This window comes from Notolepis coatsorum, assembly GCF_963971535.1.
Source record: "Notolepis coatsorum genome assembly, chromosome: 3".
NCBI classification, from domain to species: Eukaryota; Metazoa; Chordata; class Actinopteri; order Aulopiformes; family Paralepididae; genus Notolepis; species Notolepis coatsorum.
This window is the reverse complement of record NC_140167.1, coordinates 49,524,300-49,668,478: the sequence shown is the minus strand read 5'-3', so window position 1 is coordinate 49,668,478 and position 144,179 is coordinate 49,524,300. Positions and strand designations below refer to the sequence as shown.

Genomic DNA, 144,179 nt, shown 5'->3' with positions numbered 1-144,179 from the left:
AACGGAAGGCTTCTTGTCCTCTGCAAAAGCATGCAATTGGTCCACTGATGGATACATCTTGATATTTGTCTATACTAGTGTGTTCATTAGATGGGTGAAATCCTCTTTTAGTGCCTCTGCAGTTAGCCTCTGGTATGCGTGCCATTAGCGTTAGCCACGCTTCTAGGCCTCTTTTCTTTTGGAAAGAATGATAAAAAAAAGTTAAAAAATAAAAATAATAATAATAATAATTTTATTTGACTAAGAGGTTGGCAGTCGACTACGGCTCCTTTCGATCGATTAGTCGACTATTCGACTAATAGGGGTCAGCCCTAGTTAGCACTTTTTGCCCCCGTTGGTGGTTTGGAGGGGAATCAGCTCTCCTATTGGAGAAGCCCCCCCCCCCCTAGTGACGGAGATGGAGATTCTCCAAGCCTCTCTTCATGTCCAACATTTTTGAATTCTTGTCCTTCACAAATGTCCATGTGCACATTTAAAGCAACTGCTATTCTAACATAACTCAGATTCTAACATAACTCAAAGAAAAAAGACAACATTTGGCGCTCCCATGGTGTTAGAGGACCTCGTCCGCTAGAGCTCCCGCTGCTAGCATTTCAATCTCATCCACTAGAGCCCCTGCAAGTCTATCCCAGACGGCTAGTGTAGCCTCTGCAGCTAGCACTCTAGGCCTCTCGGCCAGTGTAGGCCCTGTAGTCAGCACAGGCCCTGCAGCTAGTACTCGTAACCCTTCAGCTAGTCTAGCCCCTGCTAGCTTATCTCGGAGTGCTAATGTAGCCTCGTTAGCTAGCAATTTTGTCTTGTCCGCTAGAGCTCCTGCAGCTAGTGTTCTAGTCCCGTCTGCTAAGGTTCCTACGCCTAGCACCTCAGTGCTGCATGCTAGAGTTCCCACTGCTAACGCCTTAGCCCCGCCGGCTAGTGTAGTCATAGCAGCTAGCACCCTTGTTCCTCCTGCTGGAGTCACCCCGACTGCTAGCACCTTAGCCCTGCCTGCTAGTGTAGGTACTACGGCTAGTCTTTTCGTCTCTCAGCTAGGGTAGCCTCTGCAGCTAGCACAGGCCCTGCAGCTAGCACTGCCTGGGCGGCTAACTCAGCCTCTACTACCAACCTAGCCCCTGCTAGTGTAGCCCTTGCAGCTAGCACAGGCCCTGCAGCTAGTACTGCCCAGGTAGCCAACCCAGCCCCCACTGCCAGCCCCGCTCCCGTTATCCGAGCTGCTATCGGGGTGGTCAACTTGTTCCCCACGGCTAGGACTGATCTTTCAGCTAGTTTGTCCCCAGCAGTCAGCACTGCCCAGAAGGCTAGCTTAGCTTCCACGCCCAGCTTCGTTCCTCCGGCTCCCGGGGAGCTCCTGACGTCCGGTCCGGATCATGCTCCTGCTCCTGTCCCCGGGGAGTCGCCTGCCTCCGTCTTCTCGTCTGGTCTCGTCTCTACGTCCGGCCCGGCTTCCACGCCCGGCCCTTCCTCGTCGTCTGACCCGGTCTTCTCGTCTGGTTTCATCTCTACGTCCGGCCCGGCCTCCACGCCCGGCCCTTCCTCGTCGTCTGGTCCGGTCTTCTCGTCTGGTCTCATCTCTACGTCCGGCCCGGCCTCCACGCCCGGCCCTTCCTTGTCGTCTGGTCCGGTCTTCTCGTCTGGTCTCGTCTCTACGTCCGGCCCGGCCTCCACGCCCGGCCCTTCCTCCTCGTCTGGTCCCGGCTCCTCGTCTGGTCTCACCTCAGCACCCGGGCCTGCGTCTTCTACTGGTCCCGGCTCTTTGTCTGGTCCCTCCTCAGCACCAGGTCCTGCATCTTCTACTGGTCCCGGCTCCTCCTCTGGTCCCGCCTCTACGTCCAGGTCGGCTTCTGCGTCTGGTCCAGTCCGATGCCATGGTCTGCGCCGTGGTCAACGCCGCAGGCTGCACCAAGGTCTATGCCGGGAGAGACCCCCGTCTGGGGTCCTTCGCCCAGTCCCGAGGTCTACACCTGGAGAGACCCCCGTCCAGGGTCCCGCTCCGGGGCTGTCACATTCGCCCCTTTGTCCCGACGCCCCGCTCCGGGCCTCTGTCTCCGTTTCGAACACACACACACACGCACACACCCAGACATCTCCCAGTCCTTGCCCCCTTCGTCCTGGTCTCGTTCCGTCTCCGCCCCCCCCTCGGCGGCCCTGTGTCTCCGTCTCGGATACACACACACACACCTGGACATCCCGGTGTTTAGTATTTAGGATCTCGCCCCGCCGTTGTCCGGCGCTCGTTCATAGTTTCCTGTTACGGTTTTGTCTTTTATTTTTGTATTCGCATATCAGCTTGTGGAGCAACTCTCGTCTCAGTACCTCGCCAACGCAACCTTGTCTTAGCCTCTGTTTAGTTACCCAGTCCTGTTTCGCCTCAGTCTTAGTGTTTTGTTCCTGTGAGTACGCTCTGCCCTCGTCTTCGGACCTGTTCACGTATTTTCGTTATCAGTAAGTGTATATTAGTGTCTCACGTTTTTGGATGCTCTTTGTTTTTCTCGTGTTCCCAAGTTTGTTTCTGGTTAGTCTTGTAGATAGCATTTTGTTTTGTTCCTTGTCCCGCGTCGGCTTGGCCGAGCCTCTGTTATGTTCCGTGTTCTCTCGTACATCATGTTTTTTACTTCAACTCTCGTCTCCCGACTCCTTCCTCCTCTGACTGCACTACTTGGGTCCCGCCACCAACACTTCCCATAACAAAATATCTATACCTTGTCTTATAGGGACTGCTACTTTATCATTTCATTGAGTTAGCGTTGTTGGCACCACCACTCACATTGCTGTAACATGATGAGCCAAAAGCACTCGTTGTGTCAGGCTTTAGGTGAATGATTTGCCATGTCTCCAGGTAGACTGGGAGTACCGCGTGGCACAGCAGTTTTCACAGCTGTGTCAGACATAGTATTTAAAATGTTGTGCTTCAATAGAAAATTCTGCAGCCAAGGCAGCTGTGTGAGAGACTATGTTCAACACACTCAACAATGTAAGACTCGAACCTAGTCTTGAAAATCAAACATCGAAGCAAGTGTGGCCAATTAAACTAGCATGCAGCTCTGTCTGTCACTCGAGCCGAGTGAATCCAAATGAGTACATTTTGCTAAATGGAGCTCATCTCTTTTCTCACTGCAGTGCTGGGCTGCTACACTGACCTGCTGCTCTGAAGTGAAATAAAACAGACAAAAAGCCAAACGTTGATTGTATTTAACAAAACATATGCTTTCTCTAAGCCGTAATCACTGGCGGACTCAGGCCCCCCCCCCCCCCCCTTGTGCCCCCACTGTTAAAAAACATTGCACTAAAGTGCCCTTTTGAGTGGCGAAAACTAGAGGACGTGCCCATTGGTGCCCTTTCAATGGTCTAAACTTGACCATGTGCCCCCACGGTTAAAAAACTTCAAGCTAAAGTGCCCTTTTGAGTGTCGAAAATGAGAGGATGTGCCCTATTGGTGCCCTTCCAATGGTCTAAACTTGACCATGTGCCCCCACGGTTGAAAAACGTCATGCTAAAGTAGTGCCCTATTGAGTGGCGGAAATGACAGGATGTGCCCTATTGGCTGCCCTTCACATGGGAAAACATATGTAGCAAGAAAATTCAATAACGTGTCTTAATGAGTGCTGTTAGTGGATCAAATGTGATGCAGCTTACTAGGACAGGCTTTCCCAAAGTGGGTGCCATGATGACGACAGTTAGGGTGTTGCCAAATAGTTAAACCCTGCTTATTTTCAAAACACATTATATGGCCATTAGCTAATTATTTTCAGAGTTTTTGAAAGGGACCGATGGGCTAATATCAACATTTTGATGTTTCTCGATCTGCACTGTCCCCATTCTTTTTTTCAATGTACAGTATCCTTTAGGTTAGGTTAGAGTAAGTTAGTTTAACTGTATTTGAAAGTGAAAGACAAAATAAATTGTTGCCAACAATAACGTTTAAAATACTCATTCCCAATCCCATTGTTGAAAACATACTGTGGCGATTGGTGAATAATGAGGCAGTTTGACTTCTCTTCAGGCAATTTATTGACCACCTGGACAATTATTCTCAACAGAAAGTTACCACTGGGTTATAATAAAAAACAACAACAACACTAACATTCACTTTGTATGGCAAGTTAACACTACTACTGAATTCACACAATTCACCCTAAGTAACTAGCTAGTTCTCTTTTATTATTGTAATATAGTCCCCAGGTCCTAAAGCTGCGCTGAACTAAATACACAGACTTAAACCAATATGTGCCTTTAATGGACATTCAGAATTATTTGCAAATGAGAACACTTTTCAGTTACAGTAATTTAATGTTGGGTCTTAAGGCGAGACACCGCAGGTGAATAGGCAAATATAAATCTTTTTGGTTGATTTTGAGATTTTGTTAAATATTTTGCTTCCTAAACATGTCTTCTATGAAACTACTAGTGACAATAAAATGTCAATAACACACATTTAGTTGTTTATTTTACTTCATTTTGCCTGATTGCATCCATAATGTGCACATATATAATGGGGAAGTGCCTCATTTGCATATATAAACATACAATTCTGAAAACGTGCAATATATAGTACATTTAGACCAAAAGAACTGGCGAAAATTGATTTTAGACAGCATTGCTGTAGACAGCATTTCCTGATTTATGGGATGATAAAAAGACATATCCACAATCCCCCTTGGACAAAGTTCACTGTTATGTGTCAACATAATGACAAAAAAAATATAAAATTCTGGCATCATCCAATGTTGGTATTTATACCCAAACATCATAGCAAATTAGTGCATATTTAATTAGGTAACGCCTATTTTGCATATATAAACATAAGATCTCAGAGAACTTGCAATCCATTTTTTCTTAGTTGTTATGTACATAACAAACTGGGAAAGTTTCATAGTGATATCTATTCAATTTTTTTTTGCCTATTCACCTGTGGTGTCTCACCTTAAAATCCAATTTTTTCATAATCTTTTTTTTAATCAAGTGTATCTTATAGACTAACATATAGCATGAAAATAACCAACATATTTTCTTTGGAGGTGTTTGTGAAATAAACATTTTAAATGTGTATTGTTCCCTGTGTGCTTTTATCATAGAGGTGTGGTTATACTTTTAATCTGGATTGCCTAGACTTGTCACGGTGTAGTACTGAACCCAATATGCAGACAGAGACAAATCTTGTAAAAACCCAATATATACAGAACAAGAGGGCATCAGACTACAGAATACGAGAGTATCAAAGTCTAGAACACGAGCATAATAATACGACTAACTGATAAATACAAAGTTATGATCTGGCAGCCTCTCAACATCTGGGGCAGGGTTATATCCCTGACGTAATTGGCCCTGTCGTAGGAAATATTATCATGTCATTATTGATCTGTGTTGAGATATCATTTTATCTTTGCACAGCTTGACTGGTTCAATATGACCAGCTAGTATAATGTGTGTGTGTCTCTTTAAGAGACTCCAAAGTACCAAGGTTATCTTCCCAGCCAGCCAAAGCAAGGTTGTGTTATTACTTCCCGTAACTGGGAACCATTTTTATTTACTATTCATCATCATATCTGATGTATAATGTTACGTCTTTGCAAGTGTGTATAATGTACGTTCTGACCAGACCTCTTGGTCACTTTGCTGGTCAGACTCTTGTGTGTAAGAACATGAGGTCTCTGATTGTAAACTGAACTTTCTGCTGTGGCCACAGAGAAATAATTAAACTATGCTTTCTATTTTTGAATAACTTGACTCAGAATGATTTATACAACGGCTCATCTTTTGTCCTTTAATATTTTCCATAACAGCCCGCAGACGTCAGATCAGCTGCCACGCTGAACACCACACCTGAACCTACCTAACATAACGATAGCGGGAGAAGGGGAAAGAGAGAGAGAGGGGGAGAGAGCACTGCCCGGCAGGAACCATGACAAGACTAATGTTAATCTTAATCAAGGATGAGAACTATTTCACCATGGACATGCATCATATAATTTTGCTCGCTGATGGGGTCCCATGTTATGCAGTAGGTGCCTTTTTTCCCCCCGCCCCTGCCCTTCAAACACCCTGAGTCCCCGTAATAATGTCCCTCAGCAACCACATCAAAGTATATTGTGTATATATTGAATATGTTTTAATGATCACAAGCTTGCACGGCCCTCATATCTGCCATATCTGTGTTCTCTGGTTGACAGGAGGAACTCAGCGAGAAGTCTGCATTCCTTTGAGAGAGATGCCTTTAAAGTTCTGCACACAGTCATTCTTTGTTGGTCTCTGGTGATACATGCAGCTGGCAGCATGACAGGAGATACTGTACATAAAATAAAAAGTCATGTATATATGCAGCAAGAGATGGGACGGTGAAATAAACTGCTGACACCATTATTAGAAAAATATCTTTCTCGCTTTGACGTTTTGAAAATTTGCTTACATTTGATCTAAACTTCAAGAGCGAGATAATAGCCCCATAAACACAAAAAGATGTCACCCTTGCTGTATTTTATAACGGCTTCTATAAAAGCAACAAGGTCAGCGTGTGTTTGTTAGCTGACAGGACAGCCTGCTAATAATATAGCTGCTCGACAACAACATTTTACTATTTGAAATGTTAATCAGGAGAAAGGAGAAAAAAAGTATTTGATAATCTGCAATGCAGCGCTGTGCCCCGAGTACATCTCACCCACCAGGAGTACAGGATGCCAACATAATGAAAGTCAAGCTTGTTGAAAGGAAGATTTGAACTAAATGTTATATTGTCTTCATCTCCACGTCATCCTCTCATATAGATTCAGATGGCAGATGCTTCTTCTTAGTTTAGCATACAGTGGGTCATAATATAATGTCAATATGGAGTGAGACAGACATAGCTGCACACTATTTCACAATCATAAAATCCTGTTTCACTAACACAACAATCCAACATGCCCAAACATTTAAAAATGAAAGCATTGTGGGAAGATATAGTTATAATGGTTTCCATTCAGGTTTTCCAGTTAAAATGCCTTATTTTCTTGGTGGTCTGGGGAAAGAACTGTGGCGTGGGGATGGCTGGTTTGAGAAGCCACACCTGCCCTGGGTCAAGTTTCAAGTTTCAAGTTTCAAGTTTCTTTAATAGTTGTCATACAGAAGTACAGAATACTTTCATACAAAATGCTTCTTACTGTTACGCTCCAGAGACTGTGCTAGATAAGATAGTATCAAATAACATAGTATAGCATGTAATTTAGAAGTAGAAAATGAGGTCACAGTGTTCAGTATAGACATATGTACAATGTTCGATGCAGAATAGACGTAACTGAGTTACCATATAATATACAATACTATGCAGTGTGCTAATGTACAGTACTATATAGTGCAAAGCAGAAATGGGATGAGGTACAATTTAGGTACAATTTACAGTAAGGTGTACGAGTTGTAGTGCAATCCTTCATCAATAAATATAAAGTGTGGGGAGTGGGTGCTACAGTGTGTTTGTTTAAAGTGGGTGTGTGCTATAAAGTGTGTGGAGTGGGTGCTACAGTGTGTTTGTTTAAAGTGAGTGTGTGCGTGTGGATGTGTGTGCTATGTGCGTTTGATGGTTGTTGTTGTGTAGTGTTCATTGTTCGTTTAGCAGCCTGATGGCCTGGGGATAGAAGCTTCTTCTGAGTCTTTCTGTGCTCGCCTTGAGACTCCGGTATCGCTTGCCTGACCGCAGCAGTTCAAAGAGGCAGTTGTTCGGGTGACTGGAGTCTTTAATGATTCTCTTAGCCTTGCCTCTGCAACGCTTGTTGTAAATGTTCTGGAGGGTGGGGAGCCCCCCTCCAATTGTGCGTTCGGCTGAACGTGTCACTCTTTGTAGTCTGCTTCAGTCTTGTGCAGTGCTATTCCCAAACCAGGAGGTGATGTTGCCAGTCAGGATGCTCTCTATTGTACATGAGTAGAAGTTCTTAAGGATCTTCTGACTGACTTGGAACTTCCTTAGGCGCCTGAGGAAGTAGAGGCGTTGTCGTGCCTTCTTCACAACACTGTCAATGTGTGTGGTCCATGTCAAGTCCTCGGATATGTAGGCTCCGAGGTACTTAAAGCTGTTGACTCTCTCAACCGGTGCCCCGTCGATGCTGATCAAGCTGATCAGACCTGGGAGCAGATGTGGCTGTGCACTAGACTGACTAAAGGCTGACATAGGAGTGGATTTTGAGTTTGACTCCCGCTCCCTCCCACTCCCACAGAAATAATCCCATCCCATCCCAATCCCAAGTGAGAGTTTAAAAAAAATCAAACTCCCTGCCACTCCCACAGAAGACTGATCCCATCCCGTCCCAATCCCGAGCCACATTTGTATAGAATCCCACTCCCATCCCTTTTTACTCCAACCCAATCCTGCTCAATTTTTCTTCATCAGTATAAAATATGCAGTACATGTACATGGGTCACACCATGTCTGCCTTAGTTAAATATAAAACCACCAAACAACAGGCTTGAGGTCACACACATGCGCGTTGCGTTGCACGCTGGATGCAGTAGACTTCCGATGTAGTTCGTTTAACTTGTGATGCAGTGTTGGGTGACTGAATGAAAACTACAGAAATTGTGAGGGTGATCAATGCAATGTTTAACTCGATGCTGGGGAGAAATGTTCAAATATGTGACTAGGCACAGAGAATATAATGGTCTTGTTAAGCAATCTTAAGCACTTATATGAAAGTACAGGTTCATATTTCAAAATAAGCCATCTGTAACTGAGGGGTACAATTCCCTGACTGTATTACTAGATATGATACTTACTACCACTACCTTTGTACTTAATATTCGGCCACCCAGTACTCGGCATAAATATATTATGATAAACACTCTCACGTAGATGAAACGGATCCAACACAAATGTACGAAGTCGAAGTATGCGTTTATTACTACACAGCAATGGTGTGTAGAGCAAGCACTTAATCACTTAATTACATTTATGAATTGAAATAGTATGCACTTTTATGGCAAAGAGTATTCGTTGGTATATCAATAGAGAATGTCCAATCTCTGGTGGCGCAGGCGGTAAATATACGACCTGGAATAGTTAAGGAATAACAGCAATGATACTTTAATGATTATAAGACTGGATACACTAAGGGGGGTAATCCGGTCGCTTGTAAGACAACAGGAGTAGGAGGGGGGGGGGGGGTAGAGTCTGGCTGCCTCGTCCGGCCAAGGGTATCCTGGGTGAACCCACAGTTGTGCAGCTCGGTGCGCCAGCGATCCTTGGACCACAGATGAAAGCAGGTGGACTCTCTGTGAGCCGGCTCTCTCCGGTCCACGGGGGAGAGACGTGAAGCGACCTCGTCTTGCAGAGCGTCTCCTCACCTTGCGTCCTCTCCAGGGGGGGGGGTTCCAACACACGGCAGTGTCGGGGGTCTTTATCCATGGAATAATCACTGTATACAAAGCATAATCCGTGCCTGGGAAGGCGGGCTGTCGTCGGTAGAATAATCCGGTATACAGGTCCACTCGCTCGTCGGCTCTGGGGCTCCTCGGATGCAGTCTCACATGGGGTCGACCATCCTGGATAAGCAGCCAGTTCTCTGCCCGAAACGATGGGGTACTGACTACGGTAGTATTCTCACCGCACGAAGCACTACATATGAATAGACTATTATTAGCTTAATAGACTACGTCCAACTCGACGATATAGTGCCAAATATGACTATTCAAATATTAATATACACGATGTCTCAATACCGATGGTAGGCCGAACTTGGCCTTACTCCCACACGTGGCGTCGCGGGGAGGCTTTACGTCTGTCACTCTATTGGAGGGTAAGAAACTGGACTGAAAAGGAAGTCCTACTTTAGTAGCGCAGTATATATACGCACTATGAACAAATAGTACCGTTAGTGGTGCGGTAGCCAGATTCCTACGCGGAACTAGGACTTGTTCGTACATGTTGAGCGGTACGTTTGAACTGGGTCTGGGGGGTATGGCAGCCTGGCACCAAGGTCTCGACCAATAGTAGAATGGAGACTATTATGGGATGTTCAGTAGGCTAGAATGGATATTCAATGCATATTGTACAAGGAATATACAAGGGATATCAGGGAATATTAGAGAATATACAAATACAATTAAATATATATATATAAATAAATATATATATCCGGTTTAATCTGGCCCTTCACAACACCATCACTTGTACAAATTGGAAGGATACTTTTAAATCTATGTCTTATTAACAAGATGATAACACAACAGCCCATTTGTCTCTACCACAACCACAGCCCGAGCAGGAGACCTATTTTTAACACAGGGCAGCAGCACGAACCTGTCCGTGGGAGTGAGGCGCGGGCAGAAGTGGCAATTTTTCAAAATAAAATACCCGGCACTGCAGACTAATGAAAATAAATGTAATTTTAAACAACTTTATTCTTTCGTTGCAGCCCAGTACCAAATGATCCACGGCCAGGTACCGGTCCGCGACCCGATGGTTGGGGACCTCTGCTACAGAGCCTTCTCTCTATACTCTATACCAGGGGTGGCCAACCAGTCAGAGACTAAGAGCCACAAAAATTACTGTGGTACCACAAAGAGCCACACCATATATACCAGCGTTTCTCAACCTTTTTTTCAGTCACGGCACCCTTCATGTGTTTAAAGGTCCCACCCTCTGGCCTCTGATGTTGCTAATGTCTTTTTTATTTGGGCCTCACAGGGTTAACCTCTTAAACCCGAGCGGTCCGGTACTGACATCAGGCCATAAATACATCTCTACAGAATGTATGAATTAATGTTGCATTTTCTTTTCAAATGTAGCCAAGAGTAAAGACCCTAACCCTGTCAAAACAGCAGTCAAGTGTATATTTACAGCATTACGTTTGTTTACCAATGATTGTAACTGTTATTAGTGAAATATATGATTATAGACATCTCAGGGCATTGAGTCGGAAACCGGCGCATATTGACGGGAGTGTAGTAGTGTAGTGTAGTGAGTGTAGTCTTTTGAAGGAAGAGACCCAGGGCTTTTGATGGACTTTCGAATTTCGAAAAACTACCCTACCCAGCTCACGCCAGCCCCTGTCAATCATCTGACTTCTGGATTAACTTTTTTATTTCTCTTATTTTTCGCGATTATCTCCCACAAACCTGAATGTTATTGCCATAATACAGAACACAGTTAGTTTTTCTACCTTTCTGTGAACGTCTAGTAAAAAACGGCGTTGCAATCTGATGAAAATGTGATTGAGAAGATCATCTCCCGATTCAGATACATTTAACACAAACGGTTCCAAAGATATGAATGTTTCTCGGCATATTTTCACACCGCCAACAAAGTACTGGGCCTGTTGTCCCGGAATGGATTTTGGTGTGTCTCCTCTCCGACACCTGAGACAGAAAGTACTTAGCCAGTAGCCACTCCCCTCAGACGCAACTGTAGTTTTTTCACACAGCGAGGAAAATAATACTGTCGGACAATCTAACAACACATTGGCACTCAAAATTGCCAATATCTCCATTTCGATCTATTTCTGAATTGCGTGACATTTTGGGGTTTTCTGAGGAATCATGAGCTCCATAACAAGACGGCCTAGACTGTGCCGGGTCACATATCGATTTGATTTGAAATCAAATAAAATATAACTGTATCATGGTTTTCACTCCTGTCCACTCCCGTTGATTTTGTTGTCATAGTTCTCACTCCCGTCTGCTCCCGTTGACTTTTACTCCCGGTCCTGCCCAATCACGTGATTAAAAGTGAAATTGACTCCCATCCCGAAAAGATTTCATCCTCTACTGTGCACCTGTTGCACATTGAAGTAATCAGTGTGCACAGGTTAAATCAGCCATCCTTACACACAATGAGGAGAGCCTTTGTCATAACAACATCATATATCTGCGCCTGGTTTGTTACATCTTGCCACTCTCTTCAATAAACCGGTTCGTATTCACCATCATCTCCGCCTGTGTCGGAGAGCTCTGTACAAAGCCACTTAGTGTGGCAGGATCGATAGAATAGGTTTACTACTTACATACTGTAGTTGTCTCCTTTGTTCATTAATGGCCTAAACTGGGCTTTTTCTTCCGTTTAAAGAAATGTTTCCTGTCTGAAGCCAGGAAGAGAATTGTGCAGAGTTCCTTTCTGTCTGTATCAGACTATGGCAATGTGATTTATATGCATGCTCCTTCCTCCCTGCTTAAAAAGCTGGATTCTGCATACCATGCTGCTATACGTTTTGTAACGGGTGCAGGCTCTTGCACCCACCACTGCACTTTGATGGTCCTCTCTGTATCAAAGAAGACAATCACACATGTTGATTGTTATCCTGAAGTCATTGCTAGGTAAGCTGCCCTAGTGCCCTTATATATCTCCAGCTTGTCCTTTTATACTTGCTTTTTCAATACCAGACGAGCAGCAGATGGGATGCTTTTAAATGTTCCTTTGATGCAGTCAGAGCTTGGTAATGCTGCATTCTCCTACTATGCTCCCTTTTTATTGAATATGCTACAAGTGAAACTTTGTCTAGAGGCACTTCCTACTGTGAATGCTTTTAAAGGTATGCTACGACTAGCCCTTCATGAAACATGTAACTGTTTTACCTGATGCTATATCTGATCTGATTATGCTTCTTGCCACTGCACAAATGGCCTTCTGTGTTTGTATTTGATTTGTATGTTTTTTGTTTAATGCCCTTGTCTTTATGTTGAAACTAGTTGTGTGCTGTGTTGGTCAGGACTCCCTGGAAGAAGATATCTTGTATCGCAATGGGACATTCCTGGATAAATAAAAGATAAATAAATAAAATAAAAAAAGAAGTGAATTGTATAGAAATAACTCACCAAAATGTACTATTGCACAACTGATTTGACAAAAAAAATCCACCAAGGGCAGACGGACACCCCCTTCACCCCCCCACCCCCTCCCTTGCCATACCTTGGCATTTACTGAAATGACGCTACTGAGTCTGTTTCATTCTCTCAGTCTGCCCCTCTAGCTCTACCTCTCCTCCCTTTTGGATGCTTTGTTTGTGTTCCAGTCAGTGCCAGACCTTGATCTCACCCCCCCAGTCACAAGTGGCTGTGGTGGCGGGCAGGACAGGGTGCTGAGCCACACAGAGGCAGGGCTGGCTGTGAGCTCGGAGAGTGTGAAGCGAGCGAGTGCTCTGGAAATCGTAGAAGTGGGCGGAGCCGGTTGAGCTCCCAGAGGCCAGTATAGTTCCGTCCTGAGAGAAGTCACACTGCACGGCGTATCCCTCCACCTAGGATGAGGACACATGAGTCACACAGCTCCACCTTCCTGATGGAGGGGCAGTTCACCCAAAATGTACTTACCCGGAGTGCTATCTATCCATCCAGATAGTTTGGGCTGAATGACATGGGGTTTGCGGCAGTCAGAAGCACCACTCACTGTGAACAGGTTAATTGGGAAGAGCACTCGCAACAATAGTTCTTAATCAAACTGTTCACTGCAAGGTCTGTGGATTAAATTGAGTAACAGTGTCATGATTCCTGGAAATAAACATTGATGTTGAGTTTTTCAAATGTATTTTTAACCTAATTACTTTCAGCTTCATTGTATTGGAGTGACGGCAGACATCTCTAAAACTCACATTGAACCTACCTATCTGGATGGATAGATAGCACTCTTCATACAATTTCTGGTGATTTTTTGGTGAACTTATCCTTTAAGATATCTGCCCACATTGAATTAGAGTAGACACAGCATTGAGGCAGTTGTCCAGCTGGGATGAACACTTTGATGGAAATCAAGCTGAAACCCATCTTTTGAGGCTTCTTATCACTTATGTGTATAACATGTGTTCCTTGATATTGACGCTATATGGAGGACATTGCAACTCACTGACAACAACAACAAGAGAAGGAGGGGGGTTGTCTCCTTGTTTAATCATCTCGAGAAGGAAGCAAAATACAAAGCAGCTTTTTCTACACCCACTGAACCAGGCAGCATCTGACAGATATCCTGTGCTTGCTCTGCTCATGGAAATATTGTATTTTGTTCAGCATGTTTGTTTGGCTGGGAAGGCTGTTAATGAGGCGAGGGAGGAAACACCAGAGGCTATGGGTGTATGATGTATTATGTCAACTGTGTAACATGTCAGTGTGTGTGTTTCAACTAGTGTGTATCTCATCTGTGTGAAGGCTTTTATGTTAATGCCTTTGCAGAGATACTCCTACATGTGTGGTAGGGCTGAACGATTTCACAGATATTTCAAATTAGACATGATTCACAGTATTAGAGGGAATGATAATTTTTGCTTCATCATTTGCCTTTTCATTGAAAAAAGTATTAAAATGCTGCTGCTGATGAGATGTTCTAAGTGTGTGTGTGTGTGTGTGTATTATGGTAAATGTAGGAAAGCTATGATTTTGCACATTTCCCAGTAAATGTGTTCATTCACCAACTCTGTTCCTCATTGGGTCAGTAAATACACCACAGAGCAACAACCCTTGAATTACCTGCCATGGCATGATAGGTGCACATTTAGTTTTGATGAATGATTGAAATAGATCAGGATATCAACTACAATGTGTTCTATTTCAGCAAGTGGTCTATTTTTGGTTAGGGTTACAAATGACACATCCAGTGAGGTTAAGGTTGGGGTTAAGGTTAAGGTAAGGGGTAGGTTTATAAAGAAACTTTTTGAGACTTATCAACAGAATTTACCAACCTGACAGGGAACATAAGCAATCACAATCTCCCACATTTACCTCAACATAGTATATATGAACCATTTGAAACTTCAACATAGTACATATAGACCATTTTAAACGTTAACATAGTATACTGTATGTTACATTCAATCCTAAATTGACTTGCTCTAAGCCTGAGCAGTCAGGAAAATATGGCTAGTTTTCCCTCGGTAGGCCTTGAATGTAAACAGGCAAATGGACAAGTGTTACCAAAAATCACAGTATTTATTGGATAACTACTTTAAAGGGGACAAAAGAATGGGGAGCTGGGTGCTCCAGACTCCATAGGTTCTGGATATAATAAAGTAAAGCACATGGTCAAAAATAAAGCAACAAGCACAAATGGACCAACAGCAAAAATTGTCAAAATGGTGGAAATGTTCAGAGCACAAGTGAAGGAGCACTTCTGGTGACATTCTGGAGACCAAATGATGAGCGATGTGAATTCTACTAAAGTCGTTGGCGTTTTTCGCCCTGGACACGCTACTATTCCCAAATCAAATGTATATAATAGGTATTATGTTTCATCATGATCGTTTTTTTATTCTTTGATCGCCAGTAACGGCTTGAAATCATTGCAGGATCAAGTTGGAATTGACATCAGATGTTCCTTACCTTAGATTGGGCTTATTCCAAAAAGAATATTCCAACTGTCTGATTGCGATTTCCAGTATTGATGTCCATCTGGTTCCGGACATAATGTGGCACAACTTATCCATCGAGGGACATTGGACGCGCTTCCAAGTGATCATATGAACCGCTAGACTTGCCTGAACCAATATTATGCGCCCGGAGGGGTTTAAATGTAACACACGGTCTGGAACAGGGTTTCAAGCATTCTCGATACTGCCGCCTAGCAGGTTTTGGCCAGTACTGCACTTTTTGAGTCTCTAGATGGCTTTCACTCATAACATATAGGTCCGTGAGTGTAATATTGATATTAAGATCGAATAAAAGAAAAAAATTATCTAAAAGCGTAATTATACGTTTATGGCGCTGAAACGTTGGCGAGCAAACACGTATACGTGGTTGGCCGTGAAAGTGTTAAGGGAGTTGTGCGGATGTGAATATATAATGAGAAAGAACAGGATAAATAATTCCTTACAGGCATTCATTCCAAAAGGCAAATTGGGGAACTTTCCGTCTCCATAACTAGTCCTACACAAGGTACAGCTGGTGCTAACTTGTATAGGATTGGTCTAGCCTCAAGAGGATTCACTCCATCGGGTCTAATGTGCTTGAGGGAGGGCGAGCTTCTCCCAGTCCTATATCCTATATCCATCGTTTCATTTTGTCCAGTGTTCTGCCTTGAAGGTGAATTTCTCTGGCGGGGGGGAGACACTTGAAACCGACTCATACTTTTGCGCCGTTAGACTCGCGCCGTTAGCGCTAGCTACCCTGCTAGTCTCTAAACTAAACTCAAACTCTAAACTACTAATGTTACTGTAGCCTACTATAAACTACTGAACGCTAAATATAATGTTCATCCCACATCTGACACCATGTTAAGTTAGTTATATCATGAGATGATAGGACACAGGGGAGAGCTTTCGAGTATGTGCATTCTTTATTTACTCCCCCCAACAACCCTGTCACACAACAAGGTTCCTACATCACAATGGTTCCTATCCAAATATAACGTAAGGTTATTCTATAACCCTAGTTATATGAGTATAGCGAGCGCTCTGCTCTATTGGAACTATCCCTTTATCCAGTCTAATATTGAATAATTTTCTCCACATGCACACACCCATCCGCCTGGCCACACCCACATCCGCTCCTCTACATAAGCAGGGTCGTGGCCACACCATCAGCTCCTTCCCAAGTCTTTCACCACCGAAGGTGAAGACCACGGGGTCCTCAGTGAGTCAGAGCAGAGCGCTCGCTATACTCATATAACTAGGGTTATAGAATAACCTTACGTTATATTATCGTATAGCTTACGCTCTGCTCTATTGGAACACAGGAGCTGAGCAGAGCGGAAGCTCGACAAATGTACCCGCTGATGCCCCCCACAACCATCAGAACCGGGGAGGACCCGAGCCCCCAGGACCCCCCTAGTGGAGGACGGGAGGGAATCGGATCCGACTGTGTGAAGAGGGTTTAGCACCTCAAACGCACAGGGTGAGCAGACCATGGGACTTACCTTCACTCAGAAGGACCCGCGACCACCAGGGAATGGACGGGAAGCAAAAACACCTCAGTCACAGCCCCCAACATCACAGGGTCGAAGGTCAAGAACCCAACCCTGTGGCAAGGCCGTAGCAGTGGAGCGCGGAGGAGGTCCCAGCCCTAGGACAACCTGAGGGCCAGGACCCCCCGAAAAAGGGTTAGCCTCGTCTGTGCAAAAACTGGCTTTATACATGGCTTCAGGCTCATGTGCGTACTTGCCACCTGCATTTTTTACACCTTTACCCTAAAGTAAGAAAAACACAGACCAAGAGAGGGGCCAAAGGCCTTGGTCAAGAGCTACACATGTAAACTTCTGTAGGCCAACACCTAACCCAGTTGTGGATTCAATGCCACGTTTACTTAAACGTGAACACGATACACACAACCCTCTATCACTGTCATAGTCACAGCACAAGCGTACTTCACTCCCCCTCCTTTTCCCCTCACATTCACCACACACTCCTCTCCATCCTCCCTTCCATCCACCATGCACTCCTCTTCATCCTCCTTTCCATCCACCATGCACTCCTCTTCATCCTCTCTTCCACCACGGAAGCCTCACACCCTTATATGGCCAGCATCCCTTCACTTCCCGTCACTCAGCCCAGCTGCACTTCATCCCCCTGATTCACACGCTGTCAGGCACCTCACTCCTCACAGCTGTATCCCATCCCCCGTTGATGAAGACCCTACTTCTACCGGACGACGCTGACCAGAAGTCGTGGTGGTGTTAGTATCACTACCTAGGTACGACGTCTCGGCCTGAAGCCCTGCTAACCTGCTCTTGTGATTATTCCTTGCTCTAATCTGTTTATCTTGTGCCCAGGACCCCCGTTCCAGTGCACCTTCCTGCCTGGACATCTCGTGCTGCACAAGGAGAGCTCCTGCTCTCTCTCCCGACACAGACCGGTGTCTTCTGCCCACAGCTGCACTAGGAGTGCACCTGTCCTCACCCCCCAAGAACATTCTAATCCCTGTCTGTTGCACATTCCTGACGTAATACTTGTCTGCTTGGGAAATACCATTAAAACCCCTTGAAACGCTCCATTCTCCTCTCCTGTGTTCAGCAATTGGGCTGTGCTTAAGACCCACCTCTCACAATCACAATCAAAAAAGGCAAAGTTCACTCTCACTACTGCAAGAGGAACGCCGTTATATATTCGTACTGGCAATCGCGTCTCGCTCTTTGCCATATTGAGATATACCTCATCTCCAGTACCTACTGTACTTCATTAACGAAAACAATGCACCCATGCACTTGACCAGGCCCCGCCCCAGTGTCCTCCTATAAGACACCAGGCATGGTCACACTCGCCCTTCCTCTTTTTTGTTTTCCATCATGGACGTGCAGTGCATTCCATGAACTAGCTGTTATGAAATGCAGAGAGAAATTGAACAATGTTGGGTTTTCGCCGGAGATTTGCCAGCCCCTGGAATCTTCTCGGCATGTTCCAACGGCGCGTCAAGCCTGTCCTGGGGTTTCCTCGTCTTTTGACAGCGGATCGAGGGACGTCCCGCGATGTTTAGCTGTCGGGTTAACTCGCGCTCAGGTAGGCCCTGCGCCATCAGGCATTAATGTTGGCGTTAGTAATACTGCTTGTTGTCCTGTGAGACAACTGAGTTGTGTATTGGCGCAAGGGGCAGGATATCTGGGTAAACGTGACTCTGAGTTGGACGTTTTCCCGGCTATCCTGGAGCGCGCTGCTAATGCTAATGCTGTAATGCTGGGTCACTGTCCCGTTGTTCCCCGCTGTGGGCTGTCACCGCTTTTCCCTCCTCTTAACCGGTTCATTGATGAAGGTCAGTCGGTAGCTAATGTGGGGGGTTTTGCTGAGACTTATTTACCCTTTTTACGGGGTAGATGGGCTGACAACTGGGCGCAAGGCAGGTGTATCCTGGCTTGAGAGCCAGGTAGCATCGATCCTTTGCCCTGGCAGGGGTGAACGGTGTCCCACCCGGAAGCCGACGCTTGAGCGCAAATCGGCCCGGCAGGTGGCAGTATGGACTGATGATGTTTTTTTTGTATTTTATTTTTGTATTATTTTTTAAACAAACACATAAACAAACATGACAACACACAATAGGATATACAAATACACATATGCTCCAGCTCGTACCCCCCTCTCCCGGACCCCCCATTGGATAATCCAACCATTATAATTTGTTCCTAACCAGACACTACCATTATATGCTGGCTTTTATTCTCTCCATGTACCCATGTACATGTCAAAATACTTCCCAAAGGTCAGTGAATACCACGATCACAACACCAGAGGGAGCTCCACAAATCATGTTAAACCCAGATTCGGCTCAAATAAGGGACTAAACACGTTTCACAATTATGCCACATCAATGTGGAACGCCCTACCCAAAGCTGTAAAGGAATGTGGATCACTACCCACTTTCAAAACCTCTCTCAAGGGACACCTACGGGAGACTGCAATTCAACACTGGCCCCTGTAAATATCCTAACCCAACCCCCTCCAATGTACAGTAATTTACCTAGTATGGTTTTGTCAATAGTCCAATGTACAATTTTGTTTGTTTGTACAGTGTCTCCCCCCCCCCTCAATGTACAGTTTTGCTTGTATATACAGTGTGCCCCCCCCCCCCCAACCACCTCCAATGTAGATTACCCAGTATGGTTGTCAATATCCCAATTTTTTCCGGTTGAAACCATCGTGATGCTATCAGCTTTTTAGCCACTGTGATACCGGATAAAACCAATCTCTTTAGCTGTGGAGGTACTGCATGCTCAAAGACATCATTCAGCAGTAATACAGAGGGGTGTACAGGTATATCCAGAGTTAAGAGATTTGACAATTGCTGGGTCACTTCTTTCCAAAATATCTTAACTGGTGGGCAGTCCCAGTACATGTGCATGAATGTCCCTTCGTCCCCATTTGTACATAAGGAGCATTTGGAGTCTTGTTTAAGACCCATTTTGTTCAGTCTTATAGGAGTTAAGTATGTCCTGTGAATATAGTTAAGATTGATTTGTTGATGGTCCGGGTTCCTTGATGCAAGGCGTACATTTGCCCAGGCTTCTTGCCAGTCAAAGTCTATCTCCAGGTCTGGTATATCCCTCCTCCAGACTGAGTCTAGATGTAGGGTTTCATACGAGGCCGTTAGTAATTGATGATAAAAATCTGAAACAAAACCTCTCGATGTCTCTCTTTCATAGAAGAATTTGTGGTATCTGTGGTGTACAATTGGTATCCTTAATGGAACACCGTGAGCCTTCAAACATGCCAATAACTGTGCGTAAAAATAATATGAGGACTTGGTGAGATTAAATTTTTTGCATATCTCATCAAAACTACAAAAACCCTGTTTGTTGAAAACATCTCCTAATGTGTGTATGCCTTGCTTTTCCCATCTAGGGAATCTTATAGGTTGTTTTCCAATCAAGAGTGCATTGTTATTGAATAAGGGAGTATGATTATGCCATTTATGTGGGATAGAGTCTTTTTTTTGTGTTTCACGCCATATCCGGATTGCATGAGTGATTATGGGGCCAGATTTCCGTTCGCATTGCTTAATTGATAATTTGGTGTACACTATGTCCTTCAGCCTATGTGGAGCTACTATATTTTCTTCTAAATTTCTCCAGGATACTGATGCTTGGGGATCAAACCATGTTGTCAGTGGTCTTAAAGTGTATGCCTTAAAATAGTGGTGGAAATCTGGAAATGCCATACCACCGTCTGCTTTGTTTCTCTGTGCGGTGGATCTTTTTATACGTGGTGGTTTGTTATTCCAAATAAATTTGTATGTGGAGGAGTGTAATTCTTTCCAGTAACCTTTTGGAGGGGGTAACGGTAGCATTGAGCTGAAGAAGTTGATTCTAGGTAGGACGTCCATCTTAATTATTGATATCCGTGCTTGTACTGAGTTTTTAAGTTTTGACCACCTGACAAGGTCGTATTTGATTTTGTTTTGGATTTTTATGTAATTGTGCTTCACCGTTTGGCTTATGGTAGGGAATATTTCAACTCCCAAACATCTAAAGTGTTTTACCATCGGTATCTCTTCTGGGAGGGTTATATTTCTTTTTGCAGGGGCGTTAAGTGGGAGGAAGGCCGACTTCGGCCAATTTATCCTAAATCCCGATAAATCTCCAAAGTCCTCAATCAACTTGAGAAGATGAGGCAGTACGGTGTTGGGGTTTTGCATGAACAGTATTACGTCGTCCGCATATAAACTAATTTTGTGTTGTGTGCCCTTGATTTCGATTGGTTCTATGGATTGGGATTGTCTTATATATTGTGCTAAAGGCTCTAATGATAGATCGAATAGTCCGGGACTAAGGGGGCAACCCTGTCTGGAAGACCGTGATACTGGAAAGATTTCGGAGGTGATTGTACCTGTTGTAATCATGGCCGATGGGTCTTTGTATAATACTTTAATCATATCAATGAATCCTTTTCCTAACCCCATCCTTTCTAATACTGCCCATAGATACGACCATTCCAACCTGTCAAAAAAGCTTTCATTGCATCCAGGGACAGCATCGCCTTAGGTGTGTTGTCTTCCTTGTTAGCATCTAGTACGTGTAGTAATCGTCTTATGTTATCAGTGATCAGGCGGCCTCTTATGAAGCCTGTTTGGTCCGGATGAATTAAAGACGTCATATGCTTTTGTAGTCTGATGGCTAATACCTTAGAGTACAGTTTGATATCGGTTCCGAGGAGGCTTAAAGGTCTGTAACTACCGCACTCGGTGGGGTCTTTGTCTTTTTTGAGGAGGACTGTTATGAGTGCAATATTGTCATTCTTATGGAAGTTCCCCTCCTTGACTGAGTATAAAATCATATTTAGTAATAAGGGTCCAATTATGTCCCAACAAGAGAGGTACATTTCTGGTGGGATACCGTCTCTTCCAGGGGCCCTTCCACTTTGCATTTCAGATATGGCCTCCCTAAGTTCATCTAGTGTGATCGGTGTTTCTAACTGTTTAGCGTCATCCTCTGAAAGTTTAGGGAGGTTAATTTGATTAAGATATGTGTCCATTTTGTTTTGATCGAAGGTCGTTTCTGATTTGTATAAGTTGGAGTAAAATTCTTTGAATGTCGTGTTTATTTCTTTGGGTTCTGTAACAAGTCCTTGTTGTGCTCTAATGGTAGTTATATCTGCAAATTTTGCGTTGACTCTTAGTCGCATGGCTAATAGGTGACTTGGTTTGGAACCTTGGGAGTACTGCTGTTGTCTTGTGCTACGTATTTGCAATTCAGATTGTTGTCTGTATATGGCGTTAATCTCTTTTTTTAGTATATTGACTTGATTTTCCAGTTGAACCGAGTTGTTGTATTGCAAAGAATTAAATAACGTTGAGTAAAGTGTTTCCAGTTCAGCCAGTTTTGAGCATCGATTCTTGCGTATTTGGGAGGAAAAGCTATCAGTGAAATCCTTGATTGACTGATGATGTTTATACCGCCACAGGATGGAATTTAGCTGCGGCCAGTGTCATGGCTCAGCTGACTGTTTTTCTGTCCACATTGTTGTCGGGTAGTGGGGCTGCAGGGCCAGCCGACGCTGAAAACATTGTGCATGTTTTTGGGGTTATAGAAATCTTGAATCAGTCGCAAGCTATAACCGCAGGGAGGATCAGGATGCTATCAACTCTTATTAATAGGCATCTCTGGTTGGAGCAGTCTTCCCTTGGGGAGGAGGAAAGGTTTCTTCTCCTTAGGGCTCCTCTTTCCGCGGAAGGACTTTTGTCGTTCTGCGGAAACACGTGCGGTATTTGACCTGGGCCCCACACCGCCTCACACCATGCAGCCAGAGGTGAGAGCACGGCCTCGTCAGCGACTATGGCGAGGCCCTCGACCAGCGGCCATGTTTCCCCCGCCTGAGGTACCCTGGGCTCAACGTCAACAGGTGTCCACAAGGCCGACAGCCGTGGCGGCCGAGGGATCGGCTACATTGGATGAGCACGCCCTAAAAAACCGTCGCCGTCCAGCTGTGTGCAGCCCGCGAGGAACTGTATAATGAGTAAGTTATAGCATTAAATATACACCTACAGTATATATGGGTCGACTTACGGCTAGGATTTGGACATTGAATTCTGAGAAATCACAGGGATTTAGCTAAATTGTTTGGTTGAATTTGCATTAACTCTTAATTAATTAATGAATTATTGTATCGTAATTATCGTTAACTCAATATCGTGATTTCTCAGAGGGACTAATATATCAAATATATAATCAAATGAATGTTATATTATATTGATATAATATAATATATATTGATATATTTTGGTCATTTGGAATGAGGACAATGCATACACTCATACAATTATCTGGAATAAGCCGATCATTTAATGGCCTTGTCTGCATGGTTCTTACTTTTACAGAGTGGCATCACATTTACATTTAGTCATTTAGCTGACGCTTTTATCCAAAGCGACTTACAATTCCTGTACGACAAGTCATCAGGAAGGGCACAACTCTATCAGCTGAGTAACAATGTTCATAAATTTTTTTTGTGCTACAGTGTAGGTTAGTATATTAGGACAAGTGCATGACAGTAAGGTTAGTTAGGGTTAGATTATTTTCATTTCAGATAATGGTTGAAGAAGTGCATCTTTAGTAGATTTTTGTATTACTACTTCATAGAATTGCATTCCAGTTTTTGGCAGATTCTAACCATTTTGGGCTCACAATAATCATATTGGCTCCTATTCATGAGATGGGCTATATTAGACTTGTATTAGACATACATTAGACTTGCCAAATTGAAATGTTAAACTCACGAGTCCTTTAACTATATACCATTCTTCCTAAGCAATTAGGGTTGGGCATCGTTTGGATTTGAACGATTCCGGTCCCGATTCCGATTCTCCATTTTGATTCCTGTTCTAAACAATTCTCGATTCCGATTCTTTGAGGTGCAGGTCAAAACAGGTCACAGCTTATTTCGCAGAAGATTTTAAATTTTTTGAAAAATCTAAAAAAAAAATCATACTATTCACATTGTCAGTTGACTTGATACAGTTTAATTTGGTTGCTGTACTATAACTAGAGTATTAATTAACAAAGTAAACATTTTTTTTTTAAGAATCGAAATTAAGAATCGAAATGCAAATATGTTACTTCCTGAACCGGAAGTTAGGAACCGGTTCCTATTAGAACCGGTTCTCGGTGCCCAACCCTATAAGCAATAGGGCCGTGTTACTTTACATTACAATCTTAATAACATTAAAACTCACTATACTACAAACAGTATTTATATAATCGGTTACTTAAAGGATAACTTCGCTATTTATTTTAAAAACCATTTCTATTTTGTCCATTATGTGTAAAGAAATACAATGTAATATATATAAATTCCACTTTGTAATCAATTTACTTTGTAGCTTTTGCATTTTCTGTGGTGATTTAAATTATGACAATTGTGAAATTGATTGACGATAAATCCACAGAGCAGTGTTGCCGACCGTGCGCCATTGTTGTTTTTAAACAGGATTATGTTGTTGCTGTCCCTTTGTGTCATGGTTGGCAGTAAACCATACCTACCTGTATGCCTATACTCTACTCTACTGGACACATAGAAAAATAACTGGGGAGCAAATATAACATGTATAGATCAGAAACTAATACTGATTAACCAGGGGAACCTGTTCTGGCCAACAGGAATATTAGGCTGACTAGGCTTCAGGTACGGCTACTTTATTACATTATTATAGGCGGCACAGTGGCACAGTGGTTAGCACTGGTGCCACACAGCAAGATGGCCCTGGGTTTGAACCCCAGCAGGGGGCCTTTCTGTGTGGAGTTTGCATGTTCAGTTCAGTTCAGTGATTTTTTATTTCGGGCTTTGGACACATAACAATGGTCATTCCATAAATCGGCAAAGTTTTACCAGTTGTTATTGCAGCATTGTCCAATTGTCTGAAACGGGCTAGGGAGAAGCACTAGGCTTGTCGGGCCCTACCCCTGAAGACTTACGTTTCTTTCTTTTTAATTTAATTATTTTTTACATTTACATACATACATAGTACATATATATATATAGTACACATTACAGTACACATTACAGTACACGTTGTTACAGTATAGTATACGGTATAGTATACCTGCAGTATATAATAGTATATATATAATAGTATATAATATATATGTTCTCCCTGTGTTCGCGTGGGTTTCCTCCACAAAGACATGCATGGTAGGCAGGGACTACTAGCTCATTAGCTAATTCTGGCACATTTACATTGATGTGGAAACTGAAGATGTTGATTAATGTGCACTGTCCCTGGGTAATTTTTTTTTAAATAACTTAACTTAACTTAACTATTATTCAAAATGATAAAGGTGTGCCTTGAAGTTCAAGTTCAAGGCTTGAATGAGGCCGGTGATGGATGAGCACTCCACACAAAATGAGTAACTTGCCAAAGAGAAGCCTGTGATGTGACTTGCTCTGATACTCATATCAAACAAACAAGATGAGCTACTTTGAAGAAAGCATCACTCGAGATAAAAAGCTAATCTAAACTCACATGGGGCTGCTGCTATAGAGAGGGGGAAAGTAACAAGAAACAGATAGAAACACCTCTAATGTTTTGGCTAGCGGCTGGTCCACCAGTCAGCTTCATCTAAATCTATTAAAATAATGGTGTGCTTCAAAACAAAAACATAAACACTGAGAGGCTTAAATATAATTAAGCCTGAAAGGGTATGCGACCACAAATGAGTTCCCTGCATGGGAAACAACGAAGGACTGCTAGAACCCTGCTACAAACAAAGCTTAGTCAAAGGCTATGGAGGGGAAAGGGGGATACATCTTTTCTCCGCAATCAGGACCAAGGAGAGCTCCCTGCAGCCTCCAGGTAATTTCATGAGAGCTTGTTTGCGTAAGTGGACCGAGTGAGTGGACCGAGATTCTCTAAAACACTGTTGTGTGGACGGTATTTCCACAAACCCTGGTTTTCAAAACACCTGTGTAGGTGTGGACTGGGCATTAGAAAGAGGAATGAGTCACAGCCAATCAACTGCAGCAAAAGCGGCCCTTCTTTTATTTAATGGTGGACTAGCTCGCTCCCCAATTCCATCGCATCGATCCAAACTTTTAACGGCCTATTTCTTTTTTGGATCGTGCTTGCCTGGTGGGCAGTCATCTTGCTTAATTGGCTTACCCGAGGTGATACTGAAGGGAGAGGAGGGGGCTATAAAAACCTGTCATCTGGATTCAAAGCTCCTGTTTGGGGAGAAGACGAGGAATCAACAATCCTGGCGTCATAAATGAGACGCCCTTGTGTTTTAATTAAGCAACGTTAATTAGATCGCCTGCGAGAGAAGATAAGGAGGCTATCATCCTCCTTCTTTTATTTTACGCCTCGTTATGCGCCCGTTAGCGTATTGCTGCCTCTCACAGTTTGAGCTCAAGTATACTGCACAGACAGTGCTCTGCGGTCTTACACCCAGTGGCGTTGTTAGCCCTGGGCTTCCGGGGCTTTAGCCCTGGGCTTCCGGGGCTTTAGCCCCGGATGTTTTTCTCCTAGCCCCGGATCTTAGTAGTTGGATATTGTAATGTGTGGTGAGGGGTTGCAGCAATTCCACTGAGAGAAACTGGTCTGAGGCTGGATAACATGCCTGTATGCCTCTCATAAGTTGTTCTCCAACTCATGAGAACCTGCTCTCAAGCTGTTGCAGCATTCTGTCGAGGACTGGATAGAACAGTCTCTGTCTCAGCTGATCTCCTGAGCTGAGGTCTGAGCTTGTGCCACAAGATGACTCAACTACATACTCGTCCATCCTTTTCTGCTTCCTCCTTGTCCCAAGAAACTTGAAACTTGAAACTCCTTTGACTGGTAGTATGTTCCTCAATCCCAAGGCAATTACATATGGCCTTTGTCCTGTCATACATGTCCACTGCCATCTCTGAGGTGCGATAACCTTTGAGTGTGTCCTGCACTGTGCTTTTAAATAGTACAGATAGGTATTGAAGATGTGCACTTTAACGCAGCAGCACCTGGAGCCATCCATACCCATGTCCAGTGTCCACTGACAAAGACATGCTCATGATACTGTGATAAACTATAATAAGCTTTAATCAAACCCTGGTTAATTTCCTCTGATAGTCCGGTTGGTTTGGGGTGGTGTGAAAGCTCATTCACTCTTGCAAGTCAACCCTGTTCATTTGAGATGTGAATGCAAAGCGGACCAAAGGCAGGAAAATACCCCAAAATCTAATCTTTTTTTTATGAGAAGACAAACATATGTATATAATGAAACACACAATACAGGTTTTTTTCGATTGCTTAAGCACGATTTTGAAAACGGGGCCCGGTGTTTCAAAACACTACACACAATTAGCACAACCACACACACAATTATCAGAACACCTCAGATCCTTTGCTAAATTAAACACAAACTATACACTAATTTATAAAAACTACATTTTGTTACCATATGAAACACACGTTTCATATGACTTAATTCTGTTTGAACCAGTTACACACTGCTGTGCTTAACCTAAAACACATTTAGCAATTCTACTTATCAGTGATTAGAGTACTGTAAGTGAAGTACACAGAGAATGTGCAAATATACAATAAATTCACCAAACACTACACAAGACCAATGCTGTAGAGACTGATGAAAATACAATTTATTTATCTCCATATACCCAAATCAATGATGCAGACTGATGAAAATATAAATGTTCTCTCCATATAACCAAATCAGTCAACATTTCAACATGGAGAATCACAACAAAACATGTCCCAGTTTTAATGCTACTACAGTGTGCATAACACTGTAATCTCAGCAAATATCAGACAAACATAAAATACTGTATGCAGTACAGGTAAAAATTACAGTAAAACAAAAACAAAAATAGAAAAAATTTAAATAGAGTACAGAAAATACTAGACATTATCTCTTTGCCTAGCTGGATCTGGCAAGAGACATTTTTGTTGTGATTCTCCATGTTGACATGTTGACTGATTTGGGTATATGGAGAGAAAATGCATCATTGGTTGTCTTGTGTAGTGTTTGGTGAATGTATTGTATATTTTCACGTTCTCTGTGTACAGTACTTCACTCTCCTTCCATTTTGGTTGAAGACAGGTGAACTCACCTGCTGCATTTTTATAGTGCTTAAACCTGATTGGTGTATCTACAATTAAGCAATGGTGTGTTTGTGCATCTGATGGCTGTGTTTAACCAATTGGCTCATATGTGTGGTAATTTGACATTCTATGTGTAATGTAATGCAAGTGTGTTTAGTGTTTTGCAAATCACTGTGTGTATTGTTTTGCAAAAAGTGTGAGGCTGACTTTGTGCTTATAGGGGTGCAAATCTGGGCCTATGTTTTGCTCCTTGAGTGTAAGGTTTTGATAATTGTGTAATACTTTTGATTTGAGTGTTTATACAATCGAAGAAAAAAGGTTAAATAAATAAATAAGAAAACTGATGATTTCGTCCTGTTAACATTGCATTTTCTATGGGGACTGCCCAGATCCCTCTCATGGACCTGGACCTCACTTTAAAAAACTCTAATCTAGTTCTTCAGTATTCGTCTCTAATTACTCAAAAATTGCGTATTTCTGTGTAAAAAAAAAGAAAAAAAGGGCCCTCCACCCCCCCTGGGCTAAAGGCCCCAATGTTTTCTAACCCTAAAAACGCCCCTGCTTACACCCCGAGGTGCAGGCCAGTAGGGAATATGAATTGAATCACAGTCATAATGACTTGTTCTTTCGTATCATTTCCCCCGGAACATATCCCCTCCTCTATAATAAGGTCTTCCTCTCTTCCATCTCTCACGCGTTCTGCCACCTCCTTCTCATCTCCTCCTTTATAAAAGACTGCGACACTCAGACCCCCCCCCCCCCCCCAGCTCTCAAGTCTATCTCCTTCCGCTTCGACACCTCCTTGGCTGCTGCTCATTGCCTTCCACACGGGAACAAATGCTGTTGCTGCACACAAGGACAGACATACACTACATGATTTTGGACCCAGTGTAGCCCTGGTTAGTCATTCCCAAAAAACACAGGAAAAACCAAAGAAAATGCCAGGATTTAGATAGATATCAGAATGCTTCCCTCTGCCAATCATCCAGGCCAAGAACAGCCTAGAATGAGCTCAGCAACAGATGCCACTTCACACTAATGTCCTTCAGATGGAATTAATTAATTCACCTGCCATCCACATCACTCTCTCTCCATCCCTCTCTCTCACACTGAATTTATTCTGCCTCTATCAATTCTCTCTCTCTCTCTCTCTCTGAGGACCTACTGTAGAAGGAATAAACAGTGGGCGAAGCTAGATGGGAACACACACTTACAGTAGACACATACAGTACACACACACACATAGTACACACACATACTGTACACACACATACAGTACACACATGTAACGTACACACTAGGGGTGTAACGGTACACAAAAACCACGGTACGGTACGTACCTCGGTTTTGAAGTCAAGGTTCGGTACGGTTTTCGGTACAGTGGGGGAAAGTTTGGCTTTCCATGTTCCACTCAGGGGTGATGTAGTGTGCAGTAACTAATTGTACTTGTAGGGCTGTCAACGAATATTCTATATTGAAATTAATAATCGACTTGTAAAAAAATTAAAATTATAATAACAATTATATTAGATTGTGAAAGAAACAGCCCCCGGTGGGCGGTCGTTAGTGGTTAACATACCGTTGTATTCGTTCGGTACACTACACAGCCGTTCGGTACGGTACGGTACACACTGAAACTTGTTCGGTTCTGTACGGATACGTGTACCTTTACACCCCTAGTACACACACATACAGTACACATACTGAGAGAGAAACGCATGTAATGTCATGATGACATTGCTCCAAATGAATTTGTTGGGAGATTAATGGGGTGCATTTCACCTGTGCATAGCCATGTGGCTGTGCAGGCCAATACATGATCCACAAGACTTTCCACATGAGGGACAGGAGTAGACGGCACTGGAGAGGGGGGACCCTGCAGCACACTGGTGGCCTGCTCCTGAAGGTGAGTGGTCCCCTGGTGGCAGGTGGAGTTCCAGGTGTATTCTCCACTCTGTGGCCTGCTCCTGAAGGTGAGTGGTCCCCTGGTGGCAGGTGGAGTTCCAGGTGTATTCTCCACTCTGTGGCCTGCTCCTGAAGGTGAGTGGTCCCCTGGTGGCAGGTGGAGTTCCAGGTGTATTCTCCACTCTGTGGCCTGCTCCTGAAGGTGAGTGGTCCCCTGGTGGCAGGTGGAGTTCCAGGTGTATTCTCCACTCTGTGGCCTGCTCCTGAAGGTGAGTGGTCCCCTGGTGGCAGGTGGAGTTCCAGGTGTATTCTCCACTCTGTGGCCTGCTCCTGAAGGTGAGTGGTCCCCTGGTGGCAGGTGGAGTTCCAGGTGTATTCTCCACTATGTGGCCTGCTCCTGAAGGTGAGTGGTCCCCTGGTGGCAGGTGGAGTTCCAGGTGTATTCTCCACTCTGTGGCCTGCTCCTGAAGGTGAGTGGTCCCCTGGTGGCAGGTGGAGTTCCAGGTGTATTCTCCACTCTGTGGCCTGTTCCTGAAGGTGAGTGGTCCCCTGGTGGCAGGTGGAGTTCCAGGTGTATTCTCCACTCTGTGGCCTGCTCCTGACGGTGAGTGGTCCCCTGGTGGCAGGTGGAGTTCCAGGTGTATTCTCCACTCTGTGGCCTGCTCCTGAAGGTGAGTGGTCACCTGGTGGCAGGTGGAGTTCCAGGTGTATTCTCCACTCTGTGGCCTGCTCCTGAAGGTGAGTGGTCCCCTGGTGGCAGGTGGAGTTCCAGGTGTATTCTCCACTCTGTGGCCTGCTCCTGAAGGTGAGTGGTCACCTGGTGGCAGGTGGAGTTCCAGGTGTATTCTCCACTCTGTGGCCTGCTCCTGAAGGTGAGTGGTCCCCTGGTGGCAGGTGGAGTTCCAGGTGTATTCTCCACTCTGTGGCCTGCTCCTGAAGGTAAGTGGTCCCCTGGTGGCAGGTGGAGTTCCAGGTGTATTCTCCACTCTGTGGCCTGCTCCTGACGGTGAGTGGTCACCTGGTGGCAGGTGGAGTTCCAGGTGTATTCTCCACTATGTGGCCTGCTCCTGAAGGTGAGTGGTCCCCTGGTGGCAGGTGGAGTTCCAGGTGTATTCTCCACTCTGTGGCCTGCTCCTGAAGGTGAGTGGTCCTCTGGTGGCAGATGCACGGATATGTCCCAAAAGTTTGCACCTGGTTTGATTGATTGATTGAACATTTTATTAACAGATTGCAGAATGGGTACAATACAGTACGGCTCAATACACACAATTGTTAAGGGGATGCAGACCATGACAGGGTCCCCCATTTTCAATTCACCATAACATTTATGACATACAGATATACAGTACTGATACATCCAGACATACATGACATACAAATATACAGTACTGTTTATTTACAGACAGAGTTTCTAAAAGAGAATATATACATTTGAGGGGGAAGAAACTGTACATTGGAGGGGGTTTGGACATTTACCTGGTATGAATCAAAAGGTCATGTAGCACCTGTTATGAATCAGAAAGTTTTGTTGCACCTGTTGTGAATTATAAGGTTTTTTTGCACCTGGTTTGAATCAAAAGGTTTTGTTACACCTGGTATGAATCAAAAGGTTTTGTTGCACCTGGTATGAATCAAAACGTTTTGTTTTGAGTTGAGTGAATCAGTTATTTGTACAATCTCAAGTGTCCCAGCTCCCAGGTCTATCTCTGATTTCAGAGCAGAGACACTCCTATGCAGAGCTCTCTACGCCTGTACATACGCCTTTTGTGACGCCTAGATGTCCTGAATGAAATGATCTTTGTCTCCATTTGAATTACTGTCAGGATAAGACTTTTATGAAGCCGAGCCTGCATAATGCTAGGAAATGCATGTATTATTTAATCTAAAGCATCCCTCTGCTCATACATGATTTGTTACACACTGGTAAGCAAGCCTTACCATTTTCAGATTGATTTAACCCTCCGGGCACCTTTGTCGCAATTCTGGTCAAATAGCCTTTTTTCCACGTGTTTGTGGATAGCGTTGGCTATATTTTATGTATATGCCAGGAAAGTAGCTCAGTATCACATCTTTGAGTCACATTACAATAATCCATGTCACACGGACGGACCCCCCCCCCGGTTATCACCTCTCGGATATCCTCTGGACTGAACAATTTAGTTAGGCACATCGCAACAACACCCCACTTAGGGTGCAACACCGGTAAGTAAAACACATAGGGCTAGATCCACAAAGAATGGATTGCACGGTGCTAAATGCACCCTTACTTACAATTCATTAACATCGTTCTTCCATCTCAGAAATATAGCAAAAGTACGACCATTTATTAATCAGAACGATGCTGAGAAGCTAATTCATGCATTCATATCTAGCCGGTTAGACTACTGTAATGCACTTTTCACAGGTCTCCCTAAGAAAACCACAGAGAGGCTTCAGCTAATCCAAAACTCTGCAGCCCGACTGCTAACTAGAACCAAAAGGAGAGAGCACATTAGTCCAGTCTTAGCCGCTTTACACTGGCTTCCTGTAACATTTAGAATTGACTTTAAGGTCCTTCTCCTTACATACAAAGCTCTAAATGGACAGGGACCTAGCTACATCGCCAACACTCTAATAAATTACACACCAGCAAGAACACTGCGATCATCAGCTGCTGGACTACTAGAGGCTCCCAGAAGCAGTCAAAAGAGGATCGGTAATGCAGCCTTTATCAACTATGCCCCAAAACTATGGAACAAACTACCCCAAAACATCAGGGAAGCCAACTCGCTAGACATCTTTAAAAGACAGCTTAAAACCTCTTTAAAATCTCTTTGCTCAGGCATTTCACTGATAGATATCTGCTACCACCTAGTGGCAAGAGGAAACATCAGGGATATCCTGACACAACTTGTATTTATTCTTACCCTGCCTACTCTTTTACACTGCCTATCAAATTCATGTGTCGGTTATTGCACTTTTTACTTCTTACTGATGACTATTTTTAAACTGAATCATTTTAAACTATTCTTATTATTTGCTAGATCCAAATGTGAAACACTGTGATTATTTGTTCATGAATTACAGGAGTATTACTGAATAGAGAGCCTATTAGGATGCTAGATCCTAATGTGAAACACTGTGATTTGCCATATCTTGCTATGCTCGCTCATGCCTGTATTTTTTATGTCCGTCGGTTATTGCACTTTTTACTTCTTACTGATGACTATTTTTAAACTGAATCATTTTAAACTATTTTTATTATTTGCTAGATCCAAATGTGAAACACTGTGCAATAAGTCCCACTATTTAGTATGGGTTCGAGTCCCTGTGATCTAATATCACTAAAGTTACAGTGTGGGTTCGAGTCCCTGTGATCTAGTAACACTAAAGTTACAGTGTGGGTTCGAGTCCCTGTGATCTAGTATCACTAAAGTTACAGTGTGGGTTCGAGTCCCTGTGATCTAGTATCACTAAAGTTACAGTGTGGGTTCGAGTCCCTGTGATCTAGTATCACTAAAGTTACAGTGTGGGTTCGAGTCCCTGTGTGGGTTCGAGTCCCTGTGATCTAGTATCACTAAAGTTGCAGAAGTATGTTGGGAATTACAGGAGTATTACTGAATAGAGAGCCTATTAGGATGCTAGATCCTAATGTGAAACACTATGATTTGCCATATCTTGCTATGCTCGCTCATGCCTGTATTTTTTATGTCCGTTCTATTTTATAATTTTTTTTTTACTATTTTTAAACTGAATCATTTTAAACTATTTTTACTATTTGTGTTACTGAAAACTGTAAGCGGAGAACCTATTGGGATGCTAGATCCTAATGTGAAACACTGTGATTCTACCTGTCTATCTTTTTATGCTCGCTTATGCCTGTATTTTTTACTGTTGTGAAGCACTTTGAACTGCAACCTCTGTATGAAAAGTGCTATACAAATAAAGTTATTATTATTATTATGAATTGAAAATGGGGGACCCTGATGTAAACAAGACGAAAGTCTTTCTCTGGTCTGCATCCCCTTAACAATTGTGTGTATTGAGCCATACTGTATTGTACCCATTCTGCAATCTGTTAATACAATTTTCATTCAATCAATCACTGTGCATTTTATTAACAGATTGCAGAATGGGTACAATGCAGTATGGCTCAATACACACAATTGTACACAATATGGCCAGGAGCCATACCAGCTGGCCGGGTTGGTAGACCGCGCCTGGTCCGCTCGGAGGCTTGGAGCAGGGCTTGGCGCATCTTCCACCAGATCTGGCGACAGCGTAGGTGTGCTCACGTGGACGGAACTGCCACTTCCATCTCCTGCTTGGGAAACATGGGAAGCTGGTAACTGAGAGAACATTGGAAGGGTGATAAACCAGTAGCCGAGTTAACAAGGGAATTGTGCGAATACTCAACCCATGACAGGTACTGGCTCCACGAAGCCGGGCTACTCGTGGTGACACAGTGGAGGGCCGTCTCCAGGCACTGGTTGGTGCGCTTCGCCTGCCCATTGGTCTGGGGGTGTACTTGATGGACCCTTCTCTCCTGGCAAATTTTTACTGGGACAACCCCAACGCCCTCGGACAGTCGCCAGTGGCTCCTCTACGGACATGCAGCGCGGGCAGCGGCGCACCGGCATGCAATCAGCCATTGACACACCTGCCGTTGATGAGGGACTTGTGCTGCAAGAACCAGTCTGACCTTCAACACATTGCCAGAACGTAATTAGAACTATAAGTCGTAGAGATATATTGCTTGCTCTTCTTTCCCCATGTATTCCCAAGAAACTGTCTGACCTCGTTTGGTCTTCCCTCTCAAGATTCCATGGACGCTCGCTTGTGTTTCACCACCTTGACTCTGGCTCCTCTGGCTCCACTCACTCCCGCGGACGGGCCGCCCGGTTATCACCTCTCCCTTGCCCCTCGGATATCCTCTGGACTGGACAATTTAGTTAGGCGCACGCACATCGCTCAACAGCCCACTTAGCATTTACTTTATAATAAACGTGCCCACAGGCTTCTTGCTTACAACTGTCTCAGAGTCACCTACTTGGGTCCCATATTGCTCAGCGTAACAATGACACCAGTATTTATAAACTACCAGCCACCTCTTGAGATGTATAGCACCCATCTGGTTTAATAACATTCACACTAGAGAAAACAGGATAGTGATGATGCATTACATGGTGTGAATTTCATGGTGTGAAAGTCCTTTAGGCCAGAGCTTTTAACACGTTTGCTCTTGGAGACCAGTAAACGGCTGTCTTTTTGTCTTGGGGGCATGCAAGCAATAATATTACCACCTTCAGGAAGCACTTCAAACTAATACGAATACTTAAAACTAGGGATGTCCGATATTATCGGCCTACCGATATTGGCATTAAACTGTAATATCGGAAATTCTCGGTTTTCACATTTATTTAACCTTTATTCACCCAGGCAAGCAAATAAGAACAAATTCTTATTTTATTTATTGTCAAAAGTATGCATAATGTTGTGTTAATTCCACGACAAGAGATATGTAATGTTAATTACCTGAAATTATTCAGTTTTTTTGGGGGGGGGGGAAACCCTGCATATATCGGTATCGGTTGATATCGGAATCGGAAATTAAGAGTTGGACAATATCGGTATATCGGTAAAAAAGACAATATCGAACATCCCTACTTAAAACGAATACTCTACACCAAATAACCAGTCCAGGGACTAGTGATGAGACAGATTAAATTGGTCAATATCTGGCATGTTGAAATAATCACCATCAGCTGATAACCGCTCCCACGTGGCTGATTAATATGTTAGCTCTCCCTTTGTGTCAATTGAAAATACATAATTTTTTATTTTATTTCTAGTTTCAATCAATTTATTGAGTTTGATACATTTGATGTAAAATAATCAGTGCAGACGTACTAAAGAAAATAGAATTGTTTTGTCCCATTTGTTAATATTAAATTGTATTTGATCAGATGCTAAATTATCATATCAGCCATCCCTGCTCTCTAAATATCGGTATTGGCGTCGGCCATTGAAAAACCCATATCGGTCGACCACTAGCAGGTACCACCCACTCAGTATCATCCCAGGGACCAGCAGTTTGATAGCAAAGCAAAAGATAGAAACAACCAATTGTTTGTTTGTGGTTGTGGCCGCTGACATCCTAGTATGAGGTCATGCTGGCTACTCCTGTGGTGATATATCCATTATTGATCTGCTCCCTGGAGCTGCTTGTGTGTTTAATAGGCTGCCCAAGCTATTATCCCTGGGCTTTATTGGCAGAATTGACAGGCACGTCGAGAGGGGAAGTGCAAACCACAGCAAGGCATCATGGGAATACGGTGACCTAAGAGATGTGGACGCCACGGTGGCTTCAAAACAATGTCTTTAATGATGACTCAATTCTGTTGGGACTCTCTCAGGCTGTTTGCTGTAGGCCACAGAAAATAACAACATTACTACAGTGTCTGAGGATTGCATTGAAGCCTCTGGATAAAAACATTAGCAAGTAGAAAGCAGGAAACAAATCCACTGTGTTGAAACTATTTTTACAGTCTCTTTAATCAGTAGAACATAAAAAAGAGTGTCAGAGAGAGAGAGACTATTGAAAACTTTTGTTTAGACTATTGAACATTGAACACAATACTGAACTTCTCTATGAAATCGTGTTATCTTTTCAAATGTGAGCCATCTCAGTTTTTTTAATACTATTTAAATTCCAGTTGGACAGATGAACAGCATAGGCCTAACTAGGCAATGAAATTATCCTTTTTTTGGTACCATGGCACACTATGTCAAAATAAATTCCAAGCGACGGCATCAAATCAACGATTGTTTGCAAATGTAATTTGCACAAGTTGCAAATTGGACATGACCCACAGTTTATTTGCTTGGAGGAACAGCTAGTTCAGGGGTCAGCAACCTTTACTATCAAAAGAGCCATTTGCCCCCCTCCCACAAAATAAAATTCATCTGGAGCCGCAAAACCAATTTACCCTTAAAATGAAGATAACACAGTGTATAACGTTTTACACTGTAGGTATACTATACTGTAATGTGTACTATATGTGTGCACTGAAATGTGTACTATATGTATCTACTATGTATGTAAAAAAGAAAAAAAAATCAAATTAAACGTAAGTCTTCAGGGGTATGGCCCGACAAGCCTAGTGCTTCTCCCTAGCCCTTTTCTGACAATTGGACAATGCTGCAATAGCAGCTGGTAAAACTTTGATTTATGAAATGACCGTTGTTATGTGTCCAAAGCCCGAAATAAAAAATAACTGAACTTAACTGATATATAGTTATCCCCAAGCATACCCCACATTTAGCATAAAACGCCTGACGATTGCATACCCAAAGTAATTTGCGATTTATTATACTTTATACTTATAGCGCAGTAAGCGCACAGTTTGTTGTATTAATGGAATTATAAAACAAAAATAAATGTTTTGACATTTTATTGCCGTTTTTACCTGTTATAACAAAGGAAAACCTCAAACTCTTATGAAGAGGAGAAAAAAGACTGGCATGTGTAGACCTACTTTTAAATAAAACACAGAAAAGGAGACAAAACACTGGCGTCTGTAGACCTACAGTACTTTGAAATAAAACCCTGAACTATGCAGGTATATTTGAGTCCTTCCCTTATTTGTCGAAAAATTTTCAAATAAAAAGTAGTCCACTTTGAAAAAAGACTGGCATCTGTAGACCTACTTTGAAATAAAACACAGAACTACTGTATGCAGCTCTATTTGAGTCCTTCCCTTATTTGTGGAAAATTTATTAAATAAAAAGTAAATTTCTTGTTCGCAAATTAATCTGTCCACACTGAATTAAACCCTCTATTTTCCTCTGACTTTATTTTTTTTGGATTTATCCATGGTTAGCTTACTGGGGGGGTCGGAAACTCAAGATTAGCCACTTGCAGACGGCAGGGAGAGGCGCGGGGTGTGACGTATATTTCAGTTGATGAAATATTTTAGTCGACGAAATATTTGTTCATTTCAGTGCCACAGTATGACCTCAATCTCCAAAATAAAAAAAATCACTTTATTTTTTTTTAAAGTAACAGGGTGAATGAATGAATGAACACTTTATTTAACAGATTGCAGAATGGGTACAATACAGTACGGCTCAATACATACAATTGTTAAGGGGATGCAGACCTGAGAAAGACTTTTGTCTTGTTTCCATCAGGGTCCCCCATTTTCAATTCATATAGACATTTATGACATACACAACATACATGACATTTATGGCATAGGGACATATAGGTATTTAGTACTGATACATTTGTGACATAAACGGTATTCAAATATACAGTACTGTTACCCCTAGATCCTGACAGAGTATATACATATGATGGGGAGGGGACTGTACATTAGGAGGGGGTGGGGGTTTTGGGCATTTACGGTGGCCAGTTTCGAATTGCAGCCTCCCGTAGGTGCTCTTTAAGAGCGGTTTTGAATGTGGGTAGGGATTCACATTCCTTTACAGCTTTGGGTAGGGCGTTCCACATTGTTGTGGCATAATTGCGAAACGTGTTTAGTCCCTTGTTTGAGCCGAATCTGGGTTTAACATGATTTGTTGAGCTTCCTCTGGTGTAGTGGTTGTGGTATTCACTGACATTTGGGAAGTATTTTGACATGTACATGGGTACCCCGGTCGTATAGTGTATCTTGTAGACCAGGCCCATTGCAAGTTGCTGTACTCGGTCGTCTACTCTAAGCCATCCTAGGTTGTCAAACGCTAACTAGCATGTCCTATATGCTCTGTAAATACTAATGTACAGATACCGAGATGGCACACCATGTACCTGTTTATTGCACTGTTTTATTGGATTCTATTAATATGTTGTACCACTGTATTTTTATTGGATTCTATTATATGTTGTACCACTGTATTGCACATCGTCGCGGGCAAGACCAGCCGCATTTCATTGTATACCTGTATGCCGTGACAATTAAAACTCTTGAATCTTGAATCTTGAATCAAAGTGGGCAGGGGTAAGGTGGGCTCTGGGGTTCAGGTCAAGTAGTAGTCTGACCAGTTTGTTTTGTGATGTTTGTAATTTTGTTTTAAGCGCCTTTGAGGTGCTTTGGTACCATGAGGTGCACGCATAGTCGTAGTACCCCTGAATGAGTGCTCCTGCCAGAGTCCTCAGGGTATTCTTGTAGGGAGCCACAGCAGAATGGCTAAAGAGCCGCCGACCCCTGAGCTAGTTGTATTAAAAGCACATTGAATTGACTTTTAATGAACTGAACATTATAATGTTGTTTGGAACAGATTTTCACACCTGAGAACCTGTGCCGTGGCACATCAATGAGTCTCACCACTCCAGTTGAGAGTCATGTCATCTTTCTGAACAGAATCCTTCATTAAAATACAGATTCAGATCTGGACAGACACATTTCACATGCATTTATACAGTGGTAGGTATAAAAGGGAAACCCTTTCAATACCACACTACAGAAGGTTAACCTTTCACTACCACTACAGATGGTTAACCGTATGTAGTGTGGTAGTGAAAGGTTAACCTTCTGTAGTGTGGTAGTGAAAGGGTTAAGAGGAGGAGGCAGTTTCTGATGCAAGGCATGAAGAGTTCAGCTCGTTCAACAGAGAGGTTCAACGTTCACCATGGGGGATTTACCTCAATAGTCTGTCATATTTGTCAGTGTCAGACTGTTGGAATTTATATTCTACTGTGTCCTTGTACCTTCCCTGCTCTCCGTAGGTTGTAGTTTGACATTTTGTACGGGTATATGACACCTGAGAGCCTACACACTCAGGGTGTCTTTTGCCATTGCCACTGTTGTGGACTGGATTGCCTTTTTGCCATTGCCACAGTGATTGTGTGGACTAATATTGTGTTGGCCTTATTGCCACCGTTGTGTGGTAGCTTCAGTGTTTTGTCTTACTGGTGTACCAGGTAAGATTGAGTGTGTCTCGTGGCACTGTTAGTTTTGTAATAGCCTTGATTGCTTCCGTTTGTTGTGCTGGGTGGTTTCCCAGTTTTTTATTGAGTGTGTCCTGTGACACTTTATTACTTGTTTGTTTAGTGTGTACCTCTTTGCTTAGTGTTGTTTGGTCTTATTGTATATCTGTTTGTTCTCCCTTACCTTATCCCTATTGTGTGTGTTCATGGGTTTCATTCCCCTTTATGCAATAAATATAATTTACTTTTGAAAACGCTTTTCCTCCTACTGGAACCTGTGCTAAATGCACTTACTGGATGGGTTGGCTTCACAACAATTCGGTTCAGGTACCTTTATATTATTATTATTAGACCTTTGTATGTGACACAAACATTCTGTGGGTCCACAAAATCAGTATCCCATTCATTGTCTATGGAGCAGCTCCAGACTTTATACCTGATGACATCACACATTGACTCTTCTCAAGAGTAGTTCATGTTCACTGAACTTTTTGGTCCATGGAAATAACATATTGACATTGTTAATTTGGGTGGTCTTCCCCTTTAACACATTGGGTGCCACGCCCCTTTGCCCAGATAACCCCTTCCGTGCCAGCGCTTTAGTCAATGGGAGGTCCGGGATATTAGCGAACGCTTAAACTATATCTTAAATTATGGCTATGGGTCTAAAACACCCCTCGCTTATCAATGACTTGCTTGCAGTCAACATGGACGAAACGGAATTGTTTTTTCATTGGTACATTTCCGTTTTATACCGTTTTGAATAAGAGTATAGTTTCGGAGAGTTCTAGTAATTTCAGAGAAATTCCGCGATAATATCCCTTTAGTGGAATACACAAAACACGTTGCTGATTTATGAATAATTTTCAAATAAACGCTAGATTATCGATAGTATATGTGTACTTATGCACGCTAGAGAAGCGGGCTGAAAAATCTATTATCCATGACCTGGTCAGCACTAACGTCATACACGCACACACACACACAGACACGTTGTGATCGCTATGAAAAAAACATCCGATTAACCCAATACTGGTAAAATAGAGTCCTTACCTCACATCAGATGTTCTGCAAAAAGATTAATCCAAATCCTGATCGCCATTCCAAATATTGATCGTGTTTATTGATCCAACGTTATAGTCCGAAACACATAATCGACGCTGCTCTGAGGGTCCTCAGTCAATCTGGTAACACGATACTGCTTGCCAGAGATGGGAAAACCCTGGACCGGACTTTTTTCTGATGCACATGGCCACCCAATCCAATCCAATGATGTGCATTACCATCCGGGAGACGATAGGCGGCGGTATTAGCCCTTTTCGAGCTCAGACCCATTCACAATGATAACGTCAGGCTGGATGGATGAAAAATGAATGGATATCGCTAATAAAAGAAATAACGATTAAAAAACGAGAACTCGTCATTGGCACTCAACGCATGGCGAGTTAGCACGACTAATCTCGTCGTTGGCACTCAAAGTGTTAAGCTGAACACATGTCATCAAGAGACAAATCCTAGAACTGCTCCATAGGCAATGAATAGCGGAACTCCTAGCACACAGTAATTTGAATGTAGCCTAATCCACTAAACCCACCAGGCACGGGCGCAAGCACTCGCGGGTTTCGTGCGAGAACAGCGCGCGTGGCCATCCACACCAAGTCCAACTTCAGAGCAGTCGAAAGCGCATGGAGGAAGGCACATTTACATTGGAACAGCTGTAAATGCCTAGTCTATATGCGAAGTCAGTCCCCGTTTGAATATTTATTTTAAGATTTCCAGTTCCAGTGTTCTATTGTCCATTTTGCATGTATAACCAGTTATTATATAATTAATTAGAATGTTAGTTCATTTTAGAATGATGAAATCAGTGTGACTGTACTCCTGAAAAAGTATAGTATGGTGTATTTGTATTGGGAAAGATAGACACATTAGCTGGTTGAACATCTATATGTGTGGTAATAATGCAGATATTGAGTGTATTTCTGTGAAAACGTCCGTGGTGCACGCCTCTGAATCCAACCAAAGCGATTGAATTTGCTTCCCGACGCGCCCGCCCGCACGCGGCCGGTGTGAACAGCGATGCCTGTTAACATGGGAGCGAAAGTGAAGCGCTGATCACCCGCCCGCCTCACACCTTGCGCCCGCGCCTGGTGGGTTTTGTGCGTAATAGTTCAAACAATGAGCCCACAAAGTCACATCATGATATCGCAAATTCAAGTCTTAATGCTCCGATTCCAGCATAGGGAGTGTTTACAGATACTGACTTAAAGGTGCTAAAGATAACATTCAGCCACTAGATGTTGCACTAGGGCACCAGCATATCATTTATCCAATCAGGTGCATTCCATGTGGGGAATTGTGAAGTAGGGAGGGGATACATGCCAGCAACATATAAACAATTCATTTAGGACTTGCAAAAAAAATTCTAATAAAGTATATTAACAGTATATTAAAATTACTCTACATAAACATGTTATCTATAGCACATATAACTGTCCAATATCACTGGAATAACACAATGTAGGCAGATTCTGTTTTAGGGTGGATTTACCCTACAAGGAAATCGGATGCATTGTGTGATTAACACATTCAGCGCCAACCCAGATGATAGTTGGGTTAACTCGCCATCGCTTGAGCGCCAATCACGAGTATAGTCAGGTTTTAATCGTTATTTCTTTTATTAGCGATATCTATTAATTTTCATCCATCCAACCTGATGTTATCGTTGGGAATGGGTCTGAGCTCGCAAAAGGGCAAATACCGCCGCCTATCATCTCCCGGATGGTATTGCACATCATTGGATTGGATTGGCTGGGGATGTGCACCAAAAATAAAAAAAACTCTGGTCCGGGTTTTCCTTCTCGGGCATGCAGTATCGTTGTACCACGTTGACTGGGGGGACTAGGAGCAGCGTGGATTATGTGTTTTGGACTATAACGTTGGATCAATGGACGCGATCAATATTTGGAATGGCGATCAGGAATTGGATTAATCTTTTTGCAGAACATCAGATGTGATGTAAGGAATCTATGTTACCAGTCTTGGGTTAATCAGATGTTCCTTTCACCGCCATCGGAGCTAGTGTGTGTGTGTGCATGCCGTTGGCGCTGAGCAAGGCACGGATAAGCGATTTTTCAGCCCGCTTTTGTATTGTGCATAAGGACACATATACTATCGATAATCTAGCATTTATTTGAAAACTATTCATAAATCAGCCGAAAAATTACAAAGTGTTTTGTGTATTCCACTAAAGGGCTATTATCGCGTCTTTCTCTGGAATTACTAGAAATCACCAAAACTATAATCGTATTCAAAATAGTATAAAACGGAAATGTAGAGATGAAAAAACAATCCGTTTTGTACATGTTGACTGCAAGCAAGTCGTTGATAAGCGACGGGTGTATTAGACCCATAGCCATAATTTTAGATATATTTTAAGCACTCGCAAATATCCCCGTCCTCCCATTGATTAAAGCGCTGGCGTGCTAGCCCTAATTTGGTCATATAGGCCCGGCGCTGAATGCCATCACATGGATTCTCTGTTGAGCTTAAAAGCTTGTAAAAAAGACATATGGTTACTTCTACACAAACATTGGTTTAGTGTTTATAATAAAACAAAAATATATATTGTTTGTATATAAAGGGTTTAATCGTTATAAAAGCATAAGACAAGCCCACCATTGTTTTATTCATCCAATTCATCTTATTTGTCTAAGCAGAAACCAGAATTAAGTCTCCCTTAATAGTTCATGCTTAGTGAAGTAGATGTGAAGCTGTGGTTATTTGTCATTCAGCAGATTCTGAATGAGATTTTCTTCTGATTTAAACTTCATTCATACCTGGACTAATTTGAGGCCCAGGAGGAGGATCAACCTGTGTCCCAGGGACAGACCCGCAGAGACAAACAGAAAAGCTCAGTTTTATACACAAGTTAAATTATGTCTCCTGGCAGCAAGCAGCATGTGGAATGCCATGCTTTTAGTCTGACGTGGAGGTGGACATCCCGGCTTTAGTCAGGAACGTGTTGTTTGTTTTCAAGTCATGATAGGATTTGTACTCCTTTGGACATATTCCATTCAAAAGCAGGATTCAAACCGTTGCTTGCATGGAAATTCACCTATCACAAACCCCGCCCCCTTTTCTTCAGGAGGGCGGGGTTTGAAATAGGTCAATTGTAACACATGATAAATCTGCCACAGTTCTAGAAGTTAACATCTAGAGGCCTGGGGGTCATGAACTGTTTCACCAGCTCCTCTGTGACTTGTTTGCGTCTCTCCTGGTGCTCAGCGATTATTGGCTGCAGAGTCTCTATCAGAAGCTTTTTCAGATCACCGGTTAACAAGGCCCCACTGCTGTAGTCCTGTGTAGGAGGATGGGAGAGGGATGTAGGAGGAGGGGGGGGGGAGAGAGAGGGATGTAGGAGGAGGGGGGGAGGGATGTAGGAGGGGGGGAGAGAGGGGTGTAGGAGGGGGGGGGTGTAGAGGGAGGGGGAGAGAGAGGGATGTAGGAGGAGGGCGGTGATGTAGGAGGAGAGAGAGGGATGTAGGAGGGGGGGAGAGAGAGGGATGGCACACATGAGTGTAGAACATGGTAAAATAGAGGATGGAGAGATGGAAAGGAGAGAGAAAGTTAAAGATGAGGGGAGGGGGGTAGAGAATTAAAGAAGTAAGACAAATTAAATGGGACAATTTTACAAACAGATTAAATAAACAAATCACATTTTCTCCTTCAAAATGTTTTACATCGTTTTTTCCTAGTTAATTTTCTTCTGGCTCATTTTGTGTTCTCATCACTCATCTCTTTTTGTTCTTCTTCATGCTCTTAAAAGGGTCACATCACCGGGAAACAACAGCAATTTATTTAGGCTTTTTATTACGGCTCTAAAATGTTTTGCACACATTCATTTAGGTTGACAGTTATTGAGAGTAAATGAGTTTCAATATGGCCACCACCAGTGATGTCATCGGGGGAATTGAATCCTTGTGTTGTGTTAATTACACCTCAATGGAATGATAAGGTAACAGTCCCTATAAGACAAGGTATTTCGAACGTATGTTTCATCTACAGTACATAATTGAATTGTGCTGTACTTAACACAACACAAGGATTCAATGTGCCCGATGGCATCACAGGTGGCCATATTCAAACATTCAACAAACAACAAATATACTCCCAGTAACTGTCGAACTAAATCAATGTGTGCAAAACGGTTTAGAGATTATGTGTGAGATTATGTGCAAAATAAATTCGTTGTTTTCCTGTGAAGTGCCCCTTCAAGTGATCTTCTCCACATTTCTATTCTATTCTATTCATTGCCATGTAGCACTGCTGACAATGATGCCATTTCCCCCTTGGGGATAATTTATCTTTATCCTTTCTTATCTGATCCCTCATTGCCCCTCTCTCCCACCTGTCTGATCTTCTCCAGCTGTTCGTCATCCTCCAGGAAGAAGGTCAGGTACATGAAGGCGACGTCTACATCCGGGTTGCCACCGTACTTCCTGTGGTCCTCCACCGTATCTCTCCCTCCCGAGAACGCATGCTTATTCACCTGGGAGTCACGACACAAGAGGCAGGGTGATTAGGCATGTCAAATTATAGCTTATTAATAATAAAAGGAACAGTAGCTGTCGGTATCTGTTGATCTTATGTTAATGTGTGTGTGTATCCACCTCAGCCATAACTTACAGTTCTGATCTGATTTGGATGAAACATTGGACAAATATTGAGGTTGTTTATGTGCAATAGGTCAAATCAAATCAAATGTATTTGTAAGGCCTGACAACACATGTTAACACTTTCAGAGCCCAAGCTTAATCTTGATTTACCGCTTGAATGCCCACCATCCACTTCAATGTTAGCGTTAATAAGGCCTAATCTATGTTTTAAATTATGGCTATGTGTCTAATCTGCCCGTCGCTTATCAATGACTTGTTTTCCAGTCAACATTGTCGAAGCGGATTGTTTTTTTATCGGTTCATTTTTGTTTTATAGCATTTTGAAAAGCCCTCGTTTTCAAGGAAAATATAAATATTCCATGATAATCGCCCTTTTCTGGAATATTCTAGAATACACAAAAACGTTGTAATTTTTCGGCCTATTTATGAATCGTTTTCAAATAAACTTGTAAAATAGATTCCTTACCTCAGATCAGATGTTCTCCAAAAAGATCATTCCAATTCCTGATCGCCATTCCAAAAATCGATCGCGTTTATTGAGCCAGCGCTACATACTGTACATATGTATTCCACGCTGTTCTGAGGCCCCACAATGAATCCGATCGGCTCGGGTTACATGCCTGAGAAGTAAAATGTGGATTCCGGATTTTTCTTTTCTCATCCATTTTCATTGAGTCCATTCCAAAAGGGTGCATTACCATCTGGGAGACGATAGGGGGCGATTTTTTTCACCTCTGAGCTCCTACAGGGGCTGCATACCAACGGGAGACTCGGTTGATGAAATATTAATTCAGATTGCTAATAAAAAAATTTAACGACAATTGTCGTCGTGGGCATTCAGGCATTGGGCTGATAAAACGTCGTATCACGTTTTGGGCATTGAAAGTGTTAATGTCCCCATGGGCCGTACACGTCTTCTTTAAAGAAGTCAAGAAGAACCATCACAATAAATCAAGAACAAAACAAAAAACACCATGAAATCCAAAATAAAATGTAAAATAAATAAATGCAACACTCCCAGACATACCCCACGTGAAGGCAGTGTTAATTTCGTCAGCTATTTCTTATTTTAGTCATGTGTCAAATGCTCTTTTTCGTTTATCATATTTAGGCACCTTTATCTATTTTTCGTTTAGTCAACTACAGGTCTGAGCATTTTAGTCTTAGTCTTTTTCGTTTAGTCTCGATTTAGTCTTTTTCTTTTAGTCTCGCCACTCAGTTACAGTCTCATAAATTGGCGTGAGCTTTTTCTAAACAAAAACAAGCTAATGTTAGTGCTAGCTGGTTAGACTTATGTAAGCTATTTAACTCATTCAGCGCCGGAGCTTAATCCGCGAGATGGCGCTAGAACGCCACCGCTTTAATCAATGGGGGGACTGCGAGATTTCCGAGTGCTTCAAATATATCTTAAATTATAGCTATGGGTCTAATACACACGTCGATTATCAGTGAGTTGCTTCCAGTCAACATGTACAAAACGGATAGTTTTTTCATCTGTACATTTCCGTTTTATACCGTTTTGAATATGAGTATAGTTTGTGATTTCTAGTAATCCCAGGAAAAGACGCGATGATAGCCCTTTAGTGGAATACACAAAACACGTAATTTTTCGCCTGATTATCTAATCATCCTGAAATCATCATTATTATCCTTCCTCGTGCAAGCATACAATGTGGTTTAGACCGGCGCCCCCCCCCCCCCGCCCCCCCCCCCCTCCCTCCTGCCACCAATGGCACACAGCCACACATACACACAGAGACAGCGTCAATCGGGGTAGAAATAAATATCAGATCAACAATCAAATTTATATATAGTGTTCTTACCTTGTATCTGATGTAATGCAAAAGAAATAATCCAATTATCTGATCGCCATTCCAAATACTGCTCGTGGAGGTCCGTACCACATTATCGACCGTTACACACTGACGGGCGGGCGGGGTTACTGTTGGCATGCATCGTTGTTGAGGCCTACTTCGCCGGAGTATTTAAACCCCGCCCGCACGGCTCAGATCGTCCCAGAAAAGAAACAACACCATTCCCAATGGGGTGCAATACCAGCTGGAAGGCGTAGGCGGCGGTATTTGCCCTTTTGCGAGCTCAGACCCATTCCCAACGATAACATCAGGCTGGATGGATGAAAATGAATGGATATCGCTAATAAAAGAAATAACGATTAAAACCCGACTATACTCGGGTCTGGCGCTGAACGGTCGGCGAGTTAACCTGACTATCATCGTGACTGGCGCTGAATGAGTTAATGTGTTCTATGTTATTATTGATGCTTGATTGATTGATTGATTGAAAAGTTTATTAACAGATTGCAGAATGGGTACAGTACAGTACAGCTCAATACATACAATTGTTAAGGGGATGCAGACCAGAGAAAGACTTTCGCCTTGTTTACATCAGGGTCCCCCATTTTCAATTCATCATAACATATATGACATACATGACATACAGATAGACAGTACTGCTACATCTATACATTTATGACATATCAGATTTGCAAATACAGTACTGTTTGTGATACAAAAAGTGTCCAGAAAAAGAGTGTATATACATTTGACGTAGAAACTGTACATTGGAGGAGGTTGGGTGGGTGGGGTGGGGTTGGGTGGGTGGGGGCTGTACATTGGAGGTGGGGGGGGGGGGTTGGGTAGGGGGACGACGACGACACTGTACATTGGAATACTGACAAAGCCATATTTGGTAATTTACTGTACAACTGGGTTAGGACATTTGTAGGGGCCAGTTTCGAACTACAGTCTCCCGTAGGTGTTCTTTGAGAGTGTTTTTGAAAGTGGGTAGTGATTCACATTCCTTTACAGCTTTGGGTAGGGCGTTCCACATTGATGTGGCATAATTGCGAAACGTGTTTAGTCCCTTGTTTGAGCCGAATCTGGGTTTAACATGATTTGTGGAGCTCCCTCTGGTGTTGTGATCGTGGTATTCACTGACCTTTGGGAAGTATTTTGACATGTACAGTACATGGGTACCTTGGTCGCGTAGTGTATCTTGTAGACCAGGCCCATTGCAAGTTGCTGTACTCTGTCGTCTACTCTAAGCCATCCTAGGTTGTCAAAGTGGGCAGGGGTGAGGTGGGTTCTAGGAGTCAGGTCAAGCAGTAGTCTGACTAGCTTGTTTTGAGATGTTTGTAATTTGTTTTTTAGTGCCTTTGAGGTGCTTTGGTACCATGAGGTGCAAGCATAGTTGTAGTACCCTTGAATGAGTGCTCCTGCCAGAGTCTTCAGGGTATTCTTGTTTACCAGAGAGGAGATCCGGTACAAGAATCTAGTTTGTTGGTTGACTTTTTTTATTACATTGGATGCCATTTTGTCACATGGTATTTGCTGATGGTATTAGGTGGAGTTGCAGGGCATGCACCTGACAGGTCCGTTGTTGTGTTGTGGAGTGAAAAGAGGAAGAAACCCGTTATTTTGATGATCAGATATCACTTCTCCTGTGATTTAATTTTACTATAGTTTGAAAGTATAGGCGGGCTATTCCCCGTTTACATTGGTGGTAGCGGTGGGATTGTTTCCTGCATTAGTGTCCAGCATGAGAAGTAGAGGAAATGCGAGAATGAATTAGAGATGATTTGATATCTAGCTAGTTGCTAATGCTAACAGTAACCATTGTTCCATTAAACCCATGCCGTGTGCAGTTACTGCTATCTAGAATGCTGGCTAAGAACAAATAACGCGAGTGAGGAAATTAATCAAAGCGCTTGCGCTGCACACAGGAAACAGAAATGCTGCACTAATAATAACATTAATTATTCAAAAAGTTATAATAATTTTGTCTCGTCTTAAAATGAAGTGATTTCGGCAAGATTTTATTTTGTAAACTACATTCTGTGTCGTCGTTTGTAGTCAACGATATTGAATTAATTATTTAGTCATGTTAATGTCACATGATCTACATTAACGTGACATCTCATCTCGTTGTAGTCAGGGGAAAAAGCTTCGTTGACTAAATTAACACTGCTCGTGGCAACGGTAACTAAGGGAGGGCGGGTTACAGGGAAAGAGTGAACTACAGCTAATCTACATCTCCGGTCACCTTGTTCTTGATTTGCTTGGGCGTGTCCGTGAGGAAGATGGAGGAGTTGGCGTCGCTGGCGCTCATCTTGGTCTGGGCCCCCTGCAGGGCGGGGAAGAAGGTGGAGTGCAGCAGGGCCGGCTTGGTATAGCCAATCCTGGGGGCCACGTCACGGGTCATCCTAAAGTAAGGGTCCTGGGTGGGACGGATAAAAGGGCGCGTGTCAGGTTTAACATAACAATGACGAAATATCAGTGACAAATGTAGGGGCTGACAACATTGGAGAAACGTTTGGTTAGATATTCAGATGAATCTCCCGACGTTCTCTCAATAGTCTAAAATGTTCCTTTCTGTTCCTGTACAATCGATACATTTCAAATGCGAACCTGCTTTGTGTGGCTTCATTGCAATGTTTATATTATTGAAGTATTGAATAATATTGGATGTATGGATATACAAAAATACTTATTTCTCTTCGTATTAAATAGTGGGTTCACATGCAAAACTATTTAGTATATACAGTTTCAACTTGAAAACAAAAAACAAACATGAACCAGCATTCTAGACTACATTTGATTTTCTGTCAGTTGTTGATATATTCTAGCTGTTTCCTAGCAACACATCAAACGTTCCATTGAAACCGTCTACGTATGCATTTTGCGTGCCGTTACATCATATTCTAGAGCAGTCTCTTCACCTGGTCTATGGCACAGGGGATGAGACACGGTACGTCCTTCCTGCCTTTGAAGATCTGAGGGAAGGAGGTACTGAAGGACGGCGCTGCCTGAATGGCTGGGAAGCTGATCTTTCCTGGATAGGGAACAAGACGTAAATCCAACTGTCAGTGACTTCCATTAACTTTATTATAAATAGTATATGACAAGTAATATCTAGGGTTGGGAAGGTTCCATTTGACATATATTCCGTCACAGATTACAGAGTACCTGCTTAGAATTTGAATTCAACCCTTGCACTGAAGAACCATATAACTCTGTTAATAATTTTTTTTATGTATTTGCAGTCAATACAATGATAGTATGAATGTGATACATCACAAGAACGAACTCAACCTCTACTGTCTTTTAACTATGAATGAACATAACACTTCAACTTAATGTCTTTAGATAATACAATTTAGAAAATAGAGTGATATGGTTCTTCGTCTGTGGTACTGGATCACTCTAACATACTGTAGTAGTAACCTGATTATATTTAATTACTATTTTGCCTCTTAAATGTACATAATTGGAGGATAAAACTGACAACCCATTTCAATTTACAGACTGTCATTCATTTGAATAATGTTATTATCATAATCCACAATCATGATTAACGTTATTTCAAGTGGTGTATAATGACAATTGTGTCTTTAATATCACCATCAGAATGCCTTTTCCACTTTCAAACATGCTTCTGAGCAATTCAACAAGTAATGACTAGTGTTTCAATAATACCTGTAATCCCTTTACAGAGTTTATCGATGACAAGTTTCCAAATTCTGCTATTTAATTGCTGTGATCCAGTCACATGTAATTTGTTACTACCAAACCCTAACATCAGGCAAACGTCTCTAAAAAACAGTATGAGGAAATACTTTGCTGTTGCAACACGGTATGCAAAACCATTTCTAAGCTACGAGTGCAACACATAGTTCCCTAACAATCCTATTATAAAATGAGAAATGACCTACAACTGATTTGCCACTTCATTAAAAATACTCCCCTTCCTCTTTCCTAAGCAGAATCAATTTCTTATTGCAGAATAATGCAACCTTTTTTCCAGGAAAGTTGTGGACCTCTGTCTTACCGATGCAGTCACTGTCTGTGAATCCAAAGATGCCTTTAACTTGGTTGAAAGTCACATGCTTCTGGACTTTGACTACATTCCTGTAGAATTCAGGGGATGAACTGAGGAGAAAAAGAGAAATTAAAAACAACAAAAAATTGTACATGGCATTCCATTGAGCCCGGTTATTCGCCAAAAGCCGATTGAGTTTCCATCTGTCTGGCCTAAAGATGGAGAACGGTGGCAGATCTGATGGAACACTGTGCTGCCTCGGCAGCGTCCCGTCTGCAAATCATTTCAAACAAAGGCAGTTTTGTCGGTCAGTACGTTTAAGGGTACCGACCGAATTACACTGGTACTACTTTTTTTTTTTAAAGGGGAACTATCTTATAAATGGCCTTTGAGTGTTTAGCATTGTTTCCTAGCTATGTGAACTTATATTAATATGATCTATGTCTCAAAATTCTCATATTGGCGCATTCTTCCAATTCTCCTCTCACAATATTCACCCTCACTGAACTGAGTCATTTGAAAATGTGCGCGATTTGTGATGTCAGAGAGACACCGCTGCATGATAATGGAGAGGTGCAGGATGAGCTGCACACAGTTCTGTACCCACTCCACACAGTCAGTTCAAAACGGCTCGAGATCTTGAGGTAGAAAAATGCTGTTTTTGAGGACTTGATTAGAAATACAAAACAATGAATAAAAAAAATATATATATTACAGAGGTGTTCCATAGACTCACAGGAATTGTGTAAAAGTGCCCAAATAGTGAAAGAAATAGTAAAATAGTTCCCCTTTAACTCTTCTTAAAAGGAACCAAAGGGGCTACACACTCATATTTCAACCCAAATCAATTTACATGTTTAGTATAAGAGTGTAATATTCTGAATTTACAACTAGTTTCACTCATCCAAGATGGCAACAGGAATGAAAAACTCCTGTCTTCAGTGAAAAACGTATGTTCAAAATAAATAATGTTCAAATCGAGACGTTTGTACCTTATTTATTTACAAATGCATTTGTTTTTAAATTTTTGTTATTACAGAGAGAGTAAAGTACCGAAAAAAGGTAGCGTTGGGTACTAGACTAGTACCAAATACCAGGTTCTGGTACTGGTTCAAATGTGAACGGTACCAAACCCTACTTCCAATTAGCGCTGAACTGAAGGAACCCAATGGGTCAGTGAAACAAAACCCAGGTGGATGAAAACCCTTCTAATGGGCAGCGTATGGAGGAGGGTGGAGTTTAGTGTTCAGGGCAGCGTGTGGAGGAGGGTGGAGTTTAGTGTTCAAGGCAGCGTGTGGAGGAGGGTGGAGTTTAGTGTTCAGGGCAGCATGTGAAGGAGGGTGGAGTTTAGTGTTCAGGGCAGCGTGTGGTGGAGTTTAGTGTTCAGAGCGAGTGAATACTTTCCCCAAGGCAGTTGTCCTTCCGCGTTCGGTTTACGCGGCCTGATTGGCACTGACGCTTCTCTCAGCGCCCAATCGCGTTGCGCCTAGCTTTCAGTTCCACAGCCCAAGTCCTTGCCCATTTCCTCATTGTTTTCATCTCTCTATATTAACGTAACACGCTATTCATATCAATCGACATCACATCAATATATAAATAACGTATTGTTTTCATCTCTCACATCAATAGACCTCGCCCATTTCCTCGTATTGTTTTCATCTCTCTATATTAACGTAGCCCATTTCCTCTTATTGTTTTCATCTCTCTATATTAACGTAACGCGCTATTCATATCAATCGACATCACATCAATATATAAATAACGTATTGTTTTCATCTCTCTATATTAACGTTAGGCTGTAAAAATCTGTTCTATAGGCTATATTTAGTCTAGTTGAGTGATAGTGAGTTGAGTGATAGTTAGTTTTAGTATATTGAGCGAGTAGTTAGGCGATAGTAGGGCTAACGCGATTGGGCGCTGAGAGAAGCGTCAGTGGCCAATCAGGCAGCGTAAACCGAACGCGTTGGGGAAAGTATTCACGCGTTCAGGGCAGCGTGTGAAGGAGGGTGGAGTTTAGTGTTCAGGGCAGCGTGTGGAGGAGGGTGGAGTTTAGTGTTCAGGGCAGCGTGTGGAGGAGGATGGAGTTTAGTGTTCAGGGCAGCGTGTGAAGGAGGGTGGAGTTTAGTGTTCAGGGCAGCGTGTGGAGGAGGGTGGAGTTTAGTGTTCAGGGCAGCGTGTGAAGGAGGGTGGAGTTTAGTGTTCAGGGCAGAGGGGCCCCCCAGGGCTGTGTTCTGAGCCCCCTCCTCTACTCCCTGTACACACATGACTGCGTGGCACAGCGGAACAACAACACAATCATCAAATTTGCTGATGACACAGTAGTGGTGGGCCTGATCTCTGCCAACGACGAGAGGGCCTACCTGGAAGAGGTAGAGAATCTGTCACAGTGGTGTCAGGAGAACTGCCTCTCCCTGAACGTCAGCAAAACAAAAGAGATGATTGTGGACTTCAGGAGGTCGGGGGTCAAGGACTACAGCCCCCTCAGCATCGACGGGGCACCGATTGAGAGAGTGAACAGTTTGAAGTACCTCGGAGCCCACATATCCGAGGACTTGACATGGACCACACACATTGACAGTGTTGTGAAGAAGGCACGACAACGCCTCTACTTCCTCAGGCGCCTAAGGAAGTTCCAAGTCAGTCAGAAGATCCTTAGGAACTTCTACTCATGTACAATTGAGAGCATCCTGACTGGCAACATCACCTCCTGGTTTGGGAATAGCACTGCACAAGACCGTAGCAGACTACAAAGAGTGACACGTTCAGCCGAACGCACAATTGGAGGGGGGCTTCCCACCCTCCAGAACATTTACAACAAGCGGTGCAGGGGGAAGGCTAAGAGAATCATCAAGGACTCCAGCCACCCAAACAACTGCCTCTTTGAACTGCTGCGGTCAGGCAAGCGATACCGGAGTCTTAAGGCGAGCACAGAAAGACTCAGAAGAAGCTTCTATCCCCAGGCCATCAGGCTGCTCAACGAACAATAAACACTATGAAACAACCATCAAATGCACACAGCACACACATCCACACACGCACACACTCACTTTAAACAAACAACTCACTGCAGCACCCACTTTACACACTTTAGAACACCTAAACACACTTTACACTTTATATTTATTGGTAAAGGATTTGCGCTACAACTCGTACACCTTACTGTAAATTGTACCTAAATTGTACCTCATCCCATTTCTGCTCTGCACTATATAGTATTGTATATTAGTACATTGCATAGTATATTGTATATTGTATGGTAACTCAGTTACTTCTATTCTGCATCGAACATTGTACATATGTCTATACTGAACACTGTGACCTCTATTTTTACTTCTATTTTACATGCTATACTATTTTATTTCATACTTATCTTGTCTAACACAGTCTCTGGAGCGTAACAGTAAGAAGCATTTTGTATAAAAGTATTCTGTACTTCTGTATGACAACTATTAAAGAAACTTGAAACTTGATGCATGTTGTACCGAAAAACCAGAGGGAGTTCCACAAATCATGTTCCACCCAGATTCGGCGCAAACAAGGGACTAAACACGTTTTGCAACTATGCCACAACAATGTGGAATGCCCTACCCACAGCCGTAAAATAATGTGAATCCCTACCCACCTTCAAAACCGCTGTTAATAAAATGTTCAATCAATCAATACCCCATGTAGTCGAGGTCAGAGAAGATGAAGGTCTTGTTGATGTCGAAGCCACAGGCTATGATGTCCTTGGTGTTTTGCTCGGCGTAGCGGTGACACTCCTCGAGCGGCAGGTCCTTCCACAGATACTTCTCGTCATCAGTCAGCTGGATCACCAGTGGGATGTCGAACACATCCTGCAGCCATCTGGAAGGAGGCAGGAGAGTCACCGTTAAGCGCACACAGGTTGTTGACTTTTATACTCCGACCGTACCAGCGTTCACGCAGAGACATATTTTGTATTGACATCAGTTCACTGGTAGGCAAAGGCTATGGCAGAAGAAGTGTGTGGCGCGTAGACATGCCTAGACTGATGGCTGCTATTTCCTAACTATAGCCTGCATGGACCCTATGCTTGCCTGGGTTATGCAAAGGCCTGTATGATTATATAGGGCAGGGGTTCCCAAACTTTTAAGGCAGCGACCCCCAAATAATGGTGTCAGAGAGCCACGACCCCCACTATTATAGGAGGCACGGTGGTGTAGTGGTTAACACTGTCGCCTCACAGCAAGAAGGTCCAGGGTTCGATTCCCGCTTGGGGACCAGGTTTCCATGATGCCAGGTACCCAGGTGGGGTATCTCCCAGGCCTTTCTGTGTGGAGTTTGCATGTTCTCCCCGTGCTCGCAAGGGTTTCCCCCCCGATAAGATAAACCCAATGGAAAAACATGCACAACAACAGATCGCTAACGCTGTGGCGTCCTTGACGAAGACGGACAGGAGCACTTGGATTGGTCCCCTGGCGCGGCTCACGTTGACGCCTGTCTGCTCCCGGCTGCCCTTGGGGGGGAAGGACGACGGGATGGGTTAATCGCAGAGACGAATCGCATCGGCGATCCTAAAGAGACAATGCATGCGTGTGTGTTCCGGTGTGTGTGCTAAACTAACCGATGTGTGTACCGCTAAAAAAAAAGAGTGTTGTTGCATGCCGAATAAAGACCTCTGCAACAGGTCCTGCATTATTATTATATTATATTATGCATTATTATACATTTATATTTATTATTAAAAGAATTATAAATAAATAAATAATAATATATAATTTTTATATAAATGGAAATGTATGGTTGAAACATGCAAACGTTCAAACGCACACACACTAATAAGCATTGGAGGCTTTTAACCAGGGCCGGACTGGGGAAATCATTCAGGCCAGAAAATATAGTGCAAAATATAGCCCCAGTCAGGCCACTTTTTAAGCAGGGGGTCTGGAGGTCCCCCACCAGGATTTTTTTTGTTACAAAGACTTAATTTCCTGCATTCTGGTGCAGGAATTTTTTTATTTGTACCCTTTAAATGGCAGTGTTTGTGATGGCATCACAAATTATTGTTAAAAAACAGGCTAGCATATGTATGATTAGCAACAACACAGATTTTTATGGATTTTCAGTTTTTTTGTAATTGATAAAAAATACAATCATTTAGTAGATTTTTGGGGGGGATTATTACAGGCTAGCATGTGTCAATGATTAGCAGTTTTTTGTAAGGGTCCGGCCTCCACCAATCACATGCTGCTCCCTTTGTGTGTGTGTGAGAGCAAGAGAGAGAGAGAGAGAGAGAGAGAGAGATAGTTCTCCAACTTGTGTGAGTTGCAGTGATCTCCTGGTTGTTACCCACCTAGGTTATCTAACTATTGCGCTGGTGCAACTAGAAACACTGGCCTGGCCTGCTTCTAAATTCAGTGGCCTGACTGCATAAAAAGAAAAAAATATATAATTTTTTTTAATCATCTGGCGACCCCCCCGCGGCGGCTCGCAACGCCGACTTTGGGAACCCCTGATATAGGGGGTCTACCAGATCTAGTTGGTTTACCAGCAATTTCCGCTTCGACAGTGACACCTACATGTAATACAGAAATAGTAATAGCTGGATAATTTGGGGATGAACCAGCCAAAGTGACAAGCATGTTACTTTTCCTGCTTTCGTCAAAACCATTATACACAAATAATGTATCTGGCTAAACTATCTGGGAGGGAGAAGGGGATCAGAATGTGTGTGTGTGTTTGTGTGTGTATATATACGTACTGTGTGTATACTGTATATTATACAGTATACACACAGTACGTACAACATCATTAACACATCCTGCGCCAATACCGTTGTACGACGTGTTTCAAGTTCATGCGAATTCTGCCATTCCACGGTGTACGACGTTATTGAGATCATATTTAATTTTTTCGCCATGTTATTCATAATTCCCTCACGGAGCCTGGTCTGATGCAGTGGGAGCCTGCACAACTCTGCAACGCTTCAATACTGCCGCCTGGTGGATGATCGGCGAGTTACAACCGGAAATGGATCTCTGGAGATCTCCGTGTACCTGGCAAATGCGTCCGGCACTCACATATTGTTACGGGACTCTAGACACACGTCCGTGTGTAGCGATCGCTGCCATAACGCAATAATCGATATGATTTGGGCGTTTATTATGATTATACAAACCGGAAATGGATTTAGGAGATCGCGTCAAATAAGTGGGATCTTTTTCCTCCAGTCTCATCGGCGAACGGTAAGAGGACGCTGACGTCATTTTCAGCGTGAGTGTTTATTATTATAAATGCAAACTGCTCTGATCAATATATCACCCATACTACATAAAGCATTTACTGACGATCACGGAATTATAAACGACCCCCCCCCCCCGTTCATCCGCGCATGATAAGTCATAACATTTAGGATCATGTACAGTTGAAATTTTTAATATAGCGTGTATCGCCAACAAACGGCAGTTGATAATCTATATATGCGTGTATGCCTATAACTCACGTTCTAGGAATTACTGCAGAAAACGATAAAAACATATTTATATTCTAGACGGCAGGGCTCCAGACTAACTTTTTTCACCACCGTCCCAGAACCGTCCCGAAATACAGTTTTAACCGTCCCAAAGTGAATGTAAACCGTCCCAATTATCTTTTTATATATATAATATATCAACGTCAATTTGATCATATGGGGACATATTTTGTGCTGATAATGGCACAGAGGGTGAGACCAACTGTGTACCGTACCTTTTGATTATTGTAAGCACAAAGATAATAAGCAGCTATAACTAGAACGTGTCGATAATATACAGTTCCAATAATAATAATAATAATAATAATAATAATAATAATAATAAATCAAATTTATATAGCGCCTTTCATAGAACCCAAGGTCGCTTCACAATCAGGACAAAAAATAGGGCTAGGGAAATAGGGGGGAAAAAGGGGATGAGGGAAGGTTAGGGATAATGGATAATGGACCTAATCTAATCTAAACTAACTGATGGGGAAAAGCCTTGGTCAAGAGGTGTGTTTTTAGAGCAGTTTTGAAGGTGTCCAGGGTTGGGGCGTTGCGGATAACATTACACTTCTGTTATTTAAATGTGTCCGGCTTACGTTAGAGTCAGGGGTTGTATTGTTGGATGCAGTTCCCTGTTGGTCAGTGTGTGTCTGTTCTCCATCTTCTTCTGCTGTGTTTATCCTCTTCAAATAGCGCAGCATATTTGCGGTGCTCTCTTCACTGAGAGGATGCCAGTATAGCGTTTATTTTTATTTTTATAACATTCTGATATTTTCGCGGTTCTTGTATAGTGGTCTCGTGCGACTGTCAACTATAATAAATATGGGCTGTTTTAAATTGTGGGAATAGTTGTTGTGAGTGCTCGCACTATGTTTCAATATAATCCGTTTTACCATTCATTCATTATAAACACAGACGTAAGGTGTCCACCACGCGTCCACCGTGCTTTTTTAAGCTCCGGCCAAAATGCATGGTGACGTGTTGACCAATTTCGGAGGGGGATCCCAATGATATATCAATAAAAACGTACAGTCAGTTCATGTCCAAGGGATTATGTTCACGCACACAGCAAGTATCACCAGTTCCTGGCATTTTTAACCTCTTTCTTTTTCGATGTCGAGATAAATTTGGGGCTGCTGCAGCGCGACCTGTGGTTTGCTGATCAGAATGGTGGGCGGGAGCTTGATGCTGGATTAGCGTATCGCTGCGTTGGGACGGCGGAGATAGTCATTGGATTCGGCAAATCACGCAACGTTTAGACTTCAGTGAACCCCACATGATAATGTTGCCGTCTCTCTGTCAACTGTAAGTCGGCACGAGACACGCACCGTTTGACAGCAATATGTGCGCGCACTGACAGTCGGCTAATTGACATTTCCTGTGAAAAAAAAAATCCTCTTCGTCCCGTTTGTGTCCCGGCAATGATTTCTGTTCGTCCCAAATCAATATTTGATCGTCCCCGGGATGACGGGACATCGTTAGTCTCGAGCCCTGCTAGACGGTATTTTCGTTTGAATCTATGAATGAAAAAGTATAACGTTCCTACATCCTGAACGATAGATAATCGATGTTGAATGGGCCATAGTAATGTCAATTTAGCAATACAATTTAAAAAGTTATAGCCCTGTAAAGAAGGTAAACATCTCTATAAGCTTAGACTGGTGGCAGTGATCATACATTGATGGATAGAAGCGTGGCAGGGAATGTGTTAAAGACCACATGACACTGAGGCACAGCCAATATGAAATATAAAGCTGTAATCTTACTACATGCTCTCTGTGGCAGCTTAAATTTCTATTTCCAGTTTTCTATAGTCATATTTTCAACTTTCACTGCACGTTTTGAATATGGCTATTCATTGACACATCTGACCGACGCAGAGATAAACCTGGTCTTTTACTTAAGACATCTTTGTAGCATTAAGCCCCAGAGAGGAGTCTCACTTTGTGAAGATGAAGGGGATGAGATGTCCAACGTGCATGGATTCCGACGAGGGGCCTCTGCCGGTGTACAGGTAAAAGGCCTTGTCCTTCTCGTACGCGTCCAGCACCAGATGCATGTCTCTGCAACGAGAACAGAGAGACAAAACGATGTAATGTCCAGAATCCATGAGAAGAGTTCAAGAAAAGATACACTAGTCTCACGCATGTACTCGTGCGGCCACCTTAAAGAGAATTGAGATTGTGCTATTGAAATTATCTTGGACAGTTAAGTCAATTAGCTAAATAAACAACTGTCTCCCTAAGATGGAAATCAGAGAATAAAGACTTCAGAATTTGTAATCTTATCAAGTGACACTTTATTGGAGTTGGTCCATTGACAATGAATTAGTGACCAAATGTGTGGGCTCGTACACTTTTTGCTTGAGCTATTACATCCAAATTGGTTTTATTTGAACATCGGGCTTACAGCTTTGCAACAGAAGATGTATCCATATCCCTGTAGAAATCACCATGGGTACGGTCATTGTGTCCTAGGAGTTGTTCCACTATTCACTGTCTATGGAACAGCTGCAGGATTCATCTTACTTTTTTTATTTTCTTTAAAACTATATTACTATATTTCTTAGTCATTTAGCTGATGCTTTTATCCAAAGCGACTTACAAGTTCTGTATAACAAGTCAGCAGGAAGGGTACAACTCTGGCAGCTAAGTGTAAGTGATATTGTTCGTCAAACAGTGTTGAACTTGAGTGCTAGTCTTGAGTGCATAGTAGGGGTGTAACGATGCATCGATTTGAATATGTTTGAATCGATTATAATCGAAATTAATCGAAATACACCTATAGTCCATTAATGCTGAGTGAATCAGTTCCCCCAGCCACATTTGTGTATTCAAAAATGTTTGTGTATAGAAAATGTATAGAAAATTAATCGAATCGAGGTTATGGAGATTTCATGATGCATTGAATCGTTGCCTGAATAATCGTAATCGAATCGTTGTGAGGTTGCATCGTTACACCCCTAGTGCATAGTAGTATAGACATTATTAGCATAATAGGTAGTGATATAGGCAAGGTAGATTACTTAGTAGCAAAGTGCATGATAGTAAAAGACACAAGGTTAGTCTTTTTCTTTTTTTGACGATGTCATCTCTTGATTACGGAAGTCAGGCTGAAGAACCCACTCTCAGTGACTGTACATGAGCTGTAGCGATGAGGGATTAGTGTGTCAACCGACCTGTGGGAGAAGAAGATTCCTCTGCGTAGGAAGCGGTGAGCTTTCTGTCCACATACTTTCTCTATCCTGTCGATCAGCTCCTTGTCAATCTTGTTGCTACCAAACCTCACTGAGCCAAAACAACAACATGTAACACAACTAAATGAACAATTACAGACATTATATGGCACAGTATCCATACATTATTCATACTTGAGACAATCCATCATCATTCATGTTTTGTAAAATATATTTGTGGAAATCTTCCTATGTACCGGTAGTCTGTTAGTACTTATCCTACCTATGAGCTTATCATAGTCCACTCCCTTGGCATTGGTGGTGGAAACATTCCATGGGTCAACCGTATCTGCATCATCACTGTTCGCTGCCAGTCCATTGTCATGGGTGGCAGAACTCTCTGTAGGTGGACATCCTGCTTTGTAGTCCTGACCCGTCGTCTTTTTGTAGTCCAGTTTCAACTTCAGCAGCAACTGGACAGCGGCTTCAATTTCTGTCTGCAAATTAAAATGTTATTGTCAAGATGAGTGAGGCACTGCCACAGATGAAGCTGTTACGTAACAAGGGTTGATTTCATAACCGAAACTGTGTCCTAGAATTGTGACAATGTGATCACAAACAGCTTACTTTGTCTGCCTTGGCAGTTTTCAGGGTTCTGACTTGGTCTCCTTGTGATGCCAGTTGCTCATAGAGTTCCATGGGACTTGCCCCGTTCATTTCTGTCATCTTCAGTGTCCAAAACATGAGAAGACAGGAAAAAAACAATGGAGTGAGACATCTTGTTGAGGCCCAAACAGCCTGGTCTACAATTGCAATTAGCTCACAAAAGCCTACCTGAATCAGAGCAGATATTCAAACCATATATATTTTATTTTTTTATTTTTAACCCTACTCTAGTGAGGACTTTAACCAATAACTGGAAAGCCTGGACTGATCAGATGAGCTCAGTGGTACACTGGTTGAAGAAACATGGCTTGGCTTCTAAACCAAATTATCATCAATACTAAACAACATGGCACCCCTCAAAACCACCAGGATTCAAAATTGTGCTGAGCCATGGATGCATTCAGACATACTGATCGCTATGAAAACTAGAGACTACTAGAAACTACTTTAGATTTAAAGATTTACACAACAATTCTTAGTTACACAATTCACAATGATGTACAGTGTCAACCATCCCGTTTTCCCCGGGATTGTCACGTATTTCAACCTTCCTTCCCGCCCTCATCCCGGTTCACGTATTTTTCCAGTTTTAATTTTTTTTTATTAATTTTTACAAAATGGCTGCAATTCCCCTCCGTGACGACAGGTGGCAGCAGTGTAGATTAGAACGTTAGCACAGGAAGTCAGACCGGAAGACGGTTGCGACCCGAAGAAGAAGAAGAACAGCGAGCGGAATCCGGATAAAGGAGGGGTTTAGCTCGAAATGTATTACATTCTACGATGGACTTGAGAGAGGATTATGCGGTTCCACCAGCTAAGAAAGCCAAGAAGAGCTACTGCAAATATCTCGCCAAGTGGGAGGAGACGTTCCCGTACCTCACGAAAAGCAACGTTTCAACACTATGCTTTTTGTAAATTATGCCGCGCTGATTTCAATGTCGCACACGGAGGAAAAAGCGACGTCTGTCATCATGACCAATCGGTGAGGCATAGAGGCTATGAATATTTTTCACAAATACACTCCTTCTCAGAAGGTGTTGAGAAATGCGAGGTCTGCAACCTATACCTACAACAGGTCCCTGGTCGATGCAAGAGACCCCCACAGGGAATGAAGTGGTATCCCCCATCCATTCCAGAGTGATAAAACAGTCTAATTAGATTAGATTAAAATGTATTGTCACTCATTATACAGTACAATGAAGACATTTGGCATCCAATCAGAGTGCAAATGTAACAGTAAAGTGCAATAGTAATATACAATACTAATCAGATGTATGTACAGTACGCGTCTATTCGAAAGGCAACCGGTTTATGCGTTTTGCTAATCTGATTGGCCACTGACGTTTCTGGTCATGTGACATGTGCGCCCAATTGCGTGACGCGCCCATTTCAGCCTCGACCAGCAGCAAACTACCTAACGCCTAGTTTATCACTGGTTAAGCTTAGGCGACTCTTTCGAAGTTGGTTAAGGTTAGAGTTTGGAATCAGGGCTGGCGTTCTATCGCCATGCTCTAAGACAAACTCTAACCTTAACCAACTTCGAAAGAGTGCCTAAGCTTAACCGGCGAAAGAACTTGCCGTCACGCGATTGGTGCGACCAGAAACAGCAGTGGCCAATCAGAGCGCAAAACGCGAACGCATAAACCGGTTGCCTTTCGAATAGACGCGTAACAGTACAGATCACTTTAAACAAAATGTCACTTTAAAGGAAGGAGGTATTGTATAGTTTAGATACATTAAGAGTTACAATTGCATTGTAGTGTACATAGAAACCAGTTTTTCAGGAACTTGGCATGTCTTTTTTTTTATCATGCATATCTTTTTTTTTGGATAAAATCTTTTTATTTTCATTTTTCAAACAAGAAACAACACAACTCACAACACAATAAGTAACAATAATACATAAAAGACATCCAAGAACACAACAATGATTAGACAATAAATTAGACAGATTATACATTTACATACATAACCAGTCAAATTAAGCTGTTAAGGGACTTAGTGCTAAAAGAAGAGGAGCTTATATTATGATAAATTTTTTTTGCAAGTTTAGCACTGTCGGCCTTTAAAAGATGCGTTTCACTCAGCAAAGCCACATCAACCTCCTGTCTTTTCAACCATGTTAGTACACTTGTGCGTTTGTGTTGAATATTAAGCCCCCCTGAATTCCAGATCAAGATGTTTAAATTAGCCATAGTCCAACCAGGTTGCAGTATGACTGAACGTGATTCCCCTGAAGTAGAGCACCACAACATATATACACATCCCCACGCTAAGGTCCTGTTGGGCGAGAGCAGACATACAGCAGAACGAGTCAAAAGAAATAAAAAACTAAAATCCCTGTAACCCCCCCTCCCCTCCCCCCCATCAAATATCTTGTCCGATGTCGATCAAACATCATTTGGCACTGTGACCGGGTCACAGCAACCAAAACCACATCACGTAACTTAACCATTCTAACCAGAATTGTATATTGTAACGATTTAGGAATAGGGGAACCCCCCATCGCTCAACAGAGAGAATCAATCTATATAGAGCTCAGTGCATAGAACATTATGCAGACGATAAAGGCACATGAAACATAGTTAGTCCGAGCTGAACTTGAGTAAAGTGAGGTACTCATAACACATGTCGAAATAATACCACTGCAATAAACCCAGATCATTACAGTGCTGCTATCGTTGAGGTAGTGCAGAGTCGGCGACGGTCTTGTGTTCCGCTGTGATAAGAAAGAGAGTTAAAAGCACGCATTGTCCGCAGCGGTAGGATAGCCTTGATCTGCCACCCGCATACAGTTCGTTGCAAAGGAAGTCATCCCCCTTGGTTGAACGGTTCATAAGCACATTTAGTCTGTTTGAGTGAAAATTGTCATATTCGTGATATTCATCCCGCTCGGTTAGAGCCGAGTAAAGACAACAAACATACGTGACAAACCTCGCGCTGTTCAATGCATAGTTCGAGTGTTAGATGATAAAAAAGGCAAGAGATAAAGAATAAAGAAAAAACTGATAAGAGTAAAGGGCGTCTGAACTACCATTCAAATAGTCAGTAATCATGTTCGTGATTGAGACAATACCGTATAGAGAAGTCAAGTATTACCGTACTGAGGACTGAGAAAGCTACGGTCGACCGTGTTTACCACAGTGCCAGCTTGGGTAGCTAGCCGGTGTGCCAACAGCTCACTTGCAACAGAGCCATTAGCTTGGTTAGCTAGCATGCTAGCAGCCCACGTGTGGAGCCAGCTCCACTCCCTCAAGTTTCAAGTTTCAAGTTTCTTTAATAGTTGTCATACAGAAGTACAGAATACTTTTATACAAAATGCTTCTTACTGTTACGCTCCAGAGACTGTGCAAGACAAGATAAGTATGAAATAAAATAACATAGTATAGCATGTAAATTAGAAGTAAAAAAAAAAAAAAAAAAAAACGAGGTCACAGTGTTCAGTTTAGACATATGTACAATGTTCGATGCAGAATAGACGTAACTGAGTTACCATATAATATACAATACTGTGCAGTGTACTAATATACAATACTATATAGTGCAAGGCAGAAATGGGATGAGGTGCAATTTAGGTACAATTTACAGTAGGTGTACGAGTTGTAGTGCAAATCCTTTATCAATGAATATTAGTGATGCACGATATATCGGCCGCCGATATAATATCGGCCGATATGGCAGTTTTTTTACACATCGGTATCGGTCCGATATCAAGATAGGGCCGATATTATATAAAAAAAAAAAAAAAAAAAAAAAAAATTTTTTTCTTCTTTTTACATGTTTTGGCCTTAAATAGTTTCAAAATATCAGTCATTTCTGAAAATAAGTTACAAAAGTAAAAAAAATTATGCGTTTTGGAAAATAGCTCTTTATTTGATTATCATAAAAAAGTGTTTTCTATACAGAGATATCGACATCGGTAAATATCGGTATCGGCCAGAACAGCAATATTAATATCGGTTATCGGTATCGGCCACAATTTTCACATCGGTGCATCACTAATAAATATAAAGTGTGTTTGTGTGATCTAAAGTGTGGAGAGTGGGTGCTGCAGTGTGTTGTTTGTTTAAGTGAGTGTGTGCGTGTGGGTGTGTGTGCTGTGTGCATTTGATGGTTGTTGCATAGTGTTTATTGTTCGTTTAGCAGTTCAGGGCCGCTAGCTTGGATAGCTAGCATGCTAGTAGGCCACGCGTGAAGCCAGCCTCAGGTACCCGCTCCGGCCCCTCACTCTGCGTCGCTCGGTGTATGCTCCACCGTGGCCGGCCTGTTCCTCTCAGTCGGAATGACTGTATTGCTTTTCCGAATGAAGTCCTCCGCCTCGGATGGTGACTTGAATAGACGGTTGCACGACACCTCTCCCCGTCCCGTCTTTACTTTAAGCGTTGCTGGGAACAGTAGATATACCTCCACCGCCCTCTCCCGTGCTAGATCCATGGCGCCGGCAAATGCTCTGCGACGTTTCGCTGTGTAATCACTGAAGTCAGCGGCGAATCTTAGGGTACGGCCATTCACCACCGGAGGTTTCAGTCTGGCCTCTCTCAAAATATGGTGTCTTGTCTGGAATCTCAGGCAGCAGAAGATGAATGTGCGAGGGTTTGTACGCTCGCCCCTCAACTGGGTAGCGGGTCTGAAGATCCTGTGAGCTCTCTCGATCTCTGGGCGAGCTAGCTTCGGAAACCATTTTGGTATCATGTCCTCGAGGTACTTAATCAGTTCATCCTCCTCTATTTCATCAGGTAACCCGTATATTCTGACATTGCATCTCCTGCCACGGTCCTCCAGATCCACCGACTTCATCTCACAATCCCGTAGTTTGTCCTCAAAGTATAATATTCCCGCAACGTTGGTCTCAGCCAGCTCCACTAGTGATGTGACGTTTGAAGCGAGGCATCGATGCTTGTGTCGAGTAATACAGGCATATTTAAGTGGAGCGTGTATTAGGGCTGCACGATTTTGGGAAATAATCTAATTGCGATTATTCTGACAGATATTGCGATTGCGATTTGCGATGCGATTATAACATATTTTTTAAAAAAAATTACAAGAAGAATGTTGCTGCTTTCTGTAGTCGGGTCCCAACTGCAAAATTACTGTATTACCCTGTATTATACACTTTTACTATCATGTAGACTATTCTGCTTTGTGTTTACATGTGATGTATTGTATACATGCACATTTATTATGTTCTTGTGTGATGTATCGCACATTTTATTGCTGTGTGATGTATTGCAAATGTTATTGCTGTCATCTTGGCCAGGTCTACCTTGCAAAGGAGATCGTGTATCTCAATGGGACTTCCTGGTTAAATTTAAAATAATTTTTTTTTTTTTTTTTTTTTTATTGCAGGCTTGGGCGATTTGATAATTGCATCATTCCAAATCGCGATTTCGATTAAAAAACGATTAATCGTGCAGCCCTAGCGTGTATCGAGGCGTGTATCAGGTGACGTATGTGATGACGTCCGAAGCCTCGGTCCGCGTCACTGATTCAGGAAATGGCTTCGGGGTTGATGCGCAACACAATGTGTCGACATAGGAATTCATTACAAGTTTCTTTGCGTTGGAGAATCCCGTGGAGTACTGGGAAAGACAAATAAATGTGTATCCTAATAATCCCAACATATATATAACAGATGGTAGCGCGAGGCACTGTCAGTCACGATGGACTTCAAGCGTTGTGAAGTGACTGGCGAGTAGCGGTACTGCGAGTTAAACTCACTCCACTTAAAAATACACACTTTACACGTCATTAAGTGTGAATTCACCTTGGTGTAGCGGTCTGTGCTGTCACCTGTCGCCCGTGTCGCGGCAGACCCGGGTTCTAAACTCCCTCGGGGCATCGAAGAAAATTAAACACAACGCAAAAAAGGTGACCATATCATCTCCGTTACATATAAACTTGCTGTAATGTCTAACTTGCTGTGCCTAATCTGATCACATCTGTATGATCCAAATGCAGGATGACATGTCGATTTTGAGTTGCTTTAACACAAGCACTTCTCCTCTGTCCCTGCTATCATGCTGTCAGAAAAACAGACACAATATTATTTGTTTATTGAATGGCATCATTCATCATCACATCAAAGCTTCACACACCAAAGCCATGGTATCATTATAATCACGCAGCCTGTTCTACATTTATTGTCCACTTGATGGCACAGTAGAGCAAATACACCATGAAGCTTCAACACATGTGTGGTACTATTGGATGGAAAGCCTCAATGCTTCATGAAGCTTCATCTCGCCATCACTAACCTCCACGACTGCGGATAGACCTCCCTCCGCCATGGCTAATCGTGCGTCTATGCTGGCCACCGTCTCCTGCGGTGCATCCACCCTGCCGGATAGCTTAGCTATGATAGCGTCTGTTTCCTCACGGAAAATCGACCTAATGACTTCCTTATCCACGTCGTTCAGGGTTCCCATCTTGGTCTGCGTCTGTTTAGACATAATTCTAACTTCAAGAAAATTAAATGGTATAAAAAATAAAACGTAATCAAGGTTAATGTGGTTTGGTTGCCGAGCTCCGTAAAATCAGCCAGCCATGCGCTGCGGATCGGAACCGGAAGTCTTATCATGCATATCTTGTGTTACCTATTCTTTTTTTATTATTGTATTTTGCACAATCATTCCGCATTTCACTGTATGTATGTGACAAATAAACCTCTTGATTCTTCTTGAGTTGTAGTATTAATATGTACAGTGATGATGATGAAGGTATAAAGACACTATGGTGTATTATGGTAGCCTACAGTGATGAAGGTATAAAGACACTATGGTAATACATTGATTGATTGCTAATTTTAACAGATTGCAGAATGGGTAATACAATATGGCGCAATACACAATTGTTAAGGGGATGCAGACCAGAGAAGGACTTCTTCCCCCATTTTCAATTCATCATAACATTTATGTATGCATTGTAAGATTTCAATAAATATGAACATGTTAATGCTATACTACTACATAAAGTGAATTTATACTGAATTTGTCTTACACTTCCATTCATTTAATGCAGGGATGTTCACAGCATTTCACTTTCAACCAGGTATCTGCTTAATTTAATTTAACGAGGGGGAGGAGACTACATTGGGAGGGGGCGGGGCCAGGGCGAAATTTCCCGTTTTTTTCAAATGCCAATGTTGACAGCTATGATGTACACAAGTATTATTCAGTTAAATGACCATACCATCTCTGCTGTTTGTCATCTGACAGAATGATTTTAACACAGAAAAAGCTGGTATTTAACAGAAAAACCTGTATCTCAAGTGCTCAACTACACAAAAGCCTCATGCACAATGGCCACGCCTCCAGTCTCTGTCTCTGTATGACTTGTCGTACAGAACTTGTAAGTCGCTTTGGATAAAAGCATCAGCTAAATGACTAAATGTAAATGTCTGTCAGCTGGGTGAAAAACTACTTTAGATTTAAAGATTTACAACACAATTCGTAACTTTACACACTTCACAATGATGTACACAAGTATTATTCAGTTAAATGATCATACCCGCTCTGCTGTTGGTCTCAACACAGAAAAAGCTGGTATTTAACAAAAAAAACCTGTACTTCCAGTTACAGTGGGTGACAATATTGCCACAAGTAAAGATGAAATTACATACCTAGGGTCCATCCTGGCAAATCTTTCCTGTGACAAAATGGCATCCAAGTCAACCAACGAACTAGATTCTTGTACCAGATCTCCTCTCTGGTAAACAAGAATACCCAGAAGACTCTGGCAGGAGCACTCATTCAAGGGTACTACGACTATGCTTGCACTTCATGGTACCAAAGCACCTCAAAGGCGCTAAAAACAAGATTACAAACATCACAAAACAAACTGGTCAGACTACTACTTGACCTTACCCCTAGAACCCACCTCACTCCTGCCCACTTTGACTACCTAGGATGGCTTAGAGTAGACGACAGAGTACAGCAACTTGCAATGGGCCTGGTCTACAAGATACACTACACCACTAAGGTACCCGGCATGTACATGTCAAAATACTTCCCAAAGGTCAGTGAATACCATGACCACAACACCAGAGGGAGTTCCACAAATCATGTGCAACCCAGATTCGGCTCAAACAAGGGACTAAACAAGTTTCGCAATTATGCCACATCAATGTGGAACGCCCTACCCAAAGCTGTAAAGGAATGTGAATCCCTACCCACATTCAAAACCGCTCTAAAAGAGCACCTATGGGAGGCTGCAATTCGAAACTGGCCACCGTAAATGTCCAAACCCCCCCACCCCCTCCTAATAGACAGTCTCCTCCCGACTGTTACAGGGCTGCAACTAATGACTATTTTGGTAGTCGACTAATCTGTCGATTATTTTTTTTCGATTAGTCGCCTAATCGAAAAACAATTATATAAAAAAATATATATTTTACGGCTATGTTTGAAGTCTCACGGTGTTCCATTAGACATACCAATTGAACACCACAGATACCACAAATTCTTCTATGAAAGAGAGACATCGAGAGGTTTTGTTTCAGATTTTTATCATCAATTACTAACGTCCTCGTATGAAACCCTCCAACTAGACTGTCTGGAGGAGGGATATACCAGACCTGGAAAGTGACTTTGATTGGCAAGGAGCCTGGGCAAATGTCCGACTTACATCAAGGAACCCGGACCATCAACAAATCAATCTTAACTATATTCACAGGACATACTTGACTCCTATAAGACTGAACAGAATGGGTCTTAAACAAGACTCCAAATGCTCCCAATGTACAAATGGGGACGAAGGGACATTTATGCACATGTATTGGGACTGCCCACCAGTTAAGATATTCTGGAAAGATGTGACCCAACAATTATCAAAACTCGTATCTTGGAATATACATGTACACCCCTCTGTATTACTATTGAATGATGTTTTTGAGTTTGCAGTACATCCACAGCTAAAGAGATTGGTTTTATCAGGTATCACAGTAGCTAAAAAGCTGATCGCATCACGCTGGTTTCAACCGGAAAAAATGTGCCGGAAAGTTTGGTTTCTTACATATCTCGATGTGATTTATCAAGAAATATCCACAGCAAGAATTCTGGGTCTCAATGAATCCAAAATGACAATGTGGTTAGAAGTGGTGGAGAGAATAAAAGCTAGCTTATAATGGTAGTGTCTGGTTAGGAGCGAGGGATAATGGAGGTACTATCCAAAGAGGGGTCCGGGAGGGGGGGGTTCGAGCTGGAGCATATGTGTGTAGGTTTTTAGATAACAGGTATTAGGGGTATATCCTGTATAAGACATTGGTATAAATGGTAATTTCGTTGGATATACACTGTGTATTAATGCTTGTGTATCTTATCGTGTGTTGTCATGTTTGTTTATATGTGTGTTAAAATATATATATATATATATATATATATATATATATATATATATAATTTTTTTTTTTGCACTACCTATCTTTGTGAAAGTGGCTTCTCAGCTCTGGTCCAGCTGAAGACAGAGCAGAGGAACAGATTGGACATTGAGCATGACCTCAGAGTTGCTTTGAGACTCTTGTCAGGACCAAACAACATCCCCAGTTATCCCATTAGTTCCCCCAAACTTACTGTCGGTCTGTTATGTTAAGCTAAGAAGTCTTCAGCTGGCTGGACCGGAGCTGAGAAGCCACTTTCACAAAGATAGGTAGTGCAAAAAAAATAAAAAATATAATAATTTTTTTGAATGACTAATCGACGCAACAATTCCTCGTCGATGTTTTTTTATAATCGACGTCGTCGATTATGTCGACTAATCGTTGCAGCCTATGTATATTCTCTCCCCACCGTATGTATATTTCTCTCCCACCCAACGTATGTATATTTCTCGACCACCCACCCACCCCCTCCTAATGTACAGTCTCCTCCCCATCATACTCTCTATCAGGATCTATGGGTAACAGTACTGTATATTTGCATATCATATATGTCACAAATGTAATGTATAATGTCATAAATGTCACTGAATTGAAAATTGGGGACCCTGATGTAAACAAGACAAACGTCTTTCTCTGGCCTGCTATCCTTAACAATTGTGTGTATTGAGCCGTACTGTATTGTAACCATTCTGCAATCTGTTAAATAAAGTGTTCATTCATTCATCATACTGTATCTCAAGTGCCCACTCAACTACACAAAAGCCACATGCACAATGGCCACGCCTCAGGTCTCTTTCAGCTGGGTGAAACACTACTTTAGATTTAAAGATGTACACAACACAATTCTTAGTTACACACTTCACAATGATGTACATAAGTATTATTCAGTTAAATGATCCTACCCTCTCTGCTGTTTGTCATAAATGTCATTCATGTCATAAATGTCCTGATGAATTGGAAATAGGGGACCCCGATGTAAACAAGACGAACGTCTTTTTCTGGTCTGCATCCCATTAACAATTGTTTTGTATTGAGCCGCACTGTGCTGTACCCATTCTGAAATCTGTTAATAAAGTTTTCAATTGAATCAATCAATCATGGGTAGATCACCATATGTGAACCTGTCATAGCCAACGTAACGTCACCAAACTAGCTAGCCAGCTGTCTTGTGTCGACTTGTCTAAATCGCATGACAATGTCAGTTAGTGTCTTTCACGAGACACAATAACATAACATAGATCGTGCAAACCAAATAAGATAGCGAACGTTAATTCATATTAAGGATTTGAAACGGCTACCATACCGTTATTCTTCCAAATAGTTTTGTATTCTTCACACACGCCGACAGCTCACTCCAATCAAAATGATCTTCTTATTAGGATTCCCCGCAGACTGTCAGCACGGTTTAGAGTGTTCCAGTGAATTCTTTATATGGATAGATTGAGATATTTTGATATGTTTGGACCGTCATTCAAGATGCATTCAACTTGCATCAGCGTGGTGGTGTTTAGCCCTAACTATTCCCAGGGAAACAAACCTCGTTTCCCACTACGGTTCCACATAAATCACAGTTTTTGAAATACGTTAAACACAACACACACATTTCCTCCAAAGACTTGACAGGATGCATCTTCCGAGTAGAAGAGTCCCGTGTGATTTCCACTGAACAAACTATGGACTAATAGTTATAATAATGCAATCGAGATTGGATGGGCGGAAGAGCCTTTTTGTTCCTACCAAAGTGTCAACATAGTGGTCTTTGCGCGCGGACGGACTGGGGTTTGTATTGACAAACCCAAACACTACTTTTATTTTGAAAATCTGCTCTTGTACAGAGTAGTTGGATGTGTTATTAAAGCTCTATTACTTGGGCAGATATCATCGACATTTATTTTTATAATTGGATTTAATAGCAATTTGCCTCATTATCCTGGTTGCAGCACAGCCAACGCATCCAGGTAACGTTAGATCCACTATAATAACGCTATTTACTAGCTAGCTCGGAGATGCTAGCTAACATTGCATGGGGACGAGAATTAATGAATGAAAACTTTATTTAACAGATTGCAGAATGGGTACAATACAGTACGGCTCAATTGTTAAGGGGATGCAGACCAGAGAAAGACGTTTGTCTTGTTTACATCAGGGTCCCCCATTTTCAATTCATAGCAGTCACGGAAGGGGCTAAGAAAACACTTTCAGTTACAGTGGGTGACAATATTGTCACAAGGAAAGATGAAATTACATACATGGGTTCCATCCTAGAGGCAAATCTTTCCTGTGACAAAATGGCATCCAATGTAATAAAAACCAACAACAAGATTCTTGTACCGGATCTCCTCTCTGGTAAACAAGAATACCCTGAAGACTCTGGCAGGAGCACTCATTCAACTGGTACTACGACTATGCTTCCACCTCATGGTACCAAAGCACCTCAAAGTCACTAAAACAAGATTACAAACATCACAAAACAAACTGGTCAGACTACTGCTTGACCTTACTCCTAAAACCCACCTCACCCCTGCCCATTTTGACAACCTAGGATGGCTTAGAGTAGACAGCAACTTGCAATGGACCTGGTCTACAAGATACACTACGAAGGTTCACCACGAAGGTACCCATGTACATGTCGAAATACTTCCAAAATGTCAGTGAATACCACAACCACAACACCAGAGGGAGTTCCACAAATCATGTTCAACCCAGATTCGGCACAAACAAGGGTCTAAACACGTTTCGCAATTATGCCACATCAATGTGGAACGCACTACCCACAGCTGTAAACAAATGTGAATCCCTACCCACCTTCAAAACCGCTCTCAAAGAGCACCTACGGGAGGCTGCAATCCGAAACTGGCCCCCATAAATGTCTGAACCCCCCTCCCACCCACCCAGCACCCACCCCCTCCTAATGTACAGTTCCCTCCCCTCATATGTATATATTTACTGTTAGGATCTGTGTTTAACAGTACTGCATATCTGTATACCATGTATGTCATAAATGTCATGATTAGATGATTAGATATCTGTATATTGTGTATGTCATAAATGTCATGAATTGAAAATGGGGGACCCTGATGTAAACAAGATGAAAGTCTTTCTCTGGTCTGCATCCCCTTAACAATTGTGTCTATTGAGCTGCACTGTACTGTATCCATTCTGCAATCTGTTAATTAAAGTTTTCAATCAATCAATCCCTGGAAGTTTAGCCCATTTATAGTTCTAGCTAGTTGAATCAATACATAAAAAGAGAGGCAGTCCAAGAAAATGTTCCTCAATGGTGGGACTCCTTGGATCTTCTGTATACTGTGTCATTGCATGGCCATCTGTATTAAGTAGTCATGAATGTAGATTGAGTGCAATACATCAAGCAGTCAACAGATGACACTCTTGGTTCTTATATCAAATGTTTATTTATCAGCCACATTTACATGTTTATTTTACATTACAGGGAGAGATGGCGTCGCTAGTGGCCTATGATGACTCTAATTCAGACGATCCTTCGGATGAAGGATCACCTCCTGTCAAATGCACAACTGATTCTAGTAACCAGGAAAATGATGTGTCTAATTCATTTGGGCTAATATCCAGTCCTGACACTGTTACCTCTGACACATGGTGTGTTGACAGTCATACGATGGTATCTGGATATCATAGATATCAATTAGATCCGCTATCAACTCTATCTTTAATTTTTCAAAATGTACAGTTGCTATTGCATGCACTCATCTGTGTTTCACTACACACATGAGTGCATGCTTACCAACTGTCCGTCTGCAACACTACTATCACCGACATCTAAGAAGGGAGATCCCCCCTTGAACGGCCCTTCTAAGGTTTCTCTCCTCCACATTGCCTGTGGAGCTTTTTTTCCCTATTGTTAGGTTTTAGTGAGTTTTTCCTTACCTTCGCGTGGGGTATGTCTGGGAGTGCTTGCATTCTTTCATTTATTTGCATTCATCTAAAAAATGTTTGGACCCTATGGTGTTCTTGTTCTGTTCTTGACTTATTGTTATGTTGTCTTCTTGACTTGTTTAAAGAAGACCTGTACGGCCCATGGGGACATTAACGTGTGTTGTCGGGCCCTATAAATAAATTTGATTTGATTTGATTTGATTCATAGGAATACCTCCATTCACTCTCCACAGGGTGTGTCTGGGACTGTAGAGAGAGGAGGTTCTTCATTACACCCACCATCACAGCCATGCTTTGATGGAGAAACAAGAAGCAGTGGTGGTCGGTCAACAACATCACAGGAGTCATTTAGAGGAACTGTTGCATCATATGGATTTGCAGGAGCCATGGAGAAGCTCTCAGCGCTACAGACCCCCCCACACACACCACAGAATTACAGCCAGGCTGGGTTGAACACAACAAGAAGACGTCAGACCACCCAGTCAGGTATCCATACCAGACCATACATTCCCAAGAGACAAAGACTCACCACGCCAGGCCAGAACGAGGGCTCAAATCCCTCAGTAGATAATGTTTCGTTGGACCAGACCAGATTGACCCAAATGCTCTCAGAAGTGTCGGAGAGGATGAAGCCATATTTGGCTCACAGGCCTGACAGGGCAGAGGTACCAAGGAGACTGCTGATGAGCCTGGAAGGTCATCAAGGACCAGTCAACACCATCCAGTGGTGTCCAGTGCCCCACCTCAGCCATCTGCTACTGTCTGCCTCCATGGACAAGACTGTCAAGGTAATGATGGCTACAATAAGCAGTACTTGGCGAGGGGCGAGTTGCATTTTTGTGTGCACGCGCCAAGTACCGACCTTGCTACTTGTCTTTGCATAACAATAGCTCAGGTCGTCAGGTGTGTTCAAATACATAGGACGGAACCAGGGGTGCGTTGCTCATGGGACGGGGTTGCATGCCGTGCAACCGGCTCTGTGAGCAGAAGCACGCACATGCATGGATGTGCACAAGCGTGCACACAGGAATCCGCTGCACTCGACTGATGCGCCAACTCGCTAAGTACCCACCTGGCTACTTTGCATAACAATAGCGCAGGTCGTTGTCAGGTGTGTTCAAATACGTTCTCAGATACTTTCACACAAAACTTGGGAATGAAATGTGTTACATTCCATTCGTAGAGGCAATTAGGCATTGTCTTTAGTCTGCGTACGCGAGGGAACATTTATGCGCATGCACGGGGGCACGTGCACGTGGCGTCATTAACTCATTCTGCGCCACGGGTCGGGGCGGCAGAGGGCGCTATTACGCCAGCGCTGTAAGTCAATGGGGCGCTTTGTTCACTTGCGAGTGCTTAAAATATATCTTATATTATATCTATGGGTCTAATACACCCGTTGACTGTCAGTGAGTTGCTTCCAGTCAACATCCACGAAACAGATTGTTTTTTCATCGGTACATTTCCGTTTTATACCGTTTTGAATATGAATATAGTTTGGGCGCTTCTGAGTAATTCCAGGAAAAGATGTGGAATACACTAAACACGTTGTCATTTTTCGCCTGATTATCGAATCTTCCTGAAATCAACGCTAGATCATCATTATTATCCTTCCTCATGCAAGAATGAAAAGAGCTCTGGACCGCGGGGCTCCCCCGCCACCTCCTCCCACCCAACGGCACACACACACACGCACACGCACACACACAGAGACAGCTTCGATCGGGGTAGAAAGTAATATCAGATCAACGCAAGATTTTGTATATAGTGTTCTTACCTGGTATCTAATTATCCAATTATCTGATCGCCATTCCAAATACTGCTCGTGGAGGTCCGTCCCACATTACCGAGCGTTACACATGAACGGGTGGGCGGGGTTACTGTTCCATACCATCGTTGCAAAGGCCTACCTCACCTGAGCACCTAAACCCCGCCGGCATGGCTCGGATCGTCCCAGAAAAGAAACTACACCATTTCCAATGGAGTGCAATACCAGCTGGAAGGCGTAGGCGGCGGTATTTGCCCTTTGCGAGCTCAGACCCATTCCCAATGATAACATCAGGCTGGATGGATGAAAATGTATGGATATAGCTACTAAAAGAAATAACGACCAAAACCCGACTATACTCGTGATTGACGCTGAATGGTTGGCGAGTTAACCCGACTATACTCGCGAGTCGTGACTGCCGTTGAATAAGTTAAAACACAGTGCAACCAGCTTTGAAATCACCAACGCAACCCTGGACGGAACACACAGAGCTCCCTGCCCCCTCCCCTCAAAGTTTGGTGTGAACGATCTGTGTGATTGCCATGAAATGCAACAGCATTGCTTGGTGTCTGTGAAATATCTGTCTATGACCTTGTTGTATTTGATGCATTTAAAATTCTAAATGTTCAACATTTTCACCGGACCACGGCCATTAAAACACAGTGCAACTAGGTATGAAATCACCAACGCACCACTGACCACGCCCCTAAATGTGTCCCCTCCACCATTGAAAACAAAATTATGCTCTTGTGTCCGTATAATACTAGTCTATCAACGCTATGCAAAGCAACATGTTGTTGGCACAATTTGGAAATGCACAAACATGAACCGCTGTTTTTATGTTTTAGATGTTTTAGGGATAGTTCACTCTCAAGCTCCACAGCTGAGTAGCGTTGTCTTCCTGCAACAACTCACGCCTCGTGGGATTTCAGAGCAAGATTTCTGTTTCAGTCAGTGGCATAACACAAGCACTTGTTCACCTCCGAGTGAACTGGGAAGCTTCAGACATGCAGCAAACAGGGTCACAAAACAAAATGTTCTACATCATAACCTGCAGGCAAAAGTTGTAATCATCCACAGCAGAACAGCATGCCCGAGCATTACCTATGCTTGATTCCTGTTGGAACACGGCCATGGTAACTACCTGGCACTGGGACTAGTTCCGACACATCACATCGCTCTGAAGCATAGGAAACTGCTTATGGTGTGGATTAACACTTTTTTGTTTTGTGACCACATTTGCTGCCTGTCTGAAGCTTCCCGGTTCTCTCTGAAGTGGGCCAGAACTCCGACCACGGGACTCAGTGAGTTAAAGGTGCTATAGATAAAAAGGTGTATGTAAACTAAAAGATCCACAGCGCTGATGATTGATTCATGAATTTATCATTTAAAAAGTTGAATGTTGTTGTTTACATGATGCGTGCATGTATCCCCTCCCTACTTCCCATTTCCCCATGTGGAATGCACCTGATTGGATAAATGACATGCTGGTGCTCTAGTGCGACATTTAGTAGCTGAATGTTATTTATAGCACCTTTTAAGCTAATGGCGTTGGATCAACTACTACTAGCAAGTATTTCATACCATTTAATGTCCAAAAGTAAAGCTTCCAAACTACCCCTTTAATCCACTGCTTTCTAACCTATACACCTCTATGTGTATATTGAAGGTATACGTTTTGAATATTGCATCATGACCTGCAGGTGTGGGATGGAGCAGAGAGTGGCCGGTGCCTGAGGGTTGGCTCCTTCCATTCGGGGGCAGTTCGAGATGCCTGTTGGATCCCCTGCGGGCGACGCCTTCTCAGCGGTTCCTTTGACAACACAGCCATGATAACAGACGTAGAAACAGGTGAGCAGTACTGTTTCTCTGTCTAGTCTCACCATTACAAAAAGTATCATGGTATTATGATAAACTATTATGTAAACTATGGATGAGTCGGTCGCAGTCAACCAGCACCTGCTAACGGGTCATTATGGTAGCTTTTTTTTGCCTTAAAAAATATCATGAGGTTGCTAGGGGGGGCGGTCTGTCATCCCTGTGGTCTAGGATCAGCTTTCCTTCCCCAAATCCTAACCTTAAAGGCGGCATGCATTGCTATTCCTAGCACTATTTGGGCAACTTTACACAATTCCTGTGAGTCTATTGAACACATCTGTAAGAAAAAAAATCATTGTTTTATATTTCTAATCAAGTACTCAAAAGCCAAATTGTTCTCCCTTTGGATTTCAGGCTGTGTTGGCCTGGCTCCGCCCATAAGCACTTTGAGTGTCATCCACACAGTCTGCGACTGGCACAGAGAGAGATAGAGAGAGACTGAGGGGTATACTAATTAATTTCACCGCGGGGGGGGGAGGCATAATCCCACGGGACAATGCATTGGTAACTTGTTTCAAATGACAATATATACCCGGTGATTATTATTGTACGGATCGGAATATGGGCGTGCGCGTGGGAGCATGCGCAAAGATATTACAGTGATATGCTGGTGCTCGACTGCGAGGGAGAGAGAGAGATAGAGAGGGAGAGAGAGACAGAGACGTCAGCCAAACTAATCAGAACAGCTTAGTTGAGTGAGGGAAGATCTCGTGAACTCGAGACTAGACTGATGAGTCAATATGGTAATTGGAGACACAGACCCATTGATACTAACCACTATTACTATAAAACCATGCTAAACACAGAAAAAAATCCATTTATAATGCATGTCCCCCTTTTTTTTTTTTTTTTTTTTTTTTATAGAGATCTTTTCCCCCCTCCTTTTTCCTCCGATTTTCTCCCATCCCAATGTTAGTCGTTATGCCAATTCCCAATCCCCTTCCTGGTCGCTGCGCACTTACCCCCCACAGTCGGTCTGGGAGAGTGGAGGCTTCCTCCGACACACGTCCAGCCAATCAACCGCTTCTTTTCACCTGGCAGCGCGGATTCTCACTGAGAGGGCGTAGCGTGTGGAAGGATCACACTATCCCACCTAGGTCCTATCCGCGCTTAGCAGGCGCCCCGACCGAACTGTAGGAGTCGCTGTTTACAACGACCCGGACCCACCCCGCCAGCTTCTCCCACCCTCTAATACTGCCAATTGTATTAGTGTGAACGGCCAGCCAAGCTGGTGACAACCCCGGAGCTGTGAGGTGGATTCGAACAGGCGAATCCAGCCGCTCCGGGGGTTGGTGACGAACGCAATCTCCGCTACGCCACCTGCAATGCATGTCCCCTTTAACCATTAGTGTGTAGGGGAGAAAACTGACCCCGGACCAGGATTTAGAGTCACTGTAGAACACGGTGTCAGCCAATCGGCTTCCAGGATGGAAAAAACCTGCAAAGCTAATGCTTTCCATTATATGTATGTGAATGGAAAATTATAAAAAGATTAGTGCTATTATACTCTAAAGGGGACATGCATTATAAATGGATTTTTTTCTGTGTTTAGCATAGTTTTATAGTAATAGGGGTTAGTATCAATGGGTCTGTGTCTCTAATTACCATATTGACTCATCAGTCTAGTCTCGAGTTCACAAGATCTTCCCTCACTCAACTAAGCTGTTCTGATTTGACAGTTTTGCTGATGTGAATATAGCACTGATTTGCATAACTAACGCCCCCTCTATGGTTGACAGCGACAGCAGAGCGAGTGGAAATATCTTCACTTCCTCAAACAGAGCGAGGCAGAGAGCGCATAGTGTAACCCGACACCCGTTTTGACTGCGAGCAGGGAGTGGACGAGCGAGAGAGAGGGAGAGATAGAGAGGGAGAGAGATCAAGTCAAGTCAAGTCAAGAGTTTTAATTGTCACGGCATACAGGTATACAATGAAATGCGGGTGGTCTAGCCCGCAACGATGTGCAATACAGTGGTACATATAATAGAATCAAAGAAGAAACAACATTGTGCAGTAACAGGTAACAGGTAACATGCAGTGACATCTCGGTATCTGTACATAGTTATTTACAGAGCATATGGGACATGCTAGTTAGCTTTGGTAGTGCAATACACTGTTCCTGTTATTCTAATTTAAAGTGTCCTTTCCTTTGGCCATAAGTGTGCGTGTGTGCGACATGAGTGTGTGCCCGCTCATGTTAAAGTGTTAAGTGGCTGCTCGTGTGTGAGCGTGCACAGTGTGCGTGTCGTGTGTGTGTTCGTGTGTGCTTGTGTGTGGACAGTTCAATGTTCTGAGCACTCAATGTTCATTGTTCATGGCTCTGATGGCCTGGGGGAAGAAGCTGAGCCTAAGCCGCTCTGTCCTAGTAGCTGGGGTTCGCAGGCGTCTGCCTGACCTCAGCAGCTGAAACAGGCTGTTATTGGGGTGGTGAGGGTCTTTCATTATCCTGCAGGCTCTGGATTTGCACCTCTTGTTGTATAGAACCTGCAGGGGGGGTAGTGCAATACCCGTGGTATAGGGCTGGGCGATATGGCCTAAATATGATATCACGATATTTTCTGACCTTTCGGCGATACACGATACGCATCACGATGTTTTTCTTTTTTTCCCCAAACAATTCATTATGAGGCTTACCAAGACAGTATTTGAGTTTGCAAGCTAACATTAAAGACAAAATAAAATACCCATGCATTTAGCATTTTTATATTATATATTAGATTTAGATTATTGGATTATTAGATTATATATTGCATATATTTAGCAATGAGATATTATATGATTTAGATATGAAATATGATGAATTGAAAATGGGGGACCCTGATGTAAACAAGACGAAAGTCTTTCGCTGGTCTGCATCCCCTTAACAATTGTATGTATTGAGCTGTACTGTACCCATTCTGCAATATGTTAATAAAGTTTTAAATCAATCAATCAATCAATAGGATTTTAGCATTTTTATGAAACTACTGTATATTTGTATGTCTCTAAATGTTTTGATGAATTGAAAATGGAGGACCCTTATGTAAAAAAGCCGAAAGTCTTTTTCTGGTCTTCATCCTCCAGTCAGTCCACTGTTGTTGTATTGAGCTGTACTGTATTGTACCCATTCTGCAATCGTTAATAACGTTCATTCATTCAATCATTCAGCCGGCAACACAATAATTTTGATTGACAGTCGAGTCTGCCAATTACGTCACACCGCTTGTACCCGCCCTGCTGTTCTTAGCACCAATCGGCAAGCAGCGCTATTCTTTTTTTACTTCCTGAATGCCCTCCTTGATTTTAACGAGAGCTCAGCTCAACGACAACAACAACAGCTCACCGCAGCCGACGAGTGATTACTAGCGCACCGCAGCATGACAACGAGGCATAATGATTTTACTGCAACACATGTTATAATAAAAGCCTTTCAATACATCAGTCTGATTGAAAACTTTATTAACAGACCGCAGAATGGGCACGCACAACTCGGCACGGACTGAGATATGAACAGTAACGCTTGCTATCTATGTCGTCATCGGACGTTGCTATGTTTGGGTAAATACGCTGATGTGTAACTATATAACGTGTAACTATATAATGTTGATGCCACAAAACGAATGCCTTTGTTAATCATAACAAGTACTAACTTTGATGCAGTAGTGTGTGTGTGGGAGCGGCGTTGTTCAAAAGTTTGAACGGGGTGGACCAGATTGACGCGACACAATCCTCTTGGGCAAAACATCACGATATCCACGATACGTTAAAAAAGTGTATCGTTAATGAACTGTACCCGATATTTATATAATATCGTCATATCGCCCAGCCCTACCGTGGTACGCTCGGCTGAGCGCACCACTCTCTGTAGGGCCTTCTTGTCCTGTGCCGTGCTGTTTCCATACCAGGCAGTGATGTTTCCGGTCAGGATGCTCTCTACAGCTCCTGAGTAGAAGGACTGGAGTATCTTTCCCGATACTCTGAACTTCCATAACTGTCTCAGGTGGTAGAGACGCTGTTTCGCCTTCTTTACTACTGTGTCTATGTGTGTTGACCATGTCAGGTCCTCTGAGATGTGGACCCCCAGGTACTTGAAGCTGCTCACCCTGTCCACGGTAGCCCCGTTAATCATCAGTGGTGTGTGCGTCTCCTGCTGTCCTCTCCTATAATCCACGATCAGCTCCTTGGTTTTACCAATGTTCAGGAGCAGGCTGTTGTCCTGGCACCAGCGTTCCAGTACCTCAACCTCCTCCCGGTAGGCCTTCTCGTCGTTGTCCGAGATCAGCCCCACCACCACCGTGTCATCTGCAAACTTCACTATGGAGTTGGAGCTGAACTTGGCCACACAGTCGTGTGTGTAGAGTGAGTACAGCAGGGGGCTCAGAACACAGCCCTGGGGGGACCCGATGCTCAGGGTGATGGTGTTGGAGGTCTGACCCCCCACCCTGACCGCCTGGGGTCTTTCGCTGGAGAGATGGAGAGAGAGAGAGGGACCCGTCTTCTCTCACACACACGCAGCGTTTACACAGTGCTCCGTGCCTCCGTGTGTCCCTCTCTCTCTCTCCCTCTCTCCCTCTCTCTCTTTCTCCCTCTCTCCCTCTCTCTGTCTCTCTCTCTCCCTCTCTCCCTCTCTATCTCTATCTCTCTCTCCCTCGCAGTCAAGCACCAGCATATCACTGTAATATCTTTGCGCATGCTCCCACGTGCACGCCCGTATTCCGATCCGTACAATAATAATCACAGGGGTATATATTGTCATTTGAAACAAGTTACCAATGCATTGTCCTGTGGGATTATGCCCCCCCCCCGCGGCGAAATTAATTAGTATCCCCCTCAGTCTCTCTCTATCTCTCTCTGTGCCAGTCGCAGACTGTGTGGATGACTGTCACTCAAAGTGCTTATGGGCGGAGCCAGGCCAACACAGCCTAAAATCCAAAGGGAGAAAAATGTGGCTTTTGAGTACTTGATTAGAAATATAAAACAATGCATTTTTTTTAAATAAAAGCTTACAGATGTGTTCAATAGACTCACAGGAATTGTGTAAAGTTGCCCAAATAGTGCTAGGAATAGCAATGCATGTCCCCTTTAAATACAAACACAGATTTGAGAACCTAGTTTGCCAGTTAGCTACCTTTCTAACCAAGTAGGGTCAATTTGATAGATTTGGTAGTTTATACTGTAGCAGAACTGACCCAAGGGGGGAACTACATCACTAGTGGGGGACGACATGTTTACTTGTCTAGTATTGGTTTGGATAGAAAGGCTTGTGATTGGTTTCAGAATTATTTGTTGAGCTAATTTGCTTTGCTTTTATCTTGTGTTTTCGGTGATTTCCTCTGTTTTTAGCTTAGTTTTTACCTTGTTGTGTTACTACTTTTGATTTAGTCTTATTTACTCAACATCATTTAAAATAATTTCAACCTCAATGGTAGAGTTTTTTTAATAACGGTTTGTTGATGATGAACAGAATCCTGGATGGACTGGCAGTAACATCATCAAGGCAGTGCAGCTTAATGACCCTCAAAGGTTCCACTGTTTTGGCCATAGACTTCACCTTGCCATTGGTACCATTTTATTTGATCTATTTTATTATCTATCTACACTACTTTGCCTATACTTTGCATAATAGCCTATTTTTATCTGAGTTCTCCGAGTTTCTCTCCACTGTTTATAGGCATGAACAAATCATTATAATGGGTGATTTTAACATGCATATTGATGACCTATCGGATTCATTTGCTGCTGCGTTTTTAAGCATGACAGAATCTTTTAATTTTACGCAACATGTCACTGAGCCTACGCACAACAAAGGCCATATATTGGATCTGGTTTTTACTCTAGGAATAAATATTAATAATTGTTATTTAGAAGATCTGGCAATATCCGACCATAAGTGTGTGGTATTTGACATTCCTCTGACGATTGAGTCCATTCCTAAGCGTGTTTTGCGTAGACGCACTATCAACAACCAGACAGTGGATACATTTTCACATGTATTTCTAAGGTCTGATTTGCCCAATATATTAGCACCTGCCTTGGATTGTGACACTCTGGTACACATTTTTTTACACCTGTGCAATAACATTTTAAATGATCTTGCTCCTTTTAAAACACAGAAAGCACCCAAGGAAAACCCCACCCCATGGATCAATGAGGATTTACGTGTTTTTAAAATACTTTGTAGAAGAACTGAGAGACTATGGCATGCAACCAATTTAACTGTCCATTACCAACATTTGAAAGACATGCTTGCCAAATATAATACAATGGTCATAGATTCTAGAGAAAACTATTTCTCCAACCTAATAAGGGATAGTAAATGCAGCCCCAGAGTCCTATTTGAAACCATAAACAGAATTGTAACACCTGCTTCTCCATCCACTTCTGCTCTCACTCAGGATGATTGCAATTCATTTCTGTCATTTTTTGTGGACAAAATCTCAATTATTAGAGCACATTTTCTCCTTTGCCACTCCATGCAGTGTTTCCACCCAAACCTACAATATTGGACCAGTTTGCTGCTCTGTCATTGAAAGAGCTCACCACAATTATTAACAAAATGTCCTCTTCTACATGCACCCTTGATGTAATTCCCACCACTTTTCTTAAGAACTCACTACCTACTATTGGTCCTTCTCTTCTAGCCATGATAAAAAGTTCTCTCTCCTCAGGCTGTGTTCCAGGCAGGGGTGTAAAGTACTTGAGTAATTGTACTTTGTTACAATACTTAAGTACTGTTTTGGGGGATTTGTACTTTACTCGAGTATTATTAGGTTTGTATACTTTGTACTTTTACTCCATTACATTTCAGAGAAAAAAAACATACTTTTTACTCCTTACATTTCAAATGCAGACCTACAAAGTACAAAGTACAAATCTCACAGGTCCAACCATTTTAATTAGTATATTTAAATTGTTTATCTGGCCGAACTAACGTTAACGTTATTAATTCTGCGACCACAGGTAAACAGCCAATCAAATCCCCATCAATGGAAAATGAACCTGCCCATACCCATGCTGATTGGTCCTTGTGCAACACTAGAAAGCGGGGATCTTTGATTAAACACCTGCTATCAGAAGAATAGACAGTTAGATCCGCATTATGCTGTGGTTAATATTGTGATATTATTCAGGGTACTCCAGTATTCTGTCTTTAATATTGTATTCTGTCTTTAATATTGTGATATTATTCAGGGTACTCCAGTATTCTGTCTTTAATATTGTGATATTATTCAGGATAATCCAGTATGCTGTGGTTAATATTGTGATATTATTCAGGATACACCATTCTGTTTTTAATATTGTGATATTATTCATGCTGTGATGTGAATGCAGTCGATGTTAGTTTACCTTCAATGGAGAAGTGCATTAAATAATTTTTATGCAAAAAAAGTGTCCTCTGTTCTTTCATTTCAGCATTGTCTATCACAGAACACATTCCACTGTGGGCAGAGTGTATGCTTGGTTTCATTCCAGCCTTGCCTAAACACCAGCTGATGATTTCACTAATTGGCTCACCTCTTCAACTAACTCACCTGGTGCAATGTATAGTTAAAATGAAAACTTGGCCCACGATGGAATGAGTTTGAGACCCCTGGTGTATCCCTTAAAAAAAATTACTTCTACTTTTTAGTACTTAAGTACATTTAAAAGTAGGACTTTTTGACTTTTACTCAAGTGTGTTTTTAGCCAGATACTTTGACTTTTACTTGAGTCAGATTTTGAGACGGTACCCATACTTTCACTTAAGTATAATTTCTGGGTACTTTTTACACCCCTGGTTCCAGGCCACTTCAAAAAAGCTAATAGTTGAACCTTTGTTAAAAAAGCCAAATCTTGACCCTTCATCACCTCAAAACTACAGGCCTATATCTAAACTCCCCTTCATTTCTAAAGTCACTGAAAAGGCTGTAGCAAAACAGCTTCTTGAGACATAATATTTTAGACAAATTTCAATCTGGTTTCAGTCAGCGGCACAGCACAGAAACAGCTCTCTTACGAATTACAAATGATATTCTAATACAGTGGTTCTCAACTGGTCTAGCCTCGGGACCCAACATTTTCCTTAGTCATTAAGTCGCGACCCAAATTTTTGAACCACTATGATTTATTTCAACAAAAAAAAAATTGCAGTAATACACAATCTTTCATGCACTGTTAAAAACATGAAATAAACAGTGCAACAAAAGTGCAACTAGGGCTAAAAACCCAATGCAATTAACACTTTGGTTGCCATGGGTTAAATTCATGATATACCATAGGTTGCCGGCTCTATTTGTCTATGGAGAAGTACCCCTTCTTTGCATGGCTATAACTTTTTAAATTCTATTGCTACATTGCCATTATTAGGGCCCATTCAAAGTCCTATATGTATTGTTCATTGTGTAGCAACGTTAAACTTTTTCATTCACATATTCATAGTAAAGTATGGTCTAATGTATAAGTATGTTTTCATCTCTTTCTGCAGCTTTCTCCAGAACGTGATCTATAGCCCCAAATGCATTATATTGATGATGCAATACAGTTTTATGGCAATCAGCGCGATATAAAAAATTCCAACTAGACGTACTTCTAGAAGTTACTACACATCATCTGATGTTGACCGGATGGGCTAGGGGGCGTTTATAATTCCGTGGGCAGCGTTATACCAATCATCTAATGTGGGTCAAATGTTGATCATAGCAGTTAGTATCGAAGACGGTAATTTTACACGCTAAAACTCACCCCAGTCTCCGCGCGCCGTTGGGCGATCATCGTAGAGTAGAAATTTTATCATTATGGGATGTAGATTTACCCGGTCCATTTCCAGCTTGTATAATGGTATATACGTCCAAATCATGTTGTTTATCGAGTTATTGGCAATCGATCGCTATGTATTGTGTCGAGATCGAGTCCCGGTAGCCAAACAGAGTGCCCGGAAGTAATACGGCCGACCAGCACAACCTCCATAGCACTTCCTGTGTTGGCGCTCCTGAACCGCCAGAGAGCTCAGTGGGTCCTCCTGGTGGATCTCAGGCCAGCGGAGGGGAAATATGAATCCGATCGCAGATTTTTGAAATATTGATATAAGGACGCTGTAAAGCGTCCTCCGGCAACTTGAGCATGGCCGGGAATGATGCTTTTAAGCGTTTTCCGGCAGTCAAAGTGTTAAATAATAATAGATAATATATGCTTCTTAGCAGATTTCTTAGCTTAAAGGGGAACTCCACTTTTTTTGGAAATTAGCTTATTTAACATCTTCCCTGGAGTTAGACAAGAAGATGCATACCTTTTTTTTCTCTGTGCGTGCATTTTAGCTTTGGGAATAGACGCTCCGTTAGCATAGCTTAGCTTCATCACTGGAAGTGAGGCAGGACAGTAGCCTTACAGTGCCTTACAGTGTATTGCAAGGTCTGACATTGACCAAACTTGATATGCATGACCTTGGTGGGCTCTAGGTCAACTCCTGAAAAGGGGGTCAATGTCAGACTTTGCAATCAAAAGTTAGGGGGCTAATAACCCTTGCCATAATTTCAGTGCGCCTCTAACTTTTGATTGCAAGGTCTGACATTGACCCCCTTTTCAGGAGTTGACCTAGAGCCCACCAAGGTCATGCATATCAAGTTTGGTCAATGTCAGACCTTGCAATACACTGTAAGGCACTGTAAGGCTACTGTCCTGCCTCACTTCCAGTGATGAAGCTAAGCTATGCTAACGGAGCGTCTATTCCCAAAGCTAAAATGCACGCACAGAGACAAAAAAGGTATGCATCTTCTTGTCTAACTCCAGGGAAGATGTTAAATAAGCTAATTTCCAAAAAAAGTGGAGTTCCCCTTTAACATAACAGACCTAAGTTTGGGGAAACTAATGGGATAACTGGGGTTGCAACAAAAGTGCAACTAGGGCTAAAAACACAATGAAATAAAATAATAATAATAATAATAATAATAATAATAATAATAATAATAATAATAATAATAATAATAATAATAATAATAATAATAATAATAATAATAATAAATAATATATGCTTCTTATATTAGCAGACTTCTTAGCTTAACATCCCAGGGAACTAATGGGATAACTGGGGATGTTGTTTGCTCCTGGCAAGAGTCTGGTAGACAAAGCAACTCTGAGGTCATGCTCAATGTCCAATCTGTTCCTCTGCTATGTCTTCAGCTGGACCAGAGCTGAGAAGCCACTCTCACAAAGATAGGTAGTAAAAAAAAAAAAAAAAATTATTTTTTTTACACACACATCCGCGACCCACTCAAAAGTTCCCCGCGACTCACTTTTGGGTCGCGACCCACAAGTTGAGAAACACTGTTCTAATAAATGCTGATCATGGTCAATACACTGTCCTTCTACTACTTGATCTGACAGCTGCATTTGATACTGTGTAGATCACAACGCACTTCTTCACAGGCTTGAGCACGAGGTTGGGGTAGGTGGGACTGTACTGAAGTGGTTCACTTCCTACCTGTCAGGAAGGTCTTTTTCTGTTTGTGTTGGTGGACATATGTCAGCCACCTCTCCACTGACGTGTGGGGTCCCCCAGGGGTCAGTTCTGGGGCCGCTGTTGTTTTCCATCTATATGCTACCCCTTGGACAGCTTATCAGCTCATTTTAAGACATTTGCTATAATTTTTATGCTGACGACAGCCAGTTATATTTTTCTTTTAAACCCCAAAATGTTCATAAACTGTCAGCTCTTGTTGATTGTTTTTCCAAGATCAATTCATGGATGGATAGTAATTTCTTACAGCTGAATAAGGGTAAAACAGAGTTACTATACTTCGGGCCTGACACACAAAAAGCTGATGTTGTAACTGCACTTGGTCCACTAGCCGCTTACCTGAAGCCAAGCTCAAGAAATCTGGGGGTCATCTTTGATCAGTTTCAAATTTTAACGAACACTTAAAGTCACTAACCCGGTCTTGTTTTTTCCAACTAAGAAATATTGCAAAATTGCGCCCCAATATCCCATATCACTGTCTTGAACAGGTTATTCATGTTTTTATTTCTTCAAGAATTGACTATTGCAATTCTCTGTTCACTTGCCTTGACAAAGCAGCTTTGGCTAAACTTCAAATCATTCAGAATGCGGCCGCCAGATTGTTAACCAGAACCAAACACAGAGAACACATTACCCCTGTATTAGCCACGCTATATTGTCTACCTATAAAATACAGGATTGATTTAAAAATTGCGCTCACCACCTACAAGGCTTTAAAGGGTGAAGCCCCAAGCTACATTGCTGAGCTTATAACCCCTTACTACCCTAATAGGGCTCTCCGCTCCTCCGACCAAGGAGAGCTCGTCGTCCCCCTGACCAAACTAAAAACCAAGGGTGACCAGGCTTTTTCAGTCGTAGCACCCAAGCTATGGAATAAGCTACCTTATGAAATCAGGTCTGCTGTTAGTGTGGAGTCTTTTAAACAAGGTCTAAAAACCTTTTTATACAGTGAGGCTTTTAATTGATCATGTATGTGGTATAACATGTGTGTATGTGTGATTGTATTTTAATTAATTAATTTTTTGAAGTATTCTACAATCTTGTATGTGATGTAACATGTGTGGTTATTCTATTCTGATTAACCTTTTACTGCCTGTAAAGCACTTTGTGATTTTAATCTGGAAAAGCGCTATATAAATAAAATGTACCTTACCTTACCTTACCTTACCTATCTGTCATGTGGTTAAATGTGTAAGTTTGAGTTGAGAAATACTCAAAACTATCAGTTATCTCATTTGCATTTTCCTTGATAACCAAGCAAGTAGACTCATGACACCATTTATGTATTATATTGCAATCTCAATTGAAAATAGCAATTTGCCCACAATAGTTGCAATGGCACTCTTTCACCAAATCGTGCAGCACTAGCCTGACTGGAATTTGTAATGGTATTAATAACTTGTTTCCTTGAAACAATCTATAAATAGATGGCTTGCATGTGAACAGACAATAATATTTCATAGAGAAGTTCAGTATTGTGTTCAATATTCAATAGTCTAAAGTCTCTAGTCTCTGACATCCTTGCCTATGTTCTACTGATTAAAGAGACTGTAAAAATTGTTTCAATATAGTGGATTTGTTTGCTACACTATTGGCTTGCAGGACGTCCCCTAAGAGACTGGTGTAATCGTTTATTCCATGAACTTCAATGGAATCCTCAGACACTGTAGTAATGTTGTTGTTTTCTATGGCTTACAGCAGGGGTCAGCAACCTTTTTGACATGGAGTGCCTGTTTGAAATATAGTTGTAACTAGTGTGCCTCAACAAATTTTTTTCTCATAATCAGGTCTTTTTAATGATAATTTTTACATTATTACATCATTATTGTTATTGTTATTATTAACAATATTATTATGATGGTTGTATCAACCCTAAATCTGAGTGCGACCATTTCACTCACATTTGCCCATTCATTTTTGGACACATCACACACCATTGGTGTGTGTACTGTACGTGTGCTGTCATAGCTCCACCTACAGGCCTAATGGAGAACACCAGGATGTGAATGGAGGGTGAATGTGAGGTATATCGTGTAAATAAGTTTTGATTGATCGCAAGACTACACTGTAAAAAAAAAAAAAATAATAAGTTACCAGAACTTAAAAATATTGTGGTCAGTTACTGTGCATTAAGGTTTTCAGTTTTCAATCCATAATAAGTTAACAGAAAAATAAGTACACAACCACATTATTTCAACCTAATAAAACTATGTTTATTGTCATTGTTTTAAGAACACAAGTTGACTTGGTAATACTCATATTTTGAGTAAAAAAATGGCTTTTAACATGTTCAATGAAATAGAAAAATAAATAATAAAATTTGTTGATTAATCCCACTGGTCACAATGGTGACCGTAATAATGTTTTTGTTATAAGGCTCTGCAAATGTTACTGAATGATGTAGCAATGTATTTCCAGCTAAATTGAAATAATAAACAAATAAAGGGTCTCAATTAAATATGTGGTAGTAAAAAGAACCTGTGGGAGGATTTCAACAAGATAAATGCGACAACAGTGCAAAATATTTCACTATAATATTTCAAAGCAAAAAAAATTAAAAGGAAAATTATATTTTTTATTTTTTTTATTTTTTTTAATGCTGCCCCCTGTGCCTATGAAAATGCCCCCGCGTGCCTATGGTTGCCTACCCCTGGCTTACAGCATCAGAACAGAATTGAGTCATCATTAAAGAATTTTTTTTGAAGCCGCCGTGGAGTCCACATCTCTTAGGTCACCGTATTCCCATGATGCCTTGCTGCGGTTTGCACTTCCCCTCTCGGCGTGCCTGTCAATTCTGCCAATAAAGCCCAGGGATAATAGCTTGGGCAGCCTATTAAACACACAGGCAGCTCCAGGGAGCAGATCAATAATGGATATATCACCACAGGAGCAGCCAGGGGTGTCGTGACGGGGGGGAAAGTGGGTCTGAGTAACCGGGGCCCCGTAAGGGGTGGGGGGGGGGGGGTTGACCCTTGAAAAGCCTGGAATTAAATGTTTCTCTTGATTTGCAATCTTTTATTTCTAAGTAATCGGTGTCATAACTAAATAGAAATTGGTTGAATAAATCGGTTGAGAGACTGAACTTTGTATCCCCCCCAAAAATTGTGGTGGCTCTCTGAGGCCCCTCTCGCCCCTTACAAAAGGCGCAGAATGGTTTAGTCTGCCCTTGCACTAGGATTGGTCTCTAAACATAGCTAATCGAGTGACTGCTGATACCGGAGCACCAATGTACAATGCGATAGAGTCCATTCTCCTACGCAGAGAGTTGGACGACATTCCACTTGCGTTCCACTTGATTTTTAACTGTAGCTTGTGTAGGGCCGAAACGCGTTATTAGCTTAGCGCCCTATAACTAGCCTAGACCAATGCGGTATAACGTCCATATTCACAACGCTATAAAATGGGAACGTATTGATGAAAAAATTATTTCTTTATGGTATATTGAAGGGAAGGTTTATACTGTCAATTGACAATGGACACATAGCAATAATATAAAATATAGATTTAGCTCTACAAACAACCTCACGCACAGTGAAACGTTGTTATGAGAAGCTGGCCACCCAGCTCAATAATTACAGGCCAATCTCCAAGCTCCCATTCCTATCAAAGGTCCTTGAAAAAACTATTCTCTCTCAGCTGTCTCCCTACCTGCACTTGAATAACATCCTGGACACATTTCAGTCAGGTTTCAGAGCCAACCACAGCACAGAATCTGCCCTGCTTAAGGTCACCAATGACCTGCTCCTCACTACCGACAACCGGGACTGTGCTGTCCTTATGCTCTTAGACCTCAGTGCAGCTTTTGATACATGAATAGACCATGCTATTCTCATTGACCATCTTCACCAGGCAGTTGGTGTCAGTGGCACAGCCCTATCATGGTTCACCTCATACCTCAGTGATCCGTTAATATCGGAAACTGCTCCTCCCCCTCTGCCTCTCTCTCTTGCGGGGTTCCACAAGGCTCCATCCTTGGCCCTATCCTATTGCTGCCCCTTGGTCTGATCATTAAAAAACACAACATCTCTTTCCATTTTATGCTGACGACACTCAGGTCTATCTCCCCATGAAACCCAACAATATAAACAATCTTGACAGTCTTCGTTCCTGCCTAGACGACATCAAATGCTGGATGGTACACAATTTTCTACAGCTCAATCAGTCAAAGTGTGAAATCCTCCTTTTCGGCCCTCCGAACCAAACCAGTGTCATTGCCAGCAGCCTGGGTAACCTGTCTCCCCTAGTCAAGCCCTTTGTTAAAAACCTGGGCGTGCTCTTTGACCCCGAGTTTTCCTTCAATAGGCAGGTAAACTCGGTGGTGAAGGGGTGCTTTTTCCAGCTCCGGTCCATAGCCAAGATCAAGGCCATTCTCTCCCCCTCAGACCTGGAAAGAGTAATTCACGCCTTCATATCCTCACGCTTAGACTACTGTAACTCCCTGTACCTGGGGCTAAATAAATCCACCATAGCCCGTCTACAACTCCCCCAAAACGCTGCCGCTAGACTGCTCACAGGTACCCGGAAGAGAGCTCACATCACCCCTGTACTTGCCTCCCTCCACTGGCTCCCGGTGCGCTTTAGAATAGACTTCAAGGTCCTTTTATTGGTTTACAAAGCCCTAAATGGTAAGGCCCCTGCTTACCTAGCAGACCTCCTCACCCCCTATACCAACGCCAGGGCCCTCAGATCGGCTGATAAGGGTCTCCTAACCACCCGTAGGTCTAACTTCAAGTCTAGGGGGGGACGTGCTTTTGCGGTTGCAGCCCCTGACCTCTGGAACAGCATCCCCATGTCCATTAAATCTGCCCCCTCCATCGAGTCTTTTAAATCAAAACTCAAAACCCACCTATATCGCCTGGCCTTCCCTGACTCACTTTGACTCTTGCCGTACTTGTTGACGTGTTGTTCTGTTTTTCCTTTGTCTATCCGTTGATTTTATTTGATTTTTCAGTTTATTTTATACTTTTCTTTGTACTTACACATAGCTTAGCTATGTGAAGCACTTGGTTGACAAGCGTCATGTTTAAACGTGCTATATAAATACATTTGATTGATTGATTGGCCTCATAGTGTGAGATTAGACGGATCCCAATGGCCGAGAATGTGTTAACAGGCTACGTTAAACCTGTTGAAATATTTAAATAAACATGTTATAAAATAATGTTCGATTAATATTGATACCCCAAGAAAACCTCATTTAACCATAGTAAAAGTATGGTGAGAAAAGAGGACTGAAATTTGGGGAGATTTCAAACTGTGCGGACTAAAGTACATACAGATGTTCTGAGTATTAGTTAAAATGTCGTATAGATGGTTAATTTATTTGTAAAAAAATTCTAAATATGCACAGGAATCATGGATTAAGAGAGGAAGGGGGCCCACACGGACGTCACCCAGCGTGACCTCATACTGGGACGTCACCCAGCGTGACCTCATACTGGGACGTCACCCAGCGTGACCTCATACTGGGACGTCACCCAGCGTGACCTCATACTGGGACGTCACCCAGCGTGACCTCATACTGGGACGTCACCCAGCGACCTCATACAGGGACGTCACCCAGCGACCTCATACTGGGACGTCACCCAGCGTGACCTCATACTGGGACGTCACCCAGCGTGACCTCATACTGGGACGTCACCCAGCGTGACCTCATACTGGGACGTCACCCAGCGTGACCTCATACTGGGACGTCACCCAGCGTGACCTCATACTGGGACGTCACCCAGCGTGACCTCATACTGGGACATCACCCAGCGTGACCTCTTACTGGGACGTCACCCAGCGTGACCTCATACTGGGACGTCACCCAGCGTGACCTCACACTGGGACGTCACCCAGCGTGACCTCATACTGGGACGTCACCCAGTGACCTCATACTGGGACGTCACCCAGCGTGACCTCATACTGGGACGTCACCCAGCGTGACCTCATACTGGGACGTCACCCAGCGTGACCTCATACTGGGACGTCACCCAGTGACCTCATACTGGGACGTCACCCAGCGTGACCTCATACTGGGACGTCACCCAGCGTGACCTCATACTGGGACGTCACCCAGCGTGACCTCATACTGGGATGTCTCCCAGTGACCTCGTCCACGGACTGGTGCTGGTCCCTAGTAGTGACTCAGTGAGGGGTGCCCTGGTGGTGGTCGACCGATATGGGTTTCGGGTGGCCGATATAACAATATCTTTCTTTGCATTTGATCAAATACAATTTTAATATTAACTCTTTCAGTGCCACTCACGAGATTTCTCTGGTTTTTTTATAGGTGGTTGCGTGCCACTCACGAGATTTCTCGGAATTATTATTATTATTATTTTTTTGCAATCTGAAAAATTATTGCATCACCCGAGCCTACCCGAGTATAGCCGAGCTGCGCCGGTGATCACTGTGGAAAAAAGCGCCCCCTGTCGTCTCCCAGATGACATAAGTGATTTTGGAATGGACTCAATGAAAATGAATGGGGAAAAAAATCCGGTACTCCACATTTTCCAGTTCACTGATCCAGCCGGGGTTACCACAGTTCATTCTGGAGCCTCAGATCCCCGCGGATCATGGAGATCTACAGTGTCGCGTTGGATCCATACACGTATCGATTTTTTCGAATGGTGATCAGGAATTGGAATATACCAGTTGGATACCATCTGATGTCAGGTAAGGACTCTATGTTATCAGTGGTAGGATAATCGGAGTAAGTTTGATGAAGTTATAAGCTGTTTTGTGAAATGTCTTCTTTCGGTTTCACTGTAAAAGTCTGTGAGGAAATCAACGGAGCGATTATCAGTGCGCGGCCGTAATGTGCTTGCGTGCACGTATAATATTGATCATCTAGCGTTTATTTAAAAACGATTCATAAAAAGGCAGACGAATATCAACGTTGTGGAATATTCCACTAAAAGACGATTTTCATAGAATGCTCCAGAATGAGCTGTTTTTTATATCAAAACGGGGGCTTTTCTAACTGCTCTGAAACGGAAACGACGCGATAAAAAAACAATCTGCCTTCACAGCACTGACTGGAAAATAGTCTTTGATAATGCGATGGGCAGATTAGACACATAATTTAAAACATAGATTAGGCGATATTAACGTTAACATTGGCGCTGATGGTGGCATTCAAGCGGTAAAACGGAAAACCAGGCGTGGCACTGAAAGAGTTAACAAATGGGATTAAAAACAGGTATATTTTCTTTAATAGTTCTGCACTTATTATTTTAAATCAAATGTTTCAAACTCAATAAATTGATTGAAAAATACAAATCTAAAAATATTTTTCTTTGGAATCAACACAATCGACACAAGAGGAGAGCTAACATGTTTTGTTAATCAGCCACGTGGGAACAGTTATCAGCTAATGGTGATTATTTAAACATGTCATATCGACCCATTTAATCTGTTTCAGCACTAGTTCTTGGACTGGTTATCATGGTGTGTAGAGTATTCGTTTTAAGGGAACTATCTTAGAAATTGGCCTTTTTCAGTGTTTAGCATTGTTTCCTAGCTATGTGGACTTATATTAACACTATGGCGACCGCAGTCTTGCAGCGATTTAGGCCTCAGAGGACAGAGGATTGTAAACAAACCGATGTACTTTCTAAGAGATATATATATCATTTATAGTATTGCTATCTGTCCATTCTCATTGTCACTTGAGTGCATAAACCGTGCCTTCATAATGGCTTAAAGAAAATAAAAATCCATCGGTTGGTTGTCATTCTATAGCGTCATGAATATAAGGTATATCGCGCTTTTCGTCTAGGCTTTTCTTCAGGAGGCTGCAAAAAAGGATAAACGTTGGCGCCGTTATATCAAACGCCATTTCTGATGTATATATACGAATGAAATAAAACAAACTGCATAGCATCCGGACTATTACAGAGCATCTATGGATGAAATGGGGGCGGCGGGGAACGCCGATCAGTATTATTGATTAGCAATAGAGTGTGCGTTCAGATTGCCAATGTCAGTAGTCTATCACGTTAGGTTATAAAACAATGTCCAATCCAGCTGTAATTTGGGGTAATATTGTCCTACCATCAGGCCATGTGATCGCCGGCAGCATTTCCTCACCAGTCATCGGATTCGGGTAGATCGATATGTACATTGGCTAATCATAAATCCCATTATTCCACGCTGAAAAATGCGTTCGGCAAGCTGATCAACGATGGAGGGTCTTCATTTGGAATCAAGGCTCTATGATCCGCCCACAGGACTGTAAAAGCATTTTTTTTTTAAATCCCCCCAATGATACTGCAGTGGAGCGATGGCGCCCCTAAGCGGATCTGGCCGGTACTGCATGTTTCGAAAATCAAATATGTGGAAAGATCCTGCAAGTGGATCGGGGACCTAATAAGCGTTATAAATATGGAATAAAACAATAACAACTCGTCACGAGTATACTCGTGGCTCTGGACCACAACGCATGGAATCGAAACACGTATATACTTGTGAACGGACGCCATAGTATGATCTATGTCTCTAATTCTCATATTGGCGCATTCTTCCAATTCTCCTCTCACAATATTCACCCTCACTGAACTGAGTCATCTGAAAATGTGCATATCTGTGATGTTAGAGATTTCTCAGCTGCATAATAATGTGGCAGTTGGTGTGGCAGTTGGCACCAGGCCACACAGTGGTTGGAGCCCAGCCTCAAAACGGCTTAAGATCTTGAGGTAGAAAAATGCTGTTTTTGAGTACTTGATTAGAAATACAAAACAATGAATTTTTTTGAAAGAAACCTTACAGAGGTGTTCCATAGACTCACAGGAATTGTGTAAAAGTGCCCAAATAGTGAAAGAAATAGTAAAATAGTTCCCCTTTAAGTATTGATATCATATTAGTATTCTAGTATTAGTTGTAAGTGCTTCCTGAAGGTGGTAATATTAAAGCTTGCATGCCCCCAAGAGAAAAAGACAGCCATTTACTGGTCTCTAAGAGCAAACGTGTTAAAAGCTCTGGCCTAAGGGCTTTGACATCATGAAAGTCACACCATGAAATGCACCATCACTATCCTGCTTTCTCTAGTGTGAACATTATTAAACCAGATGGGTGCTATACATCTCAAGAGGAGGCTGGTAGTTTATGAATACTGGTGTCTTGGAACCATTTCTATTGACAGCTCAATATAGAGGCAAAAACAATCCTATAACTAATATAACATGCAGATAACATCAAAGTGTGAGTGGGGAATTTAAATCAATCTGAAAATGGTAAGGCTCGCTTACCAGTGTGTAACACGTCATGGATGAGCAGAGGGATGCTTTAGATTAAATAATAAATGTGTTTCCTAGCATTATGCAGGCTGGGCTTCATAAAAGTCACAGTAATTCAAATGGAGACAAAGATAATTTAATTTGGGAAATTCATCTAGTTTTTGGAGCAGGTGGTCCATGAGTCTACTCCTGTCGCATACACCATGGTCACGAACAGACAACAGAAACCATGTCTCACATACTCAATGGCTGTCATGCATACAAAGGGCTCTACATTTGTAGGCATGATAGGATCGTGAACCTGATTGCAGACAGTGTCAGTTCCACACTCGGGTCACCTGCAACATATAAGCTGTATAAACACACCAGTGTGAAGCCATATATGCTCAATCTGTGTAGGGACAATTCACTGTTCTCTGACATTTCAGCAAACACCCCCGATGTTGTTATTGTTAATGAGAATAACAGAGAGGTTCTCATCCTAGAAGTTGGTTGCACGTTTGACTACAGTCTAGAGGAAGCATTTACAACCAAAATGTTAAAATATTCATATTTGGAAGCCTGGGTCATGTCCATAAATTGGGTGTTAGAGGCCTTCAGTTGGCCGGTCTTCCGAAGAGAAGAGCCAAACAATTAGCTAAATATTGCTCAGTGTCAGCAATTATTGGCAGCCGGGCAATTTGGAGAAGACGCTGCTATCTGTACCCATGAGCTGTGTGAGTGTGTTGATTGTCAGGTTCATCATCCGTGTGAGTCTGTAACTTTGATTGCCACTGTGGCACGATTGTATCGGAATAATCCCACAATGTACAAGTGCACTGTTAATATTTGTGTCCTTTAAACCTTGTCTTTATGTGGACATAAATAAAATATTCTAAATGTGTGTGTGTGTGTGTGTGTGTGTGTGTGTGTGTGTGTGTGTGTGTGTGTGTGTGTGTGTGTGTGTGTGTGTGTGTGTGTGTGTGTGTGTGTGTGTGTGTGTGTGTGTGTGTGTGTGTGTGTGTGTGTGTGTGTGTGTGTGTGTGTGTGTGTGTGTGTGTGTGTGTGTGTGTGTGTGTGTGTGTGTGTGTGGTGTGTGTGTGTGTGTGTGTGTGTTCCCAATCTAGCCTGGCCCTCTTAAGTGTTAAGTGTTCTTCCTTCTGCAGTAGTTCCTCTGTGTCCAGTTTAATTTGTAAAATCCTGTTCAGTCATGTTGAGCCTTAGACAGGCTGCCACAGCTGAATAGCAATCCGGGGGGGGAGAATAAATTCAGTGAGAGGGGGGAGGGAGGATTGATAGAGGCAGAATACATTCAGTGTGAGAGAGGGGGATGGAGAGAGAGCGCTGTGGAGTGGCAGGTGAATAAATGAATTCCATCTGAAGGACATTAGTGTGAAGTGGCATCTGTTGCTGAGCTTATTCTAGGCTGTTCTTGGCCTGGCTGATTGGCAGTGGGAAGTATGGCCACAACACCCACAGTATGCCACATGGTGTGCGTGTGGGTGTGGGTGTGCGTGTGTGTGCACGGGCGCACACATGCAGAACTTGATTCTCCTGTCCTGTCCAGGTCCCTGTAGGCATTGGCAGAGTATAGATTGTCCTTGCAAATAGTAAACAGAGAAGGTGCCAGTATTGATATAGTCGACTATCTTCTCTTTCTTTTGTTGGACGATGTTTTATGTACACAGCTGAAGGCGATCATCATTTCCTTTTTATAAGGAAGTTATCGTTTCATGATCATTTCGTTATCAGGAATGTATAGTTTAGGCCCAGGCCTCCTAATCTCAAAGTCTTATTAGGCTTTCTTGGTGCTTTACCAGACCTGGGAGAGTGGATGAATGCACACTACAAGATGTTAAGCATTTCCTGAACCAGTTAGGCTTAAGCGCACACCTGCTATCCTAGTCCTATTTTAAGATCCAGCTAATGCAAAAAAACGAACTAGACTAACCAGGGCTATAGCATCGGGTCCAAATCTTGTAGTGTGTGTCTGTCCTTGTGTGCAGCAACAGCAATTGTTACCGGTTTCACATCAAGGTGTCCTGCTTCGCTGGATCCAGTAATGATACCAGTTCTCTCCTCTGCTCTGAGGGCCACCTCCCCGGCACCTCAGCCTCCCACGATGCCCTCTCTCTCCTCTCCAGTCATTTATGCCAGAACTATACAGGAGGATCGTAAGAGCTCTCCGTCTTTTACATAGATAACTGTGGCAGGGGCGGGACAGGTGCACTGCGGCGCTTCCTCCCTTATCCTCTCTCTCTCTCTGTCTCTCTCTCTCTGTCTCTCTCTCTCTCTTATCTTCTCTCTCAGGCGAGCTAATTAACGTTGCTTAATTAAAACATGAGGCCGCCTTATTTATGACGCGAGGAGTGTTGATTCCTCGTCTTCTCCCCAAACAGGAGCTTTGACTCCAGATGACAGGTTTTTATAGCCCCCTCCTCTCCCTTCAGTATCTCCACGGGTAAGCCAATTAAGCGAGATGACTGGCCGCCGGGCTAGCACGATCCAAAAAAGAAATAGCCCATTAAAAGTTTGGATCAATGTGATCTAATTGGGGAGCGAGCTGGTCCACCACCAGCTTTTAGCCGCAGTATCCCTTCCTCAAAGAGTTGGTAGGCATTACCTGGAAGTACGGTACTCATTCTCCTCCTTCGTTTTGGGTTAACTGCTAACACTGCTCTCCCGAGTCTTTGGTTGTTGACAAATTAACGAGCAACCAATGGACCCTGAGGTGTCCCCCCCACCCCCATAGCCTTTGACAGAGCTGATAGCTTTTAGTTTGGCTTGATTCCTAGCAGGGCTCTAGCAGTTGTTTCCTAGGGAACTCATTTTTGGTCGCACCCTTTCAGGCTTAATTATATTTAAGCCTCTCAGTGTTTATGTTTTTGTTTTGAAGCACACCATTATTTTAATAGATTTAGATGAAGCTGACTGGTGGACCAGCCGCTAGCCAAAACATTAGAGGTGTTTCTCTGTTTCTTGTTACTTCTCTGTTTCCCCCTCTCTATATCAGCACCCCCATGTGAGTTTAGATTAGCTTTTAATCTCGAGTGATGCTCTCTTCAAAGTAGCTCGTCAAAGCCTTGTTTGTTTGATATCAGTATCAGTCTGAGGCACATCACAGACCTCTCTGGGCCCCGTTCCCCGTACCTGGCTAACTGAGTTAGCTGGATAATTTCCAGCATAGCTTGACTTAAGCCAGACATTTCTGTTCCCCGAAGTCGGATTTTCTAAATCACCATGGTAACAGATCAGAAAGTTTGAACCTGGTCGGGAGCAGGGTTAAGTTCAGTTAGCTGGATGAACCATGGCCACGCCCCCGCAAAGAAATGCTAGCTCGCTTCCTGAAATATTTCTCACAGTCTAGATCCCATTATACAATTCTGAATAATGTTTTTGTGCTTCGTTTTCCTAGAGGGGGCTTTTGAAATGTATAATAATAGAACTAAATGCTGATAATAAATCATATTCAGCCTATAGATTTACTTTGTCCTAAATAAAATAATGCACGTCATATACGGCGCTCGGAGTCGCGATACACGCTGCATGTGGTTATTTTAATAACGGCGCATTGCAAATGTGAATCCCGCGGGATATTTTTAATGACTTTTTAACTTGGCTCTGATTAGTTTCATATATTCTCCGCTGTAGATTTGCTTAACGGAGCGCCCGGATTGTGTTTCATTCAAGCATAAAATTGAAGTGTCTATGCGTGGATTGTGGTTTTTGTGGATTATGAATTACGAGGAATCTGAGGATTGTTGAATTGTATCATCACTCACACGTTATTGTGATATTGTAACTGGGATTAAAATGTCTGATGAGATGCGCTGTTTGACGGATTTGAGCAATTGAATGAGCCGTTGACGTCACATTAATGCATTTGAGAATAAAGAGATAAAACTTCATTCAAAAGAAAAATATTCTAAACACGGGTCTCTTGTCCATTGATGGATACACAATGAATATATCCCATCTGGCACAGTGGTGCAACGGCTAGTGCTCACTCCTGTCAACCGGACGACCCGAGTTCGAAACCCCGCGTTTCCAATATAATTTTTTGGAATATAATATTAATGAATATACGCAAAAGTAGCCTAGTTTTAAGTTAAAATATTATAAATCTACATGCATTGAGGATGTCATTCTTTATATAGCTCTCAACGTGCACCAAATTGAAATATTTACATTGCAAAAAGAAAAAGAAAACTAGAAGAAGGGGGATTCGAACGCGGGTCGTCCGCGTGAAAGGCAAAATGACCAACCATCACACCACGGTGCCAGACAAATGAAACATCAACCATACATCCATCAATGGATAAGAGAGCCGTATCCTTATTCTGAAACTGTTGAACTAATTATTTTCGCTAGCAAGATCTCATTTGAATGTATCCATTCCATAAACCTACTGCCAGCAGGCAAGTTTAAAGAAATATAATCTGATTGATTGGGGTAATGAGGGACTTAAAATTAGCCTATAGATTATGCATTTAACTTGTCGGCGAGGCTATTGAGCCGTACTGCAATCTGTTAATAAAGTTTTAAATCAATTAATCAATCAATGCCGTTAGAAAATCAGGATTTCTGCTATCGACACTTGCTGTCTTTTCAGCTGAGGCGGGCGTGCGAAATTATCCTGGGTCTCAAGTCTGGTTCAAATGAACGAGACTGAATTCACCTTCGAGGAACAGGAAAATCCCGGATTCAAACATCGGGTTAATTGAATCTGGATAATGGGACTCTTGATCGACTTAGTTGAACCAGGTACGGGGAATAGGGCCCTGGTGTGATGCCTGCTTTACAATACCCCTTTGTCGTGTGGCAGTACAAGGGTTAACCGTTTGGTAGTGTGGCAGTGAAACGGGTAAACTACAGGACACCTAGCTTGTTAGTCATGCACTCATTTTGTGTGCAGTGCTCATCCATTACCTGGCATCGTTCAAGCCTTTAACTTGAACTTCAAGTTCTTGAATATATTTTGAAAGATGGAAGTGTGTACAATAACATGGAATAAACATTTAATATAGTGGTTGAGTCTGCACAGCCTCAACTAAAAGTAAGGACCGCACAGACGCAGCCATTAAATTATGTGCTTATTCCACATAATTATATGTGAGTGTATGCATTGTCCTCGTTCCAAACGACCAAAGACCTTACTCCTTTAATATGCGAAGGTCAGAGAAACGAGCAGAGCTGTACTCATGTTGTAGTTGTTGTTGTTGTTGTTGTTGTTGTTGTTGTTGTTGTTGTTGTTGTTGTTGTTGTTGTTGTTGTTGTTGTTGTTGTTGTTGTTGTTGTTGTTGTTGTTGTTGTTGTTGTTGTTGTTGTTGTTGTTGCTGCTGCTGCTGTTGCTGCTGCTGCTGCTGCTGCTGAGGCCCCGTTTAGACGGAAACGCTAGCAGGTGAATCCGCAAAAATATTTTTTCAGATGTGCCTTTCGTTTATACGGAAACGGCGTTTTTACGGGGTGAAACCGTAAAAAAGTGAGACCACCTTCCAGGGTGGAATTCCTAGAAACGGTAAACCTTTGCGCTCTCGTCTAAACTGTCAAACCGCATAAAACGATGACGAAAGGGTCGTCAAGGCTCTCGTCGCGCCTACTGCTAGGCCAGTAGCCTAGAAGCGTAAACAAAGCATGTCTGATTCTATCCATGGCGATCACCTGAAGGCTACATTGGCAGTACTTTTAAATCTGTCCCGCGGCTATCACAACTATTATGACTGGACCCACTGTCTGTGAGTGACTCTGCTTTGGTCCAATCACATTCCCCACCCACACTCTGCGAATCAGAGGCAGAGTAGGGCGGGTCTTCACAGCACGTCATGTGACATATGCGCCAATCGTGTGACAGCAGGGCTCCGTTGTCTCGAGTTGTTACAGCCTCGTCTGCACGGAGAATTCCACCCCAAAACGCTCGTCTAAACACAAAATTAAAAGTGAAACCGCAAGACGACTTTTGCGGTTTCTGTTCAGACTTCCATCCCAAAACGCTCGTCTAAACGTAGCCTGAGATACCGTATCCTCAGCTTCTAATAATATAACATTCCTTTGATTACATTAGAGCAGCGGTTCCCAAACCTTTTTGGCCGCGCACCCCCCAATGGGTTTCTGTTAGAAAAAATTGTTGCTGGTCTCCGTGCACAGATGAAGCACACCTGTGTCAGACACGCCCGAGACATTATTGTTTATTATTATTATTAAAACATACGTTTTTTATTAAAACGTTTCTTGAATTTCATGATTTACACAGTGAAAAAAAAAGGCCATGAGTAGGTAGGGAATTTATTTAATTTTTTATTTTATCTCTTCCCACGGCGACTATGGATAGGGAATTTCTTTATTTAATTAAAATGTTCACGACAACATGGATGCATGTACTCTGCCAGCATGTTTAATATCCATAATACTAAAGGTTTGACTAAGAATTTTATGAAAATTTATTGTAAAAAAAAAAAAAAAAAAAATTTACCACCATTAGCCTTTTAATGTCACCCACCACCTAGAGGGCGCTCGCGCACCACAAGGGGTGCACACACCACAGTTTGGAAACCACTGCATTAGAGGAATCTGCATGTTATGTAATGGAGTAGGCCGCTGTACTTGAGACCAAGGAAAACCACTTGATCTCTCCCACCACACACACACACACATGCCAGGAACTAATTCCTACTTAAGTTATTTTCATCTAAACATGTTCTTCTCTTCCTCCTTCCTGTTTTAATAATGAATAATATATTGGGCTGTAACTGCTATAGATTCATCTTCTATTAGCTTGTTTTCAAATCACTATATTCAGCTCAATATGATTCTGCTGCAGAGGAATATTTATTGGACAGAAATCTAATAGCTGCAAATCCTCCAGACATGAGGACTGGTCCTTACGGGGCATCCATTCAATAATCCAGAGACATGGTTTCAGCTAAATACAATAAATATTTATATTTATTGACCTCAATAACTCTTGACGACAGATGACATCTCATTCAGTCTTCAAGCCTGGATAAACGGTTAACCGAGTTGAATTTAATTTCAGGGCCTGAACCTTTTTGTTTTAATCGTATATATTATAGCCAGGTCCATACATATATATATATACCAACACAGTTTTCATCATTTCATCATGGATTTGAAATTAAACAATCAAGATGTGCTTTAAGTGCAGACTTCCAACTTTAATGTTGGGGTATTTAGATCCAAATCAGGTGAACAGCGGAATTACAACAATTTCTCCTTCTTTGTATGGGACCAAAAATAATTGGACAACTGGCTGCTCAGCTGTTCCATGGTCAGGTGTGTGTTATTCCCTCATTGTTTAATTTACAACGAGCAGATAAAAGGTACGGAGTCCATTTCAAGTGTAGTATTTGTATTTGGAATCTGTTGCTGTCAACTCTCAATATAAGGTCCAAAGAGCAAGCCATCATTAGGCTGAAAAACCAAAACAAACCCATCACAGAGATAGCAAAAACATTATGTGTGGCCAAATCAACTGTTTTGTACACTCTTAACACTTTGATCGCCATGGTTAAATTCATAATTTACCATCCCTCGCCATTTCTATTTGTCTATGGAGAAGTTCCCCTTCTTTGCAGGGCTATAACTTTTTAAATTGTATTGCTAAATTGACATTATAATGGCCCATTCAATGTCCTATATCTATTGTTCAGGGTGTAGCAACGTTATACTTTTTCATTCACATATTCATACTAAAATACGGTCTAAAGTATAAGTATGTTTTTATCATTTTCTGCAGCTTTCTCCAGAACTTGATTTATAGCCCTAAATGCATTATATTGATGATCAAATACAGTTTGGTAGGAATCTGTGCGAGATAAAAAATGTCAACTGGATGTGCTTCTAGGAGTTACTACGTATGATCTGATGTTGACCGGATGGGCGGGGGGTCGTTTATAATTCCGTGGGCAATGTTATATCATTCATCTAGTGTGGGTGATATGATCATCAGAGCAGTTAGTAAAGAACACGTTGGAAAATAACGCTGGATCTTACCGTATCTTCCTCGCGCCGTTGGGCGATGAACGTGGAGCAGAGATATTCCTATTATGGGATGTATAAATATCCGATCCATTTCCAGGTTGTATAATAGTATATACGTCCAAATCATGTTGTTTATCGAGTTATTTGCACCGATCGGTGTTCACTGTGTCAAGATTGAGTCCCTCTAACGATAGCGAGTGCCCGGACGAAATATGGGTGAGCACCACTTCATCCACAGATCACTTCCTGTTGGGCGATCTGCCGATCGGCCACCAGATGGCGCTCTTGAGTTAGAGTTAGAGGGTTGAGTGGAGCTCAGCAGTATATCTCAGGTCCCCGGGGGAGAAATATGATTTCGATCACAGATTTTTGAAATATTGATATCAAAGACGTGTTACGGCGTCTTCGGCAGAATGAGCATGGCGGGGAATGACTAGTTTCGGCGTCTCCGGCGATTAAAGTGTTAAAAAGAAAGAACGCAGTGGTGAGCTTAGCAACACCAAAAGACATGGACGACCACAGAAAACAACTTAGATTTGATTAAAATGTTATTGTCATCATTATACAAGTACAGTACAACAAAAAGAAGTTTGGCATCCAACCAGAGCAATAGTAATATACAGGTGATTAAACTGTGTATACAATATATAAATGAGTACTCCTAATGGTTGTATTGTGCTAATCAAATGTATGTACAGAGTTGTAGTATTAATATATACAGTATCTTCTCATTCAGTTCAATGAGAAAGTGTGTCCAAACTTTTGACTTGTACTTTACGGTGATACAGGTATAAAGACAATGTACAGATTGATGTGGACAGATATACGGTAAGAATAAATATATATATGGTATATAGGATTATTGTACTGTGGCAGATATCACCCCACACCATATTAGATATGAATATGTGAAGGACGGGAGGTACTACTGCCACGGGAGGAGTAGAAGCAATTAGGTAGTTAGTACTGATAGAACACACCTGTGCACCATTAGTTCACCCACATCCCACACGCACACACACACACACTATAATACACTAGGACAGATAGAGTTGAGTGGAGAGGAGGTGAGGTTGGAGCTGAGTACATGTAGAAAGAGATTGTTGTTAACGGAGTGTTGTAAGGTGAGAGGTAGTGAGAGGAGAGGTAGTGAGAGGAGAGGTGAAGGTGTTCATTGTGTACTGGACCCTAGACTGGCTGAGAAACCCCCTTGTGTACTACTGATCCTGAAGTATTGAACAATCCTTTTTTTGTACAAGAGCCTGTTTTTGTGTTTTGAGCATTGGACTGTATTACGACAATTATATTTTTGCCCATCGGACTATATTCTGCCTTGTAACTGAGGGGTACAATTCCCTGACTGTATTGTTAGATATGATATTTAATACCACTACCTCATGTACTTTAACTTCTGGCCATCCAGTACAAGATATAAGTATGATGAACACTTTCCCACCTGATGAAACGAATCCACACAAATGTACCAAATCGAAGGTTTAATACAGCAAAAGGTGTATACAACGATCACTTAATTACATTTATGATTTGAAATATGAAATATGCACTTTTATGGCAAATGAGTATTCGTAGGTAAATCAACATTGAATGTCCAATCTCTGGTTACGCAGGGAGTAAGTATACAACCTGGAATATTTAGGAAACGATAGCGATGGTACTTAAATGATTATAGCTGGATACACTAAAGGGGGGGGGGGGGTCCCGCTGGTTGTAAGACAGTAGGAGGGGGGGGTTAGAGAAGCCGCTGGCGGTATCCAATCTGGCCGACGGTGTCTTGGGAGAATCCAAAGTCTTGGACACGGTGCCCACAGAACCTCGGACCGCAGACGAATACAGCTGGACCCTCTGTGGACGGTAGCTGCCGGTCCACAACGGAGAGACGTGAGGCGACCTCACTGGTGTAGAGCGCCGTCTCACCTGGAGTCCTCTCCGGGGGGTAGTTCCAACACTCCGCAGTGTTGGCCTTTATCCATGGAATAATCAAAGCACCCAAAGCATAATCCAAGCCGTGGAAGGCTCGCCGTCGTCCGGGTAGAGTAATCCAATATACAGGTCCAGTCGCTCTTGGCCCGGAGCTCCTCGGAGCACCACTAGGGGTCTGCCCAGCCTGGTTAAGCGTCCAGATAACGTCAGGAACGATGGGGGTACTGATAACTTTAGAACTCTAACCGAACGATGCACCATACATAAATAGACTATTATTAGCTTAATAGAATACGTCCAACTCGACGGTATAGTGCCAAACTATGACTATTCAACTATTAATCTACACGATATCTCAATGCCTATTCTGGGCCAAGTAGGCCTTACTACACCACACGTGCGTCGTGGGGAGGCTTTGCGTCTGTCACTCTGTTGGAGGGTAAAGAACTGGACTAAAAAGAAAGTTCTACTTTACTTGCGCCATATATATATGCGCTATGAACAAATAGTACCATTCGTATTTCGCCCGACATATTCCTGCGCGGAACCGGGGCTTGCCACGACATGTTAGGCGGCACGATTGAACTTGGACCTAGGGGTATGGCAACCTGGCGCCAGGTTCTCGTCCAATGGTAGAATGAAACTATTATGGGCTGTTTAGTAGACTAAAGGGATATTCAGTGCATATTGTACAATGAATATACAGGGGATATCAAACGATATACAAATACAATTAAATATATATATATAAATAAATATATATATTCGGTTTAATCTGATCCTTCACAACAGCCGCCCCCTAATTAGTCCCACCTAATTAGCTAAGCAGAGACAGATTAACCGCACTGTCTACCACTCAAGGTCCGCTGTAAGGGTCAGTCAACTCACAAAGTCATGGGGTCATGGTCATCATCGATAGTATCTGGGAGTCGGGGCAGTTCTATGAGCCTCGCCACGGGACGTGTGTAGGTGCGCCCTTGGACGAGTACTTCAGCTGCTCGGACCTTGCCATCGGCACCGGTGATCACTTTGCTTACGCGGCCAGCCGGCCACATAGCTCTGGGTAGTGACTGGTCAATAATCATGACGACTGTTCCTTCTGTCAAATTGTCTCTCTCTTTTACCCACTTCTGGCGGGTCTGTAGAGACGGTAGGTAGTGAAGTAGGAAGCTGCTCCAAAACTTGTCAGCTAGTACTTGGCTGTACCTCCACATTCTTCGGCCGTTCGCTTCTTCAGGCCTGTACATTGTCTGGGGTAGCGCGGGGTCCAGCCGCCCCATTAGGAGTGTGTTGGGGGGATTAAACTGGAAGTCAATCTGGGATGGAGCGAGGTGGGTCTTAAGTTCTGGGCCCATAGCTTGGAAGCTCTCTCTCAGCTCTCTTTCTCCGCCTTTGAAGTTGGTCCCGTGATCAGACAACAATGTAGACGGTTTTCCTTTCCGTGATGTGAATCTCCGGAAGGCCATAAGGAATGAGTCTGTGCTCATGGTCGGAAGGAGCTCGATATGTATCGCTCTGGTGGTCATGCATTTGAATACAATACCCCACAGCTTCTCGGTGCCTCTTCCTCTCTTTATATACAACGGGCCAAAACAGTCCATGCCTGTGGAGTGGAATGGCTTGTCGCCGATTCGGAGGCGACAGGGGGGTAAGTCAGCCATCCGTGGTATGCTGGGCTGCGCGCGCCACTTACGGCAGTCTAGACAGGTTCGCTGGAAGCGCCGTACTGCTTCTCTCCCTTGCAATATCCAATAACGACGTCTGATCTCCGCGAAGACTCTCTCTGCTCCTGCGTGGTGTACATCCTCGTCGTATTTCTTTATGATCAGCTCTGTGACCTTGTGTCGGCTGTTCAAGACGATCGGGTACTTAATGTCATCTGGTAGATCGGGGGCTCTCCGCAGGCGACCACCCACTCTGATGAGATTATGGGCGTCACTCTCTGGTGCCAGGTGAATCAGTCTGCTGTCTGATGGGACGGGGTTTCCTCCCTGTAGACAGTCTAGCTCATCGGGGAACGAGTCTCTCTGGGCTCGTTGTAGTAGAAGAAGTTCTGCTTCTTCGTAGTCAGCGGCTGACATGTCAGTGGTGGACTGAATCTCTGGGTGGTGCCGCAGGAATGTTCTTTGCTGCGCACTCTCTAGGGTAATGCAGTCATCTATGTTGGGGTCTGTGGAGGCGATTGTGCTCAGTCCACAGAACATAGGTTTCTTGTTCTCAGCCTCCTCGTTACTTGCTTCCCTCGGGGTGGGCGTAGGCCAATCTCCTTCCGGGAGCTTGAGGAATTCTGGTCCGTCACTGTAGATGTTGCGACGGGTTAGGTCATCCAGAGACATTCCCCGGGTGATGACGTCAGCTGGGTTGTGTTTGGTGTCCACATACCGCCAGCTTGCTTCTTCTGTTAACTCTTGAATCTCGGTGACTCTGACTCCCACGAAGACTTTGTATCTGCATGAATCAGACTTGATCCATGTGAGTACTGTCGTGGAATCTGACCACAAGATTGTTCTATGCACCAGAATGGTGAGTTCACGTTGGATTAACGTGGCTAGATGCGCTCCTGCGAGGGCTGCGCAGAGCTCTAGACGTGGGATAGATTGTTGCTTACGTGGGGCTATTCTTGAGCGGGCCAAGATGAAAGCAGTGTGTATCTTTCCTCCCCTCTCTTGGGCACGCAGGTAGGCCACCGATCCGTAGGCTACTTCGGAGGCGTCGCTGAAGACGTGTAGATCAATCTCACATGTCTCTGGCCTCACTGTGGCTGGGAAGTAGCTGCGGCGTATATTGACACCGGGGAGTGAGCGGAGTTCCGTCTCCCACTCTCTCCATGTTGAGGCAAGGTGTGCGGGTATTGGGTCGTCCCAGCCCTGGTCCTTGTCCCATAGTGCTCGTACAATCATCTTTGCCCTGGTGGTGTAAGGTAGAATACATCCCAACGGGTCATATTGTCTGGCGAGTGTTCTGTACACACTCCGTCTGGTGGTCGGTATCGCCGCCGACCTTCCCTGCTCTGGAGCCAAGGGTTTGTGTCTATAGTGGAGCGAGTCTGTTTTGAAGCGCCAGACTAGTCCTAGTGTCATTTCTTGGGCTTCTCCTGGGATTGTCGCCATCCAGGTCTCGCTGCTGGCAGCCTTGTCCGCGGAGGAGAGGCTGCGCAATACGTGCGGGTCACTGCTGGCCCACTGCCTGAGATCAAAGCCGCCTTTGATCAGGGAGGCGCGTAACTTGATTAGGAGAGCCTCGGCTTCTTCTTGAGTCGAAACGCTTTGTAAACAGTTGTCCACGTAGAAACTGTTCTTCACACTGTGTTGGACCTCTTCATCTGCTGCTGGGTCCTCTGTGACATGTTTCTGTAGTGCAAATGTAGCACAGCACGGGCTGCATGTGGTTCCGAAGGGGAGTACTTCCCACTGGTAGATGGATGGGTTCTCATCTCCGATCTTCTCTCTCCATAGGAACCGTAGCAGAGGCTTGTCCTCCTCTACTAGTCTCACCTGCAAGAACATCCCTTTGATATCCCCGCTGATAGCCACCTTGTCCTGGCGGAAGCGCAGTAACACGCCTAGTAGGGAGGGGCCGAGTGTGGGGCCGGGCAAGAGCTCTTTATTCAGATTTTGGGATCCGATCTGGTAGCTGCAGTTAAACACAATGCGATCCTTGCCGTTGTGATGGACCTTGTGATGCGGCACGTACCATGATTCGGTCGTCTGATCGGCCTCTTTAATGTCAATCTTTGTTACGTGTCCCGCTGTGATTAGCTTCTCAATCTCAGCTCGGTACACACTCTCTTGAGCGGGGTCTTTGGCTAGGCGCCGCTCTGTGTTCAGTAGATAGCGCTCCGTGGCGTCTTTCTTTGCGTGAAAGGTGGGCATTCCCTCTCGCCTCAGGAGTGGAGTTGCGTATCTCATCACTCCGCCGACTGTGACTCTCTTTGTCCCCTGCTCGAGTAGGTTGATGGCGTAAATGTCTTCTTTAGAGCGAATGTCTTTCTTTTCGTTCTTAAAGGGCACTGTCTCTAGGGTCCATAGCCTCTCGACATGCTGCAGGAGAGTGGTGTCTTCTTCTGTCGTTCTGGAGTGGAAGCAGCTAGTGGCTGCTGTTCGGTTGAGAGATTTAGCGAGGGGGCCTTGTAGGGTCCACCCTAGGCGGGTCTCGACTGCTGCAGGACAGCCTCGGGGGCCTGTATGGACCCGGTCAATCGGGACTATGAGTTCTGCATGGTCGGAGCCTATCAGCAGGGTCGGGGTAGCGCCGTCTATGAGCGGGATAGGTAATTGGCGCAGGTGCACATATTTATCCATCAACTTGGTGACAGGGTAGGTGTACTGCGATAGTCCTATTTCTTGGCTGGTGAAAGCATTTGTGATCTTGTACCGTCGCTCTGGCTGCCCGTTGGCTGCGATGGTGAAGGAGACATTCTCGCCCTTTATCGTCTTTAAATCTCTTCTTATTGTCCGAATCGTCATTTCGTTCTTGCTCCCCCGCAGTCCCAACTGGGTCGCAGCGGAGGCGAGCAGAAGGGTCTTCTCTGACCCGTCATCAAGGACGGCGTAAGTGTCCATGACTTTATCTTGGTAGCTCAATGTCACACGGACTACCTTTAAGAGCACTTGGGCTCCGCTGCTGCTGGCGGGGTCAATGTACATGACACTTGCCTTGGTGCCGCTCCGTGGTGCAGGTATAGGCCGTCTTCCGTTACTTTCGTGTAGTATATCTAGATGGGCTCCATTGCACCGGCTGCACCTTTTCTTTAGGCGGCATTCGGCTGCCATGTGGGGCCGCGCACATCGATAACAGCGCCGGTTGGACTTTATCCATTGACACTTCTTCTGCATTCATCTTTGTGAATAGGTCACATTGTGACAGCCAGTGTTCTTTCTCACAGTAGGGACACGCTATCTTCCACTTCTCTTTTCTCGAGGGGGTGCTGTGACTCTTACTGCTCGGTACTGACTCTGATTGGTGCATGACAGTCACCGATCTTCTTCCATCATTTATTCTCCTGGGTCCCTCTCTGGAGCTTGGCGTGCTCCGCCCGAAGGTATCCAGTCGTAAGCTGCTGACTTCTCTCGCCAGGAAGTCGGCTAGATCAAGGAGGGATGGCTCGGGGCCGTTGGGATCCCGGTAATCCCTCTGCCGCCTAAAGCGCTCCTGTCTTGCGGGTGGCAGCTTCTCCAAAATCCTCTCGACGTTAGAGTTGGCGTATAGCTCATGCATGCCCTTCTCCCGTTGCGCTCCCAGCATCCCTACCTGGGACTGCACTTTGATTGACAGGTCGTCTAGTGAGCGATTGTCTGTGGCTGGGGGTAGGCGATCAATATGCCTTATCTCTTGGATTACGTAATCCCATATACGTCCATATCTCTGATCCAGCGCTGCAAGGGCCGCTGTGTATGGAGTCGAAGAGGTAGCATAGGCTAGCGCTATATTGTGCGCTCGCGGTACTTTCAGGTGCTTCAGTAATATTGCATACTTGTGGCGTTCATCAGCGACATCCACCATCATTGTCTCTAAGCACATCCGGAGCTCCGTGTACTGTGCTCGACTCTCATAGGCGAAGTCTGGGAATGAAGGCGTGGCATTGTATGACGCCGTGGATGGCTGATACATCGGCGAGCGTTGGGGGAGAGACCTCCTGGGCGAGTCCCCTCTTGCGCCTCGCTGCGGGCTGGTACTGACAGGGTACCATGGCCCGCTGGTCCAGGTGCTGTTCCTCGGGGCTGGTCGTGCGTCGTGCTCACCCGTGAATAGAGTCGGGGGTCTGTAGCGCAGCGCCGCGGGGGTATAGCCTGGACTGTATGGGACCTCCTGGTCCGGTGGAGTACTGTGCTGTCGTCGGGCTTGGTTCTCCTCCTCTCCCTCTTCTTCCTCTATCAGATCCTCCAGATCCTGTAATCGTTTATTTAGCTTCTCCGCAGTGTATGCCGCTCCTTCCTTGTAGCTGGGTCTCGCTTGGACCGGTCTGTGAAGGGGGTCTGCGGGGGGTATAGGCTTGGTCTGTTGGTCAAGTTCAGGGTCGCTTGCTCGTTGAGGAGACGCTGCCCTTGACTGTTGTCTCGACGAGTTCCTTGAACCCCTGGCGGAGGGAGAGGGTGTTGTCCTTTTGATCAGCTGCTCTATTAGTTGCGCTTGTAGTCTGTCGCGCTCTGCGTCTCTTTGGGCACCGGCAGCGGCGCGCTGGGCGTCGGCCCGGTCTCTTGCCATATTCTCTTCTGTCTGGAGGCGTCTCATCTCCAGGCGTGTGCGCTCTTCTTCGCTCCGTTGCTGCGCTTGGAGGCGTTCTCTTTCAATAGTAAAATGTTCGCGCTCGCTAAGCGCCTGCGCTTGGAGTCGATCGCGTTCGGTAGAGGCTGTCAGGCTGACGAGGAACGCCTGTTGTAGTATCCTCTCCGCTTCGCTGGGGGAAGGCAGTTGTGGAGGTGAGCCGCTCCTGCGTGAGCCGCTCCTGGGGGTACTCGTTGGGGAGTCCTGGAGCTCTAGTTCCTCGGCGCTCTCCTCCTCTTCTTCCGTGCAGAGTTCTCTCTCTGTAGGGTTGTCTTCCTCCCGGGGCTGGTCGGGGACTACTTCTTGGGTAGTGGCGGGGGGTAAAGGCATGTCAATTCCCTCCTGGTCCCCACCGTGAGCTTGGTCAGTTACATTAGGACCTACTAGGGCCTCTGTGGTCGGGGAAACCTGGTCGTTAAGGTCAGACATAATTTTACTTTCTACTTTTACCGCGTTTACCGTTTGTCGAAGGCTAGGTAGTTGACTGACAGTGTAAGCCTCTAAGTACTGAGGTGTCTGTCATCTGCGCCGCGGGCGTTCTAGGTTAGGAGGATCGTTTCGTGGAGTGTTCATCATAGGCCATTTCGATATTAATAACACTATATTAATATTACACTAGTTACCCTCCGGCTCGAAGGACCAATTGTAACTGAGGGGTACAATTCCCTGACTGTATTGTTAGATATGATATTTAATACCACTACCTCATGTACTTTAACTTCTGGCCATCCAGTACAAGATATAAGTATGATGAACACTTTCCCACCTGATGAAACGAATCCACACAAATGTACCAAATCGAAGGTTTAATACAGCAAAAGGTGTATACAACGATCACTTAATTACATTTATGATTTGAAATATGAAATATGCACTTTTATGGCAAATGAGTATTCGTAGGTAAATCAACATTGAATGTCCAATCTCTGGTTACGCAGGGAGTAAGTATACAACCTGGAATATTTAGGAAACAATAGCGATGGTACTTAAATGATTATAGCTGGATACACTAAAGGGGGGGGGGGGGGGGGTCCCGCTGGTTGTAAGACAGTAGGAGGGGGGGGTTAGAGAAGCCGCTGGCGGTATCCAATCTGGCCGACGGTGTCTTGGGAGAATCCAAAGTCTTGGACACGGTGCCCACAGAACCTCGGACCGCAGACGAATACAGCTGGACCCTCTGTGGACGGTAGCTGCCGGTCCACAACGGAGAGACGTGAGGCGACCTCACTGGTGTAGAGCGCCGTCTCACCTGGAGTCCTCTCCGGGGGGTAGTTCCAACACTCCGCAGTGTTGGCCTTTATCCATGGAATAATCAAAGCACCCAAAGCATAATCCAAGCCGTGGAAGGCTCGCCGTCGTCCGGGTAGAGTAATCCAATATACAGGTCCAGTCGCTCTTGGCCCGGAGCTCCTCGGATGCAAGCACCACTAGGGGTCTGCCCAGCCTGGTTAAGCGTCCAGATAACGTCAGGAACGATGGGGGTACTGATAACTTTAGAACTCTAACCGAACGATGCACCATACATAAATAGACTATTATTAGCTTAATAGAATACGTCCAACTCGACGGTATAGTGCCAAACTATGACTATTCAACTATTAATCTACACGATATCTCAATGCCTATTCTGGGCCAAGTAGGCCTTACTACACCACACGTGCGTCGTGGGGAGGCTTTGCGTCTGTCACTCTGTTGGAGGGTAAAGAACTGGACTAAAAAGAAAGTTCTACTTTACTTGCGCCATATATATATGCGCTATGAACAAATAGTACCATTCGTATTTCGCCTGACATATTCCTGCGCGGAACCGGGGCTTGCCACGACATGTTAGGCGGCACGATTGAACTTGGACCTAGGGGTATGGCAACCTGGCGCCAGGTTCTCGTCCAATGGTAGAATGAAACTATTATGGGCTGTTTAGTAGACTAAAGGGATATTCAGTGCATATTGTACAATGAATATACAGGGGATATCAAACGATATACAAATACAATTAAATATATATATATAAATAAATATATATATTCGGTTTAATCTGATCCTTCACAACAGCCTGTAATCAATAAATATTCGTATTGATTGATATTGCACTTGTGTGGACAATTTAATTTGTTTGTTTTTGAACCGTGACGAGTCTGAACACCACCAGGCTCGTCACAGTACATATAATCATACAGAGTTATACAGGTTATGTGTAGGTATATAGAATAATTATATGCAGATAATGATGGATATATATAATGCAGTAAATATAAGATAAGATCTACAGTCCATGATTGGGATGAGAGGTGTCCTTGACAATGCTGTGTGCTTACCTCAGACACCGTTTGTGAAAGATAGACTCAATTGCAGGGAGTGATGTACAGTACCGGTGATGCGTTGTGCGGTTTTCACCACACTCTGCAGTGCCTTCTGGTCTGAGGCAGTTGCCGTACCTTCGGAGATGTGGACTCACAGGAATTTGAAGCTGGAGACACGCTCGACCTCCGTCCCGTTCATATGGACAGGGGCATGCACACCGGCTCTAGTCTGCCTGAAGTCCACACTGAGCTCCTTGGTTTTCTTAGTGAACACTGTTCACCTGATTTGGATGTAAATACCCTCAAATTAAAGGAAAGTCAGCACTTAAAGCACATCTTGACTGTTTCATTTCAAGTCCATTGTGGTGGTGTGCAGAGACATTGTGGTGGTGTGCAGAGACATTGTGGTGGTGTGCAGAGACATTGTGGTGGTGTGCAGAGACATTGTGGTTGTGTACAGAGACATTGTGGTTGTGTACAGAGACATGGTGGTTGTGTACAGAGACATTGTGGTGGTGCACAGAGACAAAGTTGTGAAAATCGTGTCAATGTCCAAATATTTATGGACCTGGCTGTATGTCTGTATACCATTTTGAGTGAAGGGTGAATAAACTGAAGAGGCTACAGATGCATACACACACACACACACATGCACTCACACTCACCATATACACACAAACACACTCACACATACAGTATAAATATCATACACACAAACACACTCACACATACAGTATACATAGCATACACACAAACACACACACATATACATTACACACACAAAGACACCCACATACATATCCAACACACACAAACACTCTCACATACAGTATACATATCATGTACACACACAAACAAACTCAGACATACAGTATACATCGATCATATACACAAACATGCTCACACATACAGTATGCATATCATATACACACACAAACACACTCACACATCATATACACACACAAAGACACTCACACACATACATATCATACACGCAAACACTCTCACATACAGTATACCATATACACACAAACAAACTCGCACATCATATACACACAAACACACTCAAGACATATACATATCATATACACACACAGACACTCACACACAGACACACATACACCCACACAGACACTCACACACATACTCACACAGACACTCTCACACAGACACTCTCACACAGACACTCTCACACAGACACTCACACACATACACTCAGACAGACACTCTCACACAGACACTCCCACACAGACACTCACACTCAGTAGTAGAGTATTTGTCTGGCAGGCTATTTGTTTCATGTATGTAGGGAGAGTGGTAGTAACAGCAGGGCCATTCCCTGGGTGCTGATGGGACAGTGACAGGGTAATTGCGTTGCAGGCTGTGGGGCCTTGGGGACTGCTGGGGAGTGGGGATCAGGGAGGGAAGAGTAGGACCTGGGGGATTGGAGAGGAGCAGGGGATCAGTTCACTATTGTTGCTGCTCCCAGGTAGGACATACTGTACAAACATACACACACACACGCAAATATACACATGCACACAAACATACAGAAACATACACCCTCTCAGTCTATTTATTGCTCATATATGGTACACACACACACACACACATTTGAATACTTTATTTGGTTCCACAAATTATATTACATAAACAGGGAATCAAATGTATTGGGCCAAGCAGCACTGAACACTTAAGGTTACACATAGCACCTCCTTCTCCACGTGGCTAAGCTGCCAATAATAGCTGAGACGGAGCAATATTTGGCAATTTGTTTGGCTTTTCTTTTAGACATTGCAGCAATTCTCAGACCGGTCATGGTGCATTTGTATACATGGCCAAGACTTCCGAATACAAGTACACTATATCTACACCTATACCCAAGGTCGGCCATCACATTGAGCAGTGGTTGGTATTTGATATACTTGTCCCGGAAGGCCTGGTCCATGTACAGATCAAAGATACATTTTACATTTAGTCATTTAGCTGACGCTTTTATCCAAAGCGACTTACAAGTTCTGTACGACAAGTCATCAGGAAGGGCACAAAGTGTTGCATGCTACAGTGTAGGTTAGTTTATTAGGACAAGTGCATGACAGTAAGGTTAGTTAGGGTTAGATTTCAAATTTTTTGTATATATTTTTTTAATTTCAGATAATGATTGAAGAAGTGAGTCTTTAGTCGACGGCGAAAGATTGGACGGGTTTCGGCTGTCCTAACTGGGGTGGGTAGTTCATTCCACCATTGTGGGGCAAGGACTGAGAATAGGCGACTTCTCTTTGATGACCCTCCCGGAGCTTGGATAGGAGTATGTTTGAGGCGGCCAGAAGATGCAGAGCGTAGGGGTCTTGAGGGTGTGTAGTTAGAGACCATCGACCGGAGGTAGGCGGGAGCGGTTCCCTTTGCCGCACGGTATGCCAGGTCGAGGGCCTTGAAGTGGATTCGTGCAGCAATGGGGAGCCAGTGCAGGTCCCTAAGAAGTGGGGTGACATGGGCCGACTTCGGTAGGTTTGAGATCAGGCGGGCCGCTGCGTTCTGAATGAGTTGAAGAGGTACAGCCTACTTCTATGACCAGCACCTCCCTGTGACTGGTGTCAACAAAAACAACATCCGGTGTATTTGGTATGTTAGCAAAGACATCGTTGGTAAGGCCAAACCACTCTAGCATGTTTGTACATTGCTGCACTAGATGGTGATTATGTTCCGTACCGCATGGTATGGTATGGTTTATTTCTTAATCCCCGAGGGGAAACATGGTTTGCCACCAGAACGAATACACATAAATCAAATAAAAAAAATTGTAAGGCCCGACAACACATGTTAATGTCCCCATGGGCCGGACACATCTTCTTTAAACAAGTCAAGAAGAAACATCACAATAAGTCAAGAAACAAAACAGGAACACCATAAGGTCCAACTAATTTAAAATAAATGCAAAATAAATTAATGCAATGCAAACACTCCCAGACATACCCCACGCGAAGGTAAGGAAAAACTCACTAAAACCTAGCAATAGGAAAAAATGCACCACAGGCAATGTGGAGGAGAGAAACCTTAGTAGGGCCAATTCAAGGGGGGGATCTCCCTTCTTAGATGTCGGTGATAGTAGTGTTGCAGACGGACAGTTGGTAAGCATGCACTCATGTGTGTAGTGAAACACAGATGAGTGCATGCAATAGCAACTGAACATTTAGAAAAAATTTAGATAGAGCTGATAGCGATAGCAACTGAACATTTTGAAAGATTAAAGATAGAGCTGATAGCGGATCTATTTGAGGCACAGGGGCGGCGCAAAGAGGGTCACGTCCTCCCCGTCTTAATCACGGGACGTTCAACACTCATAACTCCGAGACAGCCGGAGACAGGGGGCGGCGCAGAGAGGGTCGCAACGTCCCCATCATCATCACGGGACGTCCAGCACTCCGGTCATCACTCCGGGACAGCAACTCACAGGGAGACAGGACAGGCGTTAGACAGCTCGCGTGATTGTAATGGGCGGACATAGCAATAGATACAAGTGGTAAGCATATATGTGAATAGAATAGAAGTACTTAACCCAGCAATGAAACCACATTGACGGACCACAAACCACTTTGACAGACCACGGACGGTAAGAAGCTGATCCATAGCCTCGGTGGTGCACGTAGAACAGTCACTGCGACTTCTGGTTTGACCGCGGAAGAACATGGCAGCCTAACTCACGAGCTCCCCGATAGCGAAATAATATAGCCCCGGAAAACGTATATCGACAACACCAGGGTATTTATTTAATAGTAATGAAAGAAGGGGCTATCACAAGACGTAGGGCAAACACGATTACATCTGAAAAAGACGACGGAATGGCAGAGAATGACAATGCGACAGGAGAAAGAAATGGCGATGATGAACCTGAACGGGAAGCCACGCTGATGAACATTTACAAGGAGCTAAAAAAATTCAGAAGAGACAATGAGCGTCAGTTTCTGGAAATTAAAAGTGAAATGAACAAGATGAACAATAGACTCGGTGAGGCGGAGGGGAGAATCGGAGAAAATGAAAATGTGCTCGATGCGGCAACGGTTTTAATCAAGAAGCTAATACAGAGGCAGGCTAGCGTAGAAGCTAAGCTACTCGACCAGGAGGGCAGAACGAGGAGGGAGAACCTACAGGTTTACGGTATCCCGGAGGAGAAGGAGGGGAAAGACATGCACGGATTTCTAGACAACCTGTTTAAGGACGCACTTGGCCTGCCTCATGACATGGAACTTTGTATCGAACGAGCACACCGGGCATTAGCCCCAATGCCTAGCAACCCACAGCTGAAGCCACGGTCAATCGTGGTTAAGTTCGGGAGCTACAAAATAAAAGAAGAGATAATATGCCGGACGTGGCAGAAGAAAAACGTCTCCCGTGACAATACACGCTTCTATGTCGACCATGATTTCCCCACTGAAATACTGAAGAGGCGCGGAGAATATGCCGAAGCCAAGAGAATAATGAAGGGGAAGAATGTCAAGTTGCAGACACTGTATCCTGCGAGGATGAGGGCCTTCTACGAGGACGGCACCCGCCTATACCAGAACGCAGCGGAGGCGACGAAGGATATGGCAAGACGTGGTCCCGCACAGTAGGACAGCGACCGTCACGGGTACCGGGAGAAACTTCAGGGATTCAGACGGTGACTTTCGGAGACGAACATTTAAGATAACGGACAAGACGCACATAAATACAGAAGTCTCAGGAGCATCGTCGTAGAATAACGGACATTACAAAGCGCAAAAAAAATGTATTGCACTAAATGTAAAAATAAGCTCTAAGCGTGGGAAAGGAAATATCCCTGATAGATAATATGGGAGGGCGAAATGAACCATAATGCAATATGGTTATGACATAGAAGTTGCAACGTACCAATATATATATCCAGGATATATACAAATGTTAATTGTTGGATGGAAAACATCACCATTTTGATAAGTTCAGTTAAGTTGATCACACTGTATAGCTTACAGTGTGAACCATACGTTACATTAGGGTTTACAAAATAGTAGGGGCATAGTTTTAGGCAACCTACCTCATGTTTAATGCACTCCTCTGATAGACGAGGGGGGCCAAAGTGCACAGGTGAGTATAGATCTCACCTTTTGTGCAACTGTTCTTTCTGGGGTCCTATCGAACGTAGCTTGGGTAAGTGTGGGGGGGGGGATGTATTTATGTTTTTATATGTTCCTTTTTATTTCGATATGTACTATATTGTTTTATGTCTATCATCACAATCTCAGGTCCTAGATATGGAAATAAGAGGTATAACGCCCCGGGCATAGAAGCATTAGATGCTGGATTGCACAGAAGAGATACAATACAAGGGCAATGGGGCTGATTAAAATAGTATCATGGAATATAGACGGATGTCATCATCCCATTAAAAGGAGAAAAATACTGACATTCTTGAAACAAAAAAAGTCATATTAATCCAACACTTGAATGAGGAGGAATCGGCCAAACTTAAGAGGGACTGGGTGGGACAAATATTTTATAGTACCTTCTCTTCTAGGAAGAGGGGGGTGGCAATATTAGTGAGAAAGAACATGGACCTTAAGGTACACACTAGTTTTTCTCATGATGAGGGGAGATGGGTTATATTGGATGCAGATTTGGAAGGACAGAGAACTACATTAGCTAATATCTATGCACCCAACATAACATCCTCAGACTTTTTCCATGAAGTGTGTGAGGTTATTAGGAAAATAGGGAATAGCAACGTAATCATAGGGGGGGACTTCAACCTAGTTGGACACACCTTACTAGATAAATCATCTCAACCCAGGAACACTGACAATACAGGGAGGTTGGCGATCAGTGTATTGGTAGATGAACTGGGCTTAGTGGATATTTCGAGGGTCCTGAACCCACAGGAAAGAGACTATACGTTTTACTCTCACCCACATGCCTCATACTCTAGAAGAGACTATTTCCTGATCTCTAACACACTGGTGGAACAAGTAGCAGATAGTAGGATAGGGAACATTGTACTGTCTGATCATGCTCCAGTTGAATTGATAATCACATCCGTAGAGGAAGGACAGCGGTCCTTGAGATGGCGCTTCAACAACCTAATGCTGAATGACGAGGTATCATGTGCATATATTAGAACTATATTTAAAGGTGACATGCATTATAAATGTCTTTTTTCAGTGTCTAGCATTGTATTATAGTAATAGTAGTTAGTATCAATGTGTCTGTGTCTAAATACCATATTGGCGGATTGCTCTCATTCAGGGCAGACCATTTCCTGGTCGAAAAAATCAGGTCATTCTGATTTGACTCGCATGGTGACGTCACGTGGCGAGGATGGAGCGGATAGTGATCCGATTGGCTCTGTGGTTGTAGCGCGAGCGAACGAGAGAAATACACCCTCGCGACAGAGCACACATACACATGCGCGCATCGCACTGTCAGAGAGAGAGACAAGGGGACCTGTTAATCTCATACATGCAGCCCTGTTTACACAGTGCTCTCTCTCTCGATTCGGAAGCATAACTAACGCCCCGTCTATAGCGCGCAGCACAGTGCAACACTTCCCGAAACGGGAGAGGGAGAGAGACAAGGGGATCTCTCTCTCTTTCTCTCTCTCATCAAACAGACAGGAGGAAGTGGCACAGCCAAAAGTGAGTGTAGTCTTTTGAAGGAAGAGACTCAGGGCTTTCGAATTTAGAAAAACTACCCTACCCAGCTCACCCTGTCAATCATCTGACTTCTGGATTTACTTTTTTATTTCTCTTATTTTTGGGGATTATCTCCCACAAACCTGAACGGTATTGCCATAAAATAGAACGCAGTTAGTTTCTCTACCTTTCTGTGAACGTCTTGCAAAAAACGGTGTTGCAATACGATGAAAAATGGTGGAGAAATTTACATTATAAAAAATATATACTGTATATCAGTACTGTATCTACAAAACCTTCTGTTTAATCATCTTCCCTTTATTCATTTGCTTCGATTTTTCAGGTCTGGTCAATTTTAGCATGGTGTTATTCACAGTCAAAGATAATTTATATATTTTCTAAATAGAATTGATATTCTCCTTTGGTTCATTACAATTTACTCAAGCCTAGTAACAGACACACTATTTCTGACACTGATCCATATATGTCCCTAGATTCAGATACCAAGAACATGCAAATGGACCATTTAATTTTTTTTAAATGTTTATTCTACGTCCTTACGGAATGAGTGACATAAAAAAAAAAAAAGTTAAAAAATAAATATATATATATATATTTTTTTATGGATGGAAGAGCCGCACATTGACGGGCAAAGAGCCGCATGCGGCTCGCGAGCCGCGGGTTGGCCACCCCTGCACTACAGGATACACAACACAATAAGAGAGCCTCTTAACACTTTCAGTGCCAACGACGAGATTTCTCGTTAGTTCATGCCAACCGTTGAGTGCCAGCCGACGAGAGATCTCGTTTTTAATCGTTATTTTTTTTTATTATCGATTTCCATTCATTTTTCATCAATCTAGCCTCACGTTACCAGTGGGGATCTGTCTGAGCTCGAACAGGGAAAATACCGCCCCCTATCGTCTCTCCGGATGGTACTGCACCCCATTGGATTGGATTGAATGAAACGCATGGAGAAAAAAAAGTCCTGCTTCCACATAACACGGAAAGTGTTAACACAGTGCTATCGGTAATTTTCTTTTACCGCAGCAGACCGGACCTTCTCAATCGCTCAGTAGAGCATTGAGGCATCAGCAATCTGTTACTAAATGAGCTTCACAGAGCATCAAAAATACTAAACAGTGGGTGGCCTACAAAAGATAAAATGGTGTTCAGTTTAGTCCTGGTTCGCTTGGCTATGGTGATCTCCAGGGAATCAGGAGGAAGGCCAATCACTGAGCCAGCCTTCCGTGCCTTCCGTGCCATCACGGTGGTGTAGTGGTTAACACTGTCGCCTCACAGCAAGAAGGTCCAGGGTTCGATTCCCGCTTGGGGACCAGGTTTCCATGATGCCAGGTACCCAGGTGGGGTATCTCCCAGGCCTTTCTGTGTGGAGTTTGCATGTTCTCCCTGTGCTCGCAAGGGTTTCCCCCCCGATAAGATAAACCCAATGGAAAAACATGCACAACAACAGATCGCTAACGCTGTGGCGTCCTTGACGAAGACGGACAGGAGCACTTGGGTTGGTCCCCTGGCGCGGCTCACGTTGACGCCTGTCTGCTCCCGGCTGCCCTTGGGGGGGAAGGACGACGGGATGGGTAATCGCAGAGACGAATCGCATCGGCGATTCTAAAGAGACAATGCATGCATGTGTGTTCCGGTGTGTGTGCTAAAAACGAACCGCTGTGTGTGTACCGCTAAAAAAACATTGCATGTCGTTGCATGCCGAATAAAGACATCTGCAACAGGTCCTGCATTATTATTATTATTTGATGATTTTATTTATACGGTTTTTGTCCGAAACAGTGATGCTGCCCCCCCAGCAGAGAACAGCATTGAACACGACACTAGCCAGGATACCTTGGTAAAATACATAGAGAAGTGACCTGCTGATGTCAAAAGAACGAAGTTCTCAGATGAAAGAGCCGAGACTGGGCTTTTTTTAAACACAGAATCTGTGTTCTGCTTCCAGTCCAACTTACCGTCCAGGTGAACGCCAAGGTATCTATAGGACTGGACTATTTCAACCTCCTGCCCCCTAATGATGACAGGAGAGACATTCACCTTCTTCCTACTGAAGTTGATGACCAACTCCTTGGTTTTTTCTATGTTTATTTCCAAGAAGTTGGCATCGCACCAGTGGGCAAATGAGTCAAATCTCCTTTTTATAGGCTTGGTCATCGCCTTTGTTGATCAGACCGATCAGCGCTGTATCGTCAGAAAATTCAGACACAATGTCCACAATACGGTCATGCTGAGCGTTGTACAGGTGTTTGTATGCATTACATCCATTTGTTATGTGTGCAATGGATTCTAGGTGTTGTGAATCCTATTGGTTTAAACAGAATGGACACACACACACACATGCAAATATGCACACAAACATACACCCTCTCAGTCTATCTCTTGCTCATATGGTACACACACACACACACACACACACCTACAACAGATTTTCTTAAAGGGGAACTATCTTATAAATGGCCTTTTCCAGTGTTTAGCATTGTTTTCTAGCAATGTGGGGTTGTACCAACACTGTCTATGTCTCAAATTCTAATTTTTGCGCATTCCTCCAGTTCAGATGAGACAAGGTCTTCCCCCAGTGAACTAAGCCATTCTGAATTTAGCGTACCTGTGACGTGTAAGGATTCTGATCTGCATACCTCAGCTCCTTCTGTGGTTGTAGCCACCGCACACAATCAACAATTCGCTCAACAACGGAGCGAGTGGAAATAATGCGAAAGCGGTCCCTGTCACTGACACTTCCTCAAGAGAGAAAAAGAGAGAGAGAGAGGGAGAGACAGACAGAGAGAGGGAGAGAGAGGCTCTCATATGGTTCGACTCGTCTCGGAGCATTTACACACTCGCGATTGCGCGTGTGGGGGGAAACGCATGCGTGCTCTCGGAGCGATCTCTCTCTCTCCCTCTCTCTCTCTGTCTCTCCCTCTCTCCCATCAGCACTCGTGTCACGTCAACCTCATGTCACGTCAATATCATAGCGCACGCTCCCACGTGTATTCTGATCCGTGCAATAATATTCACAGGGGTATATATTGTTATTTGAAACAAGTTACCAATGCATTATCCCGTGGGATTATGCCCCCCGCGATGAAATTAATTAGTCCCTCTATCTCTCTCCCCCCAAAGTTATCTGCCAATGCAGACTGTGGGTGACTGTTACTCAAAGTGCATTGCGAGTATGGGCGGAGCCCAGCCAAAAACAGCTTGAAAATGCTGCTCTAGAGTACTTGATTAGAAATACAAAACAATGAATTAAAAAAAATAAAAAGAATTACAGATGTGTTCCATAGACTCTCAGGAAGTGTAAAATTGCCCAAATAGTGAAAGAAATAGTAAGATAGTTCCCCTTTAAACCTGCAGGGAGAAAGTGGTGCCAGTTCTCTATCAGGTGCGTTTCAAATGAGGGGGAGTGCAACAATACTTCAGCTTTTGATGTTTTTATAGTCACTGATGACCAGTCATCTGGACTAGAAACTGTCTGTCAAGCACTCTGTCAGCAGGAGCCGATTATCTTTCTAGAGGCTACAATATATCTTCCTCCTAGAGGACACAATATATCTTCCTCCTAGATCCTGGGTTTTATGAAAGAGATGTATTTCATACCATCTCAGGAGCGAAGGTCAAATGACAAATGTCTCCTCCCTAAGGAAATGCATTCAATAGGGGGGAGTAGGCTAGAGGCTGGGAAATAATTATACATGATTGTTTATTGTTTTTCAATGGTGTCGTTTCGTGATGAAATTATGAGATTGTGGCACATGATTCCCATGTCAAAATTCATGATAACAAGCATAATAGGAAGGTCCCATTGAGATACAAGATCTCTTCTTCCAGGGAGTCCTGGTCAAGACGGCAGCATAAGCAGTTTCTCATCAAATATATTTCATATGATAGAAACACATAGCTACAGAAGGGAAGAAAAGTAAACAAAGTAAGAATTACAGATGTGTTCCATAGACTCTCAGGAAGTGTAAAATTGCCCAAATAGTGAAAGAAATAGTAAGATAGTTCCCCTTTAAACCTGCAGGGAGAAAGTGGTGCCAGTTCTCTATCAGGTGCGTTTCAAATGAGGGGGAGTGCAACAATACTTCAGCTTTTGATGTTTTTATAGTCACTGATGACCAGTCATCTGGACTAGAAACTGTCTGTCAAGCACTCTGTCAGCAGGAGCCGATTATCTTTCTAGAGGCTACAATATATCTTCCTCCTAGAGGACACAATATATCTTCCTCCTAGATCCTGGGTTTTATGAAAGAGATGTATTTCATACCATCTCAGGAGCGAAGGTCAAATGACAAATGTCTCCTCCCTAAGGAAATGCATTCAATAGGGGGGAGTAGGCTAGAGGCTGGGAAATAATTATACATGATTGTTTATTGTTTTTCAATGGTGTCGTTTCGTGATGAAATTATGAGATTGTGGCACATGATTCCCATGTCAAAATTCATGATAACAAGCATAATAGGAAGGTCCCATTGAGATACAAGATCTCTTCTTCCAGGGAGTCCTGGTCAAGACGGCAGCATAAGCAGTTTCACATCAAATATATTTCATATGATAGAAACACATAGCTACAGAAGGGAAGAAAAGTAAACAAAGTAAGAGAAGCATTACAGGCCATACCAGCAATATCCATAACAGTCCACCTCAAGTCCAAATCAAGTCAGGGTTATGTAAAACAACATGTTTTCTTCAGGGCAGTTTGGAAAATACCTTTAAAAGTATTCGAAGGAGGAAGCACTTCTGAGGTAATGATATTTTGCAGCTCATTCCAAGGTGCATACAAATAAAAAGCATAATCATACTGTTCAACATGGAAATCATTTAACATTTGATGCGATGTTAGAGGATGTCCTGATATGTATTATAATCATTAATATCATATAATTACCATGATTATTCATTCAGACACAATAGAACGTTCAAAATCCTTCTGTATACACAGTATGTATAGACTGTTTACATGATACGATTTCACACAGTTTACTCAATGCAATATTCCAAGGATGTGATTGAGATTGAGGAAAGAAGCTAGAGGCTTGTTTTGAGATGGGGCATTCCCACATTAGTTCTGTGAGATTTAGCATGAGTAATTGAAATCTGATCTGCAACATGAAAATCACTATGACTGTGTGTTTGTGTGCATGTGTCTCTGTGTCTGTAGGGCAGCAGATAGTGAAGGTGGATAACCAGTTTAAGGTGATGTGCGTGGCCATCCAGCCCAGGGACCCGGAAGTGTTCCTGTGTGGAGGTCACAGTTCAGCCGTCAAGGCCTGGGACTCCCGCTCCTGCAAGGTTAAACTCGTTAACCTCCTTTCAGCGCAGCAAACACTCGTTTGACGTCATTTGATTGATTTCTTTATCGAGTGAATGTACTGTTGATTGAATTCCTTGGGGGGCGTAGCCGATGACACACACTTAACGCTGTAGTTCGAGGATATGGCGGTGATCAAGAATAACACAATTTATCTTAGTGTTAGCAGCGATTTTTCAGTTAATCTCAGACTTTAATGTTAGAAAACCAACTGACACCCAGTGTTGTTTATGGAATAAATATACTACATTATATTACAGCCCTGCTCTCTGTAGAACTGGAATGTTCAGTTACGTACGTGTTCTGAGGGCATACAGGGCTCAATCCACCAGAGGGTTTAGCTTTAATTGATCAGAGATGTCAATGTGGGTATCAGAGAGAGAGGAAGTGAAGTCTACAGCAAATAGGCTGCTAATGGTGTCCTGCCTGCCCATCCGATAGCCCTAGCCCTGGGCTGTGCCTCTCCTGCTCCAGGGTGAGACTACCCCCCGCCCCACACACCTAGAAAATAGGACTGGGAGACGTGGATTCATGGTCTCTTGAGGTTGAGAGGCTAATGTGTGGGATGGAGTCCAACCTTTTCATGTTGCCGTGACAGGAAAGACAAGTATCACTTGATGGTCGGCGTACAACCTAATTTACACAAAATAATAATGTATGTATGTAATAATGTCTTAACTCATTCAGGGCCGAGGATATCGCTCATCCTGTTCTAGCTAGGCCACGCTGTTAAATATAGGAGTGCGTCACATTGTTTGTAGAGCTATATCTATATTCTATATTATAGCTATGGATACAATACTATGGTCATTTGACAGTAACTATCTTCTGTCAAAGATGCAAAAAAAAAAAAAAAAAATCATGAATACGTTCGCGCGTTATGCAGTGGTGAATATAAGTATAATTTCAGAATGATCCGGGCTAATTCCTGGGAGGCTGGCTATAGGGCGCAACGTGAATTCTACTAAAAGCATTGGCGTTTCGTCCCTGGACACGCAACTATTTCCAAATCAAATGTATATAATAGGTATTATGTTTCATCATGAATGCATGAAAGGGGGGGGGGGGGGTAGTTTCTGATGATTTGATTGCCAGTAACGGCATTCGTTATTACCACAACACACGCCGATCAGCTGGATCGGTATGAAAACATTGTTGGATCAAGCTGAAATTGACGTCAGATAGTCTTTACCTGTGGTCAGGGGTATTCCAAAAAGAATATTCCAATTGTTTGATCGCCATCTGGTCCATCTGATGTCCATCTGGTCCACGACATAATCCAGCGCAACACATGCATCGATTGTCCCGAAAACGATTCAATGCGATCGAGTGAAGCCCTAGGCTTCCCTGTACTAAAAAACTGTGCCTGGAGCGGTTTAAACGTGCAAACTGATTGAATCTGAATTGAATTTCCTTCTACTAAACTCACTTTCTAAATGAAAAAGATTTAGTAACTTTTCTGGCAGTATCTTGTAGGTGGAAATGTCCCTTTAGGCATCACGCATCGTCTCTAGTGACTGATTTTATCTGCATGTGGCTGAGAGGAGGACGAGGAGAAAGCTGGACTTTATACTTTATATATTTCCTGGAAACTGCGTTATGGAGCGATATGTGAATTTTGCTAAGGCGTTGTTTGATGCTCTGATCGCCAGTAATGGCATTTGTTTTGAATACTACATACGTTGATTGGCTGGATTGATATGAAATCATTGTAGGGTCAAGGTGGAATTGACGTCAGATAGTCTTTACCTTTGATCGGGGTTATTCCAAAAAGAATATTCCAATTGTCCAACTGATCACGATTTCCAGTATCCAGTCAATCGGGTCCCGACATAATCTGGCACAACACATGCATCGAGGGGCCATGGACGCATTTCAATGTGCTCGGATGAACCGCTAGACTTGCCTGGACCAAAATTCTCCGCCCGGACGACATTAGATGTGACACATGTTGCACCCCCTGCATAGGGGAGAGTGAAAAACCACACAAATGCTGTTCTCATTTGTGTAATGAATGAAACACAATAATACCAATATCAAACACAAATACAAATCTGTTCAGTCAAGGCAGAATCTACAAATACCAAAAATCATATATAAATAAATTCAATGTCACGGTCACATAACATTCTCTCTCTATATATATAGCCTTTTTTCCTCACAGTAGTATTCACCAAATAACCACAAATATGACTTCCCTTTAAACTAATTCCTTCACCAAATAACCACATATGACATTTCCCTTTAACCAATTTCCTTGAAATGACAATTTGTATCCATAGGACAAGTATAATTGATAAGAAAACAGTAAATTACATACATTGAACTTAGCATGTCCTTGGCATGTTCACAAACAGCAATATGTACTGTACAAAGCAATAACAGTAGCAACCAAACGAAAACACAAATGTAAGAGCCAAACCTTGAAAGTTTATATTTTGAATATATTTGTATTTTATATATTTAGTTATTGCATAGAAAACGAGCAGTAGTTTAATTTGTAATGCTGTGGTATGCTATAAGCCATATTTATAGTTTAGTTGTGAATTATTTCTAAGAATTAACATTACATGTACGTTAGATGTGTTACTGCGCATGTGCGAGATTCTTTATTGCAGTGAACTTGAAGTGCCTAGTGAGTAGTGAGACAGTGCCCATGCAGTTGGAAGCACATCACTTTTTGACCGTAGTCCAAAATGTAGTCCATCGATCCTAGTTTGATCTATATCCTGTTGAAGAATGATGTTGTATATTGTGTGACTGCCCAAAGAAAGTAAAGAACCTTCAAACGTAATCCTGGAGTCCGTGAGTGTACATCATAACTGTGGATACAGATTTGTATTAGCCATTGGACACGAGTCTGAAACTTTTTTGCTGCACGCACTGAAAACGAAATGGTAAACGAAACTCCAAAGAAATTCTGCCATTACAACAATTGTTCACATTCTTACCTGCATAGGGGAGAGTGAAAAACCACACAAACACATGCTGCTGTTCTCATTTGTGTAATGAATGAGAAGCAGGTGTGTGCTCCCCCATAGATATCTATAGAACACATATATCTATGTGCTCCCCCTCCAAGTAGTCACAGTCCCTTGCAAGGCAAGTACAATCGAGCACATATTCATGGATCACTTCTTCTCAGACCCAAGCAATAGAAAACAGCATAAATGTAAACAACGCATTTGAAAATAATAATATACTTCTTATGCATTAACACATTCGTGGCCAACCACGTATATATACGTGTTTCGGATCCAACGCTTGAGGGCCAACCACGTATATATACGTGGTAAGGTTGTTTTGGCTTTTATTCCATTATAATATCCTAGTCAATGTCACCGAGCGGCACTGCAGATTTACCCTACTCTTGGAATTCGGAAAAGTGCATTACCGGCCAGATCCTCGTAGGGGCGCCGTCTCGATAATGCAGTGTTCCTTCTTCCTTCAGTTTCTTCTTACAGACTGGTGTTTTAATTTTTTTTTTATCATGGGTGGACTTTTTTGCTAGCCTAAAGCTATGACTGTAGGACGTAGCTTGGAATACTTTTTGGGACGCTGAATTCAGTATGCATCAGCCAATGGACATATCGATCTACCAGATGGCGATCGATAACTGGGAAATCTTGTTTGGGATCCAACCGGCCCACGGTAAGAGCTTTTTCACGTAAATTACAGCCCGATCGGGCCTTGCTTTGATAGCCAACCACCCGGTCAGCGAATGAGGCTAATGCCGTTATTGGTAATCAATAATCAGAAACGACGTCCCCCGCCCCCCCCCCCCCCTTTCAGCATTCATGGTGGACCATGATACCGATAATATGCATTTTGAGTTTTAGCTCTAGCTTGTGTATAGCCGAAACGCCATTCGATTTAACATTATTAGCTTAGCGCCTTGTATCTCGCTTTCCAGGAAATACCCCAGAACATTCCAGTATATAGTTCAGATTCACGACGCTATAAAATGGGAACGTATTGATGAAATTCTTTTTTATTTAAGGCATATTGAAGGGAGTATAGATTTAGCTCTACAAACAGCCTCACACACAATGAAAGGTTGTTATGATATGCTGGCCATATAGAGTGAGATTAGACTGATCCCAGTGGCCGCGAAAGTGTTAAATAACAATAGAAAATAACAATAAATAACAATAGAAAACCCTTGTCCACTTCCATTGTACACATAATAACATGTTGAACTCCAAACACAACGAAGCACATGCATGAAATATGTCTTTCTACATTACTCTCCTTCATGAGTACTACACACACAGTCTGGAACAGGGTTTCAAAGGTTGGGCGATACTGCCACCTAGCAGGATCTGGCCGGTATTGCACTCTTGGGGTCTCAGTATGGCTCCACAAAGTCCTGGGCCCTCATTTATCAACAATGCTTAGAAAGTGTTCTATTTTCGCTCTTAAGCACAGAATTTAGAATGTCTCTACGCACAGAAAATTCGGGATTTATAAACCGTGCATGCACAGGTCCTACGCACACTCCGTGTTGATAAATACCATTTGTTCTTAACATCTATGCTCGTGCACGATTATCCATATATGGTCATGAAACACCCCCATGGGATGTGAAATAATGGTCTAACCCGAGCGAACTCTGAGAAACTTCACGAGCGAGATTGATCACTGAGGTCTAACCAACTAATTCAACGTATACAGCATTTCCCGTTGTGAACAATCTTATTTGGAAACATGACACACAGAATAATAGTATTTAGTGTTTTATTTTAAACAATATTTAATCATTTACATTTACATTTAGTCATTTAGCTGACGCTTTTATCCAAAGCGACTTACAAGTTCTGTGCGACAAGACAGCAAGAAGGGTATAACTCTATCAGCTGAGTAACAATGTTCATCAAAGTGTTGCGTGTTACAGTGTAGGTTAGTTTATTAGGACAAGTGCATGACATTAAGGTTAGTCGGGGTTAGATTTTTTTTTTTTATTTTTTTTTTGTCATTTCAGATAATGGTTGAAGAAGTGAGTCTTTAGTCGACGGCGAAAGATTGGACGGGATTCGGCTGTCCTAACTGGGATGGGTAGTTCATTCCACCATTGTGGGGCAAGGACTGAGAATAGGCGGCTTCTCTTTGATGACCCTCCGGGAGCTTGGATAGGAGTAGATCTGAGGCGGCCAGAAGACGCAGAGCGTAGGGGTCTTGAGGGTGTGTAGTTAGAGACCATTGACCGGAGGTAGGCGGGAGCGGTTCCCTTTGCCGCACGGTATGCTAGGTCGAGGGCCTTGAAGCGGATACGTGCAGCAATGGGGAGCCAGTGCAGGTCCCTAAGAAGTGGGGTGACATGGGCTGACTTCGGTAGGTTTGAGATCAGGCGGGCCGCTGCATTTTGAATGAGTTGAAGAGGCTTGGTGGCAGTGGCCGGGAGGCCAGCTAGCAGTGCGTTGCAGTAGTCGAGGCGGGAGATGACTGTTGATTGGACGAGGAGTTGGGTGGCTTCTTTTGTCAGGAAGGGGCGTATCCTTCTGACGTTGCTCAGGAGGAATCTGCAGGTTCTGGTTGTCGCTGCGATGTGAGCAGAGAAGTTCAACTGGTCGTCGAGGACAACACCAAGGTTCTTGGCGGTCGGCGACGCGGTCACAGCTGCATTCTCGACTGTGATGGAGAGGTCGGTCAGGGGGGAGGATTTGGCCGGCAGGTGGAGCAATTCTGTTTTGCTTAGGTTCAGTTTGAGGTGGTTGGTCGTCATCCAGGCGGAGATGTCGGACAGACAGGCCGAGATCGTATGATTATAGATATTTTTAGAGAATAAATAAATCCAATGAAGTTGTCAAGTTCACAGACAACTCCGCTGAGGAGGAGGGAGCGTGCAGACTGCAGACTATCTTTGGTGAGCCAAGGATGTTGACTGACCCAGTCCTGCTACAGAACCAGCACATTGACAGAAATAAATGACAAGCTGACCCGACATTAAGCACTGTAATGACTGAAATTAAATCAATTTCAGCAGGCCAACTCTGCGCTCTACAATGCCTATTGTGCGCTCGTGAGCCCGTGGTTCTGGTCAGAGTCATTATGGCTTCAGTGGATAACCCTGATCTGCATTTAAGTGGTGTTTTAATTATAGATACCAATAACATTACAATTGAATTAAATACAATTAGGCCTGAATGAGTCGTGTTCCTCCCAGCCACCGGCAACGACATTATCAGCCAAATTTGCTCCACGCTCCAATGTGGGTCTCAAATTGCGGTACAAATCAAGGAGAATGTGTCTCGGGTAGCAAACTCTACTTAATATTATTATGTTCTCTCTCTGCAAATAGACATGCCCTATATCTCTGAAAACATCTGAGCGCACACCGCGAGAAGTATTCCTATAATAACGCTATGAACCAGGCTGAATTCATTCGGAAATACAGATTCCAAATGCTATTTAGAGTTTGACAATAATTACACTAATGTCGCTATTTTACAATGCACTATAGTGAATTACGGGTCATACAGAACATGTCATTGTTGAAACTAATGCATGAAACTGATGAAAGCATAATGCCGTCCGTCTGCAGTCTTCATATTCTACCGCTGGGCGCCAGGTACGCACGGCCTGAGCTGTGCGTAAATATACGCACAAAGTCAAGCACACGTTCAAATTGATAAGTCCCACACTTTGCTTAGAAATGATCGTACGCACGGGTTACGCACATATCTGTGCATACGCACGATTGATAAATGAGGGCCCTGAATTAGCACCAGCTGTAACTTATGTAGAACTAGTTACGGAGACGGAAAGTTCTCCAATTTGCCTTTTGGAATGAATGCCGGTAAGGAATTATTTATCCTGTTCTTTCTCATTATATGGTCACATCTGCACAACTCCCTCAAAGATGCTGTTTGAAAGATTTGAGGCATCTTGAATTATCTTTTAAAACATTAGCATGTATGGAGACGGATGAATAAATGAAGCTTCTCTGTGAGAGGCCCGTCATCATGGAATACTGCTTTGCCTTGATACACCAGTTTCAGATACTGGTGTCTTAGGTCGCTTTCACACAGGGGCTGTTTGGTCCGGACTTTCGGACCAGAATTCGATAGTCCGGTTTTTCGGGTTTGTGTGAATACGCGTCGAACTCGGTTCGCGGACCAAACAGGCGAACTCTGGTCCGCCTGAAAACGTCGGTCTCGGTTCGCTTCATCGGACCAAACGCGAACCAAATATAGGAAGTGATTATTATTACCACTGCTCGCAGCACTCACTGCAAAACAAGCACACTGCATCTATCTATCTATCTATCTATCTATCTATCTATCTATCTATCTATCTATCTATCTATCTATCTATATATCTAACTGTGCATCTTGGGAAGAAGGAAGAAAAAATGCGGCTTATTATTATTACCGAGGCGCACGGATCAATGGATCAATGCCACGTCAACGTCAATACTCGCCTCCGCTGATCTGGAGGGCTCGCACTAGTCCACACACAGACACGCACGTGCGCGCACGCGCGCGCGCACACACAGGCTTGCAGCCACACACACATTTCCACTGTCCAATAGACAAGCGCCCTTTTTCGACCGCGTGACATTGTTCAGATAGTTCGGTGCGCCTCACAGATTGCTATGTGAACGCAGGCGAACCAAATGAAGAATGCAACAATGTTGCAACTTCACCACCAGAACCGCACCGAGTCCACCAAAACTATATGTGAAAGTGACCTTAAAGTCAGAAACCAAAAATAATGTATTTTGAGGCCTGTAGATCTAGCTGGCAATAATCACAGTTGGAGACAGCATCTGTAAGTCACAATGGACTGAACTTTAGAAACACCAAACAAAACTTTAAACTGGGTCGGGGGGGGGGGGTGTATTAAACTGACAGTGGGCTCTGCGGGTCGAGGTGGGGGGTGTATTAAACTGACAGTGGGCTCTACAGGTGGTGGGGGGGGGGGGGTCAAAGGTCATGCACTCACTGTGCTGCCTGTAGGCCTGTACCTGAACCACTCAGGTCCAGATGACTCCCATTCCTGTTCACTTCCCTTCCCAAGCACAGCTCCATGCACATTGTCTAACCAGGCTAGAAAAGTACAGACATTGGCTTCAGCAAAATGTTAAACATAGTGATTCTGCAAGTGAAACTATGTATAGCCACTCGAGTGTTCTTGAAGCAATTTCTTTACGCTTGGATTACAGATTGTGCCTTTAAGTGTGTGTGTGTGTGTGTGTATCATGTATGTAAACATGTGCTACATATTTCATAATTCAGTGTGTTTATGTAGCTGAAAAGGCAACTACAGCATTCCTCTATGGTTTTCTCTTTGCTGTGTTGTGAGTATTTTACACAGGACTCAAGGCTGATATAAGAATGTCTCATCTACAGAACTTGAATAGAAACCGTTAGTGAATGTCAGGAAGAGGACTCTGAGACTCAGTCTGAGTTGAATGGGATTCTGCCATACATTGTATTTTCAAAATATGTTTTTACAGATGTTAGATTGATCTGCAAACCATTCAAAACCCAGGTGGTTGTACTCATCTAGCAGTCATTTATATATATTTGTATTTTGTGCCGCGATTCCAAACGTTAACATAGACTAGTAGTTCATTTTAATGTATTTTTAACATTAAGAATTGTGGTGCAAAATACAACCCTTTTTAATACATTTCTAGAAAATGTATTTATGGCAAAATCCCATTCAATTTAATAACAATAATAATAATAACAATAATAATAATAACAATAACAATAATACATTTACAAGTGCTTTTCAGGATACTCAAAGACACATTTTAAAAAGTTAAATCAGAACGACACAATAGCGGAAAACAAAGTTTAAATACAAGAAATACAAAACATGGTCAGAGGTTGAAAGCAGAGGTGAGTTTTGAGTGCGTTTTTGAAGGAAAGGAATGAAGCAACATTCCTGATGTGGGCAAGTAAAACGTAGACTGTTCCCGGGTCCACTTTGTGATATTCACGAACAATCTCAATGGACAGAAAGAAAATCAGTTCCATTTCCTCTCTCTTGCCCTGCCTCGTCTCCCAGGTGGTGAAGGTGTACAAGGCAGGGATCCAGCAGACACTGGACATCCTGTTCCTGAGTGGCGGCTCTGAGTTCATAACCAGCAGCGACTCCGTCAGCAGGGACTCTGCTGAACGCACCCTCATGGCCTGGGATTACCAGACCACCGCCAAGGTCTCCAACCAGATCTACCACGTAAGGAGTGAGAAAGTGTGTGTGTGTGTGTGTGCACGTGTGTGTGTGTGTAGGTATGTGTGTGCGTGTACGTGTATACATGCCCATTGTGTCTGCCTAATGTGCCTTTCTGCCTGTATAAGCCTGATGTAAACTGGTCTTCTATGATTCAGGGATAGAGGATGCATTCTCAATGTTTTATTGTAGATGACATAAACCTTATTGCAGCAAACTATTTTCAGTTCAGAGAGATTTCACTTCCTGAATTGATTTAAACAAGCATGCATCCTCAAGAAAAGAAAAGCAAATCAATAGTGTAAACATGTTGTACACAGGAGTTCATTTCAACACTTCCACTGACAATAAAGGTTACATTAACTGCAGGCTTTCCTGCCTCCATTCAACCTAGGAGAGGTATACGTGCCCCAGCCTGGCTCTCCACCCAATAGAGGAGTCCTTTGTGGCCCAGACCAATGGGAACTACATGGCATTGTTCTCCTCCCTGCGACCCTATAGGATGAACAAGAGGAGGAGATATGAAGGACACAAGGTCAGTGGAGAATAGATCCCGAGGGCGAGGGATACGCTGGATCAATGTTATAATACTGATGCATGCTTGTGCAAGCACAGACACACAAACACACACCACACACATGCACGGACACACACACACACACACACTCACTCACTCACTCACTCACTCACTCACTCACTCACTCACTCACTCACTCACTCACTCACTCACGCACGCACGCACGCACGCACGCACTCACTCACTCACTCACTCACTCACTCACTCACTCACTCACTCACTCACTCACTCACTCACTCACTCACGAATTTACGGTACGTGGCTCATGGTGCGGTACGTGCAGCCATACGAAGAATACGTCTCATACATACCACTAGGTGAACATTTTACAAATCTATGCTCAATATCTTTACTTTACACTGGCTTACTAACAGTCTTAACACAGAAGGTCATTCATTTAATGTTGCATATCAAGCTTGGATTGCCACATTTAGATGATGAATAAAACGTTGAAGCTTGTACTAAAGGCATGAACAAGCCAACAGAACAAATGAACGTGCACTCTGCACTTGGCTGTTTCTCCGCTCCTCCCCTCCTCTCCTCCCCTTACCTACAGGTGTCACTGAAACAAAACCAACCATGAATGATACAGTATGTTTGTAACACAGCATATACAATAGGCTGAAAATGTTCATAGTTTTCTTGTTCGCGTAATAATGTTAACCAATGGAAAGACACACGCACGCACACGCACACACACACACCAACTTTCTTCTGCGCTACTTTCCAGGTGATCCGAGAAAAAAAAACATGCAAACGTACTTTTGCTGATCTGGACTGGTCCTTTGAGCTCCTCTCCAGTCGAGCTGCTACAGTGTTTAAATCCAAAATAGTGATAAATCCTCTCATTGTTGTGTAACATGGCATCTCTTCTCTAGTCTTTCTCTGCGTCACGTGAAGTAAAATCTACTCTAGAAGTGAAAGTGAAACTATACAACGGTGGGGGGAGGGGGGACTAGGCTATTTACTCAAGTGGATTCCTGAACACAGAATGACACCGTTATCACTGACTGACTACCGCAGCAAGCCTAGGTGGAACTAAGTATTATTATAATAATTATTATAAATATATAATAATCATAAATATTGTTTTCCTGTGTACCGAAATCGTACCAAACCGTGACCCCAAAACCGAGGTACGTACCGAACCGTGGCTTCCGTGTACCGTTACACCCCTAGTCTATACTACTATGGTCTATACTATGTTAACATTTGAAATGATCTATATATATTATGTTAAAATGTTTAATTCTCTATATATACTATGTAAAGTGTGAAATGGTATACTATGTTAATGTTTGAAATGGCATATATACTATGTTGAGGTAAATGTGAAAGATGTGTGATCTAATCTGATTCCATTTTCCACATGTTTTTACACATTTGTTTATAAACCTACCCCTTACCACACTGGAGGTTAACCTCACTGGATTCCTAACCCTAACCAAAAATAGACCACTTGCTGAAATACAACACATTGTAGTTGATATCCTGATCAATTTCAATCATTCATCAAAACTAAATGTGCACTTATCATGCCATGGCAGGTAATTCAAGGGTTATTGCTCTGTGGTGTATTTACTGTACTGACCCAACGAGGAACAGAGTTGGTGAATGAACACATTTACTATCATAGCTTTCCTACATTTACCATAATACACACACACACACACACACACACACACACACACACACACACACACACACACACACACACACACACACACACACACACACACACACACACACACACACACACACACACACACACACACACACTTAGAACACCTCATCAGCATCTTAATACTTTGTTCAATGAAAAGGCAAACATTATCATTCCCTCTAATACTGTGAATCATATCTAATTTTCAATATCTGTGAAATCGTTCAGCCCTACCACACATGTAGGAGTATCTCTACAAAGGCATTAACATAAAAGCCTTCACACAGATCAGATACACACTAGTTGAAACACACACACTGACATGTCACACAGTTGACATAATACATCATACCCCCATAGCCTCTGGTGTTTAACAGCCTTCCCAGCAAAACAAACGTGCTGAACAAAATACAATATTTCCATGAGCAGAGCAAACACAGGATGTCTGTCAGATGCTGCCTGGTTCAGTGGGTGTTGAAAAAGCTGCTTTGTATTTTACTTCCTTCTCGAGACGATTAAACAAGGAGACAACCCCCCTCCTTCTCTTGTTGTTGTCAGTGAGTTGCAATGTCCTTCATCCTAGCGTCAATATCAAGGAACACATAGGAAGTTCTACATAATACATATATTATATAAGTGATAAGAAGCCTCAAACGATGGGTTTCATCTTGATCTCCATGTGTTCATTCCAGTGTTCATTCCAGTTGGACAACCAACCAACCTAAACCAATGCTGTGTCTACTCCAATTCAATGTGGGCAGATATCTTAAAGGAGCAGTTCACCAAAAATTTAAGAAAAAACAACAACATATTTTCCTCTTACCTTGAGTGCTATCTATCCATCCAGATAGGTTCAGTGTGATTTGCTGAGTTTTAGAGATGTCTGCCGTCACAAAGAAGCTGAAAGTCATTTGGTAAAAAAATACACTTGAAAAATTCAACAGCAATCTTTCTTTCCAGGAATCATGACACTGTTACTCAATATAATTCACAGGCCTTTTTGTGAACAGTTTAAGAACTATTATCAAGAACGAGTGTTCTTCCCAATTAACCTGTTCACAGCGAGTTCTGTGGTGCTTCTGACTGCCACAAACCCAATGCCATTCAGCCGAAACTATCTGTATGGATAGATAGCACTCCCGGTAAGTACATTTTGGGTGACCTGCCCCTTTAAGAGTGCTATTAATATCAACTTATGGGGTTGAGCACTTTCTTTTAAACAAGTTTACAGTGTTTTCCTTTGGTCCATTGGGTTTCACAATGTAAATCCCTGTGTGACTCATGTGTCCTCATCCTAGGTGGAGGGATACGCCGTGCAGTGTGACTTCTCTCAGGACGGAACTATACTGGCCTCTGGGAGCTCAACCGGCTTCGCCCACTTCTACGACTTCCAGAGCACTCGCTCGCTTCACACTCTCCGAGCTCACAGCCAGCCCTGCCTCTGTGTGGCTCAGCACCCTGTCCTGCCCGCCACCACAGCCACTTGTGACTGGGGGGGTGAGATCAAGGTCTGGCACTGACTGGAACACAAACAAAGCATCCAAAAGGGAGGAGAGGTAGAGCTAGAGGGGCAGACTGTACCGAGCTGGATGCTCACACTGACTGATACTGACAGCTTTGGGGATTCTATCCTTCCTCAAGTACTTTGTTAAAAACTTTTGCCCCAAAAACTGCTGTCAGTTTTCCACAAGTTTGTTCTGTAGCAGTCAATCCTGCCACACTAAGTGGCTTTTTACCGAGCTCTCCAACACAGAGACATAGGCGGAGATGATGGTGAATACAAACCAGTTTATTGAAGAGAATGGCAAGGAGCAGATATGATGTTGTTATGACAAAGACTCTCCTCATTGTGTGTAAGGATGGCTTCAGGATTTAACCTGTGCTCACTGGTTACTTCAATGTGCAACAGGTGCACAGCCACATCTGCTCCCAGGTCTGATCAGCTTGACCCAGGGCAGGTGTGGCTGCTCAAACCAGCCATCCCCACGCCACAGTTCCTTCCCCAGACCACCAAGAAAATAAGGCATTTTAACTGGAAACCCTGAATGGAAACCATTGTAACTATGTCTTCCCACAATGCTTTAACTTTTAAATGTTTGGGCATGTTGTATTGTTGTGTTAGGGAAACTGGATTTTATGATTGTGAAATAGTGTGCAGCTCTCAAACATGTCTGTCTCACTCCATATTGACATTATATTATGACCCACTGTATGCTAAACTAAGAAAGAACATTTGCCATCTGAATCTATATGAGAGGACGACGTGGAGATGAAGACAATATAACATTTAGTTAAAATCTTCCTTTCAACAAGCTTGACTTTCATTATGTTGGCATCCTGTACTCCTGGTGGGTGAGATGTACTCGGGGCACAGCGCTGCATTGCAGACGATCAAAGACTTTTTTTCTCCTTTCTCATGATTAACATTTCAAAGAGTAAAATGTTGTTGTCGAGCAGCTATATTATTAGCAGGCTGTCCTGTCAGCTAACGAACACACGCTGACCTTGTTGCTTTTATAGAAGCCGTTATAATTTACAGCAAGGGTGAAAACTTTTTGTGTTTATGTGGCTATTATCTCGCTCTTGAAGTTTAGATTGAATTGAAGCAAATTTTCAAAACGTCAAAGCGAGAAAGATAGTTTTCTAATAATGGTGTCAGCAGTTTATTTCACCTTCTCATCTTGCTGCATATAGCCTACATGACTTTAATTTTTTAACATTGATATATCCTGTCATGCTGGCAGCTGCATGTATCACCAGAGACCAACAAAGAATGACTGTGTGCAGAACTTTAAAAGCATCTCTCTCAAAGGAATGCAGACTTCTCTCTGAGCTCCTCCTGTCAACCAGAGAACACATATGGCAGATATGAGGACCGTGCAAGCTTGTGATCATTAAAACATCTTCAATATTTAACTGCCCTTAGAAATCCACGATATACTTTGATGTGGTTGCTGAGGGACATTATTACGGCTGAGAGAAAGCATATGTTTTGTTAAATACAATCAACGTTTGTCTTTTGTTTGGCTTTTTGTCTCTTTTGCTTCACTTGCAACTCTTTCAAAGTGTCATTCAAGATTCAAGATTCAAGAGGTTTATTCATCACATACATACACAAGACATATAGTGAAATGAAATTGGCCATGCACATTCGCTTGTGCAAAAAATTCAAATAATAATAGAATAAAATAGAATAGAAATAAAATAAAATAGACATGATAAAAGTACTAAGATAAAATACAAAAGGTAATGAGTCCTATGTACACTACTATACACTATACAGTTATACTCTGTCACTATGCTATCCTACTATACTATACAAAAACATCCAGTTATGTTTTTTTTCCCTTTAAAGTGACCTTTTTTCTTTCCTTTAAAGTGACCTTTTCTTATGTGTTTAAACTTTAAAATGACCTGTGGTGTGTTTGTGTGTGAGAGAGTGCAGAATGTGTGTAGCATCCCTGGGAGAGTGATGGATGGACTCCTTTACTGGTGTTTCATGAATGTTTATTTCAATTCACAACTTAAGAGCTGAAGTGAAATGACAGAGAAAGACAAAAGAAAAGATACTCAGATATATATACATTATATACATTAGTGCCACATTCACATTGTTCCATAGGCTAACATGACACTTGACACAAATGGCTTCCAATAACAGTGACATAGCCAATACATTAAATGAATACAAATATAAAGTAAACAGCCCATATCAATAAATAGGACAAATAGATATCCCAGTACCTTGTCCTCTCTCTCTCCAACAGGGGCTTAACCATAACCCACATGAAAGTCTTCTTTTCCAGATCTACAATCAAACAAAAACTCTTAAAATGCTGGTACTCTGGACCTTATTAAATGTGTAGACAAGCTAACAATTTGCAATGACCAAGTTAGCTAAAAACAACGTATTTTCACAGTAGCAGGAATAACTTTAAGTTGTCAAAACACAAACAAAAGTGAATTCAAACCAACATTAAAACCATAGAAAGTGCACAGCAGTTACCTTGTAGACCATTTCCATATAACAAAAGAATAAAGAAGATATTCACGGAGAACTCTGTTTCCTTGTAGCCGTGTGTATAACGTTCATTTGGACCGTCAAGCAGAGCCCATGCTCGCGGCATCTGCTTCCGG

General features: G+C 43.0%; 2 protein-coding genes across 5 annotated transcripts; one reads left to right on the top strand and one right to left on the bottom strand.

Annotated features, from left to right (window-relative positions):
- Window positions 1-43,333: 43,333 nt before the first annotated feature.
- Window positions 43,334-72,405, bottom strand: wars1 (tryptophanyl-tRNA synthetase 1). Of its 4 annotated transcripts, none has more exons than XM_084310060.1 (12): window positions 72,212-72,405; window positions 67,790-67,992; window positions 61,497-61,595; window positions 61,153-61,366; window positions 60,873-60,981; window positions 59,638-59,757; window positions 54,877-55,059; window positions 51,223-51,323; window positions 50,114-50,226; window positions 49,438-49,611; window positions 45,108-45,248; window positions 43,334-44,057 (listed from the first exon to the last, which is right to left on the bottom strand). In XM_084310060.1, the coding sequence occupies exons 2-12, from the start codon at window positions 67,982-67,984 to the stop codon at window positions 43,899-43,901; spliced, it is 1,608 nt and encodes a 535-aa protein (XP_084166186.1). In that variant the 5' UTR covers window positions 67,985-67,992; window positions 72,212-72,405; the 3' UTR covers window positions 43,334-43,898. The 4 variants fall into 4 exon arrangements, with proteins under 4 accessions (XP_084166186.1, XP_084166185.1, XP_084166187.1 ...); XM_084310059.1 differs by having other exon boundaries at window positions 67,790-67,988; XM_084310061.1 differs by having other exon boundaries at window positions 67,790-67,972.
- A 2,642-nt stretch (window positions 72,406-75,047) lies between these two features.
- On the top strand, window positions 75,048-143,063 carry wdr25 (WD repeat domain 25). Its single transcript, XM_084309642.1, has 6 exons — window positions 75,048-75,611; window positions 78,295-78,442; window positions 128,470-128,600; window positions 137,638-137,808; window positions 138,197-138,337; window positions 141,341-143,063. The coding sequence occupies exons 1-6, from the start codon at window positions 75,210-75,212 to the stop codon at window positions 141,560-141,562; spliced, it is 1,215 nt and encodes a 404-aa protein (XP_084165768.1). The 5' UTR covers window positions 75,048-75,209; the 3' UTR covers window positions 141,563-143,063.
- The last annotated feature ends 1,116 nt before the right edge of the window (window positions 143,064-144,179 follow it).

Bases quoted from the DNA above. Each gene is read 5' to 3' on its own strand.
- wars1 (XM_084310060.1), bottom strand. From the start codon at position 67,984: ATGTCTAAACAGACGCAGACCAAGATGGGAACCCTGAACGACGTGGAT. The intron at 60,982-61,152 runs GTAGGATAAGTA...GTTTTGGCTCAG, and splicing joins GGACTATGATAAGCTCATAG to TGAGGTTTGGTAGCAACAAG. The intron at 59,758-60,872 runs GTCGGTTGACAC...TTCTCGTTGCAG, and splicing joins GGAATCTTCTTCTCCCACAG to AGACATGCATCTGGTGCTGG.
- wdr25 (XM_084309642.1), top strand. From the start codon at position 75,210: ATGGAGAAGCTCTCAGCGCTACAGACCCCCCCACACACACCACAGAAT. The intron at 75,612-78,294 runs GTAATGATGGCT...CATGACCTGCAG, and splicing joins CCATGGACAAGACTGTCAAG to GTGTGGGATGGAGCAGAGAG. The intron at 128,601-137,637 runs GTTAAACTCGTT...CTCGTCTCCCAG, and splicing joins GGGACTCCCGCTCCTGCAAG to GTGGTGAAGGTGTACAAGGC.